At 45.4% G+C, this 123,760-nt stretch overlaps 6 protein-coding genes across 7 annotated transcripts; 3 read left to right on the forward strand and 3 right to left on the reverse strand.

The window, feature by feature from the left end:
• Positions 1-712: 712 nt before the first annotated feature.
• On the forward strand, positions 713-2,296 carry WFDC9 (WAP four-disulfide core domain 9). Its single transcript, XM_074317868.2, has 2 exons — positions 713-1,002; positions 2,027-2,296. Exons 1-2 carry the CDS (start codon positions 738-740, stop codon positions 2,170-2,172), a joined length of 411 nt encoding a protein of 136 aa, XP_074173969.2. The 5' UTR covers positions 713-737; the 3' UTR covers positions 2,173-2,296.
• A 15,353-nt stretch (positions 2,297-17,649) lies between these two features.
• Positions 17,650-37,556, forward strand: WFDC8 (WAP four-disulfide core domain 8). Its single transcript, XM_019749631.3, has 8 exons — positions 17,650-18,017; positions 18,223-18,280; positions 23,329-23,411; positions 27,366-27,475; positions 30,429-30,569; positions 31,752-31,919; positions 33,958-34,098; positions 35,046-37,556. The coding sequence occupies exons 3-8, from the start codon at positions 23,362-23,364 to the stop codon at positions 35,180-35,182; spliced, it is 747 nt and encodes a 248-aa protein (XP_019605190.2). The 5' UTR covers positions 17,650-18,017; positions 18,223-18,280; positions 23,329-23,361; the 3' UTR covers positions 35,183-37,556.
• Positions 37,557-40,151: 2,595 nt separating this feature from the next.
• EPPIN (epididymal peptidase inhibitor) lies at positions 40,152-54,445 on the forward strand. The gene is made up of 6 exons (XM_019749629.3): positions 40,152-41,433; positions 42,948-43,079; positions 47,067-47,234; positions 51,312-51,443; positions 52,632-52,799; positions 53,831-54,445. Coding segments are annotated over exons 1-6 (732 nt in total). The 5' UTR covers positions 40,152-41,303; the 3' UTR covers positions 53,833-54,445.
• A 23,325-nt stretch (positions 54,446-77,770) lies between these two features.
• On the reverse strand, positions 77,771-84,090 carry WFDC2 (WAP four-disulfide core domain 2). The gene is made up of 4 exons (XM_019749739.3): positions 83,875-84,090; positions 83,164-83,307; positions 80,247-80,399; positions 77,771-77,928 (listed from the first exon to the last, which is right to left on the reverse strand). The coding sequence occupies exons 1-3, from the start codon at positions 84,074-84,076 to the stop codon at positions 80,248-80,250; spliced, it is 498 nt and encodes a 165-aa protein (XP_019605298.2). The 5' UTR covers positions 84,077-84,090; the 3' UTR covers positions 77,771-77,928; position 80,247.
• A 10,581-nt stretch (positions 84,091-94,671) lies between these two features.
• Positions 94,672-113,893, reverse strand: LOC109457086 (spleen trypsin inhibitor I). Its single transcript, XM_019749737.3, has 4 exons — positions 112,632-113,893; positions 99,407-99,549; positions 96,415-96,855; positions 94,672-94,952 (listed from the first exon to the last, which is right to left on the reverse strand). Exons 2-3 carry the CDS (start codon positions 99,498-99,500, stop codon positions 96,440-96,442), a joined length of 510 nt encoding a protein of 169 aa, XP_019605296.3. The 5' UTR covers positions 99,501-99,549; positions 112,632-113,893; the 3' UTR covers positions 94,672-94,952; positions 96,415-96,439.
• A 150-nt stretch (positions 113,894-114,043) lies between these two features.
• Positions 114,044-123,539, reverse strand: PIGT (phosphatidylinositol glycan anchor biosynthesis class T). 2 transcript variants are annotated; one of them, XM_019749728.3, is made up of 12 exons: positions 123,285-123,525; positions 122,573-122,750; positions 120,659-120,786; positions 120,280-120,380; positions 120,037-120,123; positions 119,413-119,500; positions 119,207-119,304; positions 118,949-119,114; positions 118,086-118,286; positions 115,615-115,780; positions 115,415-115,498; positions 114,044-114,711 (listed from the first exon to the last, which is right to left on the reverse strand). In XM_019749728.3, the coding sequence occupies exons 1-12, from the start codon at positions 123,469-123,471 to the stop codon at positions 114,459-114,461; spliced, it is 1,737 nt and encodes a 578-aa protein (XP_019605287.1). In that variant the 5' UTR covers positions 123,472-123,525; the 3' UTR covers positions 114,044-114,458. The 2 variants fall into 2 exon arrangements, with proteins under 2 accessions (XP_019605287.1, XP_074173990.1); XM_074317889.2 differs by lacking the exon at positions 118,086-118,286 and having other exon boundaries at positions 123,285-123,539.
• Positions 123,540-123,760: the final 221 nt, after the last annotated feature.

A 123,760-nucleotide genomic window follows, 5' to 3' on the forward strand; every position in this document is an offset into this window, starting at 1 on the left:
ACCTCAACACCTTCACTTGACAATTTCTCTCTATCAAACCACACCAAGGCAAGCTGGCAGGGGTGTGGGTTCTGAATGGAGTAGGTTGCAGAGCCGATGTAAGTGTCTATGAGTGGAAGCTCCCAAATAGCCAATCTTTTACATTTTAAGGACTTTTCTCCTCCTTTTCTTTCTCTCCATAATCTCCTTCTCTTGCTCTTGACTCTCCTCAAGCCACCTAAATCCAATTTGCCTCAAAGTCAATGTGTCAATGATTCACGTGCCTAAAACTTGCGTTTGGACCATCTATGTAGATGAAAGTTTGAAGAGTCCTCTGACCATTTGTTGGCCATTATTTTTCTCAAGTCCTTCTGAGTAATCCATCTCCTCACTCACCCGAATCACTCTGGTACTGTTTGTTTTAGGGTCGTGACTAAATTATACCGTCTGGTTCCATACATCCTGAAATAAAAAATCAGGACACTTAACGTGTTCTATTATTCCAACGTCACAAAAATAACGACAACGTAAAAGGATACACATATATTGGTTCTCTCCGTCCGTGGTGGTGGAATTCCTAATGCTTATCCATTTCCTCTTTGTATTTTTTGTTTGTTTGTTTTACAATTTATACAATCTGAAGATTTATTGCTTTTTAATCAAAAAAATAGCAATGCATTTTTAAGTAATTTTGCAAAGGAAGCGGTAGGTAATGTGAGATGGGGAAGAAGCCTGAAGAAGCCAGTGACTAGCTTATTATGTTGTTAAGTGCCAGAGAGTGTGAAGGAAAAGGACCAGAAAGAATACAATATTCACACGCATTTTCTCGCCCTTTCCTACCCTGTTCTCGACCTGATTTCTTTTCTACTTCTAGCAGCATTTGGAGACCTGTCTTCTGCCAGAACTTGATCCACACACACATAGAGACCACCATGAAGCCCTGGGCTCTCCTACGCATCATTCTCATCTGTGGGGTTGTGATGCTTCTGCCTGTGCTGGGAGGAATCAGGAAAAAACCTTTATGTAGGTGGCGTGGCCAGGGAGGATGGTGTTCTGCCCAGGCCTGGGGTGTCTGGCATACCTGATTCTGGGCCCGATTTCCAGGATCTCCCTTCAAAGGATCAGAACCCTCGTTGAAGCAGAGACATCCAAGAAAGATTAGGTTGGATGTTCCCAATACGGTCCCCTTCAAGTCCCCTCTCGAGACCTGAAAGCAATAATGGGTATATGGAAATGGAATGTAGTTTTTATCTACATTTCATAAGCTCACAGGAAATAATATTTTCCAGTGTTAGACCAGCTTGGGCAGAGGAAACACCAACACAGAGCTTCCCTCTGAGCCCACATTTTCAGAATCTCAGTGTCTGATTTGAGTGAGCCTTTGATGAATACCAAAAGGGTAACATTTTAACACATTCATTTTGTTTGAGGGGAAGAATCTTTTAAACCATTTAAAAAAACTAAGCAAAACAAATAAGAGGTCCTTAGTGAGTCAAAGTTTGGGGTCATCTGATAAGAAATGGGGGAAATGAAGGGACTGAGAGGGAGGGTTGTGGGTCAGAAAAAGATATGGAATTTGGGGATAGGCTGAACGCTTAGATGGTATCAACAGGGAAGAGAACGGAAAAGGGGAAAAGTAGGTTCCTAGTCTCCTCCAGCTCAGTTTTCCGTTCTGCAAGTTGGGTGTGGAAATTTGCTAAAAGAGTGAGCGGGTATTGCGGGTCCTGACATCTAAGGTTAGATGAGAATAGATTTGGTTGAGGTGGTGTCATACATGGTGATGGTGTCCTAAGTCCTATCTTTAGGGAACTTGGAGAGGGTTTGAAAGCTTGCAGTGCTGTGGGGGACATGTGGAAAGAGAGAAGGCATGTCATGAAAGGATGGTTTCCTGGGAATTCAAGGCAGGGACTTTTCTCGAAAGGCAGAGAAATACTTTCTGGCTTTGGAGTTTAGGTTCCAGAGCTCAGGAATTGTTAAACTTGAGAAGGATTTCTTCTCTAAGCTGTAGATGGATAGACCCTGCCAACTTCTACCATCTCAGTTCCAGCTGAAGAAAGAAAAATTGAACAGTGCTGGATACAGCCTCCGTTAAAGTATTGTGCGAAAAGGTGCACTAAATCACAAGGATGTGTATATCTGAATCATACATGCTGCTGGACCTTCTGTGGAAACATCTGCTTGGACAATGAGTGAGTTGGTTGCTGAGGGAAGGTTGGGCCTGAGCATGCTTCCTCCCTCACATTCAGAAGGTGTGGCCTGGAACAGAAGGCTGCCGTCACCGAAATCCTGGTCAAAGAGACAGGTAGCATCAGGCAATGCTCTCCTAACTCCACACCTAGGTTGCCACTCACTACAAAATAAACTAAAATACTAACATGGGACCTCCTTTTTTTTTTCCCCCTCACTCTCATTCAGTTCCCCCCAAACCATCATCCATCAGTTTGTTTACCCCTCCTCTGTTCAAGCCCCCAGTTACTGCCTCTGTAGTCTGGCCTCTGCTGGCCCCTGGTCTCAGCCAGGACCAAGGAGACCTGGTCTCCACCTATCTGCTCCACTGGCAAACCTCTTGGGTAAAATGGCTTAAAAGTGGGTAACTCCTGATCTTACAGAAAGAATTCTTGTTCCCGTTAACTGGAGCCAAGGGTGTTATTATGTTTGGGAATGGAGGTCCCTTAGGGTTCCCTGACTTTTAACCATTTAATTTTCTCTTCCAGAGAACCCTTTAAATTCATTCTAAACCCTAGTTTCTAGGGGGCTCACCCTCCTGTGGGCAGGAGATGACTACGTGGTCTAAGAAGAGTGCTGCCTGGCTCCCTGTTGCAATACCACTGGCTCCAGCTGAGGACCTGTCTGTTCTCTCCTTGACCTCTCTCTCCTGAGAAGGCTCAAGTCTTTGCCAAATAAACTGATATACCAACCTGAGGGCTCTGAAATTTTTTGTACTCCATCCCCATGACTCCATTTCTCTCATTATAATCCCCAAGTGTCCTAACGGTTGTTCCCATTCCATTATGGGCTCAGGCACCCAGCTCTGCCTTCCCGGTTAGACTGATGTATTAGTCAAGTAGTCTCACGGCTGTAACAAAAATACAGAGATTTCTGAAGATGTCATGGGTTAACACAGACTTCTCATTCACAATACATGTCACTGAGGGTGGTCAGTAAACCACATAGTCAAGTAGTCTCACGGCTGTAACAAAAATACAGAGATTTCTGAAGATGTCATGGGTTAACACAGACTTCTCATTCACAATACATGTCACTGAGGGTGGTCAGTAAACCACCACCCGTACCATGACTCAAGGACCCTGGGCGCCATCCATCTATAGCTCCACCATCTCCCAGGGCCTCCTCTGCCAGCAGATGCGAGAAGAAAGGTAGCATGGAGGCTCAAACAGAAGGTTTATAAAGATCAGGCTTAGAAGTAGAGTTCATCATTTGTATCCACATTCTATTTGCCATAATGTAGTCATATAGTCCCACTTATCTGCAAAGGAGATTAGGAAATACAGTCTATCTGTATGTCCAAGAACAACAGAGAAAGGAATTTGGTGAACACATGGCAATCTCTGACCTGTCTACTTATCTCAAACCAAGACCCAAGACCCTGGCCCCCCTAACACGCTGTCCAACTGAACAAAGACTCTGCTGGCAAGCAGCTGGCATCTCCTGGTATTAGCAAAAGCATTCCTGCCTTCAGGGTGGGTACTTTGAGCTTCCAGAATGACTCTTCCTTCTTCCATCTCCAGTACCTTATTATTCCTGCCAGGTCAGTTCTGTCTTCCTGGCAGTTTTACTCATATCTTCAGATTTCAGGTAATGCAAAGCAGGCTGCCCTGCCCATATCATCTCCCCAGATTATATCTGAATTTCTAGAATTTGTTGTTTGTATCTTGAAAATCATTTAAAAAACATAATGTCCCCTAGATGAGGAGATTATAGAGTATCTACTACATATCCAGGTGTGTTCCTCTTCCTGGCCCAGAGGACCAGATAGTCTCACTTAGATGGGCGGGTCAGTACATCATACTTGTCAACTGTGCAGCCCAAGGAAAGGCTTCAGAATGTGATGCAGAAAACACTAAAGCCAGGCATGGAACGAAGGCCTAACAGAACACTGGTCAGTGCCTTAGAGCTCAGAGTAAGGGCTCAGGCATGCGGGTGAATGTCCTTCAGGAGTGGGGCTTCGTCCTCGTCTTCAGGGAAGGGAGGACTTGTAGCTCTTCAGGGTGACAGTGGTTACTCCTTCCTGACAACAAAAGTAGAGAAGGACAAAAGGTTATGGGTCCCCAGAGGAAGGACTAGGGAAGGAAAAGATTATCCTCTTAGTTGGCCTTGATATTGTGGGGGAAGAAAACTAATTTTTCTCTCTACCATATTAGGTTCTTGACTGATGACCCCCTGCCTCACCCCCCACCCCCACCCCCAATAAAAGACAAATTAGCAAGAGAAAAACAAATAGAAGTTTAGTGACATGTATACTTCCTGTACATGGGAGAGACCCAGGAAAACTGAGTAGCTCCCTGAAATGGCATAAGCCATCACACCTTAAATACCATCTTCAGCTAAAGAAAAAAGCTGTTGGGGAGAAGGGGAAGGCCAGTATAGGAGGTTACCAGGAAAGGCACAGTAAACAAGGGTATGGCTGCTATGAAAAACTAAGTTGTTGCCTTTTCCATGATAAAGAGTTTCTAGAGATCTAAATGCATCCTTCTCAGCCGGGTACAGAGAGAAGGACACCTTTACCAATGGAGATTTCCCTTATATATGCATGTAAATGTTTCTTACAAAAGGGCAGTTTTTACTGGTTTTCAGAACTTCTCCTGTATCTGCAGTTTCTTCCAAATAACCAGTCTAAAATAATCCCTATGCCAAAGAGACATATTTTAGGGTGACAAATTCTGCTCCCCTTCAATATCATATCTCATTCACACCTTCATTTGCCACGCCTGGGTCATGAGAGGTGGAAGGGAAAGAAGATGTTGCTTGGTCAATGTTAGCAGAAGGGTAATTGGCACAGAGAAGAGGAAGGACCCCAAGGGGGTCAGTAAAATGTGGACACAGGGACACCACTGTTACTCTGCCAGCCACATAGACAAGTAACACAAGAGCTCTGGACTGTGTAAACTGAGCATCAACTGAAACTTCAGCTATGCCACCCACTGAAGAAGACAGGAAGCCCAAATTGTCCTTCCTTGTCATGGTGGTTAATGCTAGTAGACTTCGGGTTGGGCTGGGGAGAGACTACCAGCATCTTTGTTATTGAGACAGAGTGGTAGTGAATGCTGAGACAATCACCTATTGACATAACCCATCTCTGTTGCCCAGTAGCATCAAGCATATATGTCAATGAGTTACTATAAAAGACACTCTTGTTACTCTGACCAAACTCCCTTTACGGATCATCTCTCAGCTCCTGAAAGTGCTCTGATTAAAGGTGTACATCTGTGACCTACTCCAGAGAATTGCCCTCAGTTGATGGGAGTCACCTCAGCTGGATATGCCTGTGTAAGGAAGCAAAATTTGCCACCTCTAAATGTGTCTCTGGCAGGAAGATTATTTGATTTTCAAGAAACAAAAGACTCAGGAAGAACCTTGACCTTCCTCCTAACTGCCTAAAAAATTTAGATGGAGGGCTTGCTCCAGGAACGGAGTTATCAACATAAGTGTCTATAGTATAATTTAACCAGGTGTGGTGGGAGAGACTCAGCAGAGCCTAGCGTCTACTCTGTGTGACCCACTGTCTCCGCATGGCCCAGCAAACATTTACCATACATTTTCTTTTATCTTCTCCATGTGAATTGCCTTCCTCCCAAACGACTACTCCTTTCTCCTTACCTCAAGATGGCATATAAGCTTCAACTGCCCAACTTGTCCTTGGGCCTCCCATATTCTTATGGAATCTCTGCACATACATATATAATTAAATTTGGGTTTTCTCCTGTTAATCTGTCTCGTGTCAATTTAATTCTTAGACAAGCCAGAAGAACTTAGAAGGGTAGAGGAAAATTTCTTCTCCCTGACATCTGCCTCTGGTGGTGGTGGTGGTGGTGAACACGGGCAGTAACGGGCCAGAGCCTGGCTCTTCTGCCTCTGGATGGAGCAACTCTGTAGTGAGATACACACTTCAGAGCTTTGGTTCAGGCCAAAGTTAGTCTTTATCTGAGATCACGCCCTTGCTCAGTCCCTTGCCTAATTCTACTTTCCTCACTCCCTTAGATGTTTTTACTGAAGGGCATTCCTTGGTGAGGGATACTCCTTCAATAATTCACATGTACCTGAGTTCCTGTCTCAGGTCTGTTTCTAGGAAAGCTGATCTAAGACTAGGGTAACCAACTTATCTTAATTTACTTGAGATTTTCCTGGTGTTAGCATTAAAATTCTCGTGTCCAGGGAACCCTTTCGGTCTGGGGCAAACTGGAATGGTTTGTCACCCTGCCTAAGACAATTGTTCAGCTTTAATTTAGAAAAATGCCCCATTATATATGTACTCCCTGAACCTAAACCTGTTGGCCTACATTAGCTCCTGAAAGGTGTATTTGTGAATAAGGTATTAAGGCTACACTCTAACTGGATTGCAATTGGCTAATGCAACAGACTTCTTTCTCTTGGTATGCAACTTTGCTGGTATGAAACGGTCCTAAGACCATTCAAACTGGCATCGGTGCATGAGATAAATAGCTCAATGCCTAGAATAGCAAATTCTAGGAAAAAAGCTTTAAAGAAAATGGTTACTAAAGTCCAACCAGCCTGTCCACACGCCTTCCCCCATCCTTAAATTCCAAAGGGCTGAAGAGGGCATGATATTAAAGCCAATTTTGTTCCCTAAAATGCTCTTGAGTAAGACATGACAACATTGGACCAATTCACTGAAGCACATGGTAAGCCTGGAGAAATCCTAAGTCAAGCCTTCCTTAATAGCTTTGAATTCCCAGATATTCTTAAAGTTGCTAGACAAGATCAGCCAGGGAAGAAAGAGCTTTCTTCAGGATCTGGCTTTATCTCTTGCTGCAATATTATACATCCAAGATATTTTACTGGGATCTATGAGACTTGACATTAAATAACAGACGATTTTAAATCCACAATACGCAGACAATCCAGCACTACACAGGAACATTCCTTGTGTTTCTCTGTAGTCGCATGTAGCCGTATTTTCAAGATGAAACAATTCCTATCCACCCATCTTTCTATCAGTCACTGAAAGTTGGCTGGGCTCCAAGGTGAGCAGTTGCTTAAATTTTGAGTTTTGATTTTTTTTTAAAGGCATCTTCTCCTATTTATCCTGCCTTTGAATATTTGAAGGAACGTTATTCCATTCGTCTGGGACATTCCACAATGCCAAAGCAATCATTTTTAGGGACATAATTAGTTGCTTGACAATCAGAATATCAGAATCGAACACTTTTTGTCACCTCATCTCTTTCCCCTTCTACTTGGGACAGAAATAGGACACTAATAGGAAGGGGGCAGAGCCAAAGAACGCACCCCAGCTGAATCAGCTCATCTTAAGCATCCCCTAAGTAGTTAGTTTTTTTTGATGGGGACTCCTAAAGTCCTCCAGCCTCCTCCTGGATAATTTGTAAGTCTCTTACTAGATTGGAAAAGATAAAACCAAACTGCCTGGAGGATATGTCTGTACTGTGTGAGTTTTGAGTGGGGGCAGGGTGAGAACTGGAAAGCCAGCTGATTTAAGCCAAAGAACCACAAAATGTCTCAGGAACTGAAGGCTTCAAGTGTCTCTGAAGGTGGGGATATGGATGTGGTTGAAGAGGTGGTTTTGAAAGCCTGTTAGATAAACAGGTAAAATTTGCTTTTGTTGCTTTATGTTATGTATGTAAATTAAACAGTCTTTCTCCGTCCTCAAATCCCTTGAAACTATTCCAGACTCTTGGAAATTCAACTTCTTCACAGAACTATCTCCTTTGTCCATCGTATTCTTCTTGAGATATTTGAGAATATTCAACACCATCTGCTGTATCAACCTGGCACTTGATTCCCTCCCACAATGACTGTGCCTATCAATCTACGTGCATATTTCTCTAGCATGCAACAATATTATGCCATGATCCAGTGACTCCCCGTGGCCCAAGAAACTTTCATAATTTATTTTCTTGTGCATAGAAGAATCATGCACAGTGCATGAGAGCAGGCAGGTGGCCAAGTTTATGTCTTTCCTGTGTTCCTCATTCTCAATACGCTGAATACTTACCATTTTCCTTCAAATATTATGGGCTTTTCTAGTCCTCTTTGGCTCATGCACTTTATTCATAAGGCTTTTATTTTCATAGATGATATTTTCACTTAGCAATGTGGGGAAGATGACATCAATAGTGTACAACATGTCACATAATGTGAGCATGAAACACACTAAAGTATGACGTCAGTGACTATACACCCTCTTGCCTGGATTCACGGACAACAAGCATTTTTGCATGCACAATTCCTTAGAGGATTTATTTTTAAAAATCTGGATAGCTGGGGGGCAGGTAAAGTCAAACTGTTCCTCTTAACCTCTTCAATGCATCCAAACTTGATTTTTTTTGCTCTGACAGTGTGATGAAACTTGTCTGTTGGACTCCTGGATTTGCACAAAGACTCATCTGTGGGTGACTGTCCAAATGAATATTCTCCAGTGGCTTCTAGACTGTGGCCGAGGCGGGCTAGCGTCAGTTCACAGGCCACTTCAGGGTCCCACACAAGGACCGAGGTCTGTATGCCTATTACCCGACGCATGGGTGAGACTCCTCCCGGGCCCCTTGGCTGTGGTTATGGATCCCACAGCTCCCCTGAGGGCACTTTTGTCTGTGACTGAATGCCAAATTGTCATTGTAGAGGGGGGACTCAAGCAGGGGAGGCTTATTCACTCGTCCTGCTGACGTCACCCTCCAAAATTACTTTAACGGAATTGAGTGATATAAAGTTAATAATATAGTTACAAAATTGTAAATTAAGTATGCTTTAAAAATGAACTGTGCTGGTATCATTTAGGAGCTAATTATTGTGAAACACAGAACATGTTGGGGACGTTCAGACTTAGAAAAAAGTGTTCCTCTTCAAATTTTGTGCTCAATTTTTAAAAGACCGATGATTTTTAAATTTTAATTTACGTATATTTACTAATTTTCTTAAATGGCTTGAAAAATACTTATGTAAATAAATATATATAATACTATTTCCTTAAAAATGGGAGTTTACAGCTGTCTTTCATGAAAGATAAATGACACTAGTAGCTAACTAGGTCATGGATAGCTGATACGGCCTTATTCCTCTTCATTGTACTGTTCTGTGTTTTTCAAATTTCTAAAATAAAAAATTATGCAGTTCTGAAGAATTCTTTGCTGCAATGAGAGGAGGGTAGAGTATAAGGGAAGGAAGTACCTCATGAGAAGACAATGCCCAGCCAATGAGTGGTGGGAGGGGGAGAGGCAGAACCAGATGAGACCAGCCACGTGTGCTCCTAACTCCTCACCCTGAGACCCCTTTCTACCCCCCAGCAGAACCTGGTAAAAATCCTGGATCCCCTCCTATCCAGAGTCAACACCATGACGTGGTTGGTTCTCCAGGTGCTGACATGCTGCTGTGTGGTGATCCTGTGTCAGGAACCCGGAGAGGAAGAGTTGATTCTGTCATTGGATTTCCATTTTACAGTAGGTACTCTGGCTGGGCTTCAGAATGAAGAGTGGGTAGAAAATAAAGGGACCTTTCCCAGCGCAATTACAGAGAGGAACCAGGGGCTGGCATGGCTGGTGTTGGGTCCTTTTTCAAGCCAAGATACATGAAGAAATCTGAATGCTTAGTTCTCATGCTTTAGTTCTCCTGACGCTACAAGTAACAATGTTTTTCCATGTGCTGGCGGGACAGTGGTGGCTATGTGGTGATTTTTGTCCAGGAGGACACTTAGCAGTGAGAAGCTCCACGGGGTTCAGATACCGCGTGGAGGTGCCAAACGTGAACCTCCAGGAGTTGATGTCTTCAGGAGCTCCAAGGATAAGCAGCAAATTGGAAAAAGGCTATGAATTATTCCTTGAAATATGCCTTTTGTTTAGGGACTTGGACATTTCAGAAGCTTGGGCATGGGGAGGAGAAACAAAATGCATGCTTGATGAAGAGAAGTTTGGAACCACTGGGTTAAAAAAAAAATTAAAATCAGTAGAATTGAAGGGAGAGGAGTGGGTAAAGAACTAGTGACCAAAGTTTCTAGGAAAGAGCTAGGTTTTGAGGGCCATTTCAGGCAGGAGTGGAGCAGTGGCGGTGCAAGGTAGGCCCCTTCCCTACTCTGGGACTCAGTTCCTCCCACCACGTAAAATGAGAGTGGGAAACTAGACGATCTCTTGGGATTCTTTGTTCTGAGACTCGGGTTTCAGGACTCAGGTTCTGTGACGTTAAATTCTATGGGGGTGACATTATGGTGGTGAGTTTGTTAGGAGGGTGGGAGCAGGATCTTGACTCTAGGAACCAAAAGGGCCCCAAGTCCCTGGGCAGGACGAGGAAGAAGAGAAAGCAATGGACTGGGTCCTGGGGCCTCGAAGGAGCTGCTAACAGTGAGAAAAACTCTTCTTCTGGGAGTCACTGCTCATGTGTTCCGTCTCAGTTTTACCAAAGCCAAAACGGAAAATTCCCGTGGAGGAGGAACATGCCGCTGAATGCCAGTTACACTCAGAATGTCTAATTAGTCATTATTGCTGCAGTGCCTTGTGGGAAATGTCTGCATGCTTCTCCAAGAAGTCGGTGGGCTCTAAGAAGCACCTTCCCTCGTCATTCAGTTCTCAAAGACTATGGACTCCCAACCTGCGGGGAGACAGACAGCAGGAGACTATGCTTCCCCAGTCCCATATCCAATCCAGTCTGGGGACCTTTGCCTCTTTATCTCAGCCCCAAGGTCCCCACTCTCCACTTGCAGGCCTACCTGATTTATCCAAACCCCAGGAGGTCTGACATGTATGTTTCTTTGCTCTTTGGACTAAAAACACCCTGGGAAAAGGCTTGTGTGGGCATCTTCCAAACCACAGAAAACATCCTTGGCCCAGGGTTTGGGAGGATCTGTAACACTTACTGAAATCTGTGTGGCTAATGAATACCGACTCCTTCTCTCTTCCAGAGCACAGCAGTCTGGACAACAAAATCAGAAACATCATGTCCACTGTTACCCCCTTAAACCACCATTGAGCGTTGGAGTTACCTGGGAGACCATGGAAGAATGCTACGTGACCTCCAGTGGTATCATTTTATTGCCCCAGCTGTGGGTAGGGGAGTGGGCCCAGGGCAATGTCTTTTCTACGTGTCAACCCTCTTCCCTGAGAGCAATTATATTATCAGCCTCAATTCCTTGATACATACGCTGTGTCAGTAACCCAGGACTTCTGTTTCTTCTATACTCCCTGCCCCCTCTCCCCCTTTACCTAAGCCCCCAACACCTAAGCCTCCCAGTTTGGATCTCCTTGCCTTCTCACCCTTTAGATGCTTGATCTTCTTAGCCAGGACTCCTGGATTCTACTTCTCTTTGTTTATTAACTAAGATTCCTGGGGAAAACTTCTTATGTGTGGATGTTCTTAAGGCTACAGAAAACATTGTCACTCTGAGATCCTTTGGTGTAGCCTTTCTCCTGTCATCTCAAGCTTGTGAGTCTAGTAGTTTCCCCACAAGCTACAGCCTCTTTTAACTACTCCACGGAGGTACAATCTTCCCTAAAGGTGAGAACATTCCACTGGTCTCACCAAATTCTCTTTCCAGACAATGCCTGATTTGTTACCATTATTTATTCAATCATTTGGGATCTACAAGGATGTTTTCAAAATGTAAATACTCTTAGAAAGAATAAGCAAGCTTCAGTGGGTCGTAGAGAGCCTACCATGTGTCCAGGTTGTGGCAAGGACCGCTCCACATGAGTGGAGGTGTCACTAAAACTATTTGTTGGCATATAGCCCAAGGAAGGGTTAATTCTTCTGATCCAAACAAGTGGAAACCAGGATGGGGCCTGACAAGAAGGGACCAATGGGACATACCATCAGTGCCTTAATGTATAGAAGACAGAGGGGTTGCTACAGATTGTGGTATCAGGTTTTCTGGAAGAAAAGATGCTTTGTCTTACCTTGAAGAATGGGGAGGAACTGAGATACCTAAAAGTGAAAGTCTTTTTTTCCTCCTTGACAAGATTAAATACAGAAATAGGGGGAGAAAAAGGGACTGTGAAGGCAACGAAAGGCTGATACTCTGTCGTCTCCCTGACCCCAACGACAACAGAGGAAGTTATGGACAAGGTTGGATCATAAATTTGATATTAAACTCTATGACCCTCGCATGATCTAATTTGCCAACTTTCCCTTTTTGGTCTCTGTTCTTATATCCATTGGAACAAGTATTGATTCCTACAATTAGCAGAGGAGAACAAACAGTCACAGACAGGTGCCCGAACCTACCCAAGTTCACTCAGCAAGTGGATGGCGACTGAATATATAGATCTCATTCTCAAATGCCTCTGTACTTGAGTTCCCTGAAATACATCTATGCCAGGGGCCAGAGATGTGCTTATAATAGGGGGGTCAATGGGGAATAGGGTTGGGGAGTAGGAGAAAGCATTAACTGAGCTGAGCAAGGTCCTTAGTGTTCTCCTAGACTAGCAGGGGGTGATTGCCTTAGGACAAAACCAATGAACTGTTTCCTGCTGAGAAATTAGAGAAAAGAAGAGTTGAGAAAAAAATCTGGAGCCATCTGGTAGATCGGACACTCTTTCATCCCCAGGTGCACTAAACAACTCCAAGAGCCTTTGCACTTGGCTGTCTTGTTTCAAAGCCTGGAGTTAACCGACTCTGGAAGCTGCAGAAGTGGGAGGTGGTTGGCCTTCAAAAGAGTGGGCTGGGATTCCCTGCGGGGAATCTCATTTTGGCTTTACTGGAAGGATTTGTCCCAAGTAAAACTGCCTTCCATTGCCAGATGCATGATTGACCAGTAGACAGTTTTAACATACTTCTCTCAGTAACTGATAGAATGATAAGGAAAAAAAAATCGGTAAGGATATAGCAGATTTGAACAACATAAATGAAAAAGTGACTGATCAACTTACATCGAAAAGAATCCAGAATTTCTGTGGAATATACATTCTTTTCAAGAGCACATGGGACACTTAAAAAATGTCTCAACAGATGTCATATTGAAATCAAACTGACCATAGTGGAAACAAGCTAGAAATAAATAGAAAAAATTTTTCCATCTGATTAAAAATTAAGCAAAGACAATTCTAAGGAACATGGGTCAAAATAGAAACTATTTTGAACTGCAAAATGAAAAGACAACGTATCAAAAATATAGATAACAGAGTGATATAAACAAAATGATGATGTGTGAGACCCCAGCTTCCATCCCCCACAAAGATCAACAACTACACAGCTTCCATGAACAAAAACAGCGCTGGGAGAGCTCTGGAGCCACTTAAGAAACTTCAGCAACACAGTGGAACAAAAAGCCTGAGAATAACTCCGTAAGAAGGAAGAACAGCTACATTTTGCTGGCATCGTCCCATCCCCCATGCCAGCATAGCTCAGTGCCAAAAGGAAACCTCTCAGTTAGAAAGAATTCCCCTCCCCAGGTAAGGAAGATGGAGAGATCAATTCCCCAGCCTTTGCATACAGAGCTCTGGCTTCTGTTTCACTTCACCCAGAGCAGCAAAGCCGAGACATAGAGACAGCTAGGAACCAGGGAGAAAAGCAGGGCTACCAGTAGCAGACACATGGTGGGAGTGATTGTGGTAAACGGCGACCTGTTTACCTGCAGACAAACCCAGCAGATTTCACCACTGAGGAAACCCACGGCCAGCACAGCTGACATAGCAGCTGAAGATTTCACTAGTTTTTGCCCCACGGGTATTTTCAGCAGCTGACACCAGCTACCTGGGTCCCTCCTTGTCCCTGTTGGAGTCCAGGAGCTGCCCTGGCAGCCAGTCCCGGTCTCTGAAGCTGCGAGTGAAAGATGCCAATCTAGACCCCCACGGCTGCCCTCTGCCGCAGTGTGCATGCTGGGGGCTGGACCCTCCAGCTCTGTGCTTGCATGCTGCCAGTCTGACACCTGTCACCAGCCTCCACTGCAGTATGCACACTCAGAGCTGGGGTTGGCTTCAGGGGAGACTGTGCAGCCATAAAAGAGCACACAAGTAGCCCGGGCCCCTCTAGCTGCTTATCGTCGTGGATCAGACCCTGTCTACCTTCACTGACTGTCTCGCTGTATTCACCAGCAGATGGCCCCTCCAGCTGTGCAACTGCACACATTTGACCCAATCACTATCACAGGCCTCCACTGCCATGAGCCCCTGCTGAGACCCAGCAGCCACACTGTCGCACACCAACAGCCAGGGCTGCTGCAGCTGCCAGATACCCCATAGTTGGCCCTGGCCCTTGCTCCATGCCCTGGCCCCCACCACCTGCTCTGGTCACCACCATTGCCTACCCCGGTCTCTAGTTGTCGGACCTGGAAGTGCTGCTGAGGACTCCAACTGCCCTTGCAGCCACCGCAGACCATCTGCAGTGCTTGCCAAGAACCACACAGCTGTTAACGCTGTGCACCCTAGCAGCTGGAGCCAAAGCGACATCACATCCCTCTGGACCTAGTGCCACCACATGCCCTCACATTTGGCACCCCGCACTACTAGACTCAGGGTCACAGCATGCTCCAGTGTGCCCCCACTGCAGGGACACTAATTGGTAACATGAAAACATATGACCATATACAACACACTGGTACAAGTAAGTACATATTACCATCAGGTTCAGAATACTCTAATATTGCAGTATGGTGCTGTGTTAACCACTTGACCCTAGTATAAAAGTCAAAGGGAAAAAGCATTGAAAATAGCTATAGCTACAATAATTGGTTACTGAATACACAATATAGAAAGATGCAAGTTGTGACACCCCAAAATTAAAAAGGGGGGGTAGTAAAAGGATATTTATATGAGATTGAAGTTGTTATCAGCACAAAATACACTATCATATATATGTTTTCTGTAAGCTTTCTGGAAACCATAAAGCAAAAACTTCCAAAAGTCACTAACGGTAAAGAGAGGAGGTGATCAAAGCATACCTCTACTTAAAATCATTAATTTACAAAGGAAGTCAGCAGGAGTGTATTCTTACCTATCAATAATCACTCTAAATGTAAATGGATTGAATTTTCTAATCAAAAGGCATAGAGTAGCTAGATGGATTAAAAACAAACAAACAAGAACTAACTACATTCTGCCTACAAGAGACTCACATAAGCTTTAAGAGCAAACATAGGCACAGAGTGAAAGGATAGAAAAGGATACTTTATGCAAATGAAAACCAAAAGAGAGTAGGTGTAGCTATACTTAGGCAAAATAGACTAAGCCAAAAACTAACAATTACAAGTACAATCCTTATATAATGATAAAGGGGTCAAGTTATGAAGAAGATATAACTATTGTAAATCTATAGGCCCAACATCAGAGCACCTCAAATAGATTAAGTAAGTGCTAACAGAGGTAAAGGGAGCAATAGACAACAAGGCAATAAGAGTAGGGGGCTTTAATACCCCACTTTCAACAATGGCTAGATCAGACAGAAAATCAACAAGGAAATACTGAACTTGAACCGTACTTTAGACCAATGGACCTAACAGAGACATATACTGAACATTTCATCCACCAGCAGCAGAATATGCTTTTCAAGTGCACATGGAACATTCTCAGAATAGATCATGTGATAGGTAGGTCACTAAACAAGTCACAGCGAATTTAAGAAGACTGAAATCCTACCAAGTATCTTATCTGACTACATTGGTATGAAATTAGAAATCAGTAACAGGAGGAAAGTTGGGAAATTTGCAAGAGTGTGGAAGTCAACACACTCTTGGACAAACAATGGGTTAAAGTAGAAATCAAAAGGGAAATTTAAAAATATCTTGAAACAATATAAATGGGAACACAAATACCAAAACCTATGGGATGCTGCAAAAACAGTTCTCGTAAGAAGGAAGTTTATAGCAATTAACATCTATATTAAGAAAAAGAGAGATCTCGAATAAACACCCTACCTTCTTATACCTCAAGAGACTACAAAAGAAGAACAAAGTAAGCCAAAAGTTAGCAAGAGGAAGGAAATAAAGACCAGAGCAGAAATAAATGAAATAGAGACCAGAAAAACAATAGGAAGGATCATGAAACTAAGAGCTGGTTTTTAAACAATTTCAGTTATTATGTTCTTCCCTTATAAAATTTCCCTGTCATTCTTCTCTGTATCTTCTATTTCTTTGCTGATACTTTCTACTTTTCCATCAGTTTCAAGTATTCATGATTGCTTGCTGCAGAATTTTTATAATAGCTGCTTTGTCAGATAATTCCAACATTTACTTCATCTTGGAATTGGAGTTTGTTGATAGTCTTTTTCTACATGAGTTAATATATTCTTTTTCCTTCATTTGCTGCATAATTTTGGATTGCATACTGGACCTTTTGAATATTGAGAGTTACAAGAGTCTGGGTTTAAATCCAATGGAGAAAGTTGATCTTTTTCAAAAGTAATCGAAATGGTTAGGTTCAGGCTGAAAAGTTCAACTTGTGTCCTGTGGGTTGTGGTTCCAAAGTCAATTGTGTTTTCAAAGCCTTTTCAGTTCATTTGCTATCTTCCCTGCGTATGCGCCACCTAGTGGCTAATCGGGGACCTAGTTGGTGGTGTATCCATTTCTCAAAGTACCTTGTCAAATACATCCGTAGGATCACAGCTAAGCATGTATGGCTCGGAAGTGAACCCACGAGTCAATAAACAACTTTATGGGTTCGCTTTCCTGAGCTCCTCCCTCTGTGATCTCCTCAGTGTCTTCGGTTTTCCCAGGGCCTCCAAAAACTGGGGTTTTGTTATCCTGCTCTGCTAGGCTCTTCCACAACGGCCTCCACGCCCAAGGCCAAGTAGTGGGAGAACAAAGAGAGAGAAAAGAAATGGGGCAATGGGGGTCCATCCACCTCTCTTAGAATTAAAGCCACACCCAACATAGTAAGATTTCCCCTCCTTCAGAGTTTTGGCTCCTTCCAACCTCCACACCAGCTGCTGCCATCATAGAATTTCTTAAGGGTTAAGGTGCAGGAGAAGACAGAAGAGAAAGAGGGAAAAAAAAAAAAAAGAACAAAAAAACATGGGATTTCCGCGCTTCTTCTGAACATTACAAGTTTCCCTTCCCGTGCATCAAGATATAATTATAAGGTTTCTCCTGAAGCTCTGTCTGCTCCCTGGTGCTTATTTCCAGGCTGGCCAGGAGATACCAGATGAAAAACAAATCCCAGTAAACTCATCACCAGTAATGTGGTGCTTGAATTCTCGTCTTCTTTCCCAATCTGCCTGCTATTGCTTACTTTCCAGTTTTTATAGCTGTATTCAGTGGAAGAGACAAGGAACCAGAACCGGGGAATAGTTCTTGCTCCTGGAAATGGGCTTGCCCTCTAGTAGGCCTTTTATGGGGACGTTGGTGTTAATGTAATTTGGAGCTGAGTTGGCGGTTTCTTGGTTTATTGTTGCTGTGGTTACCTCCAGTGCACCAGACTTCAAATTCCATCTTTGGAACACAAATACGTGTGTGTAGGGTGGAGCTAGGTTTACCAGATGATCTTTTTCCAAATGACTACTCCACTTTCAGCTTTGTGCCTTCTCAGAATGACCGTTTCTTGCAAGTGACTTGTTCCTCTGTGTTTCAGTCTGCTGGATTAGTGGAGTGGTGGTGGTTGGGGGTCCATTCTCTGTTGTTCTGGTTAAGTCTCAGACACTGTGTCCTGGGTCTTGGGGATGTAGTGACCCTGCCCTTCCCCGGACCCCCAGGACAAAGTTCTGAATCTGGCAAGTATTTCTGCCCCTCCCCCAGCTGCAACGAGATTTCTCTTGCACCCGTAGGGCAACAGGATTGCTTGTCTCTCCCAAGATTAAAGCTTTGTCAGAAGGAAAGCAAGGAAAGCTTCCAGGTGGAACGTCTTGCTGCTGCCTACTCTCCCCTCCCCAGTTCTGCGCCACAAGGGAGGCTGTTTCAGAGCTCTCTCTTTTCTGTAAGTGCCCAGTGGGGTTTCTGGAGAAAACCGTCAAGAGAATAGGACTCCCCCCTGTATTTGCAGCCCCAGGGACGTCACTTTCTTTTGCCCGGGCACACTCAGTCTCCAGCCATCCGCCAACCACCCTGGCCGTCCTCTTCTTCCTGGTGCCTGGCTGCCTGTCCTCCAGGTCGTCAATGTTCACGCTTATCTCTCCCTGCAGGTGCCCGACTTCTCCTCGATTCGGGAAGAGTTGGTTGCCCTGTGATCTCAGCACTCTGGTGAGTTCGAGTAAAGTTGTCCAGCATTTTTGTCCATGTAAGTTTGGGAGGTTTATTCAGCTTTCTACATCTCTGAGCAGAAACCAAAAGTCCCTTTCTTTATTAGAATTTTTAATTGTGGTAAAATATACATAAAACATAAAGTTAACCATCCTAACTATTCTTAAGTAAACAGCTTGGTGGTATTGAGTACACTTACATTTTTATGCTACCATCACCACCGTCCACCTCCAGAACTCTTTTTATCTTGCAAAACTGAAACTCTGTACCCACTAAATAGCAACTCCACATTTCTCCTTCCTTCAGGCTCTGGAAACCACCATTCTACTTTCTGTCTCTATGAATCTGACTACTCTAGGTACCTCATATAAGTGGAATATTATTTTAAAAACAGATGTCATAGAGTATTTGTGTTTTTGTGACTGGCTTATTTTAGTTACGTGTGTTCAAGGATCATCCATGCTGTACCTTGTATAGAATTTCCTTCTTTTTAAAGACTGAATAATATCCCGTTATATATATATATCCCACATTTTATTTATCCATTCAGTAGAGTGGGAAAAAGACTCCTCCAAGAATTCATAACTACAAACTTGTTTCCTTAATGACAATGAGGCAAAAATTGCCACATGTGTGGAGTCTAAGAAACAGAAGCTAAGAATTTAATTCAAAATGGTCTGAGTTGTTAAGCAAAATAAATTTATTTTGAAAATGCTCGCTTAAATACAGGATTCCAAGAAATTCCACAGATAAAGTGCCATTAAAGATAAGCTTTCCTTAGCTATAAGACCTCACAGGGAAAAAAAAATCGCATACAGTTTAGGAAAACAAGAAACGGTGAAGAAAAGTCAAGAGAAACAGTAGCGATCCACAAAGACTTCAGATATTAGAATTATGGCACACAGAGTACAAAATAAAAGTGCTTAGGAAATAAAAGGAAAGGAAAGGAATTAAAAGATGACAATAACAGCATGACTAAGGTGAAACAGAACATAAAAATGACCAGAATGTCGAAAATGTGCCAAATAGAATACTTAGAGATAAAATATGTAACTGAAGTAAAAAGACAAACAAAAAGAAAGAAATCATTTAACTAATTGAGGATTTCTCAAGAGTAGCAACAGAAGCTGAAAGCCAATACAAATATATTTTCAAAGCGCTGGCAGAAAATAACTGTTAATCTAGTTCTGAATATGCAGCGAAACTTTTAAAAATTAAAAATAATTTTTCCAGCTTTAATGAGGTATGATTAACAAATAAAAAATATATCTATTTAAGGGATACATTATAACGCTTTGATATAGGCATATATTGTGAAATGATTACCACGATCAAGTTAATTAGCATAGCTATCACCCCACATAGTCACCTCCTTTGTGTGTGTGTGTGGTGAGAACACTTAAGATTTATTCTCTTAGAAAATTTCAAGTATATAATACAGTATTATTACCTATAGTCACCATACTATGCATTTGATCCCCAGAACTTACTCATCTTATAAATGAAGGCTTACATCCTTTGACCGGCATTTCCCCATTTCTCCCACCCCCCAGTCTCTGGCAACCACCATTCTACTCTCAGCTTCAACTTTTTAACGTAAGATTTCACCTATAAATGAGATCATGCAGGATTTCTCTTTCTGTGTCTGGCTTATTTCATGTAGCATCATGTCCTCCCGGCTCACCCATGTTATTACAAGTGACAAAATTTTTTTTAAAGGCTGAATTATTCATATGTATTTTTTTCATATTTTCTTTATTCACATTTTCTTTATCCATTCATTGACAGTTTGTTTCCATATGTTGGCTATTGTGAATAATGCTACAATGAACATTGGGGTGCAGATATCTCTTCAAGATACTAATTTCATTTCTTTTGGATCTATACCCAGAAGTGGGATTGCTGGATCATATGGTAGCTCTAGTTTTAATTTTGGGGGGAACCTCCAGACTGTTTTGCACAGTGGCTGCACCAGTTTACCAACCGTGTACAAAAGTTCCCTTTCCTCCACATCCTCGCCAACACTTATCTTTTCTCTTTTTGATAATAGCCAGGTGTGAGGTGATATCTCATTGTGGTTTTGATTTGCAGTTCCCTGTTAGTGATATTGAGCACCTTTTCATGTACCTGTTGTATGCCTTCTTTTGAGAAATGTCTGTTTGAGTGCTTCGCCCTTTTGTTAATTGGGTTATATATTGGGTTTTCTTGCTGTTAAGTTGTTGGAGTTCCTTATATATTAACACCTTATCAGATACATAGTTTGTAAATATTTTCTCCCATTCTGTAGGCTGTCTGCTCACTCTGTTTACTGTTTGCTTTGCTGTACAATGACTTTTTAGTTTGCAATCTCATTTGTCTATTTTCGCTTTTGTTGTCTGTGCTTTTGGGATCATATCCAGAAAAATTATTGCCCAGACCAATGGCAAGAAGCTTTTCCCCTATGTTTTCTTCTAGCAGTTTTACAGTTTCAGGTATTACATTTAAGGCTTTAGTAGATTTTTCGTTGATTTTTGCATATACTGTGAGATAAGGGCCCAATTTCATTCTTCTGCATTTGGATACCCAGTTTTCCCAATGTCATTTAATGAAGACATTATACTTTCTACATTGTGTGTTCTTGTAACCCTTGTCAAAGATCAGTTTACTATAAATGTGGAGACTTATTTCTGGTCTCTCTGGTCTGCTTCACTGGTCTATCTGTCTGTTTTTATGTCAATACTATACTGTTTTGATTACTGTAGTTTTGTAATATATTTTGAATCAGGAAGTGTGCTACCTCTAGCTTTGTTATTTTTGTGGAAAATTACTTTGGCTATTTGGGGTCTTTTGTGGCTCCATGTGAATTTTATGATTGTTTTTTCTATTTATGTAAGAAATGTGTTTGGAATTTTGATGGGGATTGTACTGAATCTGTAGATTACTTTGGGGAGCATGGACATTTAAACAATTTTAATTCTTCCAATCTATGAATATGGGATATCATTCCATTTTTGTATAACATCACTGTTTTATAGTTTTCACTGTACAGATCTTTCATCTCCTTGGTTAAATTTATTCCTAAGTATTTTACTGTTTTTGATGCTATAAATTGTATTGTTTTCTTAATTTCTTTTTTGGGTAGTTTGTTGTTAGTGTATAGAAATGGAACTGATTTTTGTATGCTGATTTTGTATCCTGTTGCTTTACTGAATTTGTTTCTTAGATCTACCAGTTTTTGCTTATATATAGAGATCTACCATATTTTTGCTTATATATATGTATATACTACTGTGTCATCTGCAAACACAATTTAATTTCTTCTTTTTCGATTTGGATGCCTTTTATTTCTTTTTCTTGTATAATTTTCTGGCTATGACTCCCATCACTGTGTTGAGTAGAAGTAGCGAGAGTGAACATTCTGGTCTTGTTCCTGATTTTAGAGGAAAAGCTTTCAGTATATTAGCTGTGTGTCAAACTAGCTATGGGCTTGTCATAGATGGCTTTTATTGTGCTGAGGTAAGTTCCTTCTATACATAATTGGTTGAGAATTTTATCATGAAAGGATGAATTTTGTACATGCTTTTTCTGCATCTATTGAGATGGTCATATAATTTTTATCTTTTATACTGCTAATGTGGTGTATCACACTGACTGGTCTGCATATGTTGATCTGTCCTTGCACCCCAGGGATAAATTCCACTTGGTCATGTTGTTTGATCCTTTGAATGTGCTTGTGAATTCAGTTTTTATCAGATGATTTTAAATTACCTGTTTTTAAGTTCACTGATTTATTTTTTTTCTGCTTGACCACGTTGGTGTTTGAACTTTTCTAAGTTCATTTATTGTATACTTCAGCTGCACTATTTCTGTTTGGTTCTATTTTTTTTTAATCATTTCAGTTTCTTTGTTGATATGATTGTTTTGTTCACATATCATTTTCCTGATTTCATTTGGTTGTCTCTCTGTGTTCTCTTATAACTGAGCTTTTAAGAAAACAATGATTTTGAATTTTTTGTTAGGCAATTCACAGGTCTCCATTTCTTTTGGGTTGGTTACTGGAGATTTGTTTTCTTCCTTTAATTGTGCCATGGGTTCTTGATTCTTCACGTTCTGGTAAGTTTGCTTTCTTGTCTGCACATTTGAAGCAGCAGCTCCCTCCCCCAGCCTTAATGAACTGGTATTAACTGGAGAGAACTTCACTGGTCAGTAATATTTGATGTGAAGCAACATAGAGACCAACTCCTCATGGAGACCACTATACAGCTGGGGGCCAGGCCCCTTTCACTTCTTTCTCTCCCTCCTAGAGAAAAAGCTTCAATTCTGTGCTTTTTCCAATCTTACAGAGCAGCGCCTCCTGTAAGAGGGTGCCTCCTCTTTTCTCTGTTGCTAGGTGTCCCAGGGGAGTGAACTTTGACAGTTTCCCAGTGCTTGGGATATTTGGTCACTCTATAATGATAAAAATATTCAACTCACCAGGAGTGCATTCATATTTACCTAAATCAATAGAATCAGGATATATTAAACAAACAACCATGGAATTACAGGCATAAACTGAGAAATCTATGGTTGTCTTGAGAGCCCTCAACACACCTTTCTCAACTATTGATAAGTCAAAGAGACCAAAAAATTAGAAAGATTTAAGATACTTAAACAACACACAATGGAAATATACCGTGCTCTGCACTCCACACTTAGAGACTGCCTTCCTCAGTAGCACAAGGTAGATCACTGAGTAGGCGTTACTTAGAAGGTCAAGTCTTTGGAGGAGGAGGCATCTACTTATTTTGCCTGAGCTTAAGAAAAGGTGCATTAAAGAGACCCACAGAGGTAATTATCCTCCCCAAGGTTTCCTGCCGAGAGACTGAGGCTAAAGACGCATTCCTGGTTGAGTAGCCATGCAGCAGAACATGCCATGCCATTGGGATGAGGGAGATGTGAAGGAACTATTTTGCATGGAAACAGGACTTGCAGCTGGTTGTGCTTCCGGGGGACGGGGGACAGGGGTCATGGTGGGGCTTTACCTATAGTTTCCAAAGGTTGTAACCTGGAAATTCACACTGTTCCCCCAGCTCCTGGATATCTGTAGATCTTTCAGTTGAAACATGCTCCTCGGTCTACTACAAAGAGAAACCTCTGTGATATGGGGAAAGAGGTAGGTTCAATGATCGGGTTCTGGAGAAACTCCTGACCAGCCGGGTTCAGGAACCAAGGAGACCACTGGGTTTGATACATTGTCCTGGGGAAGCTGGGAAATAGGAAAAAATCTCCCCACCATCCTTCTAAGTGATTTAGATTCTTAGGGCCCCGGAAATTTAAGCTAATTACTTTAATCACGTAAAATATCTTGCAATCTTACCATTATACAAATATTATAATGATTAAAATAAAAACATTCACAATAGCAAGTGCTAGCAAGTATGTGGAGCAAGTGGAATTCTCATCTAGTGCTAGTGGAAATGCAAAATGGTACAACCACTGTGGAAAACAGTGTGGCAGTTTCTTACAAACACACACTTATCATATAATCCCACCCCCTGGTATTTATCCAAAAGAAATGGCAATTTATGTTCATATAAAAACGTGTATGCAAATGTTTGTAGGGGGATTATTCACAATTGCCAAAAACAGGAAACAACTCAAATGTCCATTAACTAGTGAATGAATAAACAACTTCTGGTACATCCGTACAATGGATGATAATTCAGCAATAAAAAGGTACAAATAACACACAACAACATAAATGAACCTCAAATGCATTATGCAAACCTGCTATAAATATTAGTATTTTTAAAAACTGCTATATAACTTTGAAAAACAAATCAATTGAGGTCAAAATACCATACTAATTTGATGCCCACAATCATCCATTTAAAAAATATATGAAAAGTGCTTTGTCTTTAATAGTTGGAAATTTTAAAACACGGCTTCTTCTCCTTGAACTCCTATTTCCTTTCCTCTTACCTCATAGACTTTTAATCTAATGCAATGTAATCTAATGCTCAAAAGTCTTTTTTATTCATGGCCCTTTCATACTGCTATGCACTGAAAATGTGTCGACATGAAAATTTAACGTTTTAATTTACTGTGACCATTAGACTCTAGGAATAAAATATTTTCTTATGGATTTATTTTGCATTCTGTTTTTTATATAAATAACATAATAATAATGAATATATAAATAAATTCATTGAAACTCTTGATAAATGCACAAAATGTTATTGATAGTAAACAGTATGCTATAGGTAATGCATCTTTTAGTGACATGTAAGTGCATGAGAATAAAAAGTATTTTGTTATAGGTACGTCACTTGGTTCTTGGAACTTCTAGTAAGTTGTCAAAAATCAAATAAGACTCTATAATCAAAAATTATTTTAATGATCTAATTTAAATATTAATCAAAGGCTTGATTAAACTGTCTTTCAAGTTTTATGAAGGCATAGAATTGGAAACCTCATACTTACAAAAGAAGTTGTTTCCTATTAGTTAGAATACTGATCACAAATCACCAGTGATTATCTTAATTTCTGGAACGTTTACCAAAATGGCTTTACCAGCATTTATCAAATGATTAGTAATGTTGTTAATTATACCCATTACTCTTTTATTGAGACACCTTATTTAATCTGACACACTCTGTTAAGTGTTGGAGAGTTTGAATACTATTAACTTTGATAGACCCTTGATAATATAGTTTTTAGAAAATGCTGTTATCTTATTGCATGCTTTAAATGTACGTATATATAAACTTTGATGCCAAAGACTTAACTCACTATACTTATGGGAAAATGTTAACCAAATCAACTGTTGACAAAGTCAGTCTGCAGTCAGTCAAATCAGACTTATTTTCTCCCACAAAAAGCTGACTTGAGTTTTTAATTGAAGTGTTTAAATACACATCCTTGCAGCCACCATAGAACTTCTGAATTCTGATTCTAGGATAGGGAGCTAATAGTGCAGTGGCTCATCATGACTTTGTCACTTGAATGAAACAAGGTACTGACCCCTTAGTATTTCTTACCCACACTTTCTTTACTTTGCTCCCATGGGAAGCATCTTCAGAAAAATGCATTTTCAAATTGTTTCCCTTTTTGGAACTCAGAAGTTTTATACTTTAGAGAAATGCGAGACATACCATTTCCTGAAAATAAGACCTAGCTGGACAATCAGCTCTAATGCATCTTTTGGAGCAAAAATTAATATAAGACCTGGTATTATATTATATTATATTATATTATATTATATTATATTATATTATATTATATTATATTATATTATATTATACCGGGTCTTATTTTACTATAAGACTCAGTCTTATATTAATTTTTGCTCCAAAAGACACATTAGAGCTGATTGTCTGGCTAGGTCTTATTTTTGGGGAAACATGGTAAGAAGTAAAGAGGACTTTTTGAAAGAAGATAGAAAAGGAGAATTGCAGACTACAGGCTCTTTCTCAGGCAGACCAATTTTAGGAAAAAAGTAAACGTGGAATTTAAGAACCTGGACATAATGTCCTTAAATCTATCTGTGCCTGTGAACCTTCTGGAAAAATTCTTCCTGTGTCCTCTGGGGTATGGATTCGCCAGCTTGAACACGATTGATTTAGTTGAATCCACTCATTTTTCAAATGGGTAGACTGAGATAAAACTAGCCCAAATTGACAGAGTGGAACCTGGACGTCAGTGAAACTCTGTTCATTCTTAGTTTGGTGTCACTTCTCCAGCACAGTTGTCCTATGCCTCAGGTCTGTCCTCGTTCCCCAGGGCCCCCACCGAGCAACTCCTCCATACACGTTTACTTGTTACTCAGGAGCCATGTTTTGTAGTCTCTTACTCAAATAGATTCGTCTCTAATCAAAATGGATTCACTCTGTTTTAAATTTGCCAGATTTAGCAAGTAAAAATACAGGATGACCAATTAAATTTGAATGTCAGACAAACAACAAATAATTTCTGAGTTGTAACTATGGTCCTTATATTGCATGGGATATACTTATACTAAAATTTATAACTGGACACCCTATATTATATTTGTAAATTCTATTAATATGTGTCTCCCTCCACCCCCACCCCAGGAGCTCTGCTTCCTACTAAGTGACTACAGGCTAATTTGATCAACCAATTCTTAACACTGGGTTAGTACCTTTCTAGGTTAAAGGGTCAAATTTCAAATCAAAATGTTGACTTGATTATAAGAATTTAAGGCACCACAGGATTTGGGGCTAATCTAGGGGAACTGAAGTTATGACATACGTAGTCTTTGAGTAGGGAACTCAAAGCTAAAATGGTAATAGGTACCAGTTTTTGCATTCACTATATTGTTTACCAAATCAACTCTCTCTCACTCTTTCTCTCCTCTTTGCTTTCTGCCTCCCTTCCTTCCTCCCTCTCTGGCTGTTTTGAAATGCATTTATTCCAGGAGAGGTAATACAGTAAGGCATTATCAGTTCTTTACATCATAAAATTTAAAAATACAGAAAGGCCAGGAAAAGACTTGGAAAATAGAGGTGTGAGTGAGTGGGGGGAATTCATCTGTTCATATAGTTGTCTGGGAGTATCACAGGTATCCAAACTCCTACCTAGGCTTGGATGACACCAGAAGGAATAAGAGGGACCCCTTTGTTAAGTCAAGGTCATCTGGGATCTTTTATGCTCCTGGGCCCCTAAGACCCAGTGCAATATGCCCAGGCTCTCCTGAAATCTCATACCATCAGTTTCTTGTCATCAGTGGTACAAATAAAAGGTGCTCACTAGTGCCAGGGTTGCCCCAGGAGTGACCGTGGGCAAACCAGCCCTGCAACTATTGCAGACAAATCGCTGTGATCATTCACGTGTGGCCTCTCACCTGGGAGCCAGACAATGGGTGAGTGTCTGGGTAGACAACGTACAGAACCACGGCAGATTGTGGGGTTACTGAGAGGGTCCTGGGATTGAAAGTCCTGCCCTACTGGTCATGTGACTGCAGACAAACTCCTTCCCCACTATGATCTCGGTTTTCACATCTGTGAATGAAGGGAATTGGTGGATTATCTCTAAGGTTCGTCTACATATGCGTTGTGTCCCTCTCTGGCTTTTGCTTAACCCCTTCCCTTCTTCTTATCCCTCACAGGCACCTTCCTCTCCACAGCTCCACCTTTTCAGGGAGGAATGTAACTCTCCTGCTGCTTCTCTCCCTCTCTTTGGAGGAGACATTCGCATCGCTATACAAAAGAGTGGAAAGTAGGTTCAGAAAATCTGCAGCCGCTGTTCCTTAGCAGGTGTCCTTGGGGACCGAGGGTTAGACATGAGGCAAGGACTTGTGTCGGCCGAAGCCACTTTTATTGTGGCTTCAGAGAACTAGCCCTACTCACACACCCTGGGCCCTTCAAATCCTTGCCTCACCTGCTCCCCCCAAATTATTTTCCTAACTTTTCACGATATGTGTCTTTTCCGAGTTTAATTTTTTTAAAAATTAATCAGTCATTAGACAGGAGCCTGAGGACAGAGGACCAGTGAGGAGGCTGTTGAAATTGTTGGGACGAAAGGTTGGAAGTCAGGTGCTGACCTGAGGAAGTGGTAGGAAAGAGGGAAACGAGATGGGGTTTGGAGAGAGTTAGGAGACTGAACTGACCCAAGTCCATGCCTGACAGGATGCTGGCGTGTCAGAGAGGGAGGAGTGAATCTTAGGGTTCTGGTAACAGACTGGGGGACGATTGATGTCCAATATCAAAATGAGAACAGAGAGAAGAGGTTGCTGCTTCAGGATAGGGAGGTATGATTCAGTTTTAAACACGGTGCAGCAGAGATGCTTATGAGATGCCCGATGCCATTTCCCCCAGGTGGTTGGATGTAAGTGCTTAGCCTGGAAGAGAGGATAGGTCTGGAGGGAGATAAGGGAATCACAGTTGGGATTGTTGTGGGAATGAATGTGCTCACCCAGGAAGCACGTGTTGAGTAATAACAGCAGAGGGCTGACACCAGAACTCTGGAGAGTGTCCTCAGTAACTACAGAGGAACCCCTGGGGTGCGTGCATCACAGAGGAGACTGTCCACATAAGGTAAGTGGCTGAGAACAGCTGACAGGGAGGAAGGAAGATTGTACGTGAGAGTTCAAGTTGACAGAGGGAAGGAGCTACAGTGACTGAAACAAAGGTTTAAATGGCCCCCGAAAACAGGAGGAGGCAGGACTGGCTGAGTTAGCGCTGGTGAGAGGGGAAGTTTGTCTTTATGATCCCGAGCTTTCTATGCCTCGTTCATTCTTTGGAGGTGTTCCTGTGTGATTTGCTTAACTCTCCTTGTCCCCAAAGCTAGTACAGTGGTACCCAGGTGGTAGCCTATACCTGGCTGCGTCAGGACACCTGAAACTTTAAAAAATCTGAGCCCCTAGGCCTCATTTTCTAGAGCTTCTGATTAAGTCCATGATATATATTTGCTAAAAGATGACAGATGATTTGGATGTAGACTCCAGATTAGGTACCATATACTCTTAGCTGCAGGCCATCCTTGGAGGGCACATTAGGGTGGGCTGAAGGGTGAGAAATATAGTTGGAAAGTACTAAAAGCCTCAGTGGCTAGTCCTCGGGGAAGATGTGGGGTGAGTCATGGATTGGAAGTCCTAGACCTGCCCTTAATTCACTGTATTACCCTATCTGACCTCATTTTTATTTTTAACCTTTGAAATTAGGAGGTTGATACTAAGGGTAATGATGATGTTTCCAATTCTAAACTTCTGGAATGCCAAGACTCAGTAGTATCCCAAAGGATCAGGCCTCTCTGGTCAGGTTCCACTGGAGAGATGCCCAGTTTAGAGCCATGGAGTCCCGAGAAGCACTGCAGTAGTTCTTTGTTGCTGCGTAACAGATTGCCTGTAAGTGAGAAGTCGGTCATGGTGCGTCTGCGTTCTCTGCACAGATTCTCACCAGGCTGATATCAAGGTGTCAGCCAAGGCTGCAGTTTGCATTTGGGACTCAGGGTTCTCTTCCAAGTTCACTGGTTGTTAACAGGATCATTTTCTTGCAGTTGCAGGACTGAGGTTTCCTTGCTGGCTGTTAACTTCTAGCTGCCACCCTCATTCGCTGTTGGCACTTAGCCTCCTCCATCTTCAAAACTACTAGTATAGTAACATGATGGATTCCTCTTATACTTCGAACCTGCCTGACCTCTTCTTCTCTACCAATCAGAAAAAAAACGAAACAAAAAAACAAACAAACAAAAACCACTTCTTTTTAAAGGACTCAATACATTGGCTCAGGCCCACTTCGATAATCTCTGCATCTTAAGGTTAACTGACTTGGGACTTTAATTTGCCCTACAAAACCCCTTCACAGCAGTACCTAAATGAGGGTTTGATTCAATAGCCAGAGGACAGGAATCTTGAGGCTACAACTTTAGAATTCTGCCTACTACGAACACTGAAATCAGGAAGCCATGTTTAGCCCTGAAAAGAAAGGAAGCAAACCCATATCTGTTAAGCTCTGACCATGTGCCAGGCACTGTGGTAAGTGCATTACAGTCATCAACTCGCTTCATTCTTAGAAGCAGCCTATAAGGTAGAGATTGTAATTCTCGTTTTATAGGTGGGGAACTTATGACTCAGACAAAGGAAGATATTTCCCCCCCAAGATTATTTAGCAAGTTGTGTTGGAGTCAGGCTCCCAAGCCAGAGCTGTCTTACTTATAGTGCTCCTTGCACTCCCCCATTTCCACCCCCTTAAAGGTAAGTGGAAAGTCATGTAGTGGGACTCAGGTTGGTTGTGAGCTCATAAGGAGTCAGGGGCCAAACTCAGGCCTCCTGACTCTCCTTTCCATGACATTTCCACCACTCTTCACTAATTAATTTCCCTGTCAAGTAAGATACTAGAGACAGAAGAATTGGGCATTGAAATATTAAGTTTTGTGGGGAGAGAGGAGCTCCTGAATTCAAGGCAAAGGTCTTGGTGCCTATTTAACCTCCTGCCCTGGAATTTAAGGAGCTTCTTTTTTAGTTCTACCTGGGCACAAATTCCTGATTCGGGTCGATCTAAATGGGCTAAGAGTGGTGAGAGGCAGACCCAGTCCCTAAATACAAACTGAGCAAGAACTGAAGATTGAAGGTAGAGAATAGGGCTGAGAGAGTTCCAACCTCTTCACTTTTGCCGTCAGAGAAGAGCTGAAACTCTCAAGGGATGTGAATTCAGACGTGTCTTTCTTGCAGAGAAACCAGGAACGTGCCCCAAAGAGAGGCTCACGTGTAGGGCTAAAGTTCCAGACTTATGCAGAACGGATATCAGCTGTGATGGATTTCTGAAGTGCTGCTCTTTTACCTGTGGGAAGAAGTGCATGGATCCCTACAAAGGTAGTGGCTTCCAGGCTGAGGGCAGGGGTGCCCTTTGAGGTGCCCTACTTCCGGCTCGGTCCAGGCCTGGCTGCACAATCTCCTGGGATGGTAGGGTAACGAGGCCAGGGTTCAGGTTCTACCCCTCTAATTAGGCTCCCAACATTCAAGTGCACATTCACTGCATCACTGTATTTTGTACGGTGGCACATAGAAACCGCAGTCAGCTGAGATGCTGGGGTTGCTGACGGACTCTGGCCTCTACGGCAGTTCTCTGGTAACTCAAAGTACTGAGCATCTAATAATAGAGAACTGAGTGTTTCATATCGATTCATTCGACACATATCTATTGTCAATGCCCGCAGGCCTAAGACCAGCAGGAACACACCTGGAGCTGAACAAATTGGGTTTCTTACTCGTTGCAGTGCAGGAGAATGCTCACCATAGAGAACCTGAGGCATCTCAGTAAGAAGCTGCTAGAAAGAATCTACTGAAGGATTGAGGCTTAGACTGAGTAATTTCAGGGAGGGTCTAAGGAAGTGTGGATTTGTTCTAGGTTGGGTGCTGTCAGAAAGTGAGGGTGATTCTGTGAGGACATGAGTGAATGTTCTCTATCGAGAAGGCAGGCTAGAGGGAAGATAAAGCTGTCATTTGTAGAGAAGCATAAAACTCATAGGTGTTTGGTAGTTTGTGTTTCACAGTGATCGTTTTATGTTCTCACTTTCTCATGGTCTCAGGGGGACCTTATTTGCTGCAGATGTCCTCTGAGATTGTTTATGTCCAAAAGAGAAACAACTTGACTTAGCTGTGAACATAAGATCAGTCTCCAGGCATAAAGGGCTCCTTTTTTCCTCTCTCGGTATTTCATTCCTTCTGTGCGTCAGGTACTGTCTTAGGCACTTTGGGTATAGTTGCTGAACAAGTCTTTCCCTCCCAAATCTCAGAGCAGCAAAGAAGAAAGATCAGCTCCAATGTATTCTCACATGCTCTTTCCTCGATTCTTTGCAAGGTGGAAATGATGCTCAGAGATGCTTTGCAACATAGAATATTCGTAATAGAGCTAGGATTAGAACATTGATTGACCGCGCATGGCTTTTTCTGTGACTTCAATGGTAACACTGTGAACTATACAAAGGCAGAGGGACTGACCCCTCCCCTTTTTGTGACCTTTTATGTTCTTCCCTCTTTGCGTGCTGCCCTCAGAACCCTGCATGCTACCCTTAGACCCAGGAAACTGTAAGAATATGACACAGCACTGGTATTTTGACTCAAAATACAATTTATGCAAACCCTTTAAGTATGGAGGTTGCCAAGGAAATGCCAACAACTTCTTCAGCCAGGAAGACTGTACGAAGGCTTGCTCATTAACTGGTAAGAGTCATATCGTTGGCAATCTGAGGGTCTAATCTAGCTAGAACTAGAATACCAGCACAGTGATAGGCTCAGTCTTTGAGGTTAAACTGCCTTTGGTTTAAGTCTTAGCTCTGTCGTCCCTTGGCTGGGTGGTCTTGGGTCAGTTGCCTGCCTTTTTGAGTCTCAGTTTTCTTGTCTATAAAATGGGGACAATAATAGTATTTACCTAATGGAGTTGTGCCAAAAAATGAGATAGTGCACATAAAATGTGAATAAACTTTGGCCAGTGGGACCTGAGAGCCAGGTCTACCCCTTGGAAGCAGGTGTCTCCTCACCACATTGACCTGTGGAGTATGAGCAGAGGGCTCACCCAAGAATGAAGCACAGACAGGCCAGCTCTGGAATCTCATGTTGCAGGAGCAGAGCATATAGTAGGTGAAGAGTAGGATGGGCTGAAGGCGAGGATTGTGGGTTTATTCCTTAGTGTGATGACCATCACCAGTGATGCTGGGAGACAGGGTCTTACAGAGCTTAGGACCCAATGACCTGGATTAGATTCTACTTTTCCCACTTACTGCAAATGTCTTCACCTATTTGAGTTTCAGTTTTCTTCTCTGTAATATTTGAATAATAGCAAAGACTTTCTTGAGTTGTTGGTCGGATTATATGTGACCAAGGACACAAAGATTTGCCATGGTGGCTGTCCAGTAGTGTGGGCTCACAATGGAGATGGTGACCATTGATCTTCAGAATGCAGCCTGTGTGATTTACGAGGCAGCATTAGCATTTTGACCTCAGATACTGTGAGGCAGGCTGAAAAGTGTTCCATGATCACCATTTTACAGATGAGGAAACAGAGTCAGAGGGTAAAGTCAGTTGTCCAAGGATTCACAGTTGGGTCAGGGTAGAGCTGGAATTTTAATTCCCGGGCCACGGTGAGCCTGAATGGCCAAAGCAATCCTGACTTGAAACTAGGACCACAAGCTTCCCTTTGTGGGAGGTTGTAAGGAGTCACGCTGCTACGGACAAGACCACGCCCTGTCTCAGGAGCCAACGGTAACAAGAGCCCAGGGAAATGAGCTTTGGGAAATTTAGGTTTGGGCCTCACAGAAAACCTGACAATAGCTCTGAAAGTCAAACACAAAGTCGGTGTCTGAGTCTGACCTGACAAAGAAGAAGGAAAAGAAGCACTTCCTGCCCTCATAGAATTTGCAATCAGATGAGGCTCACAGGAGACAGGCACAAAATCTCGAAGAATTCATTTAAATCTTATCTGTGTCCTCGTGGCCCACAAAGTTGTATCTCCAGCCTGAATCTGACTCCCAAACTCCAACTGATTATTTAACACACACGTCATGCTTCACTTTTCTAAAACGGAACACGTTTTCTTTGCTCTCCCATCTCAAACCTGCTGTATCCATAGTTCTCTCTATCTTGGTTGAAAAAAACTTCTAAATCACCCTTGATGCTGCTTTCTCAATTAACATCCATTAAGCTGGAAATCATTTTATATTTACCTTGAAAATAGATCCAGAATCAGACCACTTCTTACCACCTCAACAGCTGCTGCTCTGATCTGACGTGCCATAGTCTCACCAGGATTGCAGCAGTGGCCTCAATACAAGTTTCCCTACTTCTATCCTTCCTTTTTTATACTCTATTATCAACACAGCAGCCAACACAATGATCCTTTCAAACTATGAGTCAGATCATGTCATTCCTCATTCAAAATAAAAGCCAATCCTCTAACATGGTTTATCTTAATTTGTATAGATTTCATATAATTACTCCTATTTTATAGAGAAGGAAACTGAAGTCACTCATTTAGTGGCAGGACTGGGACTTTATCTTGGGGCTTCAAACACCAATCCTAACTCTCTTTCTACTACATCTCATGAAACGGCGAGGCATTTCATTCCTCCACAGCCCGCCGGAAGTGGACAAGGTAGAATAAACCAAGTCACAGCGATGCTAGTTTTGAAATGAAGGAAAAGCTGTTTGAAGGGTGGTGGGATCGGGTAACGTTTGAAGGAGCTCATATCTGCTCTTGTTTTAGAAAAGAAAGGAGTGTGCCCACTCTTCCCTTTCAAGAACCGGATGGAGTGTTCACCTTCGTGTAAGAGTGACAATGATTGCCCTGAAACTGAAAAATGTTGTGACTCCACGTGTGGCTTTGTTTGTATCATTCCCTGGACAGGTGAGGACTGGGAAATATTTCCCAAAGTCTACTGGGCTGAGGTTGCCATGCTGTTTCTTAGGTTGACCTTAGAGGTCTTTTGGGAACCTTTCCCCTTTTAATGCCCAACCAGTGTTCTCATGTCACCCTCGTGATCTTGGGAGACTATTGTGCTATTCTTCAAAGCCAAGCATGCATGGTTACCACGCCCCCATTTCTCCCCATGAAAACTTATTTATTCTGAGCCTCATTCTTCCATGGCTTACAAGATGACAGTATTCACTTATTTATATAAAAAAAAATCATAACCATTGGGTATATTCCTAAGAAGCCCTTATGTCTGCCCAGAACTTCAGAACGTGTACAACATATTCACGTCCTGTAAGGTATGCTGGGGAAAAGATGGGTAACAAAATGCTGTTGGGATAGAAATGAATGCTACAGACTCTAATGCTAGTACTCAATCCCCCACTGGCTGAGAGGCGATGGTTGTGTCCCAGAGTTTGTCAGTGTTTTGAGGTACAGCATGGCATGATGGGAGGAGTCAAAGACTTTTCAACTTAAACTTTTCTACTTGTTTTCAGCGTGGCCATGGGCAACTCACTTCTCCTGATATGGTCCTCACATTCTACAGTTTATAAAACAAGGAAACTTGGGATAATTTCTAATACTCCTTCTACCTCTGATTCTCTGGGATTAGCTAACCCAAAATCCATTCATTTTGTAGGGGCAGGCAGGAATACTATTAGATTTTATAAGTCAGAGATGGCAAGAGGTTTTGATGTTCCTCAAATTATTAGCCATAGAAAGTTGATACTTTGCCTCCTTCACTCTATTTTTACTCTAGGGGGTCGAGTAAGAGGCTTACTCAGAAGAAAACCCTGTTTACGGTTCCCAACATTCCCCACATTTGTCTCAAACTATGATCAAGTATTTCAATGTCAAGTGTCTTATTTTATCTCATAAAGTCAAAACAGGTCTCTGTCCACAAAAGTTCACCTGTCCCAAGATTGATAAACCCAAGTGCCTGACAGATGAGGATTGCCCATTGGAAGAGAAGTGCTGTTTACATTGTGGACTAAAGTGCGTGGAACCTAGAGATTAGATAGTAAGTCAAAGACATTTTCATCTCATTTATTTTTACAGCTTATTAATATTCTATTTTATGAATATACCAAGATTTATTTATCCACTTTCCTGACAGTATACATTTGTGAGATTTCAGTTTTATGTTATTTGTGAACATTGATTTTCATGAATATTATTGTCTAACTCTACTCTCTCTTTTTTTTTTTTTTTTGTAAGTAACTTGATTATTGTGGTTTTTCCCAAGGGCTGTCTGACTTATGGTGGGACCTTACCGTTGTCATTAACGCATTACAATAATGTGTAAAAATAAGTCTTTTTATATACTTGTTTGCTTATAATATACTGAATTTCTAGAATTATCAGAAAAAATATTATCATTAAAATAATTGTGAGTAGCATTAAAAAAAAACTATCAATTTTGTCTTGTATCCAGCTACCTTGCCAAATTTTCTTATTAAGTATAACTATATGTAATAAAGTTACTTTGATTTTATATATGATTATATCATCTGAAAATACTGATAAATTTGACTCTTATTTTTTTCCAACTACATGACTTACTCTGTTTTCTTGTCTTTTGTTATGCAGAACCTCTAAAATAATGTTGAAAATAAAGGTGATGGCATCCATCCTTATCTAGTTTTTTATTTTGAAGTCAATGTCTTCTGCTGTATAAAATGATATTTGTTATTGAGTTTGGGATAAGCGGGTTTGATCACACTTGAGTTGTTTCTTTTTTATCCATTTATATCTGCTATTGGAAATTTCTGCTGAATTTTAGCAAATCCCTTTTAGGCATCTAGTTATATAACTTTTCTCTTACAATTTGTTGGCATAATATATTACTAAATGTTCATGTGTTGAACCATCCTTGCATTCCTAGAATTACCATAATTTTATTGAGGATGTACTTGTATTAATACACCTTTGGTTCTTTGAGCAAATAATTTATTTAGAATTTTCACATCTATAGCCAAAAGAAAAATAGGTCTATGACTTTTGTTTGTTTTGCTATTTGCATCATACTACTTTCAAAAAACTAGCATGGAAAAATACTTGGGAAATTTATCTACTTTTATGATCTATAGTATTTTTAATGATATATTGATTCTCTGTTCCTTGAAGGTTAGACAAAACTCCAAAAGCATCTAGGTAAGGCTCCTTCTATAATGGTATATTATTACTAATTTTTTTTTGTACTTCATCTTATAGACTGCACAGGCTCTCTACCTCCCCTTCTGTAAATTTTTGGTCTTTTATATTTTGCTAAAATGGATCCATTTTTTCTCTATTTTCAAATGTATTGTTTCAGAGTAGTATAAATTATTATCTGTATAATTCTTTTCATATTTTAAACTTTGATTATTGTTTTCATTCATACATTCGTGTTTCTATTTCCCCACCTATGCACCAACCATTCAGTCCATTTACTCACCTATCCACCCACTCGCTTAGCCCTCTAATTGACATATCTTTCAACTTCTCCATCTTCCCACCCATCCTTTCACCCGTATATCCATCCATTTACATTTTCACTCATCTTTTTTCTCCTATCCAGTTGCCCAATTTAAATCCAGCATTTCTTCCATCTACCTATCCATCTTTCATATACACAAATTCTCTAAGACCCATCCACATACTTCTTTATTATTTCTATACCCATCTTCCCTCTATCTACCTACCAATCCACTCTACCTTCCATTCAAATAGCTTCCATCAATAGACCCATTCATCCTGTCACTAACCTAACCATCCTTATGTCCAACCCAATCCACTTCTTCACCCAGCCATTCATCTACCCATCCTACCCATTTACTCATGCACCCAAATATCCATGCTCCCCTCACCCATCCTTCTTCTTATTTATCCAACCGTCTTCCCATTCATCACAATATGAGTCATTCATTCATCCACTTATCTACCTACCAGTCCCCCATCCACCTTGCTCATCCAGCAGAATGTACTGATGTTTATTCTGGGCCTATTCATGTTCTAAGCACTAGGTTCTCGGTATAGATTTGTTCAATGGAAGCTCAGCCTTTATTGGTGGAAACAAACATGAAATTCAGTAATACAGTTAGATGCACAAGGAACAACACAGAATGCCAGTGATAGAAAGTCACAGCATATGACAGGTCTTGGTCTAATGAATAAGCAGGAATTCATTCATTCATTTCCAGGTAAAGGACATCTACCTTGGTGGTCTTTGGAGTCCCTCATTCTGAACCCAGGATTGGTCCTGGAACAGAAGTGTGGCTGAGGCAGAGGTAGGACACCACGACCGTCAATGAGAGGAGATAAGGAGTGAAGCAGGGCCTAGTTGGGACCCCCATAGTAGAGGCCTCCAGCGCCCCTGGCCCCACCTTTCCTTGACCTACAGCTTAACAATAGATGATCCCCACTCTGGCTTGAGCTCAGAATGTCCCGTCCCAGTTTCCTGTGTTAGAAAATTAACCTGAAACTTATGATTAATACCCTTAGGCTTATTATTGCAACCTCTAAGGTCTGGCATTCTTTTCAGGCTACTCCCTTCATTGTTCCTGAGTTGCTGACACCACTGGAAAACCACGTTGCCAGAAGGAAGGCTCCATGCAGATCCAGGAACCGTCACATAGCCTCTGTAGAAATGACTAGATTTTCCCTTAAATACCCTAAGCCGGTCTGAGAATGTTAAGGCAGTTTTTGAGGTGTTAACCTGCTGGCTTCTCAGCTCATGGCAAACATTTATCGTATAGCCCAACTCTGTGTGGATCTGTTGGCTGAGCAGCACAGGGAGTACGAGCCCTCTGGTTTCAGGAGGGACAAAGACCCAGGTGTATCCTTTCCCAGCCTCCTCCAAGAAATTAGGGAAGGGAAGGGGCCTAAAACATCATTCAGTCTTGGCTTCAAAGACATAAATTTTATCTCACCTTCTTGGAAAGTGAGATCCTTACGTGGGACTGGAAGTTAGGCAAGACAGACTGGGATAGAACAACAAGAAATTCTGAGTTTTCATTTACTTTCAAGAAAATTTGGAGAAAAATTCACCATAGTTGGGGGCCATGGGAACCATTTGGATATTTACAGACTCTGGGGGTCTTTAGCCTCTGTCCTCACTAAAGACATCACCTTGATTCTCTTTAGACCCACTATTCCTCTCTGCCCCCAACTCCATAATAAAGTGTTATATCCACACAAATATCAGAAGATTCCCTAGGAACCTGTGGCAAGAACTTAGACACTCAGCTTTCTCTTAACTTTATCACTGACACTCACTTGCTGCGTGACATTGAGTTATCATCTGCACTTCTCTGGGCCTTATGATCCCTCTCCATAAGATGAGGAAATGGGACTTGATGGGCCCTCAGAATCCCTAGATCTTTCGCTTTTCACTCCCTCCTGGGCTGAGTTTGGGAGAATGAGGATGGTAGAATAAGAGGGACCGTGCTCCTTAAGACGTCTTGGTTGTTCATAGAAATTCTATTCCCCAGTCTCTTTGCGGGATGTCGTGAAGTGGGTGAGATGGGATTCTGTAGTTTAAGTGCCTGCCATGAAGCTTTTGATGGCCAAGGCATTTATTTCAAGGCCATCCGTCTCGAATAAACATATTACCAGATGTATGTCACTGCTATCAGCAAAAAACTCAATCAGGAACCAGGCTACTCTGATTCATTAAGTTCCCCCAAGTAAATTAGATAACTGACCACTTGATTGATTCTGTTTCTAATTCCCACTTTTATGCTTTAAATTCTCTCATAAAGAGTGAACCTGTGAAACCCTAGACACTCCACGCTTGGACCTTAACCTTTTCACTGCGTTCACTGATTTCAAGTTTGTTCTCCAAAATGTGTCAAAAATCCACAGACAATAATTACAGTATTGATATTTTTGGGTAAGTACCGTTAAGGTGTTACATTTTATTATAATAATGACTAAAGTATAAAAATTTCCTATTGTTATTCATTCTTGAAAACCACAAAAATATAGAACAATGTGCATCTGCTTTCCTAAACTTCCTTTCTGGAACACTGAGCTGGTGGGGTAAAGTCAAGCGCCACAGTCAGTGGCATGGAAGTATCATTCGACTATAGACGAACACTGTAGCAAAAACGTTAATAAAGGCAGAGCCGCAGGTCTGCACTCTCTCTCCCCTTCTCTCTGTCTTCAACCTTGCTGTGTAGCCCTCCAGCCTGCTATGTAGCCTCCAGGGCCTGTGAGTAGTAAACCTTGTTCTTCAAAGTTCCCTGATGGTTTTGTAGAGGTGAGTCCTGCAATCATAATAAGAACCACACGGCTGGACCAACCACAACATTGGCCCTTGTGGTAAAAACGGAAGGCAACCGAGTCCGGGTCTCATGCTCAGCCAATAGACCTAGACTGACCGAGGAGTTTGGCTATTTAGAATAAGCTTTTATTGTCAGAGCACTGGTGATCTGAGAAGGCAGCAGGATAACACCTTCCAAAACTGCCTTAACATTCTCAGACCAGCTTAGGGTATTTAGGGGAAAATCTAGGCATTCTTCCAGAGGGAACCTACGTAACGGTTCCAGTGATCTGCATGGAGTCTTTCTTCTGGGAACGTGGTTCTCCAGTGGTGACAGCAACCCAGGAATAATGATGGGAGTAGCCTGGAAAGAATGCTAGACCATAGAGATTGTGACCAATAAGCTTAAGGGTATTAATCAAATTTCAGGTTAATTTTCTAAAACAGGGAACTGGGACAGGGGACATTCTGAGCTCAAGCCATAGGGGGATGACCTATTGTTAAGCTGTAGGTCAAGGAAAGGTGGGACCGGGACATTGTGAAGCCTTTACTATGGGGGTCCCAACAGGCTCTGCTTCAGTGGTGGCCTGTGGGGCTCACTACAAGAGTAGATACAGAAGGTAAAAATAAATAAATAGATAAATAAATAAATAAATAAATAAATAAATAAATAAATAAATAAATAAATAAATGTTTGGGTATATGGATTTGGTGGAAGTTCCTGAAATTAATTAAAAAATAGTTATTTGCACTTTAAAAAAGAAAAAAAAAGTAAATACAGCCAAGCATAAGTGCCTCGGGGATTCGTAGCCGAGAACATCAAAATCAACAGGCTGAGGGGCTCTGTCTGTGATCCTAAATTTTATGACCATAAGGCTGGCTTTGTCAGGCCTGTACCTCAGGTAGGACAACTGGAGAACAAAGTTTGGCCCCAAAGTGTAATACCTACTTAGGGAAGGAAATGGGAACCTTACAAATGATATTTACTCGGAAGAGTTTCTCTCCCTCTACGAAGACTGATGGGCTCGTGTTGTGGATTCCGTGGCTCTGGGAAAGCTGCCAAGTAGTCCAGCGCTGTCTTTCCAACAGCCCCTCCACTATTCCAGTTAGCATCCAGCAACTCTGCTGAATTACTAACCTTTATTGCATTGTAGTCTCTAAGTCAGGTCTCTTCATTTCCCAGTTCCTCCTCAGACAACAGGGAGTTTGCACCAGATGGTAGAAGCTCCCTGTAAGATCTGACATTCTCTCCTCCTCTCAGAGCAACACAACCTTGACAAACACTATCTGCAAACCCTGCTATCAGCCTGCTTCCTCCTCCCTCTCTGTGGTAACATCTTTACTTTTGGTTATAGTCAAAGAATATGGGTGACCCAAAGAAAAAAGGGAGAAAGACGGGAGGAAAGTGTGGGAGAGGGAGAAAGAGACACAGAGACCATGGGAGACTCACAGAAAAAGTCTTCCATAGACACAGAGAGGCACAGAGAAACAGAGAAACCATGAGATCAAAAAGACACATTGTCAGAGACAAAAAAAGAGGGTGTGCGAGTTAGTGTGCAGATAAAATGGGAAATGAGGATATTTCACAACTCTCCAAGTTATCAAGGAGACCCCCATTCACTCCTAAGGTATCCTGGAAATTGAGACAAGCTTGGCCCACTCCCCCTGGGTGACCGGAGGGCCCAGGCCAGCCCAAGGGGCTAAGGATCAGGAGCCATCCAATGAAAGACCCTTCCCCAGGGCTGTGGGCTGTAGATGTCAGCTAGTCACGTTGATGGTCTCAGGATCTTGGTGTTCCCAGCAGGAAAGGGGGTGGCTGGCTTGACTCCAGATCTTGTATTCAATATACTGACTACTGAAGGAATAGGCTGGACACAGGAGGCCAGACATTTTTATGTTCTGGAACCACCGGACAGGCCAGCTCTTCTTCAGAATGGTGTCTTCTGGACTTTTGAGCATCCTGGTGCTATCCATCCTTCTAGTGAATGTCCAAGGATCTAGTCTGATTGACTGGCTCTTTCCCAGTAAGTACTGGGGCCTCAGCCCCTGCCCTGGAGAGAGAGAAGGTTGTTGGGAGAAAGGATCCAGGAATAATTAATTATTCCTCAGACTTGAGTTGCTTTTCACCATCTTAGCCCTGGTCCTGGGTTGGGGGGAAAAAGAGAGATATTTGGAATATTTCTTCCTATTTCCCTCTCCATGGAAGATCCCTTCCATGAATGCAAGAATCCAGACCTGAGGCAATCCCTACTCGCAGCCCCTTTGAAGTAGAGGGTCTTTCTTGAGGGCAGGGGGTGAAGGCGTGGGAAGAGTCATAGGATATAGCATTTGTGGGAAGGGCTATAGGAATCTGGAAAGCCTAAGGGACCCTCTCCTCTCCCCACAACAAAAATGGCCCCCTTTCTCGGGACGTCATCCCTATCACCTCCTGATTCTTTCAAATTCTTTGAAGTATCCCTACATCCCCAGGGGTTCCGTGACTTTGGGGTAAAGGACAATATCCAGAAGTTCCTTTGGACTTAAAACAGTAATACTCCATGACTATAGACTAATAATGATAATTGCTACCATTTACCAAACATTCAGAAAGCAGGGATTTAGAGAGAGGGATCTAGAGTCAGACTTGGTGGGTCCAAATTCTGCCTCCACCACTTAGCAGCCATGGAATCTTGGGCAACTTATGTAAATTCTATGTGCTTCCGTTTCCTCATTTGCAAAATGGGTATATTAATAAAACTTACTTCACAGAGCTATAATAGGGATTAAATGAGATAACACATTTTAAATGTTTAGAAGAGTGCTTGACTGACGGTAAATACTTAACAAACGTTGATGTTGCCGTGATAATAGCGTCACATGCTTTGTCTCATTTCTTCCTCACAACTGTAAGGAAGGCTAAAACAATTTTACAAATGAGGAAACCAAGGTTCAGAGAAGGTAACTCGTAAACCAAAAGTTAAAATTTAAAAACCCAACCATCTGTAGCCAGGGTGAGTGATATTAATCGTTGTGCAAGAGCGCCCCCTAGAGGAACTCCCAAACACTGACTCCTCAACCAGGCCAAACGGACCAGATTCATTCAGACCAGCGGCTTTTAATAGGGTGATGTTGCCTTCCAGGGGACAATTGCAACGGTCGTTACAACTGGAGAGTGCTACTGGCATCTAGTGGGGAGAGGCCGGGGATGCTGCTAAATGTCCTACAATGCACAGGACAGCCTTCCCCTTCCCATCAAATAATGATCCAGCCCAAATGTCACTAGGGCCAAGGTTGAGAAATCCTGCCTTAGAGGGGATGAGGCTAGGGGGTGGGACTAGCAATTAGGTAAAGAAGGTAGAGAGTGAGGGGTGGTCGGCAGGGAGGGTAGTGGAAGCAGTGCAGCAAAACACCTGAGAGAACCCTGAGGAGAAGGACTGGGGGGGTGGGGGGGGGGTGAGCAAAGCGAAAGCAAACTTCCCTGACTGCCCAGAATTGCTTTCGGTCTAGGGAAGAGTGGGCATTGTGCTGACTCATGGTTGTAAGACTATCCCTTCCCTAGAGAGATGCCCCAGAATCCGAGAGAAATGTGAATTCAGAGAAAGAGATGAATGTACGAAGGACAGACATTGCCCGGACAACAAGAAGTGTTGTGTCTTCAGCTGTGGGAAAAAATGTTTAGACCTCCAACAAGGTAATATTTAGAGCCTGGAAATAATCAACCCTTCTACTCATGCCCTCACCTTCTGCCCACCTGGGTTGGCATCGTCCCTGGTTCGCTAAGGGCTGGTCTCTGAGCAAGAGACTTGGGAGACCTGGAATCTACATTCATCACTGCCCCTAATAGGATGCCTGACATTAGGTATTATCTTCATCTTGTCTGGGCCTTGGTTTTCCTAAACAAAAGATGGGTGCAGGAGTGGAATTGAACCAAACAGTCTCTTGGCTACTTTCTATTGTTAAGATTTTCTGAGTCCTCCATATATCAACAGTGTTGCTGCGAGTGATGGTGAAGCAATTTGTGTTGCCTCGCTTTTTGCTCCAGAGTGACCACCCCTTTGCCTGTACAAGTCCGACTTAGCATCAGGAAATCTCCCTTCACCACTCTAGACCGGAGAGTTTTTCCTTTGCTGCTGCAATCTTCACTCCATGCTCATCTCCCTGGGTTCCAGAAAGACTATCAAAGAGTCTGTGTTCATTCATTTAACAAATATGTATCGAGTGTCTCTGAGAGCCATAGTGGGATTTGAGCAGTGTGGTCAGGGAGGTTGATGATAGCTTCCCTGAGAAAGCAAACCTGGAGTTGAGTTCAGAAGGGTGGGTAGTAAATTTAGGTCAAAAATGGATGGAAGGGCTTTCTAGGCAAAGAGAATAGTGTGTACTCAATAGCAGGGTCTAGGGAGTATGAGCATGGTACAAGGGTCAAAGATAGTAGGTAGGTAGGGTCTGGTGGGCTAGAGTCTCACTGTGATCCTAAGAGCAATGGAAATCCATGGAGGCGGGCAGTGACGCGACCAAGTTTTTACTATGCCTACAGAGGAGAAACGGAATGTCTTAAACGACTTCAGGATGAAAGAAAATGCTAGCGTGGACTAGAGGGGTAGCTGAGGGGATGGAGAAGAGTGGGATGCATTTGAAAGATATTTAGGAGGAAAGTAAACAGGACCTGACAACGGGGCAGAGTGAGAAGGCAGGAGGATGGGAAGTTGTTCATTTGCCTGCAAGTGAGGGATTCTGAATTCAGACTTCCTGAGTTCAAATCTTAGCTCCAGCTGTCACCAGTCTATTCATCTCGGGCAAATTACCAAATGTCCCTCATTGTGCCTCAGTTTCCTCAGATAATAAAAGGACCAATGTTAAAGGTTATTTGGAGGATCCAATCAGCTGATGCACATGACGTGCTTAGAGCAGTGCCTGGCATATAATAGCCACGTGACGTTAGCTTCAGTTATTTGTCATTCATGACTGGGAGCTTGTAAATAGCAGAAGCCATGCCTTTTCTTTGTCTCGTAAAGCATCTAGCACATAGTAGGTGTTCAATGAATGGCTTATTCAGTCCAGATCAAAGATTCTTTATTCAATCACAGTTTTACCCTCAACATTCTGGCGAATCCTATACTGTACCAGATTACCTGCTAGGAATGGGGTTCCAAGAGGAAATCAGACACAATCCTGCTCATTAGAAACTCACAATCTCACGGGTGAGACCAAAGATGTAAACAAATGACAAACATGCCCACGAGATTCAGAAGCGCCATAGGAAAATGCAGCGTCAATTCAGGCACTCGTCAGGGCATGGATGCAGAATAGTCAGAAACACCATAGAGGAGCTGATGTCTGAGAAAAGTTTTGAAGGGAGAATGGGACTGTCACTAATGAACAAGAGCAGGGTGGGCAGAGGGAATATGGAGCGAGAGGTGTGGAAGCGTGGGACAGCATGGTGTGTTGAAGGTTGCAGGAGCATGTAGCTCAGAAGGGTACTATGGGGAGCAGGAGGCCAGAGCCACAAGCAGGGACTGGGTCCTGAAGGGCCTGTGAGTCATGGGAAGACTTTGCCACGAAGTCAAGGTCTTAGCTGTGGAATGATGTGATCAGCTTTGTTTCAGCTCCATCAGGGCGTTCTCTCTGGTGGACAGCATGAAGGATGGGTTGGAGGGGTCAGGGACGGAGGCAGGAAGGTCAATTCCAAGCTATCTCAACAGCGCAGGCTCGAGACACTGAGACTTAATGAGTGGCAGATGTGATACACATATACAATAGAATATTACTCGGCTAGTTTAAAAAAGAATAGAACCTTACCATTCACGACAACACGGATGGACCTAGGGGGTATTATGCTGAGTGAAATAAGTCAGACAGAGAAAGACAAATAGCATATGATCTCACTTATATGTGGAATCTTGAGAACAATATAAATGAACGAACAAAACCGAAACACACTCAAGATACAGAGAACAAACCAATGGTCGCCAGATAGGGGGCGGGGGGTGGGGGGGTGGAGGCGGGGTGAAAAAGGTGAAGGGATTAAGAAGTACAAATTGGTAGATACCGGTACTAAATAGTCACAGGATGTAAAGTGCAGCATAGAGAATATAGTCCATAATGTTGCAACAGCTGTGTACAGTGCCAGGTGGGTACTAATCTGGGGAGCAGCGCATAAATTATATAAATGTCTAACCACTATGCTGCCCACCTGAAACTAATATAAAATAATATTGAGTGTCAACTGTAATTGAAAAATAAAAAAATAAAATGTTAAAAAGAGAGTGGCAGAGAGGTGAGCTACGAGAAAGTAAAAATCAACAGGACTTGGGGCAGCCGGTTAACTCAGTTGGTTAGAGCGCGGTGCTCTTAACAACAAGGTTGCCAGTTCGATCCCCACATGGGCCACTGTGAGCTGCACCCTCTGCAACTAGATCGAAACAACTACAGAGCTGATGGGTCCTGGAAAAACACTTAAATAAAAGTTAAAAAGAAAATCAACAGAACTTAATTGTTCAGCTTCAGGGATTTACTCCAGGAAACTCACTTTTTAGGTCAGACCTGTGTCAGTTTGCTAGGGCTGCTATAACGACGTACCACAAACTGGGCAGCTTAAACAGCAGAAAATATAGTGTCTGGCAGTTCTGCAGGCTAGAAGTTCAAGATCAAGTGTTGGCAGGGTTGGTTCTTTCTCAGGTTGTGAGGGAGACTGTTCTATGCCTCTCCCCTAACTTCTGGTGGTTTGCTGGCAATCTGGCATTCCTTGGCTTGTAGACCTCTGTCTTTACCTTCACATGGCACTCTCCTGTGTGTGTGTCTGCATCCAAAATTTCTCCTTTTTATAAGGATATCAGTCATATTGGATTAAGGAAGCATCCTATTCCAGTATGACTCATCTGAAATAATTACATTCCCAAATATTTACATTTGGAGGTACTAAGGGTTAGGACTTTACTATATGAGTGGAGAGGACGGTGTGACGTGGTCCGATCCATCAGAGGACTGAAGGAAGAAAAGGTGCCTGGCCATCTGAAAAACTGCCCCTGCCTTCCCGGCATGGACTTGGCCTTTACTCATCATCCCATGTTCTCTTCTTGGCGTGGTTTGGAGGGCAGAGTAAATGGCTTATCATTTGTCGTTTTCAAGGCACTTCCATGTCTTTTGTCCATTCAGGACACATGTATTGAGCAGCTACTCTCTGCCAGGGACTGTGCTAGAAGCTGCACATTCAGATACAATCAAGGAACTCACAATTGAAAGGGCCGGGAGGGTGATCTCACCTGCCCGTCAAAGCAGCCTTGTGCCACAAGCAGGGTGGGATTTTGCATTCCCATTTTACAGAAAAGGAAGTCAAGGACAAGGCAGGTAACATTCGGGAGGTTGATAGGCACACACTGAATTAGGAGCAGAGCCTTGAAACCAGAGTCTCCTCACTGTCAGGGGAGGCAATGAGGCCAGTGACCAGAAGGGAAAGGGGGAGACCGATGTTCCCCTGGGATATCAACACCCAAACAGCTCCACTCTGGAGTCTCCCTGCAAATGTACATAATACATCAATGGAACTGGGCCCCCAAGATATGCATGGTAAGGTGTAAGGAGCCTGCTCAGTTTCGTCTAGGGTGGTTGCCGGAGGGACCATACACTCGCATTTTTGGGGGGATGGGCACTCTAAGCTTTCCACTCTGGGGTCTCCCTGCAGACGTATGCAATATGCCAAAAGAGACTGGTCCCTGCATGGCTTTTTTTCGCCGTTGGTGGTATGATAACAAAAGTGATACCTGCTCCAGCTTCATCTATGGCGGCTGCAAAGGAAACAATAACAACTTCCAGACCAAAGCCCTATGCCAGAACACGTGCCCCAAAAAACGTGAGTCCCAAGGGCCCCAGTCTCCCATCCTTGCCAGGGCTGTGCCGGGAGGTCTGAGTGTTGGCTGGTCCATTCCAGGATGGTTACATCCTTGGCAGACCAGGTGCTGACAGAACCAGCTCCAATCAAGAGGTAAGAATATACCTCACAGAGGGTCAGACAGTGGCTTTCTGGGCACTGAGGTTGGGAAGGGATGTGAGAGTGTATCAAAGCTGGCAAGTATGAGGGGTGGAGAGAGGATGGAGATGCGGTTAAATCTCAGAGACCCAACTTCAGAGAGGTCACAGGACATCCAGCCTAGTGCTGCACATGTTGACCAACCACCCCAGGCCATTAATTTCCAGGCCATCAATGTCCTCATTACAACTCTTTGCTAGCAATCCACTCCTATCCACATCCCATTTTTCCTTTAAGGAGATTTATAGCTTCCCAAATTAAACCCACTTCCTTTTGATGTCCTATGGAAAGATGTACAAACATAACCTCAAGACTAGTTCCAAAGATAAGCGGAGCCCAAGACGCTCAGCTGGTCCTGTTTTCCATTCTCAACAGGCTTCTTCTATTCCTGAACGCGGAAGGGTACATCCAGACAACTGCCAGGTTTGGCTCACGACCCAAGGCTGTTTGTCCACGCACCTGACTGACGCTCCAGGTGGCTTCCTCTGCTCCAATCCCAGCGTTCCAAGGCCTCAGCCCTTCCCGAAAGCAAACCCCGGGATTTGCCTCCCCTGTCCTCCCTCTCAGCCTCTTTTCTTACATAACATCCTTCCGTTTTGATCCTATTTCTTCCTTTATGTCTAACTTCTAGAACCTGTGGAGCTCCCAATTTTTCCCAATAAAGTACTATTTGGTCTTGTGCCTCCGACCCTGGCTAATTCACCTCTGTTGGCACATTATGGTTTGTGGAGAGTGAAAAGCTCGCTGAGGCTTCTGGAGACACCATGAAAGGGATTGAAGAAAATCAGAATCTCGAGAGCCCCCAGAGATACTGTTATGCTCCTCTGTTTCTTAAAAAAACTGCAGACCCTTTTAAGACAAGGGCCATGGGCATTGCCTTAGTTTGGACCCCCCAGAAACCTATCCTAAGATAGAGCATAGGTGAAAGTAGTTTATTTGGGAGATGAAGGTGGGGAGTGGGTTCAGTGATACAGGAAAGAGAGGAGTCGATATGAGCTGGTCACCACTATAGGAAATGGTAGGTTAATCCCACCCGGGACCTTCTAAGGAAGCATGTGAAACATGCGGCCGCATTTCCTTCATCTATCTCCAGTTATGGGGAAGCTGAGGGGTGTATCCACTGACCCCCATCCCCTACTGGATGCCTGGGGGTATGAAATCCCTCATTCTTTCAGACTGTTCTGCATGCAAGCTGAACAAGCTCCCAGGAGACAGAGAAAACCCACAGCATGCGAGTAGAGACTCTCATACTTGAAGTGGAAAGCTGTCGGTGCACACTGAATATTATTCAGCCATGAAAAGGACTGAATAATACATGCTACACTGTGGATGAACCTCAAAAACATTACACTAAGTGAAGGAAGCTTGGCACAAAAGATCGATCATACACTCTGTGATTCCATTGATACAAAATATCCAAGATAGGTAAATGCATAGAGGTAGAAAGTAGATTAGTGGTTGCCAGACACTGGTGTAAGCTGGAGGAAAACAGAGAGTGACTGCTAATAGGTATGGAGTTTTCTTTGGGAGTGACAAAAATGTTTGGGAACTAATAAAATAAAGATGGTGGTTACACAATATTGTGAAGCTACTAAGAAGCCACTTAAAAATAATTAATTTTATATGATGTGAATTCCACCTCAATTTTAAAAACTGGATTAGGAAAACCGAAATGTGCAGTAGAACTGTGGCCCGCAACTGCAGGTGAGCTGAGAGTATTGGAAAGTTCCATGCAACAATCTTAAGGCCCCGCCCACTGATGCCCCTGGTTCTGAGGTCATAACTGACATTTCTTATTTCTCTCCAGCATCACCTATTCCACATTGCACCAGATGAGAGGAGCTCTCCATGAGCTTTAACAATCTCTCCTGCTTGCAAAGCACTGTGATCTTGACAGATTTGGTTCAGTCTGGACTCAACCTATCTCCTCCTCTACGTACTACCCATGGCAATGCATTCACTCTTTGACAACAGTGAAAGAAAAGGGGTGGCCTGAAGAGAAGAAAGAGAAGGACAGAAGGGAAATGGAAGGGCAGGGCAAAAGAGACCCAGACCGAGGGAGACTCACAGAAAAAGAGTAAAAGGCAGGCACAGAGTAAAAAAGAAAAAGGCACAGAGAGGGGAAAAAACAGTATGTGAGAAAAATAAGCAGACAGGAAAATAGACGTGTCAGGAGAAGAGTAAGATTGGAAAGAAACACGAGAACTAGGATTCTCTTGACCTCCAAATTCCCTCCCTGAAAAATGGAATACCCTGTAATCAAAGGCCTGCTCTGTGAAAGGAGTCTAGGTGTCTCAGATAAGCTTTGCTCCCCTCCCTGGTTAACCAGAGAGCCTCCGCTGGTGGAGGATTAGGTGCTGTTTATCAAGAACCCCTTCCCGCAGAGTTGACGCTGTGGATGCCAGCTGGCCCACTGAAGGCCTCAGGGACTTGGCGTTCCCCAGAGGAGGGAGGGTGGCTTGTCTCTAGTGATGTGTGACTCCCGGAGTGTTAGGCTGTGCCAGGGCAGCCAGAAGCTCAGAAGCAGTTGCTGCCGAGCAGTAGTTTTTTCAGTTTTGGTGTTGCTAGCTGGGCTGGCCCCTCCTAAAATGGGGCCCTCGGGACTTCTGCTTATACTGGTACCATTCATCCTCCTGGAGAGTGTCCAGAAACCCGGGCTGGTTAAGGGGTTCATTCTAAGTAAGTATTGGGGACTCAGTCCTTCCAGTGGAGAAATGGAACTTGGCTGGGGGGAAGGAATCAAGACTCTTACAGATGAGGAATGCTTTCCCCCACCTCACCCTGGCATCCTGGGTGGGAGAGGAAGTCATCCTGTCTGCCCCCTTCCTCCTGGTAAGATGCTCTTGGTGAATGCAGGGTCCTTGGTGAATGCAGGCCACTGACTCCCCACCATCATTATGAGAGATTTCACTTCCTGGAAGTCCTGGGACCTGGAGCTCATGACAGACTAAGGGAACTGGGAAGCTTAAGGGCCTTTTCCATACGAAAGGCCACCTCCCCTAGCACCACCCTCATTGGCTTCCAGATCTTCCGTTGTATCCCCCAAAACCCTTCCCATACGCATACCTACACCCACACCCATAGGGGATCCATGCCTTTGGGGTAAAGAATGGTCTCTGGAAGTGCCTTGCAATGCTGAGCTAGGAAGACCCCATAATGAGCAGCTAAAATATACGGAGCTCTCAGACAGCAGTGGAGCCACACGTTGCAGGTTCATATCCTGGCTCCATTCCTTTGTAGCCATGTGACCTAGGGCAAGTTCAAATAACCTTCCTGTGCTTCAGACTCCTCTGTTTATAAAATGGGAATATCCATAGGGCTTACCCATAGAGTTGTCATGAGGATTAAGGAGCAAAGGACAAGAGCACAGTAAGCACTTCATCACCATTAGTTCTTATTATTACGCCCCAGGCAGCTTAACAATGGCTTTACAGGCGTTGCCACATTAATCCCCAAAACAAACCTTTAGGCAAGTGAGGGAATCAAAGTTCAGAGACGGTGCCTGCCATACCAAGGACTGCACAGATTTCAAAAGCCCAGCCATCTGACTCCAGAAATGGAAATCTCAATCACGAAGAGCTACGGCACCCCTGCCCTCACCCAGGCAGTGCCCAAATACAGGCAGGCCGAGTGCCCAGATAGTCCTAGGAAATAGCGTCCTTCTTCCTGAAACTTTGTGGGTGGTGAGGGTAGGGGGTAAGGCTGGATTTAGGGATTAGATGGTGAGTTGTTAAGGGGTTGGGAATGGGGGCAGAGGTGTGAAAATCATGAGCTACCTGAGGGTCACTACTTTCTGGGGACCATGAAGTGAAAAGAAGCTTCCTTAATTCTGCCATGGTGCCAGGGGCCTGGGAATGGAGGGCTCTGGCCCCTTCAAGGTCCCTTATTCCCCTCCCTCAGGGCTTTGTCCCAGAAACAAAGCAAAGTGTGATTTGCAAGAAAGGAACCAATGTACGAGGAACAGACATTGCCCAGAGAAGACGAAGTGTTGTGAGTTTAACTGTGGAAAGAAATGTTTAGACCTCAAACAAGGTAACTTACAAATCCCCTGAGCTATTCAATGCCCCCAACCCCCACCTCCACTGGTGCTGTCGGACTCTTTCCCTGGGTCACTGATGGCTGGTGTCCAACCAAGAGTCTGGGTACATCTTCTACTTGATACACAGCCCATCAGCACTGGACTGGGGTGGGTGTGGGGGTCCTGGGTTTTATTTCAATTCTGCTCCTAGTTAGGTATGTGATATAACAGTTTTTCCTTTATGGGCCTTTAGTTTCCTCATCTGTAAGAAAGATGTGGGCATTGGACCATATGGTCTCTTGGCTACTCTTCTATGATCCTCTGACATGCCAAGTAGCCAGTGAAGTCCCACCAAATGCCAACATGGTGTCAGGTAATAGGATAGCTATAAGTGACAGGTATATGATTTTTATTTCCTAGCTTTTTTTCCCCCCCTAGGTCTCTGTCTACATAAATCCAAGATGCCTTCCCTAACCTTTGACCTCCTACACTGTTTCCTCCCTGCTCATATCACTGAGCTCTAAAGAAGACCATCAAGGAGTATTCATCCATCCATCCATTCATTCCACAAATATTTACTGGTGGCCCTGACACACATGATGGGCTCCACTTGTTCATTGTAGCCAGGGAGCTCAGGAAAGGTTTTCCTGTGAAAGGGATCCACGATTTAAGATCTGAAAGGTCTTAAACTATAAGGTTCTAAGGAACTCTGTTTGTAATTCATAGCACTAGGCACAAAACAGTTGCTCAATAAATGCTCCTTGAAGTTCAGGATACATTTGATGTTTTATTGTGAACATTCCTGAAGCATCCCATCCACTCAGTGCCCAATTATGTGCAAGGAACTGGTAATACCAAGATGACAGAAGACACAAATCTCACATTCTCATAGAGGAGTCAGAATATGCGAACAAATAATTACACGGAAGTGGTAAATGTATGTGCAAGATTGAGAAGCAATAAAGAAAAGCAAGGAGTGAAAAACAGAGGCAGGAAAGGTATCATAGAAGAGTTTGGTGTCTGGGAAGGGTTTTGAAGAGTGAAAAGGAATGCACCTCATAAGCAAGAGTGGAATGGACATTCCAGGCATGGGCTGCTCTAAAATATCACACGCTTACACTACTCCATGCCTTTGCACATGCCTAGAATGTTCTCTAGGGAGGCAGGCACCCAAACTGCTCTACTCTGTAATTTCCTTGCAGACGTATGCAGTTTGCCAAAGGTAGTTGGCCCCTGCCTGGCCTACTTTCGACGCTGGTGGTATAATAAGGAAACCAAGACGTGCTCCATATTCATCTACGGAGGTTGCCAAGGGAACAATAACAACTTCCAATCTGAATCAGTCTGCAAGACCATCTGCTCCAAAAAATGTAAGTCCCAGAGGTCCCAGTCTCCTAGGCTCACCTGGGCCACACGGGGAGGTCTGGGTGTTGGCTGATCTATTCCAGGAACTTGGCAGGTTTGGGGCTGACATAACTGATCCAATCAGGAGATAAGAACGTGCTTCACAGAGGGGCAAGTAGAGGACATTTTGGGGAAAAGAGGGTGGGAAGGGGAGCAACAGTCAAAGTTGGCAAGTATGAGATGAATAGGGGGTGCAGAGAGAGGAAGCAGAAGTAGTGGAAGAAGGCGGCCCAGTGGCAGCCCAGCCCTGGGTACCATGCATGGGCCAGTCACTCCAGGCCTTTACTTCTAACCAAATCTTGTCACCCATTCTCTTCCTTTTCCTTCTCAAGGTGAGTGTAGCCAGGACAACCACAGGCTTTATTGACCAAACCAAGACACTTTTGAGAGTAAGAGGGGATTAACTATTATACTGGGCCAACAGGCATAAATGGGGACTCTACTGGAAAACCCAGAACAATACGATCACTCTCTGAGCCCCAAAGTCATTCCACATCTGTTTTCTCTTCCTGTAAAAATCATCTCATCTCCCTTTTTCCATTCAGTGTAAGATTTGATTCCTAATGGGTTTAGGGCCCAAGCATCTCACCCTTTTCTCTCCTGCTATCTCTCAGAGTCGTCAACATTTGGGGTAAGATAACCTGAGTTGGAACAACCCCCAGGATTTGATGCATAACCCAGGGCTCTCTCCATGTGTGTCTAACTGATGCTCCACATTCGTTGCCACTTGTCAAATCTCAGCTGCCAAGACCTTGGCTGTTCCAAACACCGAACGCCAGGATTTTCTTACTCCCTTTCCTCCAGCTCAGCTTCTCTTCAAACATAATGGCCTTCGCCCTTGGACCCTTTCTCAGGGTGTGACCTTGTCTCTTCAACTTCCAAGGCCCCCATTTATCCTTTGGAAGCCCCCAGTTTCCCCTAATAAAGTGCTCTGTGAGGTCGTCTGACATTTCTGAGGCTGAATAATTCACATCTACTTCCTGTGTTCACTTTTCAGAGAAGTCACTGGGTCTCCTAGTGAGGCCAAAAGAGGAGAATGAAAATCCTGAAAACTGAGGACTCTGGCGATACTGTTGTCCTGGTAAAATTGTCATTAAGATGCTTAAGAATGGAACTGGAGCAGATCCAGGTTTTGTATGGTTTAAAGCTGATAAAGTTAGGGAGGTCCTTTCAAAAATGAATACAAATTTAATTAAAAAGTGCATATTATTTCAAGTGAGAATGGAAACTGCAACCAATTGCAAATTTTAAAAAGCTAACAAATACCACAAGTTGCATAAAATCCATATATATAGATTAATTAATTAAATTTTTACGTTTATGAAAGCAATTCTGTAAAACTCAATTTCTATAGAAAGATAATTTGGTCTTTTCTTGAGCATGGCTGATGTTCAACACAAAATGATTTGCATTTTGATTACAGTTGCGATGCATAAAATACATGCCGGGATGCACAGCCACACTCAATATTTGTCGTTTTACTACACGTTTGTGCCCTGAAAACGCAGGAATTTAAATAAATTCTCTTTTGTACAATTCCATCAAAAAAGAAAAAAAGGCAAGCTGCCTTTAAAATTGTACATATTATTGAGTATATTCTTGTGAGTAAAGAACTTCTGCTCTAACAGGCTTCCATAAGAACTGATTCTTTTATATTTATAAAGTTATGTATCTGATGTTTGAAAGAATTTTCCCCAGACTGATTTTTCTGGCTCCACAGTTCACAAACCCAGTTTCTCCTCCACCACCCACACCCTTCTAGGGTAGGTACATTCTACCTACAACCTCCATGTCTTAATATCATCACGTTAGAGAACAGACCCAGCAGCTGATAGGACTATTGCTTAGAGCCGTTCCTACACCGGGACAGAGAGCAGCAACTTACGATACATAGAAATGACTGAGAACAACCTAAATACATCCCACTAACTCGAAACTAAATGTATCCACAACTCAACTTCCTTTTATCTGGATGCCAAAAGTGCTAGCAGCCACTCCACCACCACCCGCCCCAGGAGAAGTGTGACATAAAGAAAGTCGGAGTGGAAACGGAGGGCAGTTGGACTGATTATGGTAACAACGCCTTACTTTTACAGATAATACAAATCACTTGAGCTTGTGAACATGATACTTGGGACACTCCCAGAGTCGTCTTCTTTTTTTTCACGTGAGCTTACCAGTTTATTACACTAAGATCTAACTCAAGAACAGCAAGATGGAAGAGATGCATTGGACAAGCTGTATGGGAAGGCGTACAGAGCTTCTCTGCTCTCTCTGGGTGCACCACTCTCCCCACTCTCCACATGTTCACCACCATCAATGCTCCCCAGAGTCTTAAAAGGGGCCTGGCTCAAATGAGGTTCCCTGAGGCTGGAGCTCGATCAATTTCATGGTAGATTCATCTCTGAAAGGTCTCATGGACTTGTTTCCCGGGCCTGCAGTAAACACGACAGTTCCATGGCACAGAAACTACAAAATAGACGAAAATGGGGAAGAGGCATGAAAGGAGGAGCTTTGGGGAAGCAAAGAGGGATGAAGGAAGAAAGATATCAGACGATGAAACAGTTTCTACACATTGGTAGTTACAAAATAGTCTCAGGGATGTAAAGTAAAGCAGAGAATACAGTCAATAATGTGGCAACAACTATGTACAGTGCCAGGTGGGTACTAGACTCATCTGGGGATCACTGCATAAAGTAGATAAATGTCAACCACTATGCTGTACACTTGAAACTAATGAAAAATATTAAATGTCAACTGTAACTGAAAATAAATTGTTTTAACGAAAAAAGAAATTGAAAGGGTTGGTTAAACTAATGACTATTTCTGAAAATACTATTGCAGATATCAACATTAGAGGCACTTGTGGGTGGTGCTTGTCTAAAATGTGGGTCCTCCAGATCTAGGAAATTGTGATCTCTAGGGGTAGAGTCCAGGAATCTGCATTTTAAACAAGTACTGCCAAGTGATTTTAAAGTTTCAGAACCTGTGGATTGGATGATATTTAAGGGCCAATCCATCAGTAGGGAAAAAAAAAAACTCCAAAAAAGCTTAAGAAGTCTGTTAGAGCTTGCTCCTGGTGTAGAAGGAAATGGGGAGAAAATGTTAGCATCACGGGAAGTGGGGGAGGAACAGAGCAGGGTTGTGCTGAAAACGCCCCCACAGCACTGCTAGTTTTGCAGCTTTGCAGAGTGACCATCTAGCCAAGTGGCTCCCACGTGTGGCATGCCACTCATTTACATTGCTCTGTCCTCCCGCTTAGTCTGTTCCTCTGGGAAGCCTGTCCCAGGCCTGTGCATCTTTACCATCCAGACCAAGTTACCCACAAGTCATCCTTGGTCTGCATCCTTGGGGAAGAGCACTCATCTGGGAATAAAGAAATCCAAATTCGAATCCCAACTTTGCCCCTTGTTGAATGTATGACCTGGTTGGGACAGGGTACGGTGGAGGGATGTTCTTCTCAGAACCTCAGTTTCCCATCCATACAATGAAAACGATGGACTAATAATAACGTCGAAGAGAACTTCTACGTTTCAGAAGATACGGTAGCTCAGGAATGCTGCCCAATCTAATAAGCCCCGGGTGCTTGACCATCCCACGGCACCTCTTAATCCCATGGCACCTCTCAATCCCGTGGTACCTCTCAATCCCGTGGTACCTCTCAATCGCTGCTTGAGTGACCAGAACAGAATCGTCTGTCCTAGGGACCCATGGACCAGAGAGATCCTTGGAAATGGCCAAAGTGTGCCCTGTAGTTGACAGGTCTGCTCACCTGCTGTGCTTGGGAGTGAACACCGAGTCCTCAGAGGTGAGCACAGGCAACTCGCTGCCTTATACGGACCTCTGTGGAAGGTGCTGCATCTCCTTGCTGTCAACTGTTTGCCCATTTCTCTGCCCATTAGAACCCAGAGGACACCTTGAGTGGACTCTTACGGCGTTACGGTGCCATGCAGACGCAGGACTCCACCTCTCTCCCCTCTCTCTTATTCTCTCCTCAAAGCTGCCTGCAGAGCTAGAAATGTGCAGAGGAAGCTGTGGGTGGGTTGAAAACTCAGGGAATGTCCAAGCTTGGGACCAGAGAGCTCCATCAGCCCCAATAACCCTCCTTTTTTTTTTTTTTTTTTTTAACACATGAACAAATGCAAGCTTCTAGTAGAAAACAGACATCCAAGATCACGCAGCAAATCAATAGCAAAAGTGGAGCTACAATCCAGGTTGAAGAGTAGCAAGATGTTGCCAGATCCCACAGCCTAGTTAGAAATTAGGGTGAATATAATGGCTATATGTCTTTTTTTTTTTTAAGTGTGTTTTTCCAGGACTCATCAGCTCTAAGTCAAGTAGTTGTTTCAATCTAGTTGTGGAGGGTACAGCTCACACTGGCCCATGCAGGGATCGAACTGGCAACCCTGGTGTTATGAGCATTGTGCTCTAACCAACTTAGCTAACTGGCCGCCCCTTAATATTAAACATTTTAATCTCACTCTTACAGTTGAAGAATTCTCTACCATGGGGAGTCTTGGCATGAGGTAAAGCCAGTGTTTCCACTATAAAAGCTGAGAGGGCCAATAAAAAAAGAATGAAATCTTACCATTTGCAACTACATGGGTGGACATATTATGCTGAGTGAAATAAGTCACACAAAGAAAAATGCCATATGATCTCACTTATATGTGGAATCTAAAGAAGAAAATCAATGAACAAGACAGAAACAGACTCATAGATACAGAGAACAAACTGATGGTTGCGAGAGGGGAAGGGTATTGGGGGACTGGGTGAAAAAGGTGAAGGGATTAAGAAGTACAAATTGGTAGTTACAAAATAGTCACAGGGATGTAAATTACAGCATAGGGAATATAGTCAATAATATTGTAATAACTGTGTACAGTGCCAGGTGGGTACTAGACTAATCAGGGGATTACTTTGTAAATTATATAAATGCCTCCCCATTTATATAATTTCTAACTTAACTAATATTATTTTAGTTTCATGCTGTACCCCTGAAACTAATATAATATTGAATGTCAACTGTAATTGAAAAAATTAAAAATCAAGGGCCAGACTCTCATTCTATCAGCCAGGGTACAGGACAAAGAAACCATATTCAGTGTTTCAAACAGAGAATTCAATATTGAGAATTGATTACATGAGTACTGTGAGAATAAAAGACCAAAAGGAGGAGAAGCTGAGGCAACCATCACTCCTAGGTTTGGAGGAATAAAATATTTGGGGTTACCAGACCTAAGAGCTCGTAGAAGGGACCCTGGCCCTGGTGCTGACGTTTCTGGAAAGACAGAGTGATCTGAATGGCTGACCTCCCATTACAAATGGAGGCTAGAAGGCATTGCAATAATATATTCAAAGCACTGAAAAAAGAGCAACTAGCAAACAAGAAGTCTCTATCCAGAGAAACTATCCTTCAAAAATACGGGCAACAAACCATACACACAACCATAACTAGAATCTAGACTATGTAAAGAACTCTCAAAATCCAGCAGTACACAATCCAATCAGAAAATGGGCAAAACACATAAACAGGTATTTCACCTAAAATGATATAAAGATGAAAAACGAACACATGAAGAGATGTTCAACATCATTGGGGGTCAGGGAAAGGAAAATGAAAACCACAATGAGAGATCACTACACATGTATTAACAATGGCGTCACTAAAAGAGTAACAACAACAAACGCTAACAAGGATGGAGAGACACTGGATCCCTCAAGCATCGCTGCACTGCTGGGTATGTAAAATGGTACAGCGAATCTGGAAAACAGCTGGGCAGTATTTTTATAAAACTGAACATGCAATTATAATACAACCCAGAAACTGTACTTTGGGGCCTTTATCCCAGAAAAATGACAACTTAAGTTCCCACAAAAACCTGCTCATGAATGTTCACAGTAGCTTCATTCACAATAGCAAAACACAGCCCAGCTCTCCTTCAACAGGTGAATAGTTGAACAAACGATGGCACACCCATGGGGTAGGACCCAGCAACCGGCAGGAATTAACTAATAACCCCTGCAACAGCTTGGATGAATCTGCAGGCAATTACAGCGAGTTTTGCAAAAGCCAATTCCAAAAGGGTAAATATGTGTGATTCCATTTATATGACATTCTGAAATAGTAACAAAACGTTAGAAATGGGAAACAGATTAGTGGTTGCCAGAGGCTATGAATTGAGGGGTGGGAGAAGTGGGAAGGAAAGAAATGTGGTACAAAAGGGCAACTTTAAGGACCCTTATAGTAATAGAACTGTGCGGGTATCGTATCTATGGTAGTGGATACACAAATCTACACAAGCAATAAAATCATAGAGAACTAAGTACATTCACACACACACGAGTACAAGTAAAACACTTCTGAATGCAATCAGTGGATTGTTTCAATGGCAATATCCCAGTTGTGATTTTGGACTATAGTTTTTTCAAAATGTTACCACGGGGGAGAATTAGGCAAAGGGTATTTCTTACAACTGCATGTGAAACTACAATGATCTCAGTACATTATTCAATTAAAGAAAATAAAAGCAAACTAAAGACTTTCCCATACGAACAAGAACGGAGAGAAGTTGATGATGCCATCAGACCTGATCCTTAAGGCTAAAAGGAGGTGACACTAGATGGTAATTTGGATCTGCGGGCAAGAAGGAAGAACACCAAAAATAGTAAATGTGTGGGTAAATATAAAAGTGTGTGTGTGTGTGTATGCGTATGCTCTTCTCTTAATTTACAGAAAGAGGATAATATTGCTAAAAGCAGTAATTATAACACTATATTGTTATGTTCATACCATACAGAAATGTAACATATATGATAAAAGCACAAGTGAGGGGGGCAGGAAATGGAGCGTTACTGGCACAAAGTTACGATATTTTACCAGAATTAAGTCTGTAGATAGACACCCAACTCTACCTCCATCCCAAGCCTAGGATCTCTCTGCCACACCAAACCTGCCTCCTATATTATGAGCTCCTTCCTTCCTCTACTGCCAGACTCCATTTCCAGAGAGAATAAAGCCCAGCAGCGGACAGGCATTGAGTTCACGCACAATCAGTGGGCTGTCTGGGATATGAACAGTGAAGCAGGGTAGCAGTTTCTCTGAGGGACAGAGACCCTTAGCGGAGTAGTGGGAGAATGACGCAGAGCAACGGTTTCACAAAGGCTCGACTCAGAGTCTCAACTTAAGTCCCAGGCTGGCCACTTACAAACTAAATAAACTTGGGCATATCTCATGACTTCCCTGGGTCTTGGTTTCCTCATCTGTGAAATATGCAAAACAGTAAAATCTGTAGCATAGACAAAAAAAAAACACACACACAAAAAACACACCAAGTAAGTAAATAAAGGAAAAGATAAAAGAATAAAATACAACAATAAAAAAAGAAGAAAAAAGAAACCCTGTACCATAGAGTTTTTGTGACAATCACACAAGAGGAATTACGTAATGTGCATAACATACTGCCTGGATTGTAGATGTTCCATCAGCAATAAAGATTAGTATTATTATTAGAACAAACACAGTGCAAAAGGCAGGCACCTTTTCATGATCTCAACCACTCTGATGCAAACTTTGTAGAATCACAGCTTACGAGAAAGGGGTCAACCTGGACGTCCCTACAGTGGGCATTTCCCATGTCTTATGAATAGTTCTAGGCTCTTGAGTTCTACAGACAATTTCTCCCTATTCTACAGTCTCTTTTATATGCAAGACATTTTGCATAGAATGCTAAAAATTACCCTCTGCTAAAAATTCCACTTCGATTCCTGAAGACATGAATGGACTCGACTCGTAAAGTGATGAACTTTATTTTGCCCATCTGTACATTTATTTTGAACATAAATAAGGTGAAAAATAGAAATAAACTCTCTTAGTACGTGTGTGTTTATGATAAATGCATTTGTTATATGTACAAGCAGGTCTTCTCAGTCTCTGCTCCTGTTCTATAAAATGGAGATCATAATAGCATCCCAAGGACTTTTTATGAAGATGTAATGAGATAAGGCAGAAAATTCCCTGACATACTATTAGTGCTCAAGTGACGTTAGTTTCCTTCTCCCTTCTAGAAAAGATAAAGGTTGCATGGAGTTAGAATCTGAGTGGAAAAACTTTATTCTTTCAAAACCCCACCCACATTTACTGCCCCCATCCCTACACCACCCAAATCAATGGCTCTCAATCAAAAGTAATTTAATTCTTTGCAAACATATACGGTTGACAGAGGGTTAATAAAACTCCTTTGATGAGTATAATTGCTAAATAACTAGCAAGAGCTTCCTGGTAACTTCTCTACAGTGCTTTTATTATAATAAATCTTGCACTTGCACCCCTTCTCCTAGAATTATGATAACCCTACCCCCTAAATCACCTGAGGAAGGGCCAAGTCACTGAGTTGTGGCCAACGATCCCCCAGGGTAACCTGAGCACAGAGTGCTGTTTTCAAAGGCCAGAGCCTCCCACACCCACCCGCAAGGTCTGTTCAGCTAAATCAGTGCAGGCACACCTCATTAAACACCGCCCTCACTGCACTGAAGTTCTTATCACACTGCTCACGTTGGAAATATTTTTATAATTTAAAAAAGTGCTTATATCCATGACTCCTCTTCAGGGTGTCTAACCTTGGCACATTTGACGTTTGGGGGTAGACCATTCTTTGTTGGGGGACTATCCTGTGCATTGCGAGATGTTTAGCAGCGTCACTGGCCTCTGTCTGTAGGTGCCCCCCACCTGAGTTGTGACAATCAAAAATGTCTTTAGATGTTGCCAAGTCTCCCCAGATGAAACCTGCTTTTCTGAATTGTATGTTAAAATGCCAATTCTCACTTCCCAGTCAGCTGCTCTAGAAGAGGGAGCCATGTGGCAAACTCTCAGCCAAGAGCACCCATAGGCAACCCTGCCTTTACTCTGTCTGAATGACAAATGCCAGTCTGTTCCCTCCACGGGGGCCTCCTTCTGCCATTATTTTGGTTTCTGATTAGCAGATTTGACCACCCAAAAGAGCAAAGGAAAGAGATAATAAGAATTATCCTGCTGAATCGACCAAAGCAAAAGAAGATGTACCACGGAGATGTTGAAATGCAAGCTTCTGAGCTGCAGTCAGGAAAATAAAGGCAGAGGAAGTAGTGAAGATGAGTCGGTGAGGAGAGGGCTCGTCAACAACTGTGGGAACTATAGTTGGAAGAAGCAATGTCCAAGGGCTGAGCGTCAGCATGGCTGCAGGGGATTTAAAGAGGAGGAAGGGTTACCACTAATATGCAAAGATGGCTAACATTTCTGTAGAGAACAAGCATGGTTCTGATCCAATTAGCACTCCCATTTCCAAAAAAATATTCTCTCTCTCTCTCTCTCTCCACACACACACACACACACACACACACACACACACACACCTGGAAGTGGCATGTGCCTGTGTGTGCATGTACGATGTATGAAGCATTTGTATATTCGTTGAACACTTGTGCCAGTTCTGGGAATTATGCTAAACCAGCATAATTAATATCAATTTATAGATGAGAAAACAGGCTCAGCGAGATCACATGACTCGCCCAAAGTCAAGAGCACCTAAACTCAAAAGCATAACCTTAGACTTCAAATCCTAGACTCACTAAATCCCTCTAAAGCATGCCGGCTTTGTCTTCCAAAAACATCAGATCTCTAGAGGATCTGAGAAAGGGGGTAGGTGGGGACTGTGCTGGCAATTGGCGTGTGTCTCTAGACAGATTCTCTACACCAAACAAAGTTGGGCCCCCCCTTCTGCCCAACAATGTGTGTGTTGTTCTCACAATTCCCTGGGAGTTCCCAGATGGGAGGGAGGCAACACCTCAGGCTATGCTTGGCACACTGTAGGAACTCAGTAAATGTTTATTGAATGAATGAGAGATACATGGCATTGGAGCTGGACAGACGAGGGTCCCGGTGCTGGCTCTGAAACTCACTATCCAGGTGACAATGGATCAAAGTAGTTTAACCTTTTCTCATCTACAAAATGGGGTTCTAAGCCTTGTGGGACTCCTGTGTGAATTGAAGGGAGGTCCTGTGTGACAAGTTCTTTATGTGGTATGTGGCAAGATAAAGGCACTCAACAAATGGTACCTATTGTTTTATTATTGTTTAAGGGACTTCCACCTCAAAGTGTAGTAAAGTGGCCTTGGATCAAATCAGATCAGATAAGGCCAAAGGAGAACACTCTGTTCCAGTGGCAGCCCAACTTCGTGAATAGGAGTTAGGGGTGAATGAGCAGAATGTGGTGCCAGGCTCCTCCCCTCTGGTCCTCTTTCTCCCTAAAATGCCAACCCCAGGTTGGGCCACTGGATGGGTGGCACCATGCAGCACCAGCTCTCTCTCCCACTCTCTTGCTTCTCATCCTCTGTCAAAAGCTTCAATCGGAAATAGGAAAAGGTTGGTAGAGAAATGGGAAGTCCAAGAGGAGCCTGGGAATAGGGCAGGGGGCCAAGCAGCACAAAGAAAGTGTTTCTAATCTCAGAGGCTAGAGAGTTCATTCCATTTACTTCATGAAATACAGATGTTATGCCTGGCACAGTCCTAGGTGCTGAGACTAAACTAAGGAGCACAACAAAAACCCTGCCTTTGTGCAATTCATTTTCCAGTGAGAGACAGACAATAATACACATAATAGACGGTAAATGTGCTACAGAAAAGAGAGAGTAGGGGTGGCCGGATGACTCAGCTGGCAACTAAGATTGAAAACAGCGACTGGACTTGGAGCTGAGCTGCGCCCTCCACAACTAGATTGAAGGACAACAACTTGACTTGGAGCTGATGGGACCTGGAGAGACACACTGTTACCCAATATTCCCCAATTAAAAAAAAAAAGTGTTTGTTTGTTTTTTTAAAGAGAAAGAGTCGAGCAGGGTAAAGGGAATTGAAAGTCTGCTGGGGGGGAGGGAAGGATAGCAGGAGGGCAGGTTGTGAGCAAAGTAAGATTGATAAGGAGAGACATGAGCCAAAATCTGAAAGTGAGGGACTTAGCCAAGTCAAACCTACTTGTAGAAAAAGGGTTCTTTCTGGTCTCCTTTGTTGACACTGAAAATCTGCAAATGGAATTGGGGAGATGAAATGCCCTATATCCAAAATAGCCCATTGGAAATAAGGACAGAAGTCATATTCAAGATTTTTGAACAGCCAGTAAGATTCCCTTTTTAAAAAATACATATAATACAATGTTTATGAAAATAATACCTGTACTTTGTAGCAAATTCAAAACACAAAAGTCTCAGGGAGAAAGAAAACATTTGTCAAAATCTTACCCACCAGAGATTATCATTGTTGACATGTTGGTGAGCACCCTTCACACATAGCTCTTTGCACGTATGTACACGCATGAAGCTACAGATGATAGATTCTTACATATAAATGGGATACGAAACCTCCCAATAACGCTACAGGCCAGTGGTTCTCAAAGTTTGTCTCCTGGTCCAGAAGCAGCAGCATTGCCGGAGAACTTACGAATTCCCAGTTCGGAGCCTTCTGGATCAGAGACTCTGGGGGTGGTTCTCATAATCTGTGTTTTAACAAGTCCTCCAGGGGATTCTGATGCTCACGCAAGTTTAAGAACCTCTGCTAATCAGGAAGAAGAATGTAGTGGGCAACAGGGTGGGCACAGCTGGAGGCAGACCCCTGCGTTCAAGTCCTGGCTCCACCACTTACAAACTCCATGCCATGGGAACATGACTCAGTCTCTCCGAGCTTGTTTCCTTTTTTGTAAAATAAGGCAAATGATCTCATCTGCTTTATTGATCAACTGCTCTGACGTGGGTCAAGCTCTCAGTATAACTTAGCTCTTAATAGACTCTTAGAACTAATCAATTATGAAGATGCCACAAAACGAAACTTGTGAACTGCAGCTAAAGTGGTTCTTAGACGGAAACTTGTAACTTTAAGTGTTTATATTAGAAAAGAAGAAAAGTTGTAAGTCAACTAGCCAAGCATAGAACTTAAGACCTTAGAGAGGAACAGCAGAGCAAACCCCTCCCAAAAAATAGAAAAAAAAAAAAAATGAAGTAAGAACAGCATAGAAAACAAGATAAATAGGGATAACAAAGAAAAGTATTAGTTGGGGGGAGGGGAGGTGAGAAAATAAGTCCTTGGAAAGCATTAGTACAGTTTCTTTCATCCTCAACACACACACACAAGCATATACACATGTATATACACATACACAGAGGATATTATCACCCCCACTTCACAAGAAAGGAAATAGGTCAAGTGATTTTCCTTTGGTTTAATGAAATGAAGGAGCAGAGAGGCAGGACCGAGGAAATTAAAAAGCAAGTGGGACTCCAACCCCTGCAGAGTCACCTGTAAGTGTCCAAGTGGTGAGGCTGCTGTGACTGGACGTCTCAGGGACATTCCAACATGGCCCACCCCACTTCCCGTCTTGAGTGAACAAGCTATTCTGCCTCTTTCCCATTATCCTTCACCCTTAGAGTCAGCCTTACAAGTGGGAGGATAACAAGAGCCTGAACCTTTCCTCTAGCCTAGCCTAATATCTGAAAGTCCACCACAGGAATGACCGACGATCCATCCGTCCATCTATCCATCCTGCAACAACAAATATGGATTGAGAGTCTGCAAGTCTTTGCAGCCTGACCATCCCGAGTTACATTCTTGGCCTCACCACTTTCTAGAATGACATTAGGAAAGTACTCCACCTCTGCACCCCACCTCTCAGACCTTAGTTGTTTCATGTCAACTTGGACGTCCTAATATCTACCTTGAAGAGTCATTACAAGGATAAAACCGTTCACGTAAAAGGGGAATGAATGACAAGAGCCTTGGAACTCTACCTCAGAGGATCTCATTGTTGCTGTTTTTTTTCTGTTAACAAATATTCACTGAGAACTAAGAAACAGGCCTGTGTTAGGCATATAGACTGCAGAAATTAATAGGATGAGATAGATCCCTGCTCTCAAGAGTCTTTGTGGTTAAGAAAGAGTGATTGAGAGCAGCAACTATTTATTGATGCTTTTCTATTTATCAATGCTTTCCATAGGTTACCTTTAACCCTTCAGTTAACCTAAAGTGTGGATATAATACATTTTATACATGTATAGTATAATGCATTTATACATTAATTTATGGATAGAGTACATTTTACATGAAGGAAATTGAGTATCAAAGATATAGATGATTTGTCAAAGGTCACACAGCTAGAAAATGATTGAGCCAACTTGGAACCCCACTCTTGGATTCAAAGTCAGTCCTTTTATCATATATTAATAAAACATCTACTCTAGAATGATTATGAGACAGAAGGTAGAAGCCTGAGAGGTCTTATTCATCAAATCCCACCAAATGAGATCTGGAAGGGTGCTTAGAGGTGATGGAGTTCAACACCCTAATTTTACAAATGAGGAAACAGAGATTTGGAGAACTTGATACAACATCACACAGTAGTAAGTGGCAGGGCTAAGAAGGTTTATATCCCCTTGAGTTGTATTCTTAAGTCTGGGTATTGTGCACAGCAGGCTACTTCCAGAAGTGAAAACCTCAATTTCCGTATGGGTGGATAAGGCGATGGCTGGGTGGCTTGGGTGGGAAGATGTGTAGAGCTCAACTACTGTGGACAGCCTCGCAACTGTGCCCAGGGCCATCCCAGCCCCTGCTATATGGGCCTAATCAGGGCAAGGTGATGAGTTTGGCCTCTCTCAACCACTTTCTCTCTTTGGGCCAACAGAGAGTCTTCCCAAATGTATGCAACCTTCTTATGGAAAAGGGCCTTTGTTGAGTCAAAAATCCTAGGATGGTTTTACAACTTGAAAACTTATGAGTGTGAGATGTTCTTCTATGGAGGCGGCAATGGCAAGAACTTTTTGAAGAAAGAAGGTGAGAAAGTCTGCAAGAACACCTGATTTCCTAATAAGAGCACAGCCCTCTCTGTAGTCAGGATTGCTGTGGGGCAATAAAGGGCATTTTTGTGAACAAGAGGTGCGTTCCTCCACCCCCAGTTTATTCTCTCTGCTGGGTTCTGAAAATCATTCATCTCTGTGCCTGAAATTCTACAGACATTGTCAAGATGCTTAAAATCTCAAGACCTTTTTAAAATACACACAAATACACTGGGAAAATTAAGAGTTCACAATCATTCGCACTTAGTTTGAATTACCGCTTAGCCCAATAGAAGATAACGGTTTTGGAGGAGATGGGGGTGAATTTGGAAACCTGGGCATGGTATTAGAAGAGCGTGTATTAAACAGGCAAAGGATTTCTGGAGTCCTGTGAAACAAGACAAGGAAATAGAAACCAGAGGAGAAAGGGAAATGGAGGGAGGAACTGAGGATATTAAGACCTTTTTCATTTAAAACATTAGTGACATTTTATGAAAGCCCTTATCTTCCACGGCTCCTTCTTCTTGCCACAGGCTACATGGGAGGAGGTGTGAAGCGATCTGGTCCTGGAGCCCTTTGATTTGCCTCAAGTGACACCAATTATTACCACTTGGAAGAAAAGGAGCAAACCTGGGGATACTCTGGTTCAGTTATCTAAATCTCAGAGGGAAAAACTGAGGACCAAAGGTGGGCAGGGACGTCTCTAAAATCACAAGGTAGGAATGAAACAGACGCATCGCTGACCCAGGAAAATCTTTTTCCTCTGCATGCAATGCCCACCCCATATTTTCCCCAAACTTCCTTTGTTCTCAGGGATGGAGGGCAGAATTAAAGATGGAGCATTCACGGGGCTGGCCCAGTGGCTCAGGCGGTTAGAGCTCCGTGCTCCTAACTCCGAAGGCTGCCGGTTTGATTCCCACATGGGCCAGTGGGCTCTCAACCACAAGGTTGCCGGTTCGATTCCTGCAAGGGATGGTGGGCTGCGCCCCCTGCAACTAGCAACGGCAACTGGACCTGGAGCTGAGCTGTGCCCTCCCCAATTAAGACTGAAAGGACAACTTGACTTGAAAAAAAGTTCTGGAAGTACACACTGTTCCCCAATAAAGTCCTGTTCCCCTTCCCCAATAAAATCTTAAAAAAAAAAAAAAAAAAAAAAAAAGAAGTGGTGAATCTGGGAAAGCCTTTAAAAAAGTGGGAGACACAGCCATCTGGTCTTCCAGAGCCAGGCCTCTGGACCTTAATCTTGGCTGTGGAAACTGAAACAGCCTTGGGGCTCAGTTCCAGTCCCTTTTAGGCCTGGGCTAGGGCCAGCTCTGCCCATTCAGGGACCCATCCAGTGACCAGGGAAAAGCCTTCCGAGGGATTCGGTGGGAACCACACTCACAATATGCCAGGAACCAAGCTAAGTATTTTACAAACGGTATTTCATTTAATATTCCCAACAGCCCAAAGAGGAAGATTCTATTAATATCTGTATCTTATGAAGACACTGAAGTTCAGGAAGATAAATTACTTGCCCCAAATAGCAAAATTGGCAAAGTGTTAGATCTCAGAGACCTTGACTTACAGACAGAGCCATGTCTGCAAGAAAATAGCAGAATGTCCGTTGGCCTGCACCTGCAGACAGAGCCAAACTTGCGGTAACAGAAAACGCCACGAAACAGCTACTGGCTTACAGGCAGTCAACGTTTTCTGTTCAAACAATGCTTCCCTGTCAGCACAGCCCCTATAAAACCCTCTTCACCCCCTCCTTTGGGGCTGCAAGTCTCCTTTAGACATGCAGCCCAGGCTGTAGCCATCTTTTGCTCAGCCTGATAAACTTTTGTCCCTTACAATAAAAACTGTAACTTGCCTGACCATGTGTGTTCCTTTACCGGCCGACCGATCACAAGGAATGAAGCTGGTGCGTGAATCAAAGTCTGATTCCAGGGCCCATGTTCTCAATCAGTTTACTATCATTAACGTTGAGCTCGGCCACAACCAACCTAGCCTCGGTTTACCTCTTCATTCCATAAAATCCCCTGGACCCCGCCATAGGGACTACAAAGAAATATTCAGGGCCTGCCTGCTTCTACCTTTTTATTCTTTTCATAGTTTTTTTATTTTGTAAGGAAGGCGCAGCTCACAGTGGCCCATGCGGGGATCGAACTGGCAACCTTGGTGTTATTAGCACCGCGCTCTAACCACCTCAGCTAACCGGCCACCCCCTGCTTCTGTCTTCTCATGCTCACATTTTGGGGGTTCTTGAAAGCAGGGATATCATCTTACATATTTCTCCCACACACTGCGCCAAGAAAAGTGACATGCACAGAGCAAGCACTGAGCTAGTCCTGCTCACGAGTTTCCTAGAGATTATACCCTGGAGGGAAGGAGGGACCTGGAACTTATTTTTCAGAGTTAAAGTTTTAAGCTCTTGAAACTGGAAGGCGACAGAGTCTGGGGCTTATACTCCCTGCGCCGCTCAGCCAATAGACCCACACAGAGTTGGGCTATCGGATAAGCGTTTATTATCAGAGCACCAGTGATCCAAGAAGGCAGCAGGTTAATGCCTTCAAAAACTGCCTTAACATCCTCAGACTGGCCTAGGGTGCTTAAGGGAAAATCTGGGCGTTCCTCCAGAGGCTACGTGATGGTTGGGGTTCTGCATGGAACCTTCCCTCTGGCAACTGTGGTTCTCCAGTTGCGTCAGACCCAGGAATAGTGATGGGAGCAGCCTGGAAAGAATGCTTGACTATAGAGATTGTGATCAATAAGCCCGAGGGTGTTAATCATAGGTTTCAAGGTAATTTTCTAAAACAGGGAACTGGGACAGGGACCTTCTGAGCTCAGGCTTCAAGAGGATGATCTGTTGTTAAGCTAGATGTCAAGGAAAGGTGGGGCCAGGACACTGCAAGGTCTCTACTACGGGGGTCCCAACCAGGCCCTGCTTCACTCTTAGTGAATGCTACAATTCTCATCATCTGTGAATTATGGAAGGGAGAGAAGAAGGAAAGAAGGAAGGAGGGGGTGAGGGAAGGGAAGGAGGAGTCCAGGCTCTGCTCAGAATGGGTGGGTTAACTAAGGCCAAGGGTAACCCCCCTCTCAGGAGTAGGATATCACACTAACAAGATGGAGTAAATCCTAGCATAGGACATTTAACCAAAACTCAGAAGAGAGATCCCCAAACCGCCTACAAAGCTTACCCCCTACCTATCATGCCCTTGGCTCACAAGAGCAAGTGGAACACAGTACCCCAGCCTTTACCCTGTAGATGGGGAGAGAAAGTCAAAAAACAGCTCAGGAAAGGATAGAATTAGAAAACCAGTGTTTGGCAACGATTCAATAATCACTGATTCTGGCAAGAATCACCAGTGAATGCTAAAACTAATAAGTGAAATATTGAGAAGTAGTGGGATATTTACAGTCTCAAAATATCTTCCCACACTTAATTCATCACAAAGGGGAAAAGAGGAACTTCACAGTGTAGAATCCTGGCAGATAGCACCTGACTCAACTAATCAAAATTAATGTCACTGGTAGCCCAACCAATCCACATCCTATGCCTTCTGATCTGATACACCGCAAAGAACACAATATCTTTTCTGGAGTGTTACTGCCCAAAATGCAGGACAATTATGAGGAAAGAGCAGATACACTCAACTGAGAGACATTTCATAAAATAACTGACCTGTAATTTTCCAAAGTGTCAATGTCGTGAAAGACAAAGATCAAGGAACTTTTCCAGATTAGAGAAGATTAAAGAGCCATGACCATCGAAGGCAATGCAGGATCCAGAATTTTCTTTTGCTATAAAGGACGTTATTGACACAACATCCTTTAGGGAAACGTCCTGTAGGGAAATCTGTATAAGGCGTGTAGATTGGCTTCGTGGATGTGCAAGCAAGTTACACAGGGCCCTATACTCAGGAGGACCTGGGGTTAGTGATCTGTGGTCACTGTCCTGAAAGTCTCAATTTTACCTTTGAATTTGTGTTTTGTAAGTGAAGACCAATAAGAGAACGAAGTGTGCTCTGGAGACTTGGGGCTTTATCTCCAGAGCTGTCCTGCCTCTTGCTGCCTCCAGGATGGAGTCTCAGCAGCTGGCTCTCCACCTGCTGACACCGTAGCCCTGCCCTGCCTCCCTCTGTCTTAGCCCCTCTTGCCTTGCCACCCATGGCTGGGGCAGCAATTGAGTCACATTAGTGGGGAGGCGCGTGATCTCTCATTGCCTTCTGCTCCCAGTGGGGGCATGGGTTATAGGGGGTTCAGAGTTAGGAATGCATACCCCGTGGCATTTCAAGGAAGGCCATTGCAGCCACCGTCCCTGTCCTGGAATGGCGGCACCACAGTGCATTCAGGAAGCCACTTGGCAAGGGCTAAACTCTCACCCACCCCTAATCTGAGTACAAAGCACATCCCAGCCCAAAAATGTCAGTCCCTTGGAGAGCCTCCAATTCGCGGGACTGTGGAAAAGGGGAGATTGATATCCCCACCCATAGCTAGGGCACAGAGCTTCGGTATGGCAGCTGGCAGGGGAGGAGGAACCCAGCAGCTCCCCCCACAGACCACTTTGAATAGTTAGGCAAACCAGGCCCTCACCAACAGGTTGCAGCACTGAAGGGAGGGTTAGGTTTTGCCAGCCATCACTGTTTTTACGTTTTCCTCCCCCTCTCACGTTTGCCACAACCTTGTGGTAGAATTATCAACTGGGTAAACAGGGTCATGGGGCAGGAAGGGGAGTATTTGATGTGTTTGCAATACGATTATTTCACGTTAGTTTCCCGAAGCTGCATCAATGGGCAAGGACAAGTGGAACCACGCAGCAGCCACAGGACCCATCCGAGCTGGTACAGCCCAACCTGCAGGAGTATCAGGGCTGGCAGTTTGGGGGGCCTCACAGCACTAGGTGAAGAGAGGGGAAAAACTCCTTTCTTCCCTGCCCTGAGGCAATAGTCTCCCTGCTCTCCCTGCTTCCACATCGCCCCCTAGAGTCTATGCGTAACATAGCAGCCAGACGGATTATTTCCAAACGTAAGTCAGATGACGTCATCGCTCAATGAGCACTGAACGAGTGAATGCCTCTGCTTACGCTGTTCCTCAGGCAGGGTTATCGGCTACTGGCCTCCCTTGAACACTTCATTAAGCTCCAGCTCATTCACATGTAAATTCCTATGATCCCTCCAACCCCAAACCTGCACTTTCCTGCAGAAGAGCTTGGTTTCCCCATGGGTGTTACCTTACACATCTCTCTGGCTGGAGACGGGGTTTAGAGGTATCAGCAAAGCAGGTTGCTGCTGGAGATGGGAGAAGGTGAGTGCAGGAAGAACCCCAGCTGTCATGCGGGGTGTCATGTGGGGTCTCTGGTCACGCTCCCCGCATAAGAACGCAGGATACGGTGAGGCCGCAAAGGAACACCCACGGAGCCATAGATAGGGGAGTCATACCACCATATTCTCTCTGAGGGCTGGGTTGGAGACACAGGAAGCAGGAGCCACACGATCTGCAATCTTCCCTCCACTTCTCTGCCAACCAATCCCTTGCTAACTGCAATCCGCTGTCAGCTAGCTCAGCCATGGCAGTTATATCCGTGGATAAGGGCTGACCGGTAACAGCTGATGGCCAACCAGTTACAGCTGATGGCCATCTAATAACCGAGCCAGCACCTTTCCACGTGAGGCCAAGAGCCCGGAGACTCCTCTGTGTCCCCACACCAGCCCTGAGCTCTGGAAGGGCAGCAGGACTGAGCTGTTCTGGGAGGGGGCCGCGAGGGTGACAGTCACCGCTGGAGCCAACAGTTTACCAGGATTCCTGGCCCTGGAGCCATCCTCCTAGCCCAAACTAAGCATTGCTGTTGGTCTGGCTACAGAACACATAGCCCAGCGAGACCTGAAAAAGGGGGCGGAAGGGACCAGTCCAGAGTTCCCTCCATCCCTCTTCCCCTACTCAGCCGAAGACCTTTTGGAGTCCCCAACCTACAGCAGCCACTTGGCTGCAAAAGTTAATCAAAGGTCGTAGGCCAGGGGCTCCTCCTAATGCCCACACCCAGATTTCTCACATGACCCGCTCCCACCCTGTAATGCAGGATGTTATGCAGGGTCTCAGCTCCCGCTCCCCACACAAGAACGCAGGATATGGTGAGGCCTAAAAGGAACACCCATGGAGCCATAGTTAGGGGAGTCATACCCCTGTAGTCTCGCTGGTGGCTGGGTTGGAGACACAGGAAACAGAATCCACATGATCGGCAACCTGCCGTCCCCTTCTCTGCCAACCAACCAACCCCACTTGCTAACTGCAATCCGCGCTTGCTAGCTCAGCCACCATCCGCTGCTAGCGTAGCCACAGCAGCTATATTAGTGGCCAATGGCTCACTGGTTACAGCTGACGGCCAAATAGCCTTAGCCGATAGCCATCCAATCACAGGTGATGGCTGTTTACTCCCCAAGCCAGCACCTTTCCACGTGAGGGTGGGAGCCTGGAAACTGCACTTCTGGCTGTGTCCCCACATTCTATCCCTCCAGGGTCTCGCCTCACAATCTACGCGACAAGCATCTTCCGCCAGGGGCCCTGTGCGAGGAGCCTGGAGGTGAATGCAATATCCTGGACACAGCCAGGCTTTCTGGGCACAGCCAGGGTTTCTCAGGGCAACACCAGTCCTGGGCACAGCCAGGCTTCCTGGGCTTCTTAGGGTATCACCAGTCTCCCCCGGACACAGCCAGGGCCTCTCAGGACACTGCCACTCTCTCTAGGCAGAGCCCAACTTTCTGGACACAGCCAGGGCTCTCAGGGCACCGCCACGGTTTCTGTGGGTACCGCCAGTCTTTCTGGGCACAGCCAGAGTTTCCCAGGGTACCGCCAGTCTTTCTGGGCACAGCCCAACTTCCTGGGCACAGCCAGGGTTTCCCAGGGTACTGCCAGTCTTTCTGGGCACAGCCCGAATTCCTGGGCACAGCCAGGATTTCTCTGGGTACCGCCAGTCTTTCTGGGCACAGCCCGACTTCCTGGGCACAGCCAGGGTTTCTCGGTACCGCCAGTCTTTCTGGGCACAGCCAAAGTTTCTCAGGATACCACCAGTCTTTCTGGGCACAGCCAGACCTCCTGGGCACAGTCAGGGTTCTCAGAGTACTACCAGTCTTTCTGGGCACAGCCAGACTCCCTGGGCTTCTTAGGGTACCACCAATCTCCCTGGGCACAGCTAGGGCCTCTCAGGGCACTGCCATTCTCTCTGGGCACAACCAGACTTCCTGGGCACAGCCAGGGTTTCTCAGGGCACTGCCCGTCTTTCTGGGCAACAGCCAGACTCCCTGGGTACAGCCAGGGTGCTTACATATTCTCGATGGCGGCCGGTGGAGACACAGGAAGCAAACATCCGCTAGTTCCACTGCATGGTGGTACACTCCCAAGCAAACAGTCAAGCGGTCCATCAAATCAGAGATGGAAGGCAATTCCCCATAGTCCACAGTCATTCGCTGGGGCTGTGCACTGGTCCCACAACGTGTGCCCTCTCCGCAGGGTGAGGGCTCCAAGTCCTCCCCAACCTGGCGGTGAGGGCCTCAGCAAGCACTTCCCAGCCCACACTGCCGGCCACAATGACCTTCACTTTCTCCAGCCTATGCTGGCTGGAGAACTGTCCACCACTTCCCACCCCTCCATGGGGCCAGCTCACTGACAGTTGCACGGCTTTTCCTGTGCTGGTCGGAAACTTGCTTGCCGCGCCAGGTGTCCGAGTGGGTGGTGGCCCAGGTGTAAGATATTCACAACTCTAGGAGCCCACGGCAGCAGCAGCGGACCATCAAAAGGAAGGCGACACCTTCTATGGCCTAGATGGTGGTATGTCATCCGGAAGCTAGAATCTCCCAGGCAGACCGCGCCTCCCGTTCCCGGCACCGTTCCTCACCAGCCTCCCGAAGTTGAACTTTCACATGTATAAACTGCTCCATTATCCCTTTGAAAATTCTGGTCGGCACCATGTGTCATGCAGGATGTTATGCTGGGTCTCAGCTCCTGCTCCCTGCACAAGAACGCAGGATATGGTGAGGTCTAAAAGGAATACCTAACTACATTCAGCGCTTGCTAGCTCAGCCACCATCCGCTGCTAGCATAGCCACGGCAGTTATATTAGTGGCCAATGGCTCACTGGTTACAGCTGACGGCCAAATAGCCACAGCTGATGGCCATGCAATCACAGTTGATGGCCATTTACTACCCGAGTCAGCACCTTTCCACGTGAGGCCGAGAGCCTGGAAACTGCACTTCTGGCTCTGTCCCCACAACCCCAACCCTCCTTCCCAGACAGATTCTTCCTGTTCATCAGTGGGGTCTTTCCTAACCTCCACCTCTGGTTCTCCCCACTCATCTTTCCCAGGAGGTCCCTGGCCAGGGCCCCATTTAAAAAGCCCCACCCCCTCTAAGATTCCAGTGGAGGGCATGAGGTTCCGTCTCCCTTGGGCCTTCTCACTCAGTGAAACCTCAACCACCAGCTCTGATATTCCCCTGTTGGCGCTTTGTTTCTTGAGTTAAATCAGGAGTAGCAAATTTGCCTGCCAATTCCAATCAATGAATAGTTGGTAGCAGCTGCCTGGAGCCCTGTTTCAAAGATTCTGTGGCCACATATAGGCTTCCGAAAGGTGCAGCAGAAGTGATAAAGTTTTGCCATGTGGGTGCTAGTGAAAGGAATATTGGCCTGCATATAACAGGCAGACCCCTGCCATCCATGACTTAGACGTGGTCCTGCCCTTTCAGAATGCAAACCTGGAGAAAGTGGAGGGGATGGTAGCCACACACTTAGTCCCTAACCTCTATCCAGCTCATTGCTGAATGCCTTTGTTTAGGCCTCGAAGGGCTGGGGAGACCCAAGCTTGGGCAGATAAAAATCAGGAAAGGGTAATGTGGGGACAGAGCCAGGAGTGCAGTTTCCAGGCTCTTGGCCTCACGTGGAAAGGTGCTGGCTCAGGTAGTAAATGGCCATCAACTGTGATTGGATGGCCATCAACTGTGGGTAGCTGGCCGTCAGCTGTAACCAGTGAGCCATTGGCCACTAAAATAACTGCTGTGGCTACACTAGCAGAAAAATGGGGGCTAGCAAGAAGATGGTGGCTGAGCTAGCAAGCACGGATTGCAGCTAGCAAGTGGGGTTAGTTGGTTGGCAGAAAAGTGGACAGCAGGTTGTGGATTGTGTGGCTCCTGCTTCCTGTGTCTCCAACCAACCGCCAGCGAGACCATAGTGGTATGACTCCCCCATCCATGGCTCCGTGGGTGTTCCTTTTTGGCCTCACCGTGTCCTGCGTTCTTATGTGGGGAGCGGAAGCTGAGACCCCACGTGACTCCCACACCACAGGTAAGTTAGGAGGAAAGCTATACTGCCATCTATCACCAGGAAACGGCCTTATGCACTGAGCACCCCCATTCCCACCCAGGACACTCCTTCATCTTGTACTCCCGAGGGGGTGGGTGGAGAAGCTCTTGGTTCTTGCCTGGCTCGTGTCCAGGGGGGCAGGGACCTACAAGAGGATGAGACAGTGAAGGCTGGTCAAACACCAAGCCACCATGCTTTTCTGTCTCCAGACAGGCACACTCAAGTTGCCCTGATCGCTCACATTTCACAGTGGGCAGAGGAACAGGGAAGGACATAAAGGCTGTCCAGGGGAGCCAGTGTCACTGCCATCACTTCCTCCCTCTCCCTTGTCCTCACGCCACAGGTTAGCCGTGTGAAGGGAGAAGTCACTGCAATGAAACCAGCATGGGACTCTGGTGTCAGGTGACTCGGGTTCAAATCTAGGCCTGCAAATGGTTGAAAGCAGCCTCGTCTCAGTAGAAGTGTGGTTCAATAAATGTTGTACAGCCAAACAATGGAAGACTACAGCCATGGGAAAGAATAAAGAAATTCTGTATCCTTCACTATAGAACGATCTTCGCTATATTAAGTGAAAAAAGCAAGATGCAGCACAATGTGTAAAGTGTGCTCTGATTCATGTAAAAGGTGGGATACATGAGAATTTTATAGCTACATATCCCTGCATAGATGTACATAAATGATAGAGAGGGAGGGGTGAGAAAGAGAGGGAGAGGAATAGGGAGGAAGAGAGGAGAGGGACAGAAAAGGAAGGGATAGAGGGAGGATGTATATAGAGGAATAGAGACAGGGTACGGAGAGAAGGGGATAGAGAGAAGAGAGAGGAGCATGGAAAAGGGGGTCAAAAAAGAGGTGATGAAGAGGGATAAAGGGGGGGGACAGAAAGGGACAGAGAAACAGAGCGAGGAGGCAGAATAGACAGAGAGGATAGAGTGAGGGACAGAGGGGAAAATAAAGAGGATCGACAAGAGGGGCAGATGGAGGGAGGAGGTGGGAGGGAGGGAGAGAGACAGAGAATAGGGGAAAACAGAAAAGAGAGAGAAGATATGGGGGAGGTAGAGTGGGGCTAGAGAGAAGGATACAGAGAGTAATGGATAGAGGGGGAAATAGGAAAGAGGACGAGAGAGAAAAAGAGAGAAGGGACAGAGCGAGGGAGGCTAGAGAGATGGAGCAATATCTCAGAGAGAATACACAAGAAATTGTCAACATTGGGTGGCTGGCGTTGGAGGGAGTCAGGGGTGAAAGATGCTTTTTATTACATATCCTTTTTTTTAACCTTTTGAATTTTGATAGATGTGAATATACTATTTATACCAAACAATGGTTTGCTTTAAAATAACAAAGGACCCTGGCTTTGCCACCTTCTTTCTCTGTGGCAACAGCAAGTAACTTGGTGGAGGCCAAAGCTATAACATGAGACTGTCATCAACCACTGAGGGTGCTTTGTGGATCCAGAAGTTCTCCCAGTTCTTTGTCTGGCACACAGTACCCTCTGTCGCTATTATCAGAACCCCCAGCAATGGATCGGAGCGACTGTGGAAACATCCCCCCCCCCCTCTGAGCCTGTTTTCTCTTTCACCGCCCTGGGAGAAGAACACCAACTGCACACACAACGAGCCCTGAATTTATGTTAATTGTTTCAGGTGGATCCCTCCCTGGAACTGATGCCTCAATGATCAGGTCGCCCCCCCATCCCACCTCAACCCAGAGTCAGGGGAGGCAAGGACAGAATGATACGAACGGAGGCCACGGCCCCACTGGTGCTGGAAATGGTTATTTTATTGGTTGGCAAAAGAAGCTGTGGTCAGTGCAGGCGGGAGAAGGGCAGAGGCAAAAAAGAGGGGCAGCTGGGCAGGACCCGGACAGGGCCAGGTAGAAACTTCCACTCCCTCCCATTCCTCGGGCTGTGGTGGCTGGAGCTGGAGGAAGAAAATCATAATAAAACCATCAACGATATCCATAATACTAGACAAGAGTACCCGCAGCTTAAATTCTGGACAAAAGCTCCCCTCCTCCCACAGCAAACCCTCACCTTCTTCAGGCCCTGGAGCTCTGCCTGTACTTCTCTGCAGGTCCTACACTTGCGTCTTCTGCTTCAGACCATCCCCCAGGACACACCTGGCTATCCCATGGTCCCAACTGACCACATGGCCTTCCTGAGGAGCCATCGTCATTTGTCTCCCTAAGAGTCCCTCTAGTCCCTCCAGGAAGACCCACCATGCCTCCATTCCTTAGGTTAAGCTGGTATTCGCTAATCAAAACCATCTAATTTTTCCCGTTTTATAAGTAAAATCATTGCAGCTGAGGGAGGTGAAAGGCTGGTTACGTGTCACAGCAGAAACTTGAATCTGTGTCTTTTTGACTGGCAAAGCCCAGCCATGCTGTTGGCACTCATGGAGGCAAGAGATGGCTGGCATGGCTGGAGAGCTCTGGGCCCTCGGGAGACGGTGGTTCCCACTCAGGCCCTGGAGAGCATGCCTTGAAATAACAACCGTGGGGCCTGGGGCACGTCCTCCCTTCTCTCTGGGCCTCAATCTTATCTGTGCAATCTTGGGTTCCATTGTGACCTGCCAGCCCCTTGGCTGAGAGCTTGTCAAAGGCAGCACAAGGTCAACAGTGAGGTTTCAACCAAAGGGCACTTCCAGGTTCTTGCTCGTTCTTTTCGCTCTGCCTGAAACAGCCTGCCCACTGTACTTCCCCAGACAGCCCACCTGTCACTCATCCTTGACGACTGGCTCAGGAAACCTACTCCCGCTGCCCCTTACCCCCGCCTGGGGGAGGGTTTTCTCCTCTCTGTTCCCACAGTACCCAGCCCTTCCCTCCACTGCAGCACTGACTACAGACACTGGGAGTGTCTGCCCATCTGTCCACCTCAGCCACGGGGCTACAAGCTCTGTGAGAAAGGGCACTGGTCACACCTGTCCTAGCACTGGCATGGAGCTGGTGGCACAGTCCTGCATCTCCTAGTGGGCCGACGAAGCATGCACTTTGGGTTTGATTTTTCTTTACTTCCTCACACTGACTTTAGGACTTCATGGTGTTTTATTTTTAATTACAGATGGGGAAAAAGAGGCTCCACAAGCCTTTCGTTTCCGTGTCAGGGCCACTAGAGGCAACCGAACGTAGCCCCAGCCTGCCACAGAGTAAATGCCAGCACACTTCCAGCACACAGTTGACGAAGTGAACTGAAGTTAACTGACCTCTACCACATTCATCTTGAAAAGCCGGCTTCTTGGCAAAAGTCAAGAGCAATGCTTCTGCCTCCCACTGGCCATGTAAAGAGCTTCCTACCTCCTCAGTGGCCTTCCAGCCACTGTCCCCTCTCCCAGGACACAGCTCTTCCTCCAGCTGCTGACTTACTTAAGTGCATATTAAGGAAGCGAAAGAGTACATGTTCTCTTTCCCTCACAGCCCAATTCATCAGCAAATATTGTCCCATCTACCTTCACATGTGTCTCAAACCCAGCCACTTATCTCGCCTGGTCCATCTCCCACCTGGCCTCTTGCCGGTGCCTCCTCGCTGGTCTCCCTGCTCCTACAAGTCTATTCTCCACACAGCAGCCAGAGCAAGGCTTGTCAAATCTAAGTCAGAGCATGTCCATTTCCAAGGGTGCAACATCTCTGGGCCAAGACCAAAGTCTTTACAATGATCTATCAGGCCCCTAATGAGCTGCTCACTTACCCCTCCAGCTCCAGCCTCTGGGCTTTTCCTGAAACAAACCAGGATGCTCCTGCCTTTGCACCTGCTACCTCTTCTGCCTGCAACATTCTCCCCAGATGGCCTCATGGCTCCCTGCTCCCTCAGTCAGTGTCAAGTCTTTGTTCAAATGCAGCCTTTTAGGTGGGGCCTTCCCTGACTGTCCCAGGTAAAACACTGTCCCCTGCCCACCCCACCCGTACCCCAGGCCTCCTTGTCCGCCTTCGGCTTTCTCATTCTCCATGGCATGTAGCTCCCGCTAACATTCTACAGAATGTGCTTGCTCATTTATTTTGTCTATTGTCCGCTAGCATATGAACCCCATCGGAGGAATTTCTGTCTGATTTGTCATGGAGCATCCCCAGCACCCAGAGCAGAGCACGGCACGTGATAGATGCTCAATAGCTGTCAAGTGGGCGAAAGTTAAGACACGGACAGATAAGGGAACAGCAGTATGTTCCCCCAGGTCTTCCTTTTCAACCTCCCGCCGGTGTCACCACATCTGGGCATCAGGGCACTTCCTTCCTCCCACCCACCTACCTCAGAAGATAGGTGTGACACAGGATACTTTCCCACAGCCATTGCGGCAGCATTTCATCTGGCCAGAACACTGGCTGTCCACCTGGCACTGGTCCCGGCAGAGGCCAAGAGGGGTTAAGGGAAGGTCCACCTGGGGGCAGGAACCCTGTTTTTCTGGGTAGAAAGGGGAAGTGGGGAGAGGAAAATGCAGGTCGATGAACAAGTATGCACAGCCTGGTGTCTCACGGCCCCTCACCCTGGCAGTACAAACAGTTGATCCCAGGGGCCTAGAAAGGTCACCTGCAGACCCCTCCCCCTCCCTCCTTCACTGGTTTTGGCATCACAGGACCTCAGCCTGAGTCTCAGCTCTGCCTTCCCTAACTTTGTTCCCCAGGGCAGAAATCTCCCAGAGGCCCCATCTTTAGGTGTTACATGAGATCAGTGCTGCCCACATCATGGGACTGCTGTGAAAGCAATGGAGGCAGTGTGTCTACACTACTTCTCCCTGAAAAATTCAACTACTTTGTAATAAGAATGAGTGAGTAGAACAGTAACCTTTCCTTAGCTCCTTCTATGTGTCAGGCATTATTCTAAGCACTTGATGTGCATTAACGCATCTTACCCTCACAATAATCCTAAAAGGGGGAGAGGGTATTGTCAATGTTTCCTCATGTTGCCGATGAGGAAACGTAGGTACCAAGCGGTTAAGTAATTTGCCTCAGGTCATACAGAGTAGAGGTAGGATTGGAAATCCAGAAATCTGGCTTCAGAGTCTGCGCCGTGCACTCTGCTGCTTTGTATGCTGTTAAGTTCTGTGCACGTGTGAGGGGTTTCACACCCACGATCTCTTCACTCACTGCCATATACTCACTCCCAGTTACAACCAGGAAGCACCATGGCCCCCCATGCACACTCACTCATCCATGCACAGACAAGCATTCTTCCACCAGCACACACACACACACACACAGCTAACACTGTAGAGATGTGCCGCTTACAATGTTCTTTGTGTAAATCCATTATCTCCTTTAATCCTCACATCAAATATCTCCTCTGCAGGGGATATTTCTAACCCTGTTCCTATGGCAGACGAGGAAAACGACGCATCACCCAACACCACATTGCTGGTCAAAAGTAAAACCAAAACCTTCCAACATCCATTTTCTCTCTCTCTCTCTGTCTCTCTCTGTCTCTCTCTCTCTCTCTCTGTCTCTCTGTCTCTCTCTGTCTCTCTCTCTCTCTCTCACACACACACACACCCCACTCCACTTCTTGGGTCAAGGAGAAGGGCGTTCGGCTCACTTCCCAGAAGCCCCAGGAACCAGCCCAGCAAAATGTCAAACACAGGCACAGAACTGGGTGATTAGCCGTGGAGGACAGGAGTGGCTGACTTCCTAGCACAAGGAAACCCAATCCTTTGAAAAAGGCAGGGGCTCTCGACACCAGGCCGCCCTAGAACAAAGGGAATCCATAGTGGTTTACTGACTAAACGCTGTGTATGCTCGAGTATCTACTCTTTACTAAGACATTTCACATGTATTATTTTCTCTAGCCCTCATGTCATCCCTGTAAAGTTGGAGAAGATGAGAAAGCAGAGGCTCAGAGAGGTAAAGTGACTTGCTCAGAATCACACAACTAGCAGATGACAGAACTAGGATTCTAGTTCAGGGGGCCATGTAGCCCTGGCCCTCTCCCTGTCCATCTGAGATGAGGGAACAGCAAAGACTCCACCTAACAGCAGAGGCTCCCTCTTTTGCCCCTTCACTTCTTTCATCTGTCCGTCTGCCTCCTGCCTTCTCTCCCAACCTCCACCTCTCCTTCTGCTTCTCCTCTCTCTGGGCCAGGTTCCAGGCCTCCAGACCCAGAAGCTGCCCTGATAGTCCCGTCCTCCCACCACCTCTCACCTCCCTGTTCATAAGTGTCTGGGGTCTCTAATTGAGAACCTTCCCAGCCCCTCCTAGCATCTTTGGAGAAATAACAAAGAGGGAAAATCACCGGGGTCATATTCTGGATAAGTACCAGTAATCACACTACCTTGGGTACACACCCAAGTCATAGCCCCACTTCCAGTCCTCAGGTTTTCCCTGTGAAAACCGGAAGCTTGGATTCCATGCTGTCTCATGCCACTTCCTGCTCTGAGGGGAGTCCCACAGCCTAGTGGGGAGACTGGAGCGCTAGCAAGGACTTTTTATGGAGCACCCAAGCTTTCTCACACATTCTCTCTCTCACGCAATCCCTAGAGTGTAGGGATTGTTTTAAAGATGAGGAAGGGGGAGGGGTGCCCAGGGAGGAGTCCTGACTTTCTTCCATCCACTTGGGCAAAAGTTGAACCCCCTGGCTATGACTCCTGCCAGAGCCCCGGGCTGGTGGTGTGATCTTGGGCAAGAACCTTTCTCTCTCCTAAATCTGTAAGGTCTCCTTCCACCTGGACAGAGGAATCCCGGGAGTCTTGCCAGGCTAGGTGCCCTAAGTGCTTCCCCCAGGGATGGGGTGACCCCAGGGGAGGGCCACCGAGAAGGGTGAGCTCCCAGGCCTTGGGACCCAGCCCGCTCGCCAGCTCTGGGCTTCTCGGCTGCTCCACCCAGTGGAGCAGGAAACTTCGAAACCTGGTCCCCGGACCTCCCGGAACAACCCCCCTGCTGCTGTGCGTGCCGGAAACCCGTCATGCACCAGAGAATCAAATACAGCTAGGGGTGGGGGCCTCCCTGACCTCCCCCTCCCGCCCCCTGCGCGGCTCAGCGACGCCTTTATGTCCCCAGGGCCAAGCCTTTGTGTCCCCGGATCCAAGGGAGGGAGAGCTCGGGCCGATCTGGTTCCATCCGCCTAAGACTTTGCCAATGGTCCCTGGGTCCGGGAGCGTCCCTCTTCCTGGAACCCGGGCGATGCCGCCTCCTCCCTGCGCCCCGCCCCGCCCCCGCGCTGGTCGCCCACGGGTTACCATTGGGCAGGTGGCAGACGGTGGCGCAGCCCGCGCGGCAGCACTTGAGGTTGTCCGCGCATTCTCCATCTGAGCCGCACTCCTGCGTGCAGTTCAGGTCGTCCTTCAGCTCTGGGCAAACGCCCGTTTTCTCCACTCCTGTGCCTGGGAAGGGAGGCAGAGGGCCGTCCGTGGGGGACCAGAGCCCCGGTCCCAGAGGATGCCCACTTCCTGCTCCCAGGACCCCCAATCTCAAGCTTCAATGAATTCTCAGTCTCTGGCCCTAGGCGGCCCCCCTTACAGCCTCCCACTTCCAGGCCAGGAGTCCCCGACACCTGGGAGTACAGGAGTTACCGAACCTTTGGCCTCAGAGCCCTCTATCCTTAGGGGACCCCTTCACCCCGGCACAGCTGACAGTCTAGGAGTTACCGATGTCTAAGCAGAGGGTCCCCCCTCGGGCCACTGAGTCTCCAATTTCAGCACAAAGACTCCCCCAAATTTCAGTCTTTAGTGGTTTCCTTGCCCCCAGCACTTTGGACCCTACACCCTAAGCTCCAAGGGTCACCACCTTTAGCCACTAGGGATCCAAACATTTTAGTCATTAGTCTCCCCACTTCAACCCCAAGAATCCCCATTTCTGCGGCCCGCAGAAAGGCTACACATCCGCCCGGCTCCGTCCTGGCGCTCCTGGCCCGGCCCTCTGGGCGCCGGCCCTCTCCCTGCCCCACTCACTTGTGACCGGTGGAAAGCCGAGCAGCAGCAGACCAAGGAGGAGGGCGGCGACCAGCAGACCAACGCGGCAGGCAGGCATGGTGCTGCGCCCGGCGGGGTGCAGGTGAGAGCCGCCGCCGCCGGGATGGGATTTAACCGCGCCCGCGGGGGGCGTGGGGTAGGGGCGGGGCCGAGCCTGCGGGCTAGCCGGCTCTGCGGGCATCGCGGGCGGCCTGCCACCTCCTGCCATTTCACAATCCTCTGGGATCAGGTGTCACTCCTGGCCCCGGTGGGAACCAGGAACCTAATCAGCTTCGCAGCTCAACCAGCTGCAGCCGGACCCTAGTCCACTCGCCTCTCTCCTCCTCCCTCCTGGGTCCTGAGGGCAGGGCCACCGGAGAGGATCCAGGTCCACGACTCCTGGGTCTCTATTCCAAGACTCTGAGGGCACCCCCCCCCCCCCCCGCCACCCGTAGTGCCCAGCGTCGGGGGAGGACGGGAAAGGGCAGGGCCCACAGAGAGGCGACAGAGCCTAGCGGTTAAGCGGTTGGATTTGGGGTCGGCAGGATCATCTCAGATCCCTCTTTAGGGGTTAATGATGGAGGTGTGGTGTAGTGATAAAAAGGACAGACTAGGGGCTAGACAAAAAGCAGTCATTATGAATAAATGAACCCATTTCACACAAGAAATGGCCCATGAAGGTGAGACACCTATTCACAGTCATTTTGGGTGTGTGTTTCTCTCTTCCTCTCTTTTCCACACCCTCCCTCTCTCAGCACTTGCTGTGTGCCAGGTTCTGTGCTCTTTGTCTCCTGGATATTTCTGGCAAACGAATGAATAATTACTGTTATCATCAGCTGTAGAGGACAGGTGAACTGGTTGGTCTGAGGTTTAGACCCCGCCCCCTCAAGGGCCCATGTAAAGCTACAGGGACAAGGTTTTGAACCCAGGTCTCCTTCCCCCCAAGCCTTTGTTTTTCCATTTCAGCCTAAATATTCGCTAGATGCCTACTATGTGACACATAGAAGACAAGACACTTGGTTTAGAGAAAGTCATCACAGGAGCCTTCCAGCACTGGCCTTGCGGTGACAGGGTCTGGGTTTGACTCCCACCTCTACCACTTTCCAGCTGAGGAACCTTGAATGAATCACTTCCCTGTTCTGAGCAGCAATTTTGTCATCTACAGAGATGATGATAATACCAGAATTCAACAAGAATATGAATGTAATGTTCCTGCCATGAGATAGCTGTGTACTCACTGGGGGCTAGGTCCACGTCATTGACACAGGAACCCAGCCCTGACACATAATGGATAAATGGTGTCTAGTGTTACTAAGGAGACTGATAAGTATATACCAAGCTTTCGAATCCAAATGCCAAAACAGAGTTACCCAGGGAGTTAGACAAGAAGTACCTTCAAACATCCTTCCTGCTCCAACAGTCTGAGATTCTGTAAGCCCCAGGAGGTCTTTGCAGCTGAAGGTTAGAGAGGGTCTGGGGCAGTGAACATTGGGATGACAGGTGAGTAAAGGTCACCTCCAGCCACTGTCCCCATAGATGGATCCTGTAAAAGAGGCTGAGAATGCCTCCTTCAACTTCCCATGCCCAGCCAGGGGACTGGAGACATGCCGTTGTTGGGAGAGGCCAGGACTATTTACTCTGAGCTCAGAGAAGTCAACAGCAATGAGGCAGGAGCCAGGTGGGGACACAACACTGGGCGCTCTCCTGAAACTCAGTCTAGGGCACGCAGAGGACACTTCGGTGAGCAGCCGGTTTTAGCCTGTAGTCTCAGCTGGCTACTGGACATTCTGCCTTGGGCACGGCTGCCCACAGCTTTCTTCCGGGTCCTACCCCACTCCTTAGGCCAGGAAACTGCCCAGCCTCACCCCTCCTTAGCCTCAAGAACTCCCCTGCTGATTGGCTACCTTTTACAGGAATGAGGATTAGGCTGAGGCTGAGAGGATGGGGTGGGGCAAAGGATGGAGGAAAAAGTTTCATCGGTCAGTGGCCCGTAGCATGCAAAAGATGTTTTGCTTTTGTGATGCTGGGCTTTGTGCTAGGGACATTTATATATTTTCTCTTCTACGTAAAAGTAAAAAGGACAAAGGCTTTAGAAACAAATACGTTCAGGTCCAAATCAGGGGCTGGCCACTTCCTGGCTATGTGACTTAGAGCAACACTTCACTTTCTGAACCTATTTCTTCTTCCATAAAAGAGGTATCATCACAACTTTTGTAGGATTATTTTAAGGATTAAAGGGAAAAAGTATAAACCAGAGATTGCAAAGCTGGCTAAAACATGTATGTTGTTCGCCCACACAGTACATTTTTAAATTTTGAATTTGTTGCCAAGACATAAAAGTGGGAGATTTCACATAAAAATAAATGTCTAGCTTCTCTTGGAAAAAGTAAAAGCTCTAGCAACACAATCCTGCAGTTTTATGAGGCAGCAGTGGGTCTCAAATGTAAGCAGGCATCAGAATCACGTAGAGAGCTTGTTAAAACAGATTTCGAGATCTCTACCCCCAGAGTTTTGATTCAGTAGTGAGAAATAGAGTGAAGAAATAAAATGGAGTCACTATAGTCAAGCTGCTAAATTACTAAAATCAAGTAGATTGAGGTATGAGGAAACAATTCTGTTCTTGTTTTAACTAGCCTGAGAACTTAAACTTTTGAACTTTCCAGTCCTGCGTCAATACCAGAATGTTCACCAGACCTCCAAATAACCCTCTGATGACCCCCCGGAGGGCTCATGTACCCAGACCACCTGATATCCATTACCCAGATCACTGGACATGACCAGACCTCCTGTAGCTCATCCTCCAGGCCACCTGACATCTGACTGAAAGCCATCCTGGATCAGTCTAAGAATGAAGGACTGATTTTTCTCAAGAATGTACTTTTTACTGTAAGAACTCTTTAAATTGTCTTTCTTCTTTGGAACACTTCTGGCTTTTTGCCTAGTTATGTTTCCAGTTTGCAAACCCTAAGACCCTTTGTGGGGATAGAGCCAGGAGTGTAGTTTCCAGGCTCTCGGCCTCACGTGAAAAGGTGCTGGCTCAGGTAGTAAATAGCCATCAACTGTGATTGGATGGCCATCAGCTGTGGCTATTTGGCTGTTAGCTGTAACCGGTAAGCCATTGGCCACTAATATAACTGCCGTGGCTACGCTAGCAGCAAATGGGGACCAGCAAGAAGATGGTGGCTTAGCTAGCAAGCGCGAATTGCAGCTAGCAAGCGCAGAGTGTGGCGGAGTGTGGATTGCGGATTCTGTGACTCCTGCTTCCTGTGTCTCCAACGCAGCCGCCAACGAGACTGTAATGAGATGACTCCCCTATCTATGGCTCCGTGGGGGTTCCTTTTTGGCCTCACCATATCCTGCGTTCTTATGTGGGAAGCAGGATCAGAGACCCCGCCTGACACCCTGCATGACACCCTTGAATAAGTCCTATCATTTATTTCGAGCACAGCTTCCAGACACTTTCTGAGTTCATTCCACAGGTGGAACCTGAGAATTTGCATTCTAACGGGTTTCCAGGTCATGCTGATTCTGATGGTCAAGGGACTACACTTTGAAAACCATTGACTAGAGCGAAGTAGATCGGCTCTCATTTTATGAGGGCTAATTCTTTCCAGTTTCCCAGAATGCCCACCATTCCTTATTGTCTAACATGCCCCAACCCCCACTCTAACTCCTTCCATTCACATTACTTGCCTGGCTTGGAAGGTGTTTAAAATTGTGACCTCTAGGGCGGTTGCATAGTAAGTGTTCAGTAAAAGGTAGCTAGTATTTACTTAATCTATGAACTAAGTATTATTATTCCCATATTACAGATGAGGAAACTAAAATTCAGTTAGACAAAGTGACTTATCGGAGGAAACACAGTCAGTGAACCAGAAGGAAAAATTTGTGCAAACCTTTTAATCATGTGGTTCCAGTGATTCAGTGCTTTACACACACACACACAACACACACACACAACACTCTCACACACACACACACACACCTATCTGAGATTAGCACAGATGATGCATCAAAAATTTTGAACATCGTGCTCGCTTCGGCAGCACATATACTAAAAAATTTTGGACAATGGGCCTGCCCGGTGGCTCAGGCGGTTAGAGCTCCGTGCTCCTAACTCCGAAGGCTGCTGGTTCGATTTCCACATGGGCCAGTGGGCTCTCAACCACAAGGTTGCCAGGTTGACTCCCACAAGGGATGGTGGCCTGCGCCTCCTGCAGCTAGCAACGGCAACTGGACCGGGAGCTGAGCTGCACCCTCCACAACTAAGACTGAAAGGACAACAACCTGAAGCTGAACGGCACCCTCCACAACTAAGATTGAAAGGACAACTTGACTTGGAAAAAAGTCCTGGAAGTACACACTGTTCCCCAATAAAGCCCTGTTCCCCTTCCCCAATAAAAAAAATCTTTAAAAAAAAAAATTTTGGGACATGACTTCATGAGCATAAAATAATACTTATCAGGGAAGAAAAGAAAAGAAATAGAGAAGGACACATTTACAATGGGAGGTGATATTAGTCAGATGTAGACATGCCCACTCTAAGGTGACCATAAACAAGTTAACTTTGAAGATTTCGGAAATTCCCAGGAACCGTGTGTCTTTAACGAGACAATGGGGCCTTGTTTTCTTGGACTGTTGGACCCACATAAACTTCCTTCACTCCACGGAAAACTCTCTCTGAGTATATTGGCTATTTTGTTGTTTTGTTACCTAGGATCCATTTGTCCTTTTGCTGATAACAGTACCTTGATTTTGCTTTGGGAATGAGTCTTCCTCCACCCAGGACAGGTGGGGTGGGGGTGGGGGGCCTGCCCATCAAAGTGCCTGCCCTACCACCACCAAAGAGTGGCCAGACAATTTCCCTGGATTTTTTTACCTTGAGCAATGAATAACAAAAGACCTGTAAATGTGTGGAGCTCATTCAGAGGAGCCCTGGGAAGACTTCAGTTCTGCCTTGTTTACCATCCTTTCCAAGCTGGCTTCTTTTACCCTTCCCTTCAGTTCTACTGGTTGCAAGCAGAAGAATCCAACTAGGGATAACTTAAGGGAACTATTAGAAAGGGAGAATGGATGCCCACCACAGGACCATACCATTCTCTTGATGACTCCTTAACATGCTTTTCTCATCTCAGTAAATGGCAACGTGATTTTCCCAGGGGCTCAAGCCAAAAGCCTTATAGTCATAACATGCCTTTCTTTCATAACCCATAGAAATCTATCAGCAAACCCTGTTAACTAGCCTCAAATATATAAATACTTCCAGAATCCTCTTCTCACCATTTCCACTGTTCCTGCCTAGTTCAAGTATTATCATGGTGGCCCCTCTTCTATCTATTCCATCCATTCTCCACATGCAGCCACATATGGGTGATCCAGGGGACAACCCCAACTAAGCTCCCAGCCAACAGCCAGCACCAACTGGTAGTCTTGCAAGGGAGCCATCGTGGATGTCTAGCCCAACCGAGCCGTCAGGCAACTTGCAGCCTCAGCCACCATCTGACACCAACCTCATACAGAACCCAAGGAAGAACCACCCAGCTGATTGAAGTCAACCCATAGGACCACAAGAGTTAATAATAAATTGTTTTAAGCCACTAGTTTTTTGAGGGGTTCATTATGCACAATACCGTGTTTCTCCGTAAATAAGACCTAACCGGAAAATAAGCCCTCACATGATTTTTCCTGATGCTCATAATGAAAAATAAGCCCTAATGCGTCTTTTGGGGCAAAAATTAATATAAGACCTGGTCTTATTTTCAGGGAAATACGGTAGATCACCAGCACAGTGGTAAACCAGATGAATAAGGAATCTGCTCGTACTCTCTAGTGAAGAAAATAAACAAGTAAATTAGTAAACGGAAAATATCATTGCAGATATGGATAAATGCTACTGAAAAATAAAAGCAAGGTTATGTGATTGTAAGTCAGGGGTGGGGGAACCAGGGACGTGCTCTCTGAAGAGGTGACATTTAAACTGAGACTATGTAAGATCTATCCATACAATCATCTGGGGGCTGAATACTTTAAAAAAAAAGGGGGGAGGTTAAAGCTCTTGACATAGTCACCTTTGTATGAGGGACAGTCCTTTTTCACGCATCTAGATCTTTTCAGAAGTGGTGGAAATTGGCAAATAGGGTACATTTGTCGCATCCCAGAGAAAATGCAGAAAATTAGGTTGTTGCACTTTATAAATGGTTAAATGAAACTATTCAAGCCATTTTTATAGTTGTGGTGCACAAAATAACTTAAATAAGGGTTTCTACAAATATTGCTTCTGTAAAATGTGTATAGTTTGCTGCCCATTTATGAGTAAAAATGAGTAGCATACGTGTTAAGGAAGGGGGTGTGTGTAGGTTCAGATGGAAGTGGCACTTCCTCCTGCTGCCACCAGAGGGCAGGCAGTGCTTCCTTCAAGAGGTGTTCCTAAGGTCTGAAGAAGGGGTGTCTTTAATCCCAAAGAAAACCCGCAGTATCTCCCACCACCTGTGCATACTCTTGAGAGACCAGAGGGTCAAATAAAGGGCAAGGTGGGGTGGGCACAAGATTGGACCCGGGTGAGGCCTGTCGTTGAAACAAGAGGGGGTTAGGTTACCCCTGAGGAAGACTGTGACCCATTTGGAGGAGAGATTTGTGGCACTCCTTGGGCGCTTGGAGGGACTTTTCAGGAGTAGATGGCAGGGAGGTAACACTACAAAAAAAAAAAAAAAAGTTATTTGTTCCTTTCTTTAAAGGAGTAGACAGCACATTTAAAAAGCAGTCAGGAGCCAAGGAAACTAAAAATCGATGTGCTTTTGATAAGTTGCTTTGATGTATGCTGTTCAAAGCACTTCAGCACCATAATCAACATAGTTGTCAAAAATACCCAAACCCATGAATTTCTGAAGGCAGATACCATCACCCTATTTCACAAAGAAGGAAACTGCGGCTCAGAGAGGTGAAGCGACTTGCTCAAGATCACACAGCAACATCAAGAGCTACTGAAGCCAAACTTTTCTCGTTAGTACCAAGTCCTTTTCCATTGCATTATTATTAATTTATAGTTATTGATAATAATTAAATAACTTACTTATTGTTATTTATTAATATTATTACTGCTATCAAAGCTACCACTCATTGAGGTGTCACTCTACCAAGCACTTGTACAACGCATTTCACAAGCATATCATTCTAATGCTCACCATAATGCTATGAGATTGATATGAGAAAGAGAAAAGCAGCCCCTGACTTCCGGGAGTGGACCTGGCATGCACAGTTGGCCTTTGATGTTCTCCTAATGAGCATAAACAATTTTGCAGAACATCCAAATCAGACAAAACCATTCTGTGCCCATGGCGGATCAAGACAAAAACATGACACTGTGTACTTATCATTGAACACGGACAAAACATGAGATTACACAAGCCACAGAAATGACCAGCACGTCCCTATCCTGGCTAACATGAGTGACTGCTGTTTCTTTACTAACTACAGCTTTCACCTCTATCTAGTTTCCCTTCTTATAGTTAAAATTAAGGTCCCCAGTCATTGAACTGCCCCACTTCCCAACAGCATCCAATCCAGAGCAAAGCCAGCTTCCTTAAACCCTCTCCCAAATCACGGAACACATGCCCAAGTCTTATAAGTCTTTTCCAACATCCTTTCAATGAGACCCCATCTGGGTCCCCAAGGTATGCATTCTCCTTGCTGCAGTGAGTAATAAACCCAACTCCTTAAACTAGGAACAGGAGTGTTTCTAGCGGTCTATGGCTGGAAATGCTGACAGGTATAGTCATTATCCTTTTGTTATAAGGAAAGTGAAACTCAGAGAGTCGAGAAATTTGCACAAGACTACAAGGTAGTGAGTGCCAGAACCTCTATGTTCTCATTTTCTCATGATCCCTGCTCTTTGAGCACTCTATGCCTCAATTTCCTCATGTGTAGTGAGACAACTAGATTCTGTTCTCTAAATTTCCCTCCAGCTCACATCTTTCCAGAGGCAGGGGCATGAAAACATTGTCAAAGGGGCTCCACTTGGGAGATCTGGACCTCCCTTTGACTGGGGACCCACAAGATTCTGAACAAGTCATTCCCACAATGCCTTGCAGCTAGGAAGGTCTAATAACCAACTTGAAAAGTGGTGCATCCTGGGAAATACCTCCAGGAGCCTAGGACCCCTGCCCACCACCCATCTCCTCCTCTCTCCTCTCAGCCATTCTCCTTCATGTGTTCATATTTCTGCATTATCTGATTGCTACAGCTCTTGGCCAACTGGGGGAGGCAAATCAGGAGGATGACTTGGGAGGTTTGCCCTTCTGAGCGCCCTCCTGTTCTTACAGTAACCGCTCTCCTTCAGCCCAGTCAGGGGCCATCCTAGCAGCCTCTGAGTAAATTGTAGGGAGTGAAAAGAGCAATTCCCCCAACTTTCAACCCTGAGAATCTGAACATTGGTGGATGGGACTTAGTAAAATGTTGCACCGGAACCTAAAGACACTTTGTGGGAGGGGCACTTTCTTGATTGCCATCTCCGACTCTTTGCAGAATTGTTTTAGGACAAAGAGAGCAGACTTGGTTAGTGGGTTTCTTGGGAGCAGGGTCAGGACCAATGTGGAAAGCAGGTGAAGGGGGTGAGGAGGATACTTATTGGGATTGGTCAATGACAAAAAACTGTTCTAAAGATGAGTGCTGCCAGCTGGCCCCAGCTGCCCAACACCTGCAGCTCCCTATAGGGGGAGATATAGAAGCTGAGGCTGGTTGCCTTCTATGCAATTGGAGGATTTCATTATTCAAGAGCCTTCCCCAATTTTTCTTCCAACACCAACGCGCTGCCCCATCCCAACACCCACATGCTGTGTCGCTCACCTCTGGTAGGTCTATTTCTTAGATGATAACGGGAGCTGGCTCACTGCCCTCATGAACTAGGACTAGCAGGATGGAGCAGGATAAGGGTTCTCATGCAAATGAGGTGGTTCCCCCATCTCTCCTAGGTAATTCCCCTTCCTCTACTCTCCATGAAGGAAGGGGTCTCCCCAGTTCATCTGGATTCGGGGTTGGGTGGACTTTGAGGAAAAGTTGGGGTCCCCTCATCACGCTCGGCAGCTACTTGGAAACCTAGACAGACTTCAGCATCCTTGTGGGGAGGGGGGAAACGGATGGAATTAGAGTCTTTTTTAACCCTCTCCACATCTTTGTCATGCCCAAAAGCTCACTTGCCCCCACCCCTTCTTTCTACCTGACAGAATCCAACTCACCCTTTAAAACTCAGCTCAGACATGACCTCTTCTGAGAGGTCAGCCTTGACTTGTTCAGCTGAGACCCAGGGTCTCCATATCCCTCCCACGGCACCTATGTTGCTGAAATTCTATGCCTCAGTCTCCCACACTGGGTGGGGAACTCTTTGAAGGTAAAGCCTGTCCTGGTCTGGTGGTCTCCCAAGTGGGGTGCACTGAGCTACCAGAAGGAAACATCAAGAGACGTCTACATATTTGTTTCTAAGCTACCCTTTATTAAACTTGATATTATCAAACACTTGTACACGATGGTACAATAGTGTGCATACAATTACAAATAATTATAAAAATGGGAGTTGCACACTCAGAATCATTTTATTGATATGGCTGTGAATGGTCAAATAAATTTGGAGGCTGCTGTTTTGGTCATTACTTGTTCCCTGATGCCTGTCACAAAACAGGTTTCAATACATGAGAATGAATGAATGAGTGACGTTGCCTGGGTTTAGTTTATGAAACTGATCATGTATTACCTGGGTGACTGTGAGGAAGATACTCCCTTATTAGGCCCCAAGTTCCACACCTGTGAAATAGAGCGTTTGGATCAGATTCCTTCCCACATACCTTCCAACATTGTTTCTAAGTGGCATAGGAGTCACTTATTGTCCAGTAGGGGACAGTATCATTTAGTCAGTAATAATCCTAGCAAATGTTTGAGTTGCGTGGATTACACGGTCTAAAGGCTCAGCATGTATGAATTCATTGATCCTCACAACCCCATGTAGTGGGAAGACAGGCACAGAGAGGTTAACTAACTTGTTCAAAGCCGCATAAATAGTGTGGCAGTTGTGTGCCCTACCCTTGCCCCTGGGAGCTACACATCCCGTGTTGCTGGTTGACTTCCAGCTGCCAGTGCAGCACCCCCTTATTCGCAATTTTCCTTTCCACAGTTTCAGTTAATACTCCCAAATAGTATTAAATGGAAAATTCCAGAAATAAACAATTCCTAAGTTTTAAATTGCACACCGTGCTGAGTAGCTCACTTCATCTCCTCACGTAAGCATCGTATCATCTCACATCATCACAAGAAGAGGAACGATGAGTACAGCCCAACAAGGTATTTTGAGAGAGCGATTGAGACATAGTCACAGCCACTGGGCGTCCTGGGACATATCCCCTCGGATCAGGGCACAGAGCAAGCCAGAGTCCTCAATCCATGAATTACAGGGTGTTGCTGTGTAAACACCCTCTTACTGCTGGGGGAGATAATAGTAAGAAAGTTTTCTACCCTGCTTCCCCACATCCCCTGGGGATTATGTGGTGGGCTTGATGATTCAATGTTTGTAGGCTGCCTTGCCTTCCCTTTCTCACCCGCCCCCACCTTACCTAATAAGCTACTTGCCCTGTACTCCTCGGGAACCCCAAATTAAGCCTGACCCAGGCTTTGGACCCTTGCAGCTTGGCTGGAGAGTCTAGGTTCTTCCTCCATCCAAAGAACAATGGTTTGGGGTAAGATCGCCCCGGTTTCTACCATTTATATGCTCTTATAGGTTGATCTGTGTCTCCCCCAGAAAAAGATATCTTGGCGTCTTAAAATGGGCCTTTATTTGGCAATAGGGTCTTTCTAGAGGTGATCCAGTTAAGATGACGTCATGAAGCTGGGCCCTAATCCAATATGACTGATGCCTTATAAAAAGGGGAAGTTAGGACACAGGCAGGAGAAACGCAAGCGAAGATTGGACTTCTGCTGCCACAAACCAAGGACTTTCCAGGAGGCAGGAGAGTGGCCTGGGACAGACCCTTCTTCAGTGCCTTCAGAGGGAACATGGCCCTGCTGTCTCCTAGACGTCCGACTGGTAGCCTCCAGAACTGTAAGAGAATAAATATCTGTCGTTTACTGTTACAGCAGCCCCAGGACACAAATATGCCAGCAGTGTGACATCTCCGTGCTTCCGTTGCCTCCCTCGCGGATTCTTAGGATGATTCAATAAATAATGCATGTAAAAGGCTAAGCATGGAGCCCGGTGCACGGAAGGTGCTCACTAAGGGGGTGGTTGCTATGTTGTAACTGAAATAGCGAGGCCCCTCCCCCCACAAACCACCTCAGGGAAGGGGCTCCTTGGACAAGGGGACAATTAAGCCTTATGCTCCTTCTGAGAGTCCAGGCGAACAACCTGCCCTAACCTTTGACCTGGCTCAAAAGTAAAGAACAAAGGTTTTAAGGTTGAAATGTTACTCCAGGTTTTTGTGTAGCTGGGTGGGGGGAGGGGACATAAAGAGTTAGATGACCCCCTAATGGGTTTGCTTCCTACACCTGGTGGGGCCCCATCTGAAGGGGGGGGCAGTACCCACTGCTTGGCAGAATAATGTGAAGTGCCACCATTTTTACTGACTGTATGGACAGGACACGGGGTTCTTAGTTGCAAACAACAGAAATGTATTTACTTAAATATAAGGCTAGAGACTGTGAGGCCTCAGGCAGGAAAATGTGCAACATGGGTGTGGGGGAAAGGGCTTCTGTAGTGAAAACACCCGTCACCACTAACTCTCAGAACTGGGAACCAGAAACTCCACCACCGCCAGCCCTAGAGATTCCAGTGATGGGGGGTGGGGAGGGTGGGGTGGGTGGGGGGGGGGTGGCTTCAACCCTCTGGCCCTACAGCCAACCCAGTGGAGAAGGAACCAAGTGCGAGGGAGAAAGTGATGGGACAAACCGAGGCGCAGGGCTGTCGCTCTCACGTTGCTCAGTCTACTGAATAAGACAGAGCAAAACCAGACCTGTGGGCGGAAGGGCAGAGGCAGGGTTTTGCGAGGAGGGGAGGGTTGAGAAGGGAGCAGCCCTGCGTGGGGCCTCCTGCAGCACCTCAGGGCAGCTCGGGTTCCAGGGTCCCTACAACCAGAAAGGGACTTGATGGTCCTTACTGAAGCCTCTGACCCGCGGCAGTGCGTCCTGACAGATCCTAGACCATCGCAGGAATGAGCAACCATGCTCGTCCCCACAACCCGGATGACTGACAAGAAGGGAGTGAGTTTGGTGGCAGCTCGGGAGCACTGCAGACCCGTTCTGCAGGGTGGCTGCCTCCGTGCTCCCACCTGAAAAAGGGGAACAGGTGAGAAGGCTCGGGTTGTCTCAAGGGGCGCTCCTAGCAACGACCTTCCGCCACGCTGGCCGTGGAGCATGTGCTCAGTCTGTGGTTTCACAGGACATTGCTGCCACTCCCTCCTCTGAAGGCATCGAGGCAGAGACGCTGTGCAGGTGTGAAGGGTGCGGCCCGACCTCTGCCTCTATCCCTGCCCTTGCGCGTCCCCTCCCTGCCCTGCTCCCCCTTACCCTCCGCCTGAGGTTCATCTTCATCCTAGTCCTGGGCCTCCTCGTTCCCGTCCTCGTCGTTCACCTCGTCCTCGTCCTCGTGCTCATCGTCCTCCTTGAGGTCAGAGTCCTCGTCCTCAGGCTTCTCGTCGTCGTCCTCGTCCTGGTTCTCAGGCGCCAGGTTCCGGCACGCGGGCCCCTGGTGCTGGGGCTCGTCCCCAGGCTCGTCCTTGAGTTCAGGCGGAGCCTGGAGCTCGAGCCTGTACTGGGTCTGCAAAGCTGGTTTTCTCCCGCTGCAGACGCTGGCGCACTCGTCCTTGGTCAGGAAGTTGTTCAGCTTCGCTTTGCCGCCGCCAAACACAAAGGCCTCGCAGAAGCCGGACCTGGTGTTGAAGAAGAACCTGGGCAACACGGCCTTGCCGGGGCCCTTGTAAGGAGGCTCCAGGCAGAACACAGGGCGGCCTGCAGGGAGGCAACAGGGCTCGGGTCAGCTCTGGGGACGCTGTCACGGAGGATGGCCTGCACAGTGAACCACTGAGACAACCGGCATGTCTCCGGATGGGGGACGGTTGGTGGGAGATGGGACATGTCAAACCTTCATGTGATGGCCTGCTGTCTGAGGTATGGTTAATTTTGTTCGGCGTGACAATGGCATGGTGATACTGTAAGTAATTATATATCCTTATATATTAAGTATTTATGGAGTATTTATGGATTAATTGGCATATTGACTGAGCTGCGCTTCAAAAAACTCCAGAAAAGTACAAGAAACGTACATAAACAATAGTCTCCATCTGTCAATACTTGTTGCAGCTGCACAGTGGACACATCGTGTGTATGATACTCATCCCTATGCTTTCGGGGATGTTTCAAAGTTTCCACTCTTAAAAAAAAGTCTTAAAGCATCATGCTGTAATGGAGAAAGGCATGGAAGAAAACATACCAGCATGTTAACTTTGGTTACCCCCTAGGGGATCGGAATAATGTAATATTGGGTGCGTGTGATATTTTCACTTATAATAAGAAATATACATTTGGTGTAGGTCCCGTTCCTGCCTGGCACAGAGCTCCTAATACCCTCACAATTCTCTTAGTGGTGAGAGTGATGAAGGTGCCTTTTGTTATGTTATTGAGGTGACTTTTGGTAAGCCCCTGGGTAACCTAGGGAGAGGGGTTGGTTGCCTTTAATGCGATTAGAGAGTTGGAAATTTCAGCCCCATACCCCTCCTCTGGGCGAGGAGAGGGGCTGGAGACTGATTCAATAGCCAATGGCCAATGATTTAAACAATCATGCCCAAGTGATGGAGCCTCCATAAAAACCCGAATGGACGGGGTTCAGAGAGCTTCTGGCTCCATGAACACGTAGAGGTACGAGGTGAGGGGTACCTGCAGAGGGCCCTTTCCCCATACCTTGCCCTCTGCATCTCTTCCATCGGGCTGTTCCTAATTTACATCCTTTTAAACCTAGAATCTAGTAAGTAAAATATTTCTCTGAGCCTCTCTAGCACCGGTGGTGGGAATCTACGATCTACAGCCAGTGGGTCAGAAGCTTAGGTGACAATCTGTACTTAACGATTGGCATAAGTTGTGAAAATATAAAATGTCTTGAGGATTATTTAAGATAGGAACTTAATAAGTTGCTGAATTATTCAATGTGTTTGTTCAGCCACAGACTTCTTAAGCCCTTCAATAAGCCATCAGTTAAGCAAGGGGAAGAAAACCCCCTGTGAAACACAAGCTAAAGATGTTCCATAACTGTCCAGAGCACAGAGGGGAAGCTCTTAGCAGGAGACCACCTTTGCATCACTTTGGAAATTGCTTGCTTGCACATAAGAAATCACAGTTCTCTCCACCTGACAAAACCACCTGACTTCTGCAGCGAATTCTTAAAACCCAGATAATAGGTAAGGGTCTCTGGGGGCACTGCCCCACACTCACTCCCCTATCCCTTAGCTCCATCCCAGCCAACAAAACACAGGATGAGTGCATCTGTTTTTTTCCCTGACTCCAACATGTTGTGTCTCTATCGACATCAGCCAATTCCCCAACACCAACCGGGTGTCTTACAGTCAGTTCACTTCTGACACTAATCCCTGGAGGTAGCACAGACTCCACAGGCGAAGGGCTCGGTTCACAAGACTGTCCCTGCTCCCAATGCCAGTCACAAGTTCATGGGGGTGACCCATACTCCTGACCAATCTGGGGTTCCATGACCACACCCCCCAGGGTCAATAATTCATTAGAGCAACTCACAGAGCTCAGAGAAGCACTTTACTTACTGTTACCAGTTGATAATAAAGAATACAACTCAGGAATATCCAAATGGAGGAGATACGTAGGACGGGGCGGAGTGAGAACGGAAGGAGGGGCTCTCTCGCTGGGTGTGTCACCTTCACGGCACCTGGAAGCTCTCCAAACCCGTGATATTTGGGGGTCTTGTTAAGGTTTCATTATATAGTAGGGATAATTGATTGAATCACTGGCCATTATTAATTGAACTCAATCTTGGTACCCTCTCACATCCCCAGAGGCGGGAGGTTTGAAAGTTCTAACCTCATCACCTGGTAGGTTTTCTCAGGCCCCTTCTGAAGCTGTCTAGGCCACCTTCTCCCCCACCTCCAGTCATTTCATTATCATACAAAGGACTGTAGATTCCAAGACTTTTCTAAGGCCTGGGCCAGGAACCTCGACAGATCAAATACGTCTTTTTATTATACTCCAGTGAGGTTCAGGGAGGAGGCAGGGACCAGGAATAGAGAGAGTCTCAGAGGTGAGGGCAGAATCTGCTAGAGCTGTCTGATGAGAGTTAGGCAGGATCTTTTTTAAGCTGAAAACACAATGAGTTACTTTTTAGAGTCAAGAAATGTCCCCGGAGTTAAAACGTCCCCATTTACCATGAGACATCTAGAGAGAACGGATTGGCTTCGTCCACCCACACCCCTGCTTCCCCAGCCCCTTCTTACAAATTCATTTTCTGCCCCAGTCCACAGAGCAGAGGTGAACGGGAACTTACGTTGGGAAGGGGGAACGGTGTCACTCCCCTGAGCGCCAGCCGCCTGGATGTTGAAGAGAAAGAGAAGGGCTGCAGAGAGGCAGAGTGGGTCCATCTTGAGAGCCGCGGAGGGAGAGCTCCTGAGGGCCTGGCGACTGACAGAGCTTTTAACATCCCAGAGGAGGGGTGGGAACAGGTGAGGTGAGTGGGGAATGAAGAAGGGGAGGAGCCGGGGTGAGTCCTGTTCAAACCGTATCTCCCCACCTCCCCAGGCTTCCTGCTTCTGCCTGCAGAGGCCAAAATGCTTAGTAATAATGCTTCTTAAACTTCAACATGCCTGCACATCCCTCGGGGACTATGTTGAAATGCAGATTCCGATTCAGTAGGACTGGGGTGGGGCCTGAGAAGCTGCATTTCTAACCGGCTTAGTTACAGGTGCGTCCCTAGTCCCTCTCCTTGCTTGTAAAATGTTCTACAGAATCACTCTTTGAGTAGCAAACCTGGAGGGAACCTCAGCGGGAAAGAAGGGGAGCAGGCAAAGGGAAAAGCTGCTTTTCCCATACACCTTGGGAAAGTGGCAGAAGAGAGAAGACCAGGAAGAGGGGAGTCCTAGAGGACCCCCCAATTCTCTCCCATTAATTCGCCTGAACTTGCACCTTTACCTTACTTCTTTGGAATGGTCACAATATCGACTATGTGACCAGTACAATTCACTTGACTTCTGCAAAAATGAATGAGTTCCTCCCCACCCCTTCAGGGGACTAAGCAACTGAGCAGATTTCCATGCGCTTGCACCACCCCACACAGTGTGCACAGCTTAGGAGGACTCAGCATCATAATGTCACTCACCCAGCTGCTACAGAGAGACCCGCAGGCCTGGATATGATTGCGTTGCCACGACCCACGAACAAGTGGCAAGTACCCTTGGGAGCGGAAATACCTTACTTCCTATCTTATGCTTGAGGAACAGAGTGAAGAAACAAAATGGAGTCACTATAGTCAAGGGGCTAAATTACTAAGAGCAAGTAGGATGCAGCCTGAGGTAATGATTCTGTTCTTGTTCTAAGTAGCCTGGGAACGTAAACCATTGACCTTTCCAGTCCTGCGTCAATGCCTGAGCAAACAGGAAACCTACAGATAACCCCCTGGTTACCCCCTGAAGGACTAAGGAAAGAATGTTCACCTATTCAGACAACATCGCATCCATTATCCAGCTGGTCTGACATCTGGAGGATTACCATCTCAGAGCTACCCAGAGGCTGATAACGTACACTGATCCTTCTTAAGAATGTACTTTTTACTGTAAGAGTTCTTATCGTTTCTTTCTTCTTCAGAACCCTCGGGATATTCCCTAGTTGTATATTCAGTTTCCAAACCCTGGATACCCTTGAGTAAATCTATAATTTACCCAGCAAAGACCCACACCCTTTTTGAGTTCATTTGACATATTGGAGACAAACTCAACCGGGAGTATAAGACCCCACAGTGGTTAAGATTGTGTGTTTCACCATCAGGGGGACTTGGGTTTGGCAAATTTCTTAGTGTTTCTGGACCTGAGTGCCCTCATCTGCAAAACAGGCTTGTTTATAAAATCAAGACCCTGTTTCTCAGGGTTCTTGTTGTGAGGGTATTTGAGACTAATGAATAGAGAATGCTCAGCTCTGTCCCTGGGTAGGAAATGCTCAGAAATGCAGGATTGCTATCATGGTCGTCATCATCACACCTGTGGAAGAGAAAGCAATTTCCCTCTACACTTCTGGGGGTTTTCAGCTGATCTAATAATTAAATGTACAGGAGGGAGATTAACAAGAGAAAGTAACCAGATCTAGTTGCATATGTACATATGGGAGCTCCACATACCTGAGAGAGTCAGAGCCCCCACATACATGAGAGTTGCAGAGACAGAAAGGTATAATAACGTATATATGGCACCCTGAACCAAGGAATGAGGTAAGACGCCTTGGAGCTTCAGAGGGAAAGAGGGTCATTCGCAGATTGATAAGACAACCAGATGTTCAGTAATTAGATGTTTGCCCTGCTCGACATAGGTCATAAACAGTCATACATGATGATAACTCTTGTTATCTTATTTGGAAAGACCTCGAATTTAAATTCTTTAACGGAGAGGTAAAAGGTTCTCTGGAGCCTACGATATCGCCATTGCCATCAGCGAAAAATAATCCACATACCAAAGTAGCTCATCTTGGAGAGGCTTGTTCTGAACCCTCCAGTCTCATGTTGAAATTTCCCGAGAAGTTTCAACTTCCAGATGTTGGGTCGATAGATTTACTTTACAGCTATCGTTTACCCATCTTAGAGCCTTCTGATTTAGGAGCAGATTGCTCCTATTCTACAAGCGTAGCAGGATGGCAAAATCTGGCACGGAAGGGCCATTTTTGCAGAAGCAAAATGGATTTCATCCACCTGTGCCACAATCTTTATAGATTTTGTTGTGGCTGACTTTGCATGAAAGTCAGCTGAGGTATTTCCCTGATACTCAGGTTCAGTCCTTTTAGTATGAGCCTCCATTTTGACAACAGACATTTTATACTGAGAGATATCAGACTTACAGTATTTTTGCACAGTTTGTGGAACATTTCTACCGTATACCCATATACAGACACAACAAAAAGAAGGCTACATGGTTTGGATACTGACTAAATAGGACCAAGGATTATTATGAAACAATACTTAATTACCTATCTGACCAAAGTAACAATAAAAGATTTCAAAGCCAAATACAAAAGATTAGCGCTTACTATTGAGACTATTGTATTTCCTTAAGTAATCAAAGACCCAATTAAGAAGACATAAACACAGAAGCTTTAATTTCTCAGCAGATTACTCGAAAAGAAAAACATTTTACAATCTCTTATTAGTATACCCGCTGGACAGCCCAAGAAAACTTTGTCCTTTTAGCAGGTGAAAAGAAATTAAGTTTTAGTATTATAATGTACATCATTAATATTAAAGCTTAATTTTTAAAACCCTCATAAATTCATTCAATCTTATCAGCTTGATCACACATAAAATTCCTTTCTCAGATTTCCTTTTCATAAACCTTCCACAACTTTCTGTTTCCATTTTAGTTCTTCTCTTGTTCTCTTACCCACTCAGAAAAAAAACAACTTTATGTTAGGACAGAATTACCCTCTTTTACTACCCACAAAAATGTATCTCCATCTCTTAGTCCTTCTATTACCAAACACACATATTATTTTCCTTCCATATTAATTAGCATTCTTAATGCTTAGAAACCTTGATTTCTAGTGAAAACTAGAAGTAAGCAATTGTGAACCATCTGTTACACCAGTATTCTTTAGATTGACAAATTTATAAATACATCCCATAATTTCGAGAAATACATGCTTTTTCATAGTATAGTCTTTCAATGTGGCACATGTTTACCAACAGACCCAACTTTATCTTTTAGTTTTTCTGTAATAAGAAGCTATAAGTTGATAGAACTATGTTCAGTAATTAATGTTTCATTATTTTATCTTACTTGGAAATGATCTGGGTATTCAGTAACTTCCACCATTTAATTTAACTTTCCAAAATTCTAAGGTTTCAAGTTACCAAAAGATTTTGGGAAACATTTTTAAGTATATATAACACATTATTGTTAATAGTTTCATCTCAAAATCTCTTATTCTACTACCTATTCAGTTTACTTGCTCTTAACAATTATGTTTAGATTACTTATGAAATTTTTATTATATTGAGTTATTTTTCATGCTGACAAATTTTGCAACAGAAATAACATGAACTTATTTCAATAAATCTAGGCAAAATAAAAGTATTATATTTAATGGTGATAACTCTAAACATTTGCCTATTTTAATTAGACAAACATATTTAATTAGCAGATCACATGAACCTGAAAGGCATTTGGGTTAGTTTCTATTATATTATTAAGAATTTGTTTATATAAGGGCATTTTTGTTTAAGCCAGCTAAATAGAAATCTTTGACAAATGAGCAATACCATCCAGAGGTAGAAAATGCTACACAACACACAGGGACATAGACAGATGCAAACAGAGACCTTCTAGCCTTTGTTTTATAATTACTGCCATGAGATGGGCACGATAATGTAAAATTCACTAGCTATTAGAGAACAGTTGGAGTAAGTTAAGTTTATCCACTCAGATAGTTAAGGCTTTTTCTTATTAATATTTGTGGAGTAGATACTTAACCTTATAGAAGCTGTGGGCTAGATCTTAGGCAAGGATCCTTCTATACACATTTTTTTTAAAATTCCTTTCCTTTTCTTTTTTCTTCAAGTCTTAGGAATTAAAGATGGTAAAGATAAGTGGGCTTTGAACTGCTTCTAGAGTTGCGTTTCTGGTTTCACAAATATTTGTAAGGTGAGGACGATTGCTCTCAATCTCCCCCAAAGAACTGGGTTGTAACTTAAGTAACAACATAGATTGATCTACTTCTCCAAGTACATCATCCTTAATTTGCTTCTTTCCCTCTGGGTACAGTTTTATTTTAGCTTAGAAGACAAGACCTTAAAAAAAAAAAATCCTATCAGGCTCTGAATACCAGCTTCCAGTTTGACCAAATTCCTGATGAAAAGTTATTAAATATCAAAAGTTTCAAATATCTCATCAGGTTTCAGCTGGGAAAAACAGTAAATATTCCTGGCAGAATTAAACAATTCCATGATATTTTTAACATACTTCCTCCAAATCAAATTTTAAGTGACGTCTTTCTGACCTCTAAGTATCTTTGGGATTTTTCAGAGGGTTCCTGGAACATCTCAAAAGACTTGTTCTCTCTCCTTATAAAAACCAAAATATTAAACTAATCAGGTTTATTTGATGTTAAATTACCTAAGAAGCACTGCCAAATAAGAAGTAATGCTAAACCTTCTTCGGCTATAATTGTATTGGTATGTATTATTGATATAAGTGTTCCAGAACTGTATAAAATTCCTAAAAATCTGATCTGTCCTGATATTAGGTTGGTGCAAAAGTAATTGTGGTTTTTGCATTTATTTTTAACCTTTTAAACTGCAATTACCTTTGTACCAACCTAATATAATGTTATCGGTCATAATTTCAGTTATCATCTTTGTATGATAATCAGAGCCAAATGTGAAAGTTAAAATAGCACATATTCCACCAAATAACTATTACAACTGATAAATGAATTCAGTAAAGTAGCAGGATACAAAATTAACATTCAGAAATCAGTTGCATTTTTCACACCGATAATGAACTATCAGAAAGAGAAACTAAGAAAACAATCCCATTTACAATTGCATCAAAAAGAAAATACCTAGGAATAATTTAACCAAGGAGGTAAAAGACCTGTATTCTGAAAAGTATAAGATATTGAAGAAGACACAAGTAAGTGGAAGCATACATTATGCTCATGGATAGGAAGAATTAACATTGTTAAAATGTTCATACTACCCAAAGCAATCTATAGATTCAATGCAATCCCTATCGAAATACCAATGACATTTTTCACAGAACTAGAATAAATAATCCTAAAATGTATATGAAACCATAAAAGACCCCAAATAGTCACGGCAATCTTGAGAAAGAAAAACAAAGTTGGAGGTATCATGCTACCTGATATCAAACTATACTCTAATGCCATAGTAATCAAAACAGCATGGTACTGGCATAAAAACAGAACCATAGATCAATAGAACAGAATAGACAGCCCAGAAATAAACCCATGCCTACATGGTCATTTAATCTATGACAAAAGAGGCAAGAATATACAATGGGGTAAAGACAGCCTATTCAACAAATGGTGCGGTGAAAACGGGTCAGATACATGCAAAAAAAAAAAAAGAAACAGAACCACTTTCTTATTCCATATACAAGAATAAACTCAAAGTGGATTAAAGACTTACATGTAAGACCTGAAATCATAAAACTCTAGAAGAAAATATAGGCAGTAAACGCTCCAACATTGCCCATAGTAATATTTTTACTGATATATCCCCTCGGGCCAGGGAAACAAAAGAAAAAATAAACAAATGGGACTACATCAGACTAAAAAGTTTTTGCACAGTAAAGGAAACCATCAACAAAACAAAGACACCCCAGTGAATGAGAGAAGATTTTCGCCAAGGATACATCTGATAAACGGTTAATATCCAAAATTTATAAAAGAACTCATACAAATCAACACCAAAAAATCAATCCAATTAAAAAATGGGCAGAGGACTTGAATAGTCATTTCTCCAAAGAGGATATAAGATGGCCAATAGACATGTGAAAAGATGCTCAATGTCACTAATCATGAGGGAAATGCAAATTAAAACCACAATATCACCTCACACCTGTCAGAATGTCTATCATCAATAAATCAACAAACAACAAGTGCTGGTGAGGGTGTGGAGAAAAGGGTATTATGGTAAGTGAAATAAGTCAGAGAGAAACAAATACCATATGATCTCACTTATATGTGGAATCTAAAATACAAATAAATGAACAAACAAAACAGAAATAGTTTCCTAGATACAGATAACAAATTGATGGTTGCCAGAGGGAAGGTGGTTGGGGAGCTGGGTGAAAAAGTAAAGGGATTCAGAATTACAAATTGGTAGTTATAAAATAGTCAAGGGGATGGAAAGCACAGTATGGGGAATATAGTCATTAATATTGTAAAAACTATGTATAGTGCTAGGTGGGTACCAGACTTTGTGGGGATCACTTCATAAAGTATATAAATGTCTAACTACTGTGCTGTACCCCTGAAACGAATATAAAATAATATTGAATGTCAACTGTAATTGAAAAATTAAAAAATAATAAAAAATAAAAATAAATACATAACATTCTGGTTCTAGAAAAATCAATAAAAACTTCCTATCAAAAAAAAAATCAAGTGATTCAGAAAAAGGTCAGTTACTTTATTTGCTGATTATCCATAACTATTAAAGATCGTTTAATATAAATACCTTTTTCCTAGTTATGAAATGATTCTTGTTCATTGTCATTCAAATGATACTAATGTGAATTTTTTAAATATAAAAATTACTTGAAGTTCCACCACGCAGAGATAACGACTCTAAATGGATTAGTGAGCAATGTTCAAGTTCTCATTCTATAGGATTAAACGCATATTTTGCATCAACAGGACCACACTAGATCTCCTACCTTGTGATTTTTTTATTCAACAAAATGTATGCACCGCTCTCCATGTTGACGTATATAGATCAACACTGTGCTTTTTAATGACTGCATAGTAGCCCATCAATTCCCTGTTGGTAAACATTTCCGTTTTTTCAAATTATAATTTTTTGCAATTATAAACAAGACCACGACAAACATCTTGTTGTCGAGTTATGAAAGGCGGCAGGATGCAGAGCCTGGGATTGGAAATTGAATCTGAGTTTAAACCTCAGGCCTGAACTTGTAGGTTTTATGATTTTGGGGAAATTACCATATCTCTCTGAGCCTCAGTTTCTTCATTTGTGAAGTGGAGACAGTAACAGCCTCATTGTTGGTTAAATAATGCAGAGTATGACAAAGACCTAGCATGGTGATTGGGGTAGAAAAGGTGCTCAGAAAAAGATACTTACCAGTTCATAAGGACACATAAGTGACAATTCCATCCTTCCTTAGCTCTGCAGCCAATCTCAAGCAAGAGGCTCCCCAGGAGTTGTCCCACACTCTCCCTGCCCGGGGCAGCCACCCACCTCTCCCCATTGCAGCCAACCCCCCCCCCCCGCACACACACACACACACACATACACACGCAAAGGCTGTTTCCACCTACTAAGTGCAATGAGTGTGAGCATTTACTGATGGTGATTGCTAGGGCAATGCCAATGATTTTGGGACCGCAGAGATCTGTTTGAGCGTCTGCAAACCAGGTAAGTCCTCTTACAGAAAAAGGAAGAGTAATGGAGGTGACAGGATGATGGATGTGTGAAGGGAGAGAGTGTTGGTGAGGCTGGTGGTAGTAATGTAGGTGATGATGTTATGATGGGAGTTGGTGATGACGGGAAAAGTGGAAATCAGGGACATGTCAGCATGGGATGGTAGTGACGGTGGTAAGGACGGTGCCGGGGTGTAGATAACAAGGCTGTGGTTGGTGCTGGAATGGAGCGTAAAGGTGAAAGGAATACTGGTTACCGTAGTAACGCCTTTGTAAGAATGCGGTGGTGCTGGTGCGACACAGGTGAAGATGGCAATGGGGACGATCGTGTTCAGAGGTGGTGAACGTCACTGTGGCTGTGACCATGGTGGAGACGATAGATAAGCAGAGATCCCCAGGGTGGTAGATGGTAGGTAAGGAGTCCCCCTTGATGGCTCTGGCACTAGGTCACCAATAGGCCAGCCAGGGGGGAGGTGACTGTCATCTCCTTTACAGAGACCAAGGTAAAGGGCAGCAGAGACGATGCCTGCACATTCCTAGGTCTTGACTGACAGCTGGCTCTGCCCACCTTCATGCTCTGGAGCCCATCCTGAGCCCATCCTGGAACCTGCTGGCAATGGGTCAACAAAGACTTGATGTGGCCTGAAGACGTCCTCCAAGGACCCTGGGCCTGTGCTGAGAAATTGCTCACAGCCTCTTCAGCTCTCATGGGGGATCAATCCTGGGTCACCCCCAACCTTCCACCTATTGGGCCCTCATTCTCCTGTGCCCTTAAAATAAGGATGAGGACACAGCACACAAGTTCCCCTCTCACCAGGGGGTCCTCACAGAAGCCAGACAGAATGGAAATTTGGGGACCCGGCATGTCTGTTTCCAGCGCCTGCCGCCTGGGGCTCCCTGTGGAGCTGGGAGGTTCTTCCTGTCCAGCAGGAACCGTGCCCTACAGGAGTGTGGGGAGGGGTAGAAATTCAGGGAATCTTGGTCAACCAGGGTGTGACTCCCCTCCCTACCCAGAGGAATCCTGGAAAAACAGGTTTTAGGTTTTTGCATGCGGTAAAATATATACCACATAACATTTACCTTTTTAATCACTTCTAAGTGTGTGATTTACTGGCTTTGGGTCCACGCACACTGTTGTGGTACCATCACCACAGTCCATGTCCAGCTCTTTGTCATCTTTCCAAATAGGAACTTTCTACCCATTAAAACTAACTCCCCATTCGTGCCTCCCCCAGCTCCTGGCAACCCCTATTCCACTTTCTGTCTCCACGAGTCTGACCACCCTAGGTACCTCTTCGAAGTGGACTCATGTAGTATTTGTCCTTTTAGTCTGGCTTATTTCATTGGGCATCACGTCTTCAAGGTTTATCCAGGTTGTAGTATGTCAGCATTTCCTTTCTTTTTAAGGCTGAATAATAGTCCACTGTTACGTAATTTCTTGAATGCCAGATGGGGTCTGCCCTGAGCACCACACCCACGTCCCCCCATAACCCTCTCCTCTTGGCCTCCATCTAATCCAACCACTTCCCCTTGTTGCGAGGGAAACTGCTGCTCAAGATGAAACAGCAATACTAGAGGCCAGAACCTCGGCTTCCCAGGTGAGACCCACGCTTGGGGGTGTCCTTGGTGTCCTTGCAAGCTTCCCACCCCCACAGCCCTCAAATGTCCTGACTTCTCTAGTTGGCCAGGAGCCAACCTAGACCACGCAAAATCACACGGGAAGAACCTGTCAGTGGCCCAAAGTTGCGCAGGGCTCAAGGCGGGAATGAATATGAAGTGAGAGGGAAAGGTCAAGTTTGTCCCTGTATTTCCCCACTCCCTTTCCTGTTCTTAAAGAGATTTGAGCTCTGGAAGATTAAGTGAGGATAGCTTTCGACTGGTATTTAAAACAGTTTCTAGTCTCTGAAGCTTATACAGTTTTTAAAATACGACTACTGAAAGTATTTAAAGTAGAAACAACATCCACACAAAGTGTTTAATCAGTAGCTCACATCAATTCTAGAGATGGGACAAGAACCACGTCCCATGTGCCAGGTCATAACTAACCACCCTTTTCTTCTCTCCCAGGAAAATGAATCAATACTTCCCCGGGGGTTGGGTTGGATCACAGCATTTATTCTAATGTGTTTTAAGTTTGTTTTTCTCTCTCTATGTCTTGGCTGAGAGCAGGGCAGAGACCATGTTCAGATGTGTATTTCGCAAAGGACTTAACATATTTTAAACACTTACCAGCAAGCACCGAGTGAATAGGTAGTGAATTCATCTTTGAATGCATGTCATAGAATCTACCCCACACTCAATCCAAAAGTCAGTCCTGGGGGTGGGTCTACCTCCAACATTTATCCCAAACTCCATCAACCTCTCACCACCTCTACTGCCACCACCCCAGTCCCCTTTTCTTGATGACGCCATCACTTTCTTGTTGGCCTCCAGTGTCCATTCTTTCTCCCTACAGTCTAGTCTCATCACAGCGATCAGAGTGCTCTTTTAAACATCAAATCAGTTACTATCAAGGTGCTAGTTTTCCTGTGGTACAGTAGGGTCATGGGTGCTTACTGCATTGAAATACACGCATAGATGTGGACATAATACCTAAAAAGGGCCAAACATGGATCAATGCTGAAAGGATCATGAAGCAAGAATTATTAACCCAATTCTGTGCAACAGGAGGCCAAAAAAGTATATAAACAAAGCAGCGTAAGTCAGAGCTTGTTACTCCTGAACTTCCCATCACATGGAGAATAAAACCCAGAGTCCTTGCCTACAGGGCGTGCTTCTATCAGGCCCCTGCCTCCCCTCTCAGCTCCTGCTACAGACTTTCTTGTTTTGCAAACACACTCGCACGCTCCTGCTGCAGTCTTTGCACTTGCTGTTCCCTCTGACTAGTATGCGCTTCCCTCGGATTTCATGTCATTTTCTCCTTCACTTTATTCAGGTCCCTGCTCATTCATCCCTTGAGAGGTCTGATCATCCTTTTCATGTTCACCCTGCTTTACTTTTCTTCAAGAAACACAGCACTACCTGAAATGACACTGTGTGTTTATTGCTGTGTCTAAGCTTGTATTACCTGTCTCTCCTGCGGCACGCTGAGTACTGGGAGGGTCGGGATTTCCTTTCTCGTTCACTGCTGCTGTGTCCCTGGTGCCTAGAACAGTGCTCAGCACACGATAGGTATTAGACAAATATTTGCTGAACAAGTGGGTGGATGAATGGATGGATGGATGGATGGATGGATGGATGATACATAGAAATGGTGGCCAGATGGGTCAGAGGGTGTGTGAATGAATGAATAAATGAACAAGTAAAGGAATGACTATGCAAGCTCACATGAAGCCATGCTCACTGTAGGACTGCGGATGGTCAGAAAGGGCTTCAGGGAAGATGTAGCGCAGGAACCAAACCAGGGAGGCATTAATGAGAAGTGCAGAAGCAGAGGCAGGGAGGCTGGGAAACGCAAGGCTGATGAACTTTGCTGCTTTCTCCCTCCTCCCAGCACTCCTTGCTCAGGGCGGGGGCTCCGCCTCCCAACCCAGCTCTCAGTGCGTTACCAACCACCCGTCCCACTGCAGGTAGAAGGTAGAGAAGGCTGATGCCAGGCTGCCTTCCCAGACCCTGGTTACCGGGGGAGGGAAGGGGTCGGGTTCTGGGGGCCCTGCTGCTCCCCCCTGAGCCTTCTGAGAGCACCTGACAGGTGGGCCTCAAAGCTCCCAGGGCACAACTGCTGCCAAACGTGCCTGAGCCTCATGCCAGCTCTCTCCAGGCTCTCTTCAGAGGGGACAGGCCACTGCAGTGTCCTGGAAGGGTCAGGGTAGGCAGGCAGTGACAGTGTCGGTGGGTTCTGTCCAGCAAATGGAACAGCAGTTGGTCACAAGGAGCTGTCCCAGGTGTTGAGGGACGATACCAAGGGAGACTGAAGTTCTTCTGAGTCAAGTCCACTTCCGCTGTTCTTTTCCCCGGGAGGCCCTCAGAGGACAGGAGCGCCCCTCTGTGCCCCCAGACTAGCCAGACAGCCCCAGCATGGGAGGGGAGAGCCCACCTCACGATTACCCGCGGGCCTGACTGACTTGGCCTTCAGCACCTCTGGCCCTTTCCCCAGATGCCAATGCCTTGTGCCAACCCACTTGGAGAAGGCCACGGCCAAGGGTACACGTGCAGACTCCCAAATGAGCACAAACGTAAATGCCCAGGCCTTGAGGGCAGGGACAAGGGAAGATTGTCCCAGTGCTGCCATAGCAAGTATTTCAAGGCTCAGAACACAGGGATTTGGGTGACCTGGCTTGCTGAGCAGCAAAATTACTGCATGATATTCATATGTTCATTCAGCAATTACCGGCATGTAAACTACATGCCAGGCACTGTTCCAGACACTGCAGCTACCAAAGATGAAAATCTTGGCCCTTGTAGAGCTTAATAATTAATAAACAAGATAAGACACATAGCATGTTAGATGGTGGTAAGAGCTATAGAGGAAATGGACAGGGACGGAGTGAGCTTGTAGCTGGGGGAGCGATTTAAAATCAGGGGCCAAGAAGACCTTACTGATAACTCGATAGTGGAGGTGGTGAAAAGGAGTTGGATTCTGGATGGATTCTGAAGGTAAAGCAAACAGACTTGTTGATGGGGGGGCGCGAGAGAAGAATGAAAGATGACTCAAGGTCTCTGGCCTGAACTACTGGAAAAATGAGAGTTGCCACTGACAAAGATGAGCCGACTACAGATGACCATGTTTGGGGTGAGGGTGGAGAATGTCAGCTCGGGTTTGGAGATATTCCATTTGACGTGCCTTTAGACAGCCAAGTCTAGATGGCAAGCAGGCAGTAGTTGGGTAAATGAATCTGGAATTCAGGGAGGAGGTCTAGACTAGAGATGTGGGGTGTGGTCACCGTACAGATTACTTATGACGTGGTAGCGGAGGCTGTTTCTAGGCACTAACTTGGTGGGGTGGATAAGGCAGCCAGGCCACAACTTCGTTTTTCTGACTTGGCAGACATGCCGTCTCATATAGGCTGCCAAGATCACTCAGCTTCTGGTATCTACCCACCTGCATTCTTACCTCATTTACACTCTGCTTATTTACTGCTTTGGAAATAAACTCAAGTCCAAGCATCTTGACCAAGTTGTGTTTGCCCAGGGTCTAGATTAGCTCACCAGCTCCCTTCATACTCACACACGGATGCACACACATGACTCGTAAGTTCTGAGGGCTCTTGGAAACCCCTCAGAAGCAGCCTAAACAGTCCCATCTGTTGGCTCTACAAACACCACCAGTACCAGTGTTAAAAACAGGTGCACTCCTACTTGGTGGGGGTTATAGGTGCCCCTCACCCTACCCATCCTTACCCCTGGACCCTAGATCCCAAACCAGAATAGCCCGTAACCATTCACACATTTACCATTTGCTGACTGAGCTGGATCAGGTCCAGATTGGAAGGCAGTCCCTGTGGGTCCAGGAAGCCCATAGTCTAATGGAAGTTAAAGGACAATAACAAACCAGGGTGACGAGGAACATGTGAAAGTCAGTCCAGGGCCGGCCCGATGGCTCAGGCGGTTAGAGCTCCATGCTCCTAATGCTGAAGGCTGCCAGTTCGATTCCCACATGGGCCAGTGGGCTCTCAACCACAAGGTTGCTGGTTCGACTCCTCGAGTCCCGCAAGGGATGGTGGGCAGCGCCCCCTGCAACTAAGATTGAACATGGCACCTTGAGCTGAGCTGCCGCTGAGCTCCCGGATGGCTCAGTTGGTTGGAGCGCGTCCTCTTAACCACAGGGTGCTGGTTCGACTTCTGCAAGGGATGGTGGGCTGCGCCCCCTGCAACTAATAACGACAACTGGACTTGGAGCTGAGCTGCGCCCTCCACAACTAAGATTGAAAGGACAACAACTTGACTTGGAAAAAGTCCTGGAAGTACACACTGTTCCCCAATAAAGTCCTGTTGCCCTTCCCCAATAAAAAACAAAAACAGGCAGTCCAGAGAGCTGTGGGAGCAGAGGAAAGGAGCATCTACAGCAGCCTGGTGTATCAGAGAAGGCTTCCTAGAGGAAGGAACATCTTATCTGGTTTTGTACGTAAGAGTGAAACAGGCAGTTGAGGAGTGGTGTGGCTGATGGAACAGGGCATTCTAAGCCAAACCACTCTGGGACAATGGGGGAGGGGAGGGACAGACCACAAGTGGCATATATAGTTGATGCCACTTGTGTCAGAGGAAGACACAGAAGATGGGGGTAGGGAGAGGCATCCGCCTAAGGACCTGTTTTACAGGAATCCAGGGTTGTATATACAGAAGGGGATGTGGGCAGGGATAGGCTTCAATCCAATGGGCCTGGTTTCAAAGCCTGTGGGTGGTCCAAGGACCACCTGCAACACAAGCTCACGAGGAACCTGATAAAAAGGCAGGGCTACACCTAGATCAACTGAATCCATAGGGTCTGGACCCCAGGAATCTGCTTTATTTTCACAGGAGCCCCAAATGATTGTGGTGCACGATCCAGTCAGAAAAACACCACAGCTCGCCCACCTCTCCAGCTCTACCCTGGGTGGCAGGGGACCCGTTCTCAGGGCCCCTACAAAAGGCAGAGGATGAGTCATGTTCATGCTCATGGATGTGCTTACATAACCCTCCCTGCCACACCCGGGGGCTCTGGGAATTACAGCCAGGTAAGGCTGGTGGGGGAGGCAGGAGTAGAGAAGCAGTTTCTGGCTGAGGTGGGGGAGGCAGGGCTGTTTAGTTTGGGGGGCAGGAGATCCTGTTCAGCACCCAGCAAACAAGCTGCAGCTCTTCCCACGCCTCAAGGAGACAGGAGGCCAAGAACGCAGGCAGCAGCCACGTTTTATTCCACAACCAGAAAATTCCATCTACCACACAGCAACACAAATTCTTCAGCACACCCGGGTACTAGGCCAGTGCTATCCAACAGAACCTTCTGCAGTGATAGAAACGTTTGTGTGCACTGTCCAATACAGTAGCCCCCAACCACTTTTGGTTACTGAGCACTTGAAATGTGGCTAGTGTAGCCGAAGAAAGGAATTTTTAATTTAATTTAAATTCGAATGCTACGTCTGGCTCGTGGCTACTGTACTGCACACACAGCTCTGGGCCCTGGCCTCGTCCAGTTTGGTTCAAAAGCCAACTCTGGGGACAGCAAGTGGCAGAAGCAGCCTTTGTGGTCCCCACCACCCTTCCCCAGAGGGAAACAGCAACCTCGCCCATGAAGAGGTTGAGTCTCAGAGTGGGGGGACGCCACGGGCGCGCCGGATGAGGTTCGCCAGCCTCTTGGCCAGGCCGCCCGTGCTGGGCTCCTCGATGTGGAAGGTTCGGGTGAGGAGATTGTAGAAGGAGCCATAGCACACGGCCACCACGGTGCAGGTGAGGCAGATGACATTGTATGGCATGCTGAAGTCCGGCGTCGGCAGGCTCACCAGCAGCGGCTCCGTATAGAGTCGCACGAAGTAGCTAGAACTATCGGAGACTGGGAACCTGGGGGTCAGGAAGGAGGGGTGAGGCAGGACCACTGGCCCTCCCCGCCTCACCCCGTCCCCTCTTGGGCTGCATGGGGCCAGTGCTCGCTGGGAAGGACTTTCAAAGTTTTCTTAGCCTCCAAACCTTTTCAACAGAAGACATCTCAGATGAAAGCTCAATACACAAACCTGACAGAAGGAGAGCTGCCTGGTACTAAGGGAGATGAATCGGGCCCTGCCTTCCCTTGGCTGCCTCTCCCTTAGCATTCTGGGTCTCAGCCTAAAGGCCATCTCCTCAGAGAAGCCGTCTTGGATAACACACCAAATTACTCCGAGCACCGCCTCAGACCCACTGCTCTCTAGAACAGAATCTCCCCTCTGGACTACTAGCATTGGCAGTCTGTTTTGCATACTGTTGTATAGCTGGTGTTCTCTGAAATACATTCAATAAGTGATTAACTAAATAACATTTGTTAAGAGAATCAGTGAGTAAATGGAGGCTATAAATACTGCTCTGCTCACCTACTTATCCTTCTAGAAGCACTTTAGAATCATTTCATAAAGTCTGTATGAATATTATAGACCAGGAGGCGTGGCATTAGGATTGCGTTCAATCTCCGCATTGCTTTGGGAAAGGCAATACCTAGCCCCAGCCCTGCTGCAGGAACCGGACCACCTGTGTCTATGCCCACCCTGAAGAAGGCAGCTGAGGTCACACTTACAGGCTGCTGAAAAGGGGGCTCTCTTCCCAGTCCACGGGTTTGGCTGCCACCATGCTGGGCACGAGGGCGCTGAGGACGGACGGGCTGCAGAGAAGCAGGCAGGTATTCCGTGAGCCGTGTTCCTCACTGGTTCCCCACCCAGGGTTAGCGGCAGACAAGGTGGGTCAGGAGGGTGGGAGCAGCATGTGGGTGGGGCCCACCTGACATAGAAGCCGTGGTTGGGGTCCGGGGTGTACTCTGTCCACTTGAGCAGCGCCCGCTCAAACTGGATGGAGACCTTGCTGACAGAGTTGGCTGGCAGCTGAATCAGCATCTCCAGGAGGTGGGGCTGCAGCCGGTCCTGGGCAGGCTGGTAGTGGATGTAACCTGGAGACGGGCAAGGGGCAAGGGTCACCCATACCTCTTTCCTGAGGTCAGACTAGCTGCATCTCCTACTCCACCTATTGAGGCCTTGGGGCCTGGATCTGGGTGCCCAGAGATCACAGAAGTCAGGCAAGCTCAGGGAAGGGAGCAAGGTCTCAGAAAAGGGGAAAGATGTGTCCAGGGCGGCTGTCCCAGGAGCGTTCAAGAGAGGCTATCGAGGGCATGGCGGCCAACTACTGTTTCCCCGAAAATAAGACTTAGCTGGACCATCAGCTCTAATGCGTCTTCTGGAGCAAAAATTAAAATAAGACCTGGTCTTATATAAGTTTTATATTATATTATAGGACACGGTATTATATAAGATACGGCATATTATATTATATTATATTATAATTATAATTATATTATATTATATTATATTATATTATATTATATTATATTATATTATATTATATTATATTATAGCCGGTCTTATATTACAGGAATATAAGTCCGGGTCTTATATTAATTTTTGCTCCACAAGACGCCTTAGAGCTGACGGTCCAGCTCAGTCTTACTTTCGGGGACACACGATAGTCCATGTTCACATCACAGACACTGGGCAGCAGACATCTGGTGTCTGAAGTGATGCAACAGGAAATTCACAGAACCACCTGGAAGTCTTCCTGCCAAAAATCTGGGACCTGAATCTAATCAAGTCTCTAGCACTAACCACCAAACCACGAAATACAGGGGATGGAAGAACATGTTAAACACCGACACAAGGGCACACCCAGAATGCAGAACATTCTACACAGCAAAGGACCCAGTTTCTCCAACAAATAGACAAAAAAAAAAAAAAAAGGGGAACTGTTATAGGTTACAAGAGACTTAAAAGTACTGCACTAATGCAAGTTGTTAATAACAGGGGAAGCTGTAGTGGGGCGAGGGAACATATGAGAACTACTGTACTTTCTGCTCAATTTTTCTATAAAGCCTATTACTTAGAAAGAGAGAAACTTGAGAACGTATCAAGCAAATGTAATGGGAGGACTTTGTTTAGATCCCAATTCAAACAAAAGAATTATAAAAAGTTATTTTTAAGACCACTGGGGAAAACAGGAGTGATAATGATAAGCCATAATTTTTAAACGTCCTTTATCTGTTAGAGATGTTTACTGAAGTATTTAAAGGTGAATTGATGTGATGCTAGGACTTGTTTTAAGATACTCTGGCAGAAAAATAACCAAACCAAAATAATAATAATAATAATAATAATAATAATAATGGAGATGAAAAAAATGATAGAAAGCTGGAGACTGCTGAAGTTGGGAATGGGTACATGGGAGTTGATTATACTCTTCCATTTGGGTGTGTGTTCGAAATTTTCCAGAGCAAAAGGTAAAAACAACACAAAACAGAAAAACTACAAAATACATAGGTAGGATGTTCGAAGCAGAGATGTTGAAGGTGGTACACTGGTGTTGAAAATAAGTAAACCTATCAGCCACAGACTTGAAAATATGGAAAACAACAGAAGACTTTAAGTCTGGCTGTAGGACGTGCTATAACCTCTTCCTAAGAAGCCTTTTCTGTAATATTAGTCTCCCTCCACTGCAGAGAAAAACAAGTGCTTTAGTACTATGCCTGGCACCTAACAGAAAGCAGGAAATATTAACTCCTCTTTAGGAAAATAATAGAAAATAAAAATAAATTTAAAAAACTACACCTCTTCACCCCTCCCAAGGAAGCAAAAGCCATCTACTCCAGATCTGTTGTCTGGGCTCTGAATACTCTGCTGTTCTTGCCAATTCTTTCTTTACCCAAAAGAGCCTATGACTCATCACAAAAGACTGTGCCCAAGGACACCAGGAAGGAAGGAGTAAGAGGAAAAGGTAGGAAAACTACTGCCCTCCTACGGTGGAAGAGGGTAAAGGGGGTCAAATATACGGTGACAGAAGAACTGATTCTGGGTGGTGAACACAAGATGCAATATACAGATGATGTACTATACAACTGTACACTTGAAAGCTTTATAATTTTACTAACCAATGCCAACCCCCAATAAATTTAATAAAAATTTTTTAAAAAGAAAAGAAATGAAAAATCACCAGTACTATGTGTTTCAATTATTTTTGCTTTATAAATGACTTCCCAGATCTGGCACTGGTGATGCTACCCTTTCCAGTTTTCAAATTATTCCTAACTCTTTCATCCGGAGTAGTTTTTCTGAGGTACGGATTTCAGGAATTACCCTGAGACCTGAGGGCTTGGGGCGGCCCTGGAGGGAGAGTGAGCATGGGGTAGAGGAGGGGTGGCCGGCTCTCACTTGGTTTGTTCTCCTTGCCCTTGGAGGTGATGGTTAGCGTGTGCACATACAGCCGCAGGTACCAGGGCACGGTGTCCAGCAGCAGCACGGGGAAAGCCCGGTACGGGTGGGTGTTGTACAGCAGAGTGCTCAGCTCCCCCTTCTGCAGCCCGTAGCCGCTCACGTATCGCTGGGCATGCAGGAAGGGCACTGGCGGGGCCTCTGTGCAGAGCAAAGTCAGCAGTTACTAACAGGTCCCAAAGGAAAGGGTCTCCCTGCCCGCACAGCCCCGGCCACGTTCACAGTCTCCAGGCCAAGGAGGGGACAGAGAAGAGCTTTGCCACCAGTACTGGGAAACCTGCATTCTGGAGCCAGCTCTGTCCTCCCCAGCCCACAGCGGTGATGACAGAATTACTATTATTTCCTAAGGACTTATAGGTGCCGAGCTCCGTGCCCCTTCCGGCCCAAACCAGGTATTCTCACGATCTTCTGCACTTTCCCTGGATAATACTGAACACAATCACAATTCATTCATTGTTTGATGCCTGTCTCAACCAGCGCACATTGTTTCTCGAATGCAGGGTATCTATCTTCCATCTTCAAAAATATTTGTGGATTAATTGAATGCATGGACAAACTCCTTGTTTTACATTAATTATCTCATCCAATCTGCTAGGTATTACTGTTCCCATTCTCCAGATGAAGCAGAACGCCTAGGAAGCTGCCCAAGGTCACAGAGCTTTGAAGACAGGGAGTTAGAAGCAGGATGGCTGACTCGAGACCTGGGTCTACACACAAGCCTGTTAGCTCAGTGACGGGCAGGGCTGTGACTCTTCCCCGAGAGACGACACCTCCATAGACTGCTGTGACCCACCCTCACCCACCGTTCTCCAGGGGTCTCTTCCACTTGAGCTGGATGTTGAGGTTGCGGGAGCTGCTGATCACGGCCATATCAAGCAAGTCGTAGACGGCATAGGTCCTCCGGGTGCCCAGGATGACGTCCTGGTATGTGGTGAGCGGGGGCGGGTTCACTTCCAATGTCTCATTGTCCTGGAGACACAGGGGCAGGGCTGAGGAGCGAGCAGAGAGGCAGGCTGGCCTGGGGGCAGGGGGGCAATGTGCGTGAGTGGAGACCTTGGTACCTGGCTGGAGCTGGTGATGTCCACATAGACTCGGCTCTCTGAAGCCAGGGGGCAGGGCTCCGTGAGAGTTCGCGAGAACATCCGGAAGAGGGACCAGTCTGAGGAGCAGAGAGCAGGGTTGGGCAGGGGCTGGGACCAGGCCTCATCCACAGAAACAGGGCAGGGCTGGCAGTGGGTGGTAGAGATGAGGCGCCGTGGTAGCTTACCTTTTTTCCCCTGCCCTGTGACGAAGGCATCAAACACAACGGACAGGGTCTGCCTCAGCTCCCAGGAGACGCTGGTACAGCGCGCATTCTACCACAGGGGCCAGACAGCAGCAATGAGGACATATCAGCTCCCCCACCACACAGCCTCAGGGACTCCTACCCGGACTCAGTCTCGTCTACTGTGTATCTTCCCGTCCACTGATTTGCTACCACTCACTACTGAGCACTTGATCCTGTGCCAGCAGTTTTATGTGCATCAGTCAGGTGAACCATCGCCAACAACTGTAGGAACTGCAACTACTATTATTCTCATTTGACAGGTGAGAAACCAGCCTCAGGGAAATGAAATGATTTGCTCAAGGTCATGCCAGCTGGTGAGTGACAAAGGCAGCAATTGCATCCACAGAGCCATTCTAAACCACTGCCCTCCATGACAAAGATTTATCGAACACTTGCCAGGCAACCACTCAGTTTCCCTGGTGCACGGTCAGAGCCCCAAGAAATCATCACTATCTCCACCACTGAATACTGGCTCAGCCCTTGACAGACACTGGGCCACGAGCTTTACCTGCACTTTCTCTCAGAGCCTCTGGATGGTAACCACCCCTATTAACTGCGACTTACCCTGCATACAGGGCGGATATGCACTGCCTGGGAGTGGTAGCTCGTGTGGAACAGGCGTTCAGCCTTCAGCAACACCGAGAGGCCTGCCTGGAGGAGGTAGGAAGACACGGAAGGTCAATGCCCTGCACTGCGGGGCAGAGGTTATCTGTGAATGCACCCTGGCTGTCAGGCAGTGAGAGGGCACCTGCCAACTCCAGCCACTCTCTGGGGCACCCACGCACATTCAGACCACTCTGGCCTCACCTTGGAACTGCAGGGCAACAGCTTCTTCCATGGGGTGAGGTTCTCAGTGCAGACGACCTCCCGCGGCAGCACAGCATAGCGCAGGAAATAGTGATCAGTGCCTGAGGGAGCCAGATGGCAGTGACCCCTCCTGCTGGCCATACATCTCTCTGGCACCAGCGCCCTAACAGTCCCAGCTGGGGGCGGCACCCTCTCCACCCCTCGGGAGAAAGAAGGCAATGCAGAGACAGCACAGTCTCGGGAAGCCTTCCCCTGGGGCCTGCACACCCAGGGGACTCATGAGTGGCCTCGCTGAGGAAGGAGGAAGCTGAGCAGCCAGGAGGCAAAGGTTTAGGCAAGACGTAAGAGGAAGAGGGAAGGGGCTCCAGGGGCTTCTCACCATTGGCCAGCCCCAGGGGTTTGAAGGAGGCAGTGGGAGTGACTGTGTTGCTGGAGTCGATGAAGTTGAGAGAGGCGCAGAAGATCCCTGAGAGGATGTTACTGAGCTCCTTCCAAGACTTATCCACACTGGATGGAGACACAAACCCGTCACTGTGCTGGGGCTGCCTCTACTCCCTTCTCAAAGTCTGCAGTTGGCGGCCACACCATTAGACTGGCCAGTTGATGGGGCTGGAACGCCATCCCTGTTCCGGCTCAGTCTCTTCCTCCTCAGCCCCACAGGTCTCAGCTCAGGTGATTCCTGCTCCTGCTGGGAATGCCCTACTCACTCTTCTCTACCCACCTTCAAGGAGGCTCCCTCCTCCAGGAAGTCTTCCCTGCCCTTCTCAACCACAGCCTCCACCTGTCCTGTTTCCGTTCTGACCATCCAAGCCCCTCACTAGGTCCCTCCTGGGAAATGGCTAGTGGTGGCAGCATCTTGTCCTAAGCATCATTTCTCCTCAAACAGGATGTGAGCAACCTGAGGTCAGGAAGCAAGGCTGGGTCACCTCTGTATGCGTCACAGCACCATACAATGTGCCCCACATGTCAGAGGCTGACCTCAGCTCATTGATCCACGCTGAGGTGTGTTCTGCTGAGCAAAAGGAAAGTTTCCTGTGAACACCCTGGGCAGGAAAGTAAGTCCTGGTTCTATGTTCAGGGTGGGAAGTCTTCCGTCTATAAATGCTCACTGAACAAGGGAAAACAATCATTCTAGGACCCCCTCCCCGTCACACACACAAAAAATCACATGAAATTAGGTGTTTTTTCCCTTAGAGAAACATCAAAACCGATTTTCTCTATTAATCACAGAAAGCATAAAACTAGAATTCTAAACATCAACTCCGTATTATAGGCAATTATGAGCTTAGGGGAGAGAGTGAGGGCAGCGCAGATGGGAAAAAGGCAAGGGAGCCAGCGTTCAGGCAAGAGACAAATGCTTGGCAAGTTTGGGGGTCACTGCTTGCTCCTCATTTGATATCACCTTGTGCTGCCCTGGGGGTTTTTGATAATCCTCTGTTCAGAGCTTTCAACTGCTCCCAGCCTCAAACCTTAAGTAAAGATTGTCCTCTGGAAGTCTGAAAGCTCTGCCTAAACCAGAACCATGTTTTATGTGGTGCACACAACACTGACCCACGTAGCATGTCTTACATTTTTAAATTCCTTGCTGATATTTAAATTTGACTATTATCACATTAAAATCCAGACTTCTGAATTACTGACAACAGCGGGCCTCTATTCCCACATGGCGACAATCCACAGGAGATGAGTGGCAGCTGTCCTCTCAAGCTCTCTAGCCTGCCACCGTTCCCACCACTCCCTATTATGCCCTACATATTTTTTTAATCATACTTCTGCTATTTATTTCTCAAGAGTGGAATTAAGAGAAAATTGTGGTACAACAGCGGTACCTAGGCCCGCCCCCTCCCGAACAAAAGCAATTCCTCTAGCATGGAGACTTGGCATCTTGTAGGGCATTCTAGCTCAACGACGTTTTGTTTGGCCTTTATGGTATTTTTTTTAACTATCATGATTATTATTGTTGTTACTATTGAATGAACGTCTTTTAAAAGGTTATCCAGTTTGCCAGTTTTTTACTGCCGTACATCCAAGCATCCATTATTTGTTACCTGCCTCTGTAGAGATATCCATGTGTTACCTCAGGTCTGGAAGTAGTAGAGGAAGGAAGCATATTCAGCAAAATAAAGAATGCCACTCAGTGGTAACATTATTTCTTACTTCCAATGCAGTTTTACCCCCATGAAATTGCTGCCTGCTGGAACTGCTGCCCCCAAAAGGCAGTGGCAGGATGACAACAACTTCCCCTGCCACATTCCCTCCATGGCCTGCAACAGGACTCAAAATGGGCACTCACTCAGTGACGGTGTCTTGGAACCAGACCCAGAGCTCTGCACCTGATGGGGCCTGCAGGAAGGGTGGCCCCCAGTATCTAGTCCTCCAGAAGCCTTGCGTGAGTGACAGGTGCAGCTCCCGGAGAGAATACTTGGAGATCAACTGTCCCAGGGCTTTGGGGAAGAGCCTATAATGAGACACTGGAGAAGGGGGAGCTGGTGAGGGAGGGTTCTCAGCCACCTCAAAGAAGCAGTAGACCCCAGGCTCTGGCATCAGAGAGATCTGAATTCCGACCAGACTGTCATTTACCAGCGATGTGATCTTGAAAAAGTACCTTTACCTCGCTACACCTCTAATTTTTTTCCTAGTAATCTTTCACAGAACTTAACACTGTGCCTAGCACCCAGTATACATGATAACAGCCAACAGCCACAAATCATCATCAGTGTTGTCAAGAGAGGGCTCTAACTAAAGGTTTAGAGTGGCAGCCTGGAGCTGCGGAAAGAGCACTGGACTTGGCAGTCAGGAGTCGCTGCCCCTCTCCGGACCCTAGTTTCACCAACGGTACAATGAGGTTCTTCAATAACTATCCCATCCTTCCCCCAAGGACCCATTTCGTCCGGCTCCACGCCCACTGGCCAGAACACCACCCAGGCTCCTCCCCCGAGGGTTGTCTCCACCCACTCCCAGCAGGTGCCACAGATATCTTTCTCCGGTCAGTCTCGTCCTCTCACCTTCTTCCTGCAGCAGGTCCGAATCCCAGCGTGTACGGAACTGGAATGTGGCGGCTACGTCTCCAGAAGGCAGCGGGGTGATGACGAGCTCCTCTCTCAGACTGTCGCGTAGGGGCTCTGCATAGCTCCTGCCGCCCGGCCCCAGGAGCAGCAGCGCGAGCACCGCTAGCGGCACGGCTGCCGCCATGCCTGCGGCTGCTTCCGCCTCCCAACAGTGCCCGCCCCCACGAGGCCGGCCTCCAATAGGAAGAGCGTATGAGAAGAGGCTTCCGGTACCGTCCCGGAAACGGGTGCGGTTACCAGAGCAACGGCCTGGCTAGGCCCTTCAGGACTAGTGGGTCTGTGTGGGAGGTGGAAGGGTACGAAGGACGATGGGCGTGTGGTGTAGCTGGAGGCTGGGTTGAGGATCACCCAACTTTGAGGTATTCCCACCGACGAGAAAGTGCTTAGTAATGCCGAGCGGCGCCTCTGTGATA

This window comes from Rhinolophus sinicus, chromosome 13 (genome assembly GCF_057876585.1).
Source record: "Rhinolophus sinicus isolate RSI-liver-muscle chromosome 13, RSI-T2T, whole genome shotgun sequence".
NCBI lineage: Eukaryota > Metazoa > Chordata > Mammalia > Chiroptera > Rhinolophidae > Rhinolophus > Rhinolophus sinicus.

Bases quoted from the DNA above. Each gene is read 5' to 3' on its own strand.
- WFDC9 (XM_074317868.2), top strand. From the start codon at position 738: ATGTTGTTAAGTGCCAGAGAGTGTGAAGGAAAAGGACCAGAAAGAATA. The intron at 1,003-2,026 runs GTAGGTGGCGTG...TCTCAGTTCCAG, and splicing joins AATCAGGAAAAAACCTTTAT to CTGAAGAAAGAAAAATTGAA.
- WFDC8 (XM_019749631.3), top strand. From the start codon at position 23,362: ATGCTCCTCGGTCTACTACAAAGAGAAACCTCTGTGATATGGGGAAAG. The intron at 23,412-27,365 runs GTAGGTTCAATG...TATCCCTCACAG, and splicing joins TCTGTGATATGGGGAAAGAG to GCACCTTCCTCTCCACAGCT. The intron at 27,476-30,428 runs GTAGGTTCAGAA...TCTTTCTTGCAG, and splicing joins GCTATACAAAAGAGTGGAAA to AGAAACCAGGAACGTGCCCC.
- EPPIN (XM_019749629.3), top strand. From the start codon at position 41,304: ATGTTCTGGAACCACCGGACAGGCCAGCTCTTCTTCAGAATGGTGTCT. The intron at 43,080-47,066 runs GTAATATTTAGA...GTCTCCCTGCAG, and splicing joins ATGTTTAGACCTCCAACAAG to ACGTATGCAATATGCCAAAA. The intron at 47,235-51,311 runs GTGAGTCCCAAG...CCCCTCCCTCAG, and splicing joins GAACACGTGCCCCAAAAAAC to GGCTTTGTCCCAGAAACAAA.
- WFDC2 (XM_019749739.3), bottom strand. From the start codon at position 84,076: ATGCCCGCAGAGCCGGCTAGCCCGCAGGCTCGGCCCCGCCCCTACCCC. The intron at 83,308-83,874 runs GTGAGTGGGGCA...CTCCCTTCCCAG, and splicing joins CGGCTTTCCACCGGTCACAA to GCACAGGAGTGGAGAAAACG. The intron at 80,400-83,163 runs GTAACCCGTGGG...CTTTCTACCCAG, and splicing joins CGTCTGCCACCTGCCCAATG to AAAAACAGGGTTCCTGCCCC.
- LOC109457086 (XM_019749737.3), bottom strand. From the start codon at position 99,500: ATGGACCCACTCTGCCTCTCTGCAGCCCTTCTCTTTCTCTTCAACATC. The intron at 96,856-99,406 runs GTAAGTTCCCGT...GCCTCCCTGCAG, and splicing joins CACCGTTCCCCCTTCCCAAC to GCCGCCCTGTGTTCTGCCTG.
- PIGT (XM_019749728.3), bottom strand. From the start codon at position 123,471: ATGGCGGCAGCCGTGCCGCTAGCGGTGCTCGCGCTGCTGCTCCTGGGG. The intron at 120,787-122,572 runs GTGAGTGCCCAT...GTCTCCATCCAG, and splicing joins TTCCAAGACACCGTCACTGA to TGTGGATAAGTCTTGGAAGG. The intron at 119,501-120,036 runs GTAAGTCGCAGT...CCCCTGTGGTAG, and splicing joins ATATCCGCCCTGTATGCAGG to AATGCGCGCTGTACCAGCGT.